The 121,070-nt window shown below is 36.8% G+C and overlaps 1 protein-coding gene across 1 annotated transcript; it reads left to right on the forward strand.

The window, feature by feature from the left end:
• Positions 1-47,194: 47,194 nt before the first annotated feature.
• Positions 47,195-98,514, forward strand: LOC141517703 (vomeromodulin-like). The gene is made up of 17 exons (XM_074228999.1): positions 47,195-47,251; positions 47,650-47,702; positions 65,111-65,213; positions 69,980-70,442; positions 75,223-75,754; positions 76,861-76,965; positions 79,185-79,340; positions 80,004-80,085; positions 81,122-81,167; positions 83,586-83,674; positions 85,113-85,259; positions 88,497-88,616; positions 89,146-89,213; positions 90,544-90,571; positions 93,351-93,411; positions 95,245-95,324; positions 98,241-98,514. Exons 3-17 carry the CDS (start codon positions 65,130-65,132, stop codon positions 98,262-98,264), a joined length of 2,085 nt encoding a protein of 694 aa, XP_074085100.1. The 5' UTR covers positions 47,195-47,251; positions 47,650-47,702; positions 65,111-65,129; the 3' UTR covers positions 98,265-98,514.
• Positions 98,515-121,070: the final 22,556 nt, after the last annotated feature.

A 121,070-nucleotide genomic window follows, 5' to 3' on the forward strand; every position in this document is an offset into this window, starting at 1 on the left:
TTCATGTGTCAGGAATACTAGTGGGTAGCAGCAAGGAGTATTTCATTACCAGGTAATAGGTAACCAAAGTAAAAGGGCATGGACCCTCACATAACACCACCTTGACCCCACTCCTATGGCCACATGCTCCTAACAACAAGCTCCTGTCAATCTCTGGGGGGATACAGACATTGAGAAGAGAGGGTCTCCTACAGAGCAGGAGGGGGTAAAGCTAATAGAACCATCATATTCTCATTCTGATCAGATGGCTTCCCCATTCCTTCTCTTCAGTGAATAGAGCAGGAACCAATATCATCCCTGATGACATGAACACTCACTCACTCTTCTGTAAGTCTTCTTGTGCAAGATTCTCTGTTCATACCTTTCTTTCTCTGAGGAGGGAGGTCCCGAAGGCCTCCTTTCAAGGACCAGGATAGGCAGGGTAATGGATGTTGAGGGCCACATGTCAAGAATTCTACTTGGTGTTGGGGCAACCCCATACTTTCCCTTACTCTGGACTCAGACATTTGTCATTCAATCACAGAATTTTGTCACTGATTTGTGAGATACTAGACCAGTTTCTTCTTCATTCTGGGTCTTTCTTCATTTGAAAATGGAGGGGCTTGTTCTAGCTAGCAACTTCTATGGATCCTTTGACTCAGGATGCCATGAACCTATGATTCAGAATTATTCAATATTCCCACTTTTATACTCTTTGTTCATCATTGTCCATTGAATGAGGGAATAATAATCATATCTATTTTTTAAAAAAGGAGATGCCTACCTCCCTTTTCTGGATACTGGTGAAACTGTAAGTCCTGCCAAAGAAAATGAGTATTACTAATTAAGCCAGCAACTAAGTACAAGGAAAGAAAGAGATCCCTGACTTCGGGAGGCTAGTGTTGGGATTCCTATCCTACCCCATTGTCATGTTCTCATTTGTGTATCCTTCTCTGCTCAACCTGAATTTGTGGGGGAATTGATTTTTCAGTACCCTGGTAGCCCTGCCATAGTTATAAGTGTTAAGTCTAAGTATATATATATATATATATATATATACATATATATATATATATACATATATGTTAGATAATATGATATATCATATATTATATAATATATTATATTATATTCAGTTTTCCAGAGCTACACCATAACTTTATAATATCACTAATAACTGATAACTGATATGAAGTGCCATGTACTACTATCTAGCTTTCTTACCCTAGAAGATCACTCTGTTCTTATGATAGCATCCTTTAATTGGCTAATTTACAGTTTAAAGAATGTTTCCATCAGTCATATTCATTCCTTCATTACCTTTTAGGATGCACTCTTCCTATTCTCCACTCCTACTTTTTTCTTTCTTTTTTTTATGTTTCTTTCCTTGTAAGAATGTAAACTCCTGATAAAGCACTGGCCTTGGAGTCAGGAGTACCTGGGTTCAAATCCGGTCTCAGACACTTAATAATTACCTAGCTGTGTGGCCTTGGGCAAGCCACTTAACCTCATTGCCTTGCAAAAACCTAAAAAAAAAAAAAGAGAATGTAAGCTCCTTTAACTGGCCACAGGTATTTATCAAACATCCCTTTTTGGTTTTAGGCAGTTCAACCAACCAATCAATAACATCCATTAGATACCTATTAAGTATTTATCACTGTGCTAAGCTAAGTAAAAATAGTGGAAAGAAGAGGAGAATATGCTTTACTCTCCCTATTGTTTTATGTGTCTCATCCCTATTTTTTGATATCATTAGCAAACCATTCCTAAAAATAGTTCTGCTCGTCACCAAAGGACCTAGCTTGGAGCTACTTCCCCAGCAAAGTAGATTATTTGCCTTTCAGGACCAAACAGAACCTGATAGGCCTTTAGATACTTGAAGATTGCTTTCTTCATCCTCCTCCTGCTCCTTCCATCTCACTTCCAGGCTAAATATCTAATCCTAATTGAGGACCAAAGGGAACATGAAGAATTGAGGACCAAGTGGTGCTATGAAGGATTTACCAAGGTCCCCCTTATGACATGTTGACATTCTTATGAGGGCATGAACTGCATCTTATCCTTTTTATGTACACCGCCCCCCAACAAACAAACATAACAATATAGAGTCATGTACACAGAAGGCACCCCATTCTCTTGATCCTCTCTACTTGTGATTCACAACTTCCATTATAACAAAGTAACCCGGGATCTGGAGGAGCAACCCATGGCCAGAGCACAGACCCTTTTTCAATGGGAATCTAACAGTGATGGAGTCAATGTGCATACCTGGCCTTCTCTATCCATCTTTTCTAAAAGAGGTAACAAGTTTATGGTGGGGTCCTTGTGGTACAGTAGAAAGAACTCTGGAGTCAATTGAAGAAAAAATATTTGTCATTTAATACTTTTTAACCTAAGACAAATTTCTTAAATTCTCTGGGATCAGTTTCCTAATGGTAATACCCAAGGCTTTCTAGGGTCATTTTGAGCTTTTTCCTATGAACTTTATAATAAAACATCAGATTTATATAGTGATTTAGGTTTTACAGAGCAGTTTCTCAACAATTCTGTGAAATGGGTATTGTAAGCATTACTATTTCTATTTTACAGATGAGAATATTAAGATCCAGAAAGAGGGAAGAATCACATACAAACACATTCACACACACACACACACACACACACACACACACACACACTCTTAAAAAACAAAAGCATTGGAATTCTATTCCAAAAAATCCTATATCTGTCCTGTGCTAAACCATACTAAGCAATGAGATCTGTGTTTAAATCTTATCAAGCTGCCTGAGAGAGGTTGATTCTGGAGACCTAGGTTCTGCCACTAAATTATTGTGTGATATTAGATAGGTGCCTTCCCATTTCTTGGTCTCAAATAGAAAATCCTTGACCTGACTAACCTCTATAGATCCTTTATGGCATACCATAATCCTATGACTCTGTGGCTTTCCTTTTCTTAACTTGTCTGCTGGGCATCAGGATCAGAGCCGAACAATGGCCTTCTTATTCTGGGGCTGATTGTGATGTAGGAGGCAAAGTGGGCCCATGTCATCCTGTAGGTGATTATATGGGATTGGATTGCATCTGATGTTGAGGGAAATGATGTTTTCTCAACAAAGACTAATACAGACTTTCAAAAATTCATGTTAAGAACAATAGGATCAAATGTCATTGGTGAATCCATAGAAGAAAGAGTGGGGCCCAACGAGCCTGGGTAGCTTAAGTCAACAAGGGTCTTGTTTCCATGGACAAGGCCCCAATTTAATCTTGTTGCTCCCTAAATCAAAGGTTCTTTCTTTACCTTTTCTGTAAGCATGGGTCACTTTGGTAATATGATGATGTTCATGGAACCCTTATCAGAATATCCTTTTTTAAATGCACTAAATCAAAGGTTATTGAGAATAAACAGGCATTTTTTCCATCCAACTTTCCAGGTCTCCCAGATTTGTCTCTAGATTAGCAACCTTCTATTCTAGAGCTTTAAGTGCCATCAAAACACATAATACAAGATGGACTGGATCTGAACCCCAAAGACCCAAGTTCCACTTCTAGTTGTATCCTTTCATTTCTACCTGAGCACAAGCAAATCATTTAACTTCTCTGAACTTCAAAGGGCTCATCTGTAAAATAAGAGCTTCTGAGGTTCCTTTGAGTTCTAAATCAATAATACCAAGAATTCCATACTCTCAGGGATTAGAGTCTTGCAAATTTCTAGCCTACTTCATACTCAGACTGGGATCTCATAGACATCTTTGCTTCTTCTGTGATGGGAATTAGTCACTTCCCAAGGCAGCCCAATCCACTTTTGGCTCACTCCAGTTGTTGGGAAGACCTTTCTTTTTCTTTTATATTTTATAATTTTGTTTTTCTAATCACATCCAATGGTAGTTTTTGCCACTTTTTTGCAAGATTTCGAGGTTTACATTTTTCTCCTCTCCCCTCCCCCTTCCTCTTGACTCCCCCTTCCCCTGATAATTTTTTTTAATATTGAATCAAAATATGTCACCCTGTACCCTCTATCCTTCACTGTTTAGTCTATTCTCTGGATGTTCATCAGATACCCAAAGCTCTTAATATCTTCCAATTCCAGAACCTTGAATGAACAAATAAATGAAATACGACTTAAAAGGACCAAGTCCAGGAATTAATGGGTAGTTGTCTTCTGCTCTTTTCCCAGGGGAAGAACTCTTGAAAATAATTGCTATGGGTTTATGTACTCCCATACCCTCTGATTCATCTATCCTTGTCTTTTTTCTGATTAACAAGCTACCCATTTCCTAATTAAGTTCTCTCTTTTTTTCTTTTTGCCCCACTCCTTTTCTGGACCCTCTCACTATCATTCCCCAACTATTTATATCTAGAAGTTTCTAGTGGATTGGTGGCTCCTTGCCTAGGACCTTGGACTTTGGAAACCTTTCAGACTTGCCTAAATAGGATCCTTCTCACTCCCCTCCCCAATAAAATGCCTGATCGATCCTGAACGATGAGCTTTCAGGATACCACTCAACTCCAGTCTTTCAGGAATAGCCATGACCCCCAGTGTTGACTGAACTTCCTGAGCTGCCCAGAATCATAAAGCTGGAGTCCTAGACAGTCCTTGACCCTTCCCCTCTTCCTGCTATAGCCTGAAGATTTTATTTCCCCAAATTCTCTAGATATTTTCCTAATTGTATCCCTGCTCTGCTATGCTTTAGCTATGTCAGACTCCAGTTCTAGTGAGGGAGGTAAAGGCAGCTTTGTTTAGAGAAGCCAGTCCCAGCCCCTCAGTGAGGGACTCATTGGGTTGCTTTGAACTCCTTTTTTTATTTTGTCCTTGACTCCAGAAATAAATTTGGATTTTGCCATGGCTGAAGTCTCTTGAAGAGTGAGATCATCTACAGCACAAAGGATTCTTGTTATGCCAAGCTTAGGATGCAGCTTGATTGCTGAACCTTAGCTCTGAGAAATAGGGTACCTCCTAATATCTTGACAAGTCTGAGGAGTTGGGTTCAAGTTCTAGATCTTACATTCACAATCTTTATGAATTTGAGCAATCAATGAACATTTATTAAGCATCTACTCTTTGTTGATGAATTATTTAAGTTGTATCTGACTCATAATGGCCTCATTTTGGGAGGTTTGCTTGAAATAGACCCTGGAATGGTTTGCCACTTCTTCCTCCAGCTCATTTTGCAGATAAGAAACTGGGGCAAACAGGGATAAGTGATTTGCTCAGATCACCCAGCTAGTACATATCTGAGTCCAAATTTGGACTCAGGAAGATACATTATCCATTGTACCACCTAGCTGTCCCCATCTACTCTAGGCCAGGCACCATGCTGGGTGTTAGGAATACAAAAATCACAAAACAAAATAGTCCCTGACTTCAAGGAGCTTACTTTTTTTCTGGGGGGAAAAATATGCATACATGTATGTAAGAACAAATACAGGCAAGTAAATTAAGGGATATGGGGAAGAGTATATAAGGAAGTAGCAGCTGAAGACATTAGAGGAGTTCTCCTGTAATAGGTGGTCACTGAGATCAGTTTTTTAAAAAAAGACCAAAATGAGGAAACAGTATTTTCCAAGCACATGGTAAGACAGGCCATGTAATAAACAAAAGGGACAGCAGGATTCTGATGATGATAGCCAGACTTGGAGTCAGGAAGACCTGAAATCAATCCTCACCTCTTAACTCTTACCAGCTGATATCATCTCTCTAAATCCCAGACCAATAAAATGAAAGGGTTGGACTAAATGGTCTCTAAGGTCTCTTTACAGCTCTAACTCTAGAATCCCATAAACCCAGTTTACAAAGGTTAACCTTGACCAGGAAGACTAAAGGCCTACCTTTCATAATCTCTGAATTGTATAAGCATATACTACATTGGATTTGCTATAATGAATTTATACTTTACCTGGGCACTAAACAGGATTATAGAAATCTGTAGAACTATGTTTGTGTGGGGACAACTGGACTAGATGCAGTAGAAAGAACACTGGATTGGAGTCATAGGGTCTGGATTTGAATTTCAGCTCTGTCATCTCTGTGGCTACACACAAGTCAGTATTTCTGGGGTTCAGTTTCCTAATCTTTAAAATAGGAGACAATAAGGGCAGCTTGGTGGCACAGTGGCTAGAGCACTGACCCTGGAGTCAGGAGGACCTGAGTTCAAATCTAGCCTCAGAGACTTAATAATTGCCTAGCTGTGTGACCCTGGGCAAGTCACTTAATCCAACTGCCTTAAATAAATAAAAAAAATTTAAAAAATAGGAGAAAATAGTAAGAGAGCCTATGAATGAAGATGAATATGTTTCAAATCTCAGATAAATCACTTGACATCTCAGTGCTCCCCAGAAACTCTAAGATATTAAGCTATAGAGGATCCAAGCAGCATTGGCAAAAGAAGTTTCCTATACACAGGTATGATTTTTTTAATGGAGGCTAGCCACATTTCTGAGGGGAATCCTTGTCCTTTTGGACCATGATTTGGCCTGAAATCAGGTCAGTAATTTGTACCACCTTCATCTGCTCCTTTAATGTTTTCAGACCAAGACACCCAAATCATCAACAGATGTTTCTGCTTGTCAAGTTTCATCTTCCCAGGTTGAAGCTGCTGAAGCTGGGAAGGATTGTCTTGGAAATTGAGGTCTTGAGTGATGGCCCTGCCTATGACATATGCATCTGAGGAATTCTTTCTTTTGGATCTTTGCCAGTGAAGTCCATGAAAGACATTCCGATATAATCCCTGGCCAAATCCTACCTCCCTGAAAACTTGATAACAGGGAGGACTCCCCTATTCTGTCTTTGACAGTCAGTGTAAGTCAGCTTGTGGAGTAAGTAGTCTCTTGAGTGTGGCATCTCCCCCACCTGACTCTATGAGACCAATAATATAACCTGAGATGGGCTCAAGGTTATAAGGCAGAAAAAAACTTTTTCCTGAAAGGAAAGAGGAGAGGAAAGAGAAGATGGAAGAAGTTATGTTTCTATATTTCCTATGAATTGGAGAGAAAGGTGAGAGCAGAATGGCCAGGGCAAAATCAAGATTGAATTTCCATAGGAGAGCAAGAAAAGAGAGGTGGGAGAAGGACAAAAAACTCATTAGAATCATTAAAACTTAGCTATTAAGAAACCTGATTTAAAAAAAAAAACTATGTGTCTAACTTCTACCTAAGCAGGAATCCCCTTTACAATATGCTTGACAGTTGTCTTGATTTGAACAATTCTAGTGACAAGGAGCTCACTACCTCACAATGCTGCCTATTCTGATGAAATTCTTTACAGTACTGAACCAGAATCTATTTCTCCTGTATTTTTAGATTGGCATGGGTAAAAGAGAGATGAATGTGAAGTCAGAAGATATGGGTTTGAAAACAAATTAGTAAAGGTTGTCCTGGGTCATCTGTGAGACCTATTACTTGCCTACTTTGAGCTTGTGAGTCTCCACTCAGCTCCCTGCCACTTAGTAACTGTTCAGTTTAGGATAAGCAAGGTCACTGAGCCACAACTTCTCTCATTTGTCAAATAGAGGTGATGTTATTTGGGCCACTTTCCTAAAAGAATCATGGTGAGAAAAGTGCTTTCAAAACCTTAAGGTACTAAAGAAATCAGGGTGATTTCTTTTATCGTTATCCCATCCTTCTCTCCCTTCTTCCCACATCCTCAACACCTATGCTATCCCACACCCATGACATCCTTCCTTCCTTCCTTCCTTCCTTCCTTCCTTCCTTCCTTCCTTCCTTCCTTCCTTCCTTCCTTCCTTCCTTCCTTCCTTCCTTCCTTCCATCTGCTAAACATGTATTGGGCATTGAGGGAACGACAGAAACGGATATAACTCCTACCCTCATGGAGTTTACAATCTAGTTGAGAAGACTAGTAAATGGAATACTATAGAACAAAAGAGATGTGCGTAAAAGAGGAGGAGGGGTAAGGAACAAGTATGCAGTTTCCAAGAAAGGAAAGAAATCTGGCTGAGGGATTGTGGGAGAGATGACTTTTAATCTAATAACATTCAAGGATGTTAAGAAGGTTCAGTGCCATTGACCTCATGTCTCCTACTACCCCTTAGAACCTTGGATTTTCATCTGTTTTTCTTGTTCATTTCTTGAGAGGAGTTCTCTTGTCTTCAATTCTATTGAGTGTGGCTTTGTCATCCTCATTGCCAGATAGAGACACTGGCTTCTCTGAGCTTCAGCTCTAATAATGCTTCCATGAACCATTCAGCTCTGCTGAAGCTTATGTTTTCTAGTCTGGGAGCATATTGAGCACAGAACTTCCTGAGGGTCAAAGAGAGAATATGAAACAGATGAATGATGACCTAGTGACCTATGCATGGCCTCCATAGCCCAGAGTTTCAGGTGACCAATTCTGAGCAGAAGGAGACCAGAGTTTGTAAAAGAATATAGAGGGTTTTCAAGGAAGGAGAGGTCAAGTGATAAGCTTTCCTAGCTGTGTCATAGAATTACATAACTCACAATAACTCTGATTTTTATAGTGCTTTTACTTTTATCAACTGGTTTCCTTTATAAAGGCAGGGAACACAATTATTAATCTAACTTTTATAGATTGGAAAACTGAGGCCGGGGTGGGGAAGTCATATCACAAAGGGCATAAGGGTCAGGCCTTGGTGGGGGGAAGGGGGGATGAATCATAGATTTAGGTACTGAAGGACATGTAGACCAGTCATTTCATTTTATAGAAGAGGAAACTGAGGCCTAAAGTAGTTACATAATTAGTTCAAGGTCATTCAGATAGTACATATCAGAGGTACAATTTGGACCCAGGTATTCTCATTCCAGAATCTGGGGTCTTTTCATTGTACTTCACTGCCTTCCTGAGTCCAGGTCTCCAGAATCCAAACCTTAATATTCAGCATTGTTTCTTACTGATGTGGACAGATAGCTGTTCCACCAGGAAGGATTAACTCGTGTTAGGGCTAGGAACAGAGGAAAGCAGGAGCTAATTAAGTTTATCATGTATGGACCTATAATTTAAAGGGAAGGAGACCAGAGGTAAGGAACAATTTTCTCCTATTCAGAAGAAGAAGGAAGGTGTCACAGTTCTTTGTTCAAGGCAGAAGGAAAATCCAGCTCCATGTTCACTGAAGGAATGGAATCTATCCAGAGATTTTAGACCTCTTGGTGATGGGTGGCCTACAATGTATTAACAAAGTGGCCTTTGATGGACACAGATGGATCTAATGGGGTTCCCATTTGTACAATCTGCCCTTTTTGAAAGAGAAGCTGGCCAAGAAAGGAACCAATCATGAGGTTGTCCTCAATACTGACCTGTCCCTGATCTGCTCACCAGGAAAAGATTCCCTAGTTAGAAAAGTGATAGATAGAGCCTGGAGGATGTCTAAGAAAACTTTGTTCTTTGTGCCAATGGTTCTTTCCCTGTCACAGTAAAGGATGGGTGGGGTTTTAGAGAACTAAATCTGGATGGATCATTTAGCATTACCTTTATGACGTCTAGACCATAAAGTCTCATCTGTTTTCAAGTATGACCAACCTAAAGAATGGCATTCCCAAAGGATGGGAGGACATTAGCACCTTCTCCATCTCATCCTTCCACACCTGCTGGCTAATGCTGAAATCCAAGCACTTCCTGAGAGTGAAATAGAGTAAACTACAACATACCAGACAATATATGCCAGCAAACATTTAAAAGTCCTTCTGTATTCAGTACCCTGGACTTGGTGTTCAAAGATATTCAATATTTAGGGAAGAAGCCCAAGCTCATAGGAAGATGGAAAAGTATATGTAGATATATATAGACCTTATGCATAGTAAGCACTTTTAATAAACATTCAGTTAAATAAATATTCCATGTGTATATCCATGAATCTTCCTGTACCTCAACCACTTTAGGGATGATCTCACTTGTAATTTCATCATTATCAAAACATATTCCACCTTTATATGATCTTAAACTCTGAAAGTTCCTCTTTTAGATAATAATCTCCCTCCATTCATCTTTTCCTGTGCCTCAGTACTCCTTCACTCCCTCTACCCTGCCTGTTCTTGTAGTCTATCATTTGTTTTGAACTAATCCCTCAATAATCTTGACCTTATAAATCAAATTCAACTTATTTACTAGTTTAATTGCTCAGCTATACACTGTCCTTTGAATCTTTTGCCTCTTTGCTCTTTGGAATTTCTGACCTAGCAAACCTTATCCATGAATAATTCCTTTCCACCGTCTCCCCTTCTCATCCCTCCTTAATTTCCTGCTGAATGCTGATGAAGGAAACCATGTCACCATACTGACTGGGGCCAATACAAATTTATGTTATCTTATCTTCACTGTGTCCTCACCATTGTATCTCAAACTCTTTATTATTCCCCATTGATTCTCTAGCCAGGGTTTCTCTTTCCCTTTTTAGCTCTCTATGTTAACTCTTCCCTATCTCTCTTGAAATGCTTCTTATCTCCCAAACAAAACCAGCCTCTTTGCTATAAGTTTTCCCCCTCTCCCCTAATCTATATCTCAAAACCCCTTTATCTACCATTTTTTCCTTTGCTAGTCTCTGGAGAAGTTGGTCTTAACAAGGGCAACCTCACTACTTATGGCTTTGATCCTGACTTTTCTCCTCTGGACTTGCTCACTTGATCATTGAATCACATGCAACCATGCAATCAAATGCAGTCATTTCTTTAATTTCTCTTTTTCCATGGTTAACAAGCATTTTCAAATTTCCCCCATTCTTAACAAATCTTCCCTTGAAATTGACATTCATTCAAGTTATTTCTTCATCCATCTTCCTTTCTCCTAGGAATTCTTACTTCCAAAAAAAGTCTTTTATCTGAATCATCTCCATTTCCTCACCACCCATTCACTGCAAACCTCTGGTCTTCTGCTTTTGACTCCACCTCTAAACTGAAAATTCTCTTAGACTTACCAATTCTCCCTCAAAAATTTTCAGTGGTTCTCTATTGCCTGTAGGAAAAAATACAAACAACTTAAAGCACTCTTAAATTTGGCTATAACCCACCTTTGCAGATTAGTTTCTCATAATTCCTAATCATAAATTCTATGTTCCAGCCAAATGACCTACTCTCTAGTCCCCAAACTCAACACTCTATCTGTTATAGTGTAAGCTCCCCCCATTTCTGAAATGCATTCCCTCCCTTCTCAGAATCCTTATCCTCTATCCAGATCTCCTACTCGCCACTAGCTATTAATGCTCCCTCCCTTCTCAAATTTCCAAGTTTGGCTGTCTGGGAAGGCATTACCAACTGGAGGAATCATAGACTCTTGGCCTTGGAGTTGAAAAGGACCTTAGAAGTTCATTTAGTTCAATCTCCTTACTTTGTATATAAGGATGTTCAGATTGGTTAACTGACTTACCCAAGGTCACACAGGTTGTAAACAGAGGAAGGGAATCATGAATCAGGATTTCTGACTCCAAATAGAACACCCTTTATACTATTCCATATTGAAAGACTTCATGGAGGAGGTGAAATTTGAATAAGGTTTTGAAAAATGAGGAATCAGTTCCCTACTCACAAAAAAAGATGAGAAAGTGTGTCTTTCTCCCTTCTTTGTGGGGGGTGTGATAGAAAGGGGACCTGCAGGGGGGCAGGAATCATTGCATACTTTCAGACAATTCATATGTTGGTTATGTTTGCTTTAATTTTAAAAATTTTGTCTATTTTAATACTTTGTTTATAAAGAATGGTCCTCTAGGTAGCAGAGACAAGAGGAATATCTTTAGAAATGAAGGTAATGCAAAATAAAAGATAATAATAGAAGAAAAAGCAAAGGACCATAATTTGACAGACTAAAAAGGAGAGAGAAGACATTTGATGCATAGGGATTAGCATGAAAATAAAGATATTTAACAAAAACTAAGCAAAATTGAATTCTCATAAAAATAATTAGGAATAGAAGACATGAAATCTAACTGACCAAATCAGATACAAATATAGATGATTAGTATATAATATTTCATGATAGAGTCTACATATTAGAATAGTAGGAAAGAGGGAAGCAATCATTAAGGGCCAAACTAGGATTCAAGGTGCTTTACAAACATCTTATTGATCTCTCTTACAGCCATGGGAGGTAGATGCTATTACAATCCTCATTTTACAGATAAAGAATCTGAGACAAATAGATGTTAGTAACTTGTCCAGGGCACACAGCTAGTTAAATATGAGAGTCCAGACTTGAACTTCCTAACTCCGAGCCTAGCATTCTGTCCACTGTGTCATCTGACTTTCTTAGGAATAGTAACCAATGAATGAAAAACAATGTGAAGTCTTAGCAGGAAAGATGTTGTGAATAGGAGAAAGGAAACTGTATATTAACAGAAGGCTTAATGAAGGAGAATTTTGAATTGGGTCTTAATGGACAAATGGTAATTTAACAAATAAAGAGGAAGAAGAAAAGGTGCATAATGGGTTAAATCAGGGGACCAGGGGACTATGTGGGTTTCTAATATTCCAAAATTCTATATTCTAAAGTCCCCTTCTGGCTCTGAAATCATGAATTTACCTCCATTCCTCTTAGGTTTCTGCTAAAGTAGTTTATCCTTACTCAGAAGAATGCTGAAGAAGCGGGAGACAAAGTTAGCAAGTTCTCCAAGTTCTCTTAATTCTCCAAGATCTCCCTTTATTAAACCAAATACAAGTGCTTAAATATCCTCCCCAGTCCCTGGTCCAGTCTCTGGTCCACTCCCATTCCCATGGCACTCTTTAATCAACCAGTAAATAATGCTCTGGTGCTAGAGGACACTGAGTGATGAAAGTTTACAGTACTCCCACACACAACAGTCCCTTACACATTTCACTGTCCAGTTCACAGGACTTAGAGCAGAGTTGAGATCATCTAATTTAAACCTCCTCATTTTACAGAAAAGAAAACTAAGACCTCTAAAAGGAAAGTTCACAACAGATAGGAGTTAGTGGCAGATAGATCCTAGATACTTTCATTTCAAATATGGTGCCTGACCCATCTGGTTAGGAATTTCCTTTGAATTGTTAGACATAGCCTCTGTCTCATAAAGGGGTTGAGATATTCCAATGAGAAAGGCAACTTGGGTGATTGATTCTTCTGATGAAGACCTAAAAATCAGAAAGGTTTGTCCTCCTCTCTCACTCTCTATCCCCTCCCTGAGTACCATCATCAGTATGATCTGATTTTTTTTTGTTTTGTGTTTGCCTTATTTCTTTGCAGGTTTATCCAAATGGATACCAGGGTACCCAAAGTCACTTTTTTTTGTTTTTTGTTTTTTGTTCTTCCCAAAGTTATTTTATTGGTCTTAGATAACAGTCTGTTTCAAAGTCACATGGAAATTCAAGTTGTTCTCATCCTAAAAGAGTAAATACATAGTGGGGACTTTCTTTAAGTAAAATGAGGCACAATGAGAGAAATTTATAAGGAGACAGATGTCAGCTCAACCTAAGGAAAAAGTTAGACCACAGATAGTCAGAACTGGAAGCTTCTCCCCTGTCACTGGAATGAGTGATGTTCTTAAGTCAGAAGACTGAATTCAAGGCTCTGCCTCAAAACAGAACTCTGGAGATGGTGCCTAATCTCTCCAAGTTTCAGTTTCCTCATCTGAAAAATGGGACTAAGAAGACTAAGAAAACTGCTCTATAAGGTTGAGATTACTGGAATGTTGTAAGACAACTGAGTGTTTGCCTTCAGGGGCAGTGTGTTATTCGTTATTAGATACATTCAAAGAAAGGCTAAAAGATTACTTATAATTGTATAACTTGAATTGCATAATTGTATAAACGTGAAGAGGGGATTCCTGCCCTTGTTGGGAGCTTTAGCCAGTGGTCTTCAAGGGCTGCTGCAAGTTAGTGATGCAACTAACTGACACTGATTATTGGATAATATTCAATCTTGTACCTTCTCCAGAATTTGAAGAGCTTTTATAGAATTCCAAGAGGGACATTTAAACATTCAGTTAATAAAAATTTATTTATTTACTCATTCATTCATCTATATAATGTTTTGTTTACTTTTCCAACTGCATGCAGTAGTAACTTTCAGTGATCAGTTTTTGCAAGGCTTTGTGGTTTACATTTTTTCTCCCTCCCTCTGCTCCCTCTCCTATCCTCTTGACAGAAAACAATTTATATAGATTATAAATGTAAAAAAAAGAATCAAATCCAATCAGAAAAAAAATTAGAGAAAAAAACATAATACATAAGACAACTTTTAAAAATTGAAGATAGTGAGCTTTGGTTTGCATTTGAACTCCACAGTTCCTTCTCTGAATATGGATGGTAGTTTTCATTACAAGTATTTTAGAATTGTGTTTGATTATTGTCCTGCTGAAGTAAACAAGTTCATCATAGCTGATTGTCACCCACTGTAGCTATTAGTGTGCATAATGTTCTTCTGTTCTGCTCACTTTACTCAGCATCAAATCATGCAAGTCTTTCCAGACTATTCTAAAGTCTCATCCCTCATGATTTCTTATAGAACAACAGTATTCCTTCACATTCATATACTACAATTTGTTCATCCATTCACCACCTGATAGGCTTTCCTTTAATTTCCAAATTGCCACCATGCAAAGAGCTGTTATAAATATTTTTTACATGAGGATTCTTTTACTCTTTTTTGTGATCTCTTTGGGAAATGGTTCTAGTATTGCTGGGTCAAAGGATATCCAGAATTTTATTGCCCTTTGGGAGTAATTCCAAATTATTCTCCAGAAAGGTTGGATCGGTTCCCAACTCAACAGCAATGCATTAGTGTCCCAGTTTTCCCACATTCCCTCCAACATTGATTGTTTTCATTTTTAGTTATATGAATCAATCTGAGGTGTGAGGTGGTATCTCAGAGCTGTTTTAATTTATATTTCTCTAATCCATAATGAGAACATTTTTTCATATGATCATAGATAGCTTTGTTTTTTTTTATCTGAGAATTGTCTTTGTGTTTTTTGATTATTAATTGGAGAATGGCTTGTATTCTTATAAATTTTATTCAGTTCTCTATATATTTTATAAATGAGTCCTTTATCAGTAACACTAGTTGTAAAAAAGCATTTCCCAACTTAGTGTCTTTTGTTTAATCTTGGCTACATTGGTTTTATTTGTGCAAAAACTTTTCAATTTTATGTAATTAAAATTATCTATTATGCATTTTATAATGTTCTCTATCTCTTCTTTGGTCATAAACTCCTCCACTTTCCATAGACTTGTCAGGTAAACTATGATTTGTTCTCCTAATTGGTTTATGATATCACATTTTATCTCTAAATCATGTATTCATTTCTACCTTATCTTGTTATAGGGTGTGAGATATTGATCTAAGCCTAGTTTCTGCCACACTATCTTTCAGTTTTCTCAGCATTTTTTTTATATCAAAGATTGAGTTCTAATCCCAGAAGCTGGAATCTTCGGTTTTTATCAAACAGTAGATTACTTTTGTCATTTACTACTGTTTCTTTTGTACCTAATCTATTCCACTGATCCTTCACTCAGTTTCTTAGCCAATACCAAATAGCTTTTATGACTGATGCTTTATATCATATGATTTTAGATCAGGCATAGTTAGGTTACCTTCATTTACATTTTTTCCATTAATTCCCTTGATAGTCTTGACCTTTTGCTCCACCAAATGAATTTAGTTACTATTTTTCCTAGCTCAATAAAGGAACATTTTTGGAAGTTTGATTGGTATGACACTGAATAAGTAATTTAATTTAGGTAGAATTGTCATTTTTATTATATTATCTTGACCTACCCATGAGCAATTGACATTTGTCCAGTTATTTAGATCTGATTTTATTTGTGGGAAAAGTAGTAGGAAAACTACTTATAGTAGTTGTCATTTAGTTTCTGAGCTTCCTTGTCCAGTAGACTCCCAAGTATTTTATGTTGTCTAAAGTTACTTTAAATGGAATTTCTCTATTTCTTGCTGCTGTGTATTGCTAGTAATATATAGAAATGCTGCTGATTTATGTGGGTTTATTTAATAATCTTCTGCTTTGCTAAATGCTAATTGTGATTTTCTAAGGTTTTCTAAATATACCATCATATCTGCAAAGAGTGAAAGTTTTGTTTCTTCATGACCTATTATAATTCCTTCAACTTCTTTTCCTTTTCTTATTGCTATAGCTAACATTTTAAATACAATATTGAATAACAGTGGTGATACTGAGCATCCTTGTTTCACTCTTGATCTTACTGGGAATGCTTCTAGCTTTCCCCCATTACATATAATGCTTGTTGATGGTTTTAGATAGATACCACTTATCATTTTAAGTATCAATCCATTTATTCCTCTGCTGTCTTGTATTTTGTCAAAAGCTTTTTCAGCATATATTGAATAATCATATGATTTCTGTTAGCTATATTATTGATATGATCAATATTCTGACAATTTTCCTAATATTGAACCAACCCTGCATTGTTGGTAAAAATCCTACTTGATCATAGTGTTTTGTCCTATTGATAACTCACTGTAGTCACTTTTCTAATATTTTATTTAAAATTTTTGCATTCATATCCAATAGGGAAATTCTTCTATGATTTTCTTTCTCTGTTTTGAATCTTCCTGGTTTTGCTATTAAGTACTATCTTGTATCATAAAAGGAATTTGGAAGAACTTCACCTATTTTTCAAATAGTTTATATAGAATTAGAACTAATTGTTTCTTGAATGTTTGGTAGAATTTGCATGTGAATCCATTTGGCCCTGAAGAATTTTTCTTGGGGAGTTCATTGATGGCTTGTTCAATTTCTTCTTCTGACATGGGGTTATTTAAGTATTTCTCTTAACCTAGGCACTTTATATTTTTGTAAATATTCATCCATTTCACTTAGATTGTCATATTTATTGACATTTAGCTGGGTAAAATAGATCTGAATTATTACTTTAATTTCCTCCTCATTGATGGTGAATTTCCCTTTTTTTCATTTTTTTGAGACTGGTAATTTGATTTTCTTCTTTTTTTAAATCAAATTAACCAAGGGTTTAATCTCTTTTTTGTTTTTCTTTTTGTTTTTTTTCATAAAACCAATGCTTGGTTTGATTTATTAGTTCAATAGTCTTTTAATTTCAATTTTTATTAATTTCTCCTTTAATTTTCAGAATTTCTAATTTGCTCTTTTAATTTGTTCCATCTCCAGCTTTTATAAGCTGCATGCCCAATTCATTGATTTCTTCTTTCTCTATTTTATTCATATAAGCATTTAGGGATATAATATTTCCCCTAATAAATGCTTTGGTTGTCTCCTTATTGTTTCTTTATTGGCATTGTCTTGGATGAAATTATTAATTATTTCTATGATTTGTTCTTTCATCCACTTATTCTTAAAATTAGGTTAATTAATTTCCAATTAATTTTAGGTCTATCTCTCTAAGGCCCTTTATTACATGTGATGTTCATTACATCATGCATGATCTGAAAAGAATGCATTTAATATTTCTACCTTGCTTCATTTGATTATGAAGTTCTTAAGCCCTAAGACATGATCAATTTTGTGTAGATGCAATGAACTTCAGAAAAAAGACATATTCCTTTCTATTCCCATTTAATTTTCTTCAGAAGTTTATCATATTTTACTTTTCTTATATTCTATTCACCTTCTTAACTTCCTTCTTTCATTTTATGGCCAGATTTATCTAATTCAGAGAGAGGGATATTGAGGTCCTACACCAGTATAGTTTTTCTGCCTATGTCTTCCTGTATCTCATTTAACTTCTCCTCTTAAAATTTGGTTGCTGTACTGCTTGGTGCATACATGTTTAGTATTGAAATTACTTCATTGTCTATGGGAGGATATAGTTTCCTCCATTTTCCCTTTTATTGAAATCTATTTTTGCAATTGCTTTGTCTGAGATAAGGATTGCTATCTTTGCTTTTCTTCACTTCAGCTAAAGTATAATATTCTGTTCCAGCCTTTTAAAAAAATTCTGTGTATATTTCTCTTCTTCAAATATGTTTCTTATAGGCAGTATATTGTAGAATTCTGGTTTTTAATTCACTCTGCTATCTGCTTCCATTTAAAGGGAGAGTCCATGCTATCTTCTCTTCATTTGTTCCCCCCCTCACCCTACCCGTCCTCAACAGTGTTTCACTTTTTAATACTGTCTCCCTGAATCTGTCCTACCTTTTGTCAGCCACCCTCCCTTTTCTTCCCTCTTTCACTTTTCCCCCTCCTTCCTTCCCTCCCTTCTATCAGTCCTTTTCCATCCCCCTCTCTTTCTCCTCCTAATATTTGAAGAGTAAGACAAGATAAATTTCTAAACCCATCTGAGTGAATATTATATTCCTTTATTGAGTCAAATTTGATGACAGTAAGATTCAAGTACTTCTCATCTTCTCCCTTCTTTCCCTCCACTGAAATAGGTCCTTTGAACCTTGTTATATCATATAATTTACCCCATTCTGTCTCATTCTTCCTCCTGTCTCATTACAGTGAACCCATTTTAATGTCTTAATTTTTTAAAAATCATGGCATCAAACTCAACTTATGTCCAAACCTTCCATCTTATTATAATTTAACAGTATAAAAATTTAACAGAGTAAAAATTCTCAATAAATATAAGAAACTTCCTCCCAGGTAGGAATGTAACCAGTTTAATCTTATTTAATAGTGGTCCTTTTCTTTCCCCCCATTTACTATTTTCACATATCTCTTGAATCTCTTATTTGAAGATCAGATTTTCTGTTCAGCTCTGGTATTTTCATCAGGAAAATTTGAAAGTCACCTGTTTCATTAAATACCCATCTTTTCCCCTTAAAGAATATGCTCAATTTTGCTGAGTAGTTGATTCTTGGTTGTAATCAAAGCTCCCTTGCATTCTGGAATATCATATTTTAGGTCATTCTTTAATTTTCATGAAGTCATGTCCTGTGTAATACTGACTATGGCTCCTTGGTATTTGAATTGCTTCTTTCTGGCTACCTCCTGCATTTTCTCCTTAATCTGATAATTCTGGAATTTAGTCAAAGTTTCTTGTCAATTTTCATTTTGGGATCCCTTTCAGGAGGTAATTTGTGGATTATTCTTTCAATGACTATTTTGCCTTCTGAGTCTAGGATATCAAGGCAGTTGTCTTTTTTTTGTTTTGTTTTGTTTTTGAAAAGCAATGGGATTAAGTGGTTTGCCCAAGGCCATACAGCTAAGTAATTATTAAGTATCTGAGGTGGATTTGAACTCAGGTCCTCCTGACTCCAGGGTCAGTGCTCTATCCTGCCCTGGGTGCATCATTGCTGATCATTACTCCATGTTGTTGTTAGTGTATATAGTGTTCTCCTGGTTCTGCTCATTTCCTTCCACATCAATTCATGCATGTCTTTCCAGGCTTTTTCTGAAGTTCCATCCTTCATGATTTCTTATAGAACAATAGTGTTCCATTCACCAATTGACAGACATCCCCTAAGTTTTCAATGCTTTACCAGTACAAAAAAAAAAGCTGTTATGGATTTTTTTTTGTACATGTTGGATTTTTATTGTTTTTCACAATCTCTTCAGGATACAGACCCAGTAATGGTATTGCTGGATCAAAAGGTAAGAACAGTTTTATTGTCCTTTGAGCATAATTCCAAATTGCTCTTTAGAAACATTGGATCAGTTCACAACTCCAACAATGCATTAGTGTCCCAGTTTTCCCACATCCCCTCCAACCTTGATCATTTTCCTTTCCAGTCATATTGGTCAATCTGATAGGTATGAGGTCGTGCCTTAAACATGTTTTAATTTGCATTTCTGTGATCAATAATGATTTAGAGCAATTTTTATATGATTATGATAGCTTTGATTTCTTCATTTGAGAATTACATTTCCATATCCTTTGACCATGTATCAATTGGGGAATGACTTTTTTTTATAAATTTGACTCAGTTCTCTATATATTGTCAGAAACACTAGTTCTAAAAACTGTCAGAAACACTAGATGTAAAAATTATTTCCCAACTTTACTACATTCCTTCGAATCTTGATTGCAGTGGTTTTGTTCATGCAAAATCTTTTTAATTTGATGTAATCAAAATTATCCAGTTTGTTTTTTATAATGTTCTCTATCTCTTCTTTGGTTATAAATGATTTACCTTTTCCATAGATCTGACAGGTAAACTTGTTCTCCTAATTGGCTTATAATAATACCTTTTATCTAAATCCTGCCCCTATTTTGACCTTATCTCGAAAAGGGATGTGAGATGTTGCTCTATACCTAGTTTCTGCCATACTATCTTCCAGTTTTCCCAGCAATTTTCATTGAAAAGTGAATTTTTAATCCCAAAAGCTGTAATCTTTGGGTTTATCAAACTGTACATGTTATAGTGATTTACTGCTGTTTCTTTTGCACCCAATCTATTCCACTGATCTACCACTCTATTTCTTATCCAGTACCAAACAGTTTTGATGATTGATGCTTTATATAATAATTTCAGGAGGCAGTTAGGTCATGCAGTGGATAGAGCACTGTGCCTGGAATCAGGAGGATCTGAGTTCAAACCCAGCCTCAGATACTTAATAATTACCTAGTAGTGTGGGTATGTCACTTAACATCATTGCCTTGCAAAAAATATATAATTTCAGATCTGGTATGGCTCCACTACTTTCCTTTGTATTTTTTAATTAATTCCTTTGATATTCTTGACCTTTTGTTGCTCCATATGAATTTAGTTATTATTTTTTTCTAGTTCAATAAAGTAATTTTTTGAAAGTTTGATTGGTATGGTACTGAGTAATTTATTTTAGGTAGAATTGTCATGTTTTTAGGTTTTTGCAAGGCAATGGGGTTAAGTGGCTTGCCCAAGGCCACACAGCTAGGTAATTATTAAGTCTAAGATTGCATTTGAACCTAGGTACTCCTGACTCCAGGGCTGGTGCTTTATCCATAGGGCTGGTGCTTTATCCATTGCGCCACCTAGCCACCCCCAATTCATATTTTTCTTGAGGGTTTGGATGCAGAAGCTTTGACTTTTTTATCTTCTTCTGAATGTGTATTTTGATCTTTCACATGACCAAAGTAATTGTTTATGGTTTGATTTTTTTTTCCTTCTAATGGTTTACTCATTTCCCCTCTCTATGACTTGATTTTAATTCTTTGTTTAGATGGAGTTTTGTTTTCACAGTGGATGATGCATTGTCCCAAACTTTTGAAGGTTTTTGCAGTTCTTTTCAGAGATACGCCCAGGGACAAGAAAATTTTCAACTCCTTCAAGATCTTATCAGAAGCCATATCTGCTCTCCTGGTCTGGGCTTTGGCTGTCGATGACCAGAACTCCTTTCTGCCCTGAAACTGTGAGGAGAGGCCCTGCTCCATGAAGACAGCAAGCTCTTTGTGTTTCTAATTCTCTTCCTGAGACTGGAAAAACAGACTACAACTCAGATCTGACCATGATCAAATTAATAGAGTCCTGCCTCACTGATAGCAAAGAGACTGAGAGCTCCAGAAACAACTGTTCCTGAGGCCTGCTCCTGTTTCACTGGTGTCCAGTCTATGCTACTGAAGTCTACACTGGACTGTGCCCCAGTTTCACAATGGTAGTCCTACTGACCTTCCAAGTTGTCCTTGGCAATCCCTGCAATGAGAGGTCTGGTAACTGCCACCACCACTGCTACTACTGACCCAGCTGCCCCACAGTCTTTCTAGATGCCTTCAGCTGGCACAGTCTGGAATGGCCTGGACTGTGCTGTGGCCCCTTTCTAACCACAGTGTAACACACCCTTCCCATGGATCTTCAAAGTTGTCTTGGGTTGGAAAATTGTTTCACTCAATCTTGTAGGTGCATAGAGTCATTTGCATAGATTCATCATTTAAAAGTATTAGGAGTAGTTTGGGGGAGAGCTTTGGAGATCCCTGCCTTTATTCTGCCATATTGGCTCCACCCCTTCTTGTATTCCTTTTACCAGTTATTCCATTTGATTTTTAAAATCCTTTCTGAGCTCTTTAAGAAGTCTTTTCGGTCTGGAGACCAATTTGTAGTCTCCTCTGAAGCTTTAATATAGTATCCCTTCTGTCTTCCTTTTTTTTTTCTTTTTTTTTTTTATTTAGTTTTTGCAAGGCAATAGGGTTAAGTGGCTTGCCCAAGGCACACACCTAGGTAATTATTAAGTGTCTGAGGCTGGATTTGAACTCAGATACTCTTGACTCCTGGACTGGTGCTCTATCCACTGCGCCACCTAGCTGCCCCATGTCCTCCTTTTCTGAGTTAGTGTTTTGTCCATCCTTGTCTACAAGGACACTTTCAATAAACCCTGTTTTTCTCTCGCCTTTCTTATGCATTTTGGAATTTGTTTCCTATGCCAAGGGCCTTGTGTTGTCTTGTGGGGGGGGGTCTTTTGCAAACTTTTGATATTGAGAACCCTAGAGGCTTGATTCCTGAGGAGCCATTAGTGTTAGAAACTCCAGGGGATTACTCAGTGGACCCAATGGTAAGGAATGACAGAGTCTCTCTCTCTCTCTCTGGACTGTCTGCACTGGGGATGTAAGCTGCCCATTCCCTGACACATTGGGAATGCTGAAAATGCCTGATGTTGTCTCTGAGCTGTCCACAATGGCAACCCAGTGACTGGCCTAGATGCCCAGGCTGTAAATGCCAGAAGCTCTCTCTCTCTCTCTCTCTGGACCTTCAGTGCTGAGGAAGTCAATCATCTGCTCCAGGTTATTGGGAAAGATGGGAATACCTAGGACTGTTTCTGGGCTGTTTGCAGCGAAACACCAGTCCCTCCCACCAAGGAATCCAGGGGCTCTCTGTCCTAGTTGGGCAATCCAGACCAATTGTTCTGGCTGAATGAGGTCCTGGGTACCAGCACTGGAGCTCTCCCAGTCCACCTGCCATGCATCCCAGACTGTAAAAAATCTCCACTCCCACAGTCAAGGATTTCAAGTTAATCACCCACCTTGCTTTACTGCTGGGTCTCTTTTCTCTTCCCTGAAAACAGCCACACTCCCCCATGACAGACCTTGCTAGAAGATGTTCCACTCTGTTTTTTTGTGGAGTGTGTTTCTCTAAAATCTGTTAAGAGGCTTGATTCATGTTAGTTCTGAGGGAAACCAAGAGAGTTTAACAAAGTTCCTAGCTTCTTTCTGATATCTTGATGGGAAATCTACTCAACAAGCATTTATCAAACAGCTACTAAGCATTGTATCAGGCCCTCAGGATACAAAGACAAAAGACTATCCTCCTGCCTTCAAGAAGCAATCTAAGAGAAACTACATACAACTATGTATAAAGAAATATATATATATATATATATATATATATATATACCCACAATATATCTATACACATATGTAATAAATAGTAAATAACAGAAGAATTAAAAGGTTTGAAAGATAATTTTGTTAGAATAAGAAACATTTACATAAATTATTAAGATTTACAAGATTTGCTTTATATATACATTTTTCTAATTTTATCCTAATAACAACTCTGGAAGACACATGCTTTTATCATGAATGTGTTCTACTTAAAGCAACTATTTTGAAGCAGTGAACAGACCCACTATCAGGAAGAACCCAAATTCAAATTCTGCATCTGTTTGACCATGGACAAATTACTTTACTTCCAAGAAGCAACATTTATAGTGGAATAAGCCCTGCACTTAGAAGTCAAGAGGTTTGGGTCTCTGTGGGACAGATGACAACCAATCCAATTAATTAAAAGAATGGCTTCTCAAGGTAGAAACAGAAAGGAGTTTTATTCGATTTCTGCAGAAATAGGGTGTCACCTCCACATGAAAGTCTAGTAGAGTGAGGCAATATGGAAGAAGCAAGACAGATTTTTATATTGTAAGAAACAAACTTGACTGCATTACCTCATCCACACAGCCTTTTACCCCTCTATTTGTCAGGGATTCACATCTTCTGATCACCCATCTGGTTCTTTCTGCCTAGGAAATCACAGCTGCTGATAAGGCAAGATATGATATTGGGTAATTTTTTCTCAACAACCTGTCTTGTTTCTGTAAGACTAGGTAAGGTTATTTTTACAGGGACTGCACCTGTGCAGATAAGTCTCTTACAATATCCTTAGGAAGGGGACAGTTTCACAATATCTCTTGAGATAGAACAGAGGTCATTTTTTCCAATACCCTAGAGGTCATTTTCCCAAGTGTGTAAGAAGTCTTGTCCCAGCAATTTCTCTGTCCCTCTCAATCCCCCCTCTTATTTTATATACATTGAAGATTACTCACACCATTCTTGATATATCTCATCTACTGTTTCATCTCTCTCCTTCCGGAGAGCTGATCTTTCCTCTTCTTCCTGGCTTACTGGCTCCCATCCTTTCCTTCTCAAGACTGTCATTCTCACTTGCCCTCCAACATTCCCTTTAATTCTGACCATCTTAGACAGGGCCCTTTGCACTGTGGTGGTCACCATCTGTATTATACATGGAAGACAAGCAGGAAGGAGAATCACCTGACTGATAGCTATCAACAAAAACCAAAGGGCTTGCTTTCACCAAACCAAGACCACCAGAAGGCACTGAAGAACCAGTTTCTATTGGGCTAACTTCCTAATCCCTGTAGTGATCTTTTTAATCAGTTTGCCACTGTCATCACTTTTCATACAGCAGCCAGACAGGTTCAGTTTCCCACATATTCCCCCTTCCTCTGCCAGTAAGTAGTCTAAGACCAACCTGTGTTGACTTATCCCAGTGGAGGCCAGACTATGGGGAAATCCCCAAGTGGTACCTGTCCTTAGATCTCAACCAGGAGGGACCATCAGGGATGGGGATAAGACCCTTACAATATCCTCAGGATTATCTATTGAGATAGAACAGAGGTCACTTTCCCAAGACCCAGCAATTTCTCTATCCCTCCCAGGTCAAAGTTCTGGCTATGCCACTAACTCATCTGGGCCCCAGTATGATCCTCTATTATAAAATATATAAACAAAAGGTTAGTTTTGGTGATTCCCATGGACTCTTCTCACTCTAATTTTTGAGGATTCTATTAAACCCAGAGTCAGAATAGAAGCAGCAATCTAGAGAGAGAGAGAGGTCCAGAGAGCTATCAAGAATGCTTTCTCAAAGGCTACAAGGGACCTTTGATACTCAGATCAGGTGAGTGGGAAAGCAGTCAAAGGCTTTCTGTGAAAATCATCTGGAGATGCTGTAAGACATCTTTCAGTGATCAAGTGATATCAGACTTAAATAGAAATAAATGGCTCCCTGAGGGCTGCATGTTGACTTAAAAACAAACAAAACAAAAATAATATTATCTATGTTGATTGAGCTTTTACTCATTTTGATAGACAATTTTCAATTAATGTTTTAATCTACTTCCCACTGCATTTGGCCTTTTGTGAGCATATGTGGCTAAAAGTTTTGAATCTGACACTTCTGTTTATGTACATAAACCATATGTTAGGACCCACTGTCTCTCTTTTTTTCCAGAATCTGTCATTTAAATATATTTAAGAACATCCAAATTGGAGTCTGAATGGAGAGGGATGAAAATCAGACCCAAATGATTTTAGAAGCATGTAATACTTCTCCTAATTCCCTTAACATCAAGACCTTAGAACAGTGAGTAGTTGCCACTCCTTTTCCCCTTTTCTATTCCTTGTCCTGCATCTTATGACAACTAGTTGATAAGGGATGCTTAGAGTTGGTTTGCTAAACATTAAGATTATAGTTTGCCTGTATAATGCTGAGTCAAGATCACTGCCTCTCAACTCCAGAGACAAGTACAGATTCTGATTCTGATATAGTATGATAACTGTCTAAACTCCCTGAAGTTCTATTTCTTCCTTTATAATTGTTTATTTGTGAAAGGGTAGTTAAGGGTTTACAGAACTGTGAATGAGTTCATTTGCTGTTTGAGTGGGAGACAAGATTTTTAAAATTCATTTTTTGCAAGTGAACTTTAATTTATTATAACTATGATTACAATAATTATGTTATAAGAGTAAACATAACCCCCCTCCCCCCGAAGAAGATGAGAAACCTCAAGAATAGTGAGAGAAAGAGAAAAAAATGTACTTCAGTCTGTGTTCAAATTCCAGTGGCTCTGTCTCTGGGGTGAGTTGCTTTTTTTATCATAAGTCCATCAAAAAAATTTGCTTCAATATTTTTCCCACAGTTGCTATTACTAGCTGTACCTCCACTCTATTCCTCCCCACTCTCATTTATTCTATTTTCTCTCTCCTTTCATCCTGGCCCTGTCCAAAAATGTGTTGTATGAGTACCCTCTCCCTAAATCTTCCCTCTCTTCTATCACCTATTTCCCCCTTCCCCTCCCCCCATTCCCCCTTATCCCATCCCTTTCTTCTCATTTTTCTCTAGGGTAAGATAGATCTCCTCATGCTATTAAGTGTGTATGTTATTCCCTCTCTGAGCCATTTCTGATGAGAATGAAGGCTCACTCATTCCTCCTTTCCTTCCCCCTTTCCACTCCATTGAAAAAAAGCATTTTTGACTCTTATGTGAAATTTCTTAGCTTCTTCATCTCCTTTCCCTTCCTCCAAGTACTTTCCTTTATCACCCATTGACTCTATCTTTTTACTATATTATACCATTATTTTTCACTCCTTCCTGTGCCCTGTCTATATATGCTCCTTCTAACAGCTCTTATAAATGAGAAAGTTCATATGAGTTATCAATATCTTCTTTCCATGCAGGAATATAAACAACTCAAAATCATTAAGTTACTTGGTTAGTCCTTCTCTTCCACCCCCTCTATGGTTCACCAGAGTCCTTTACTTGGAGATCAAACTTTCTGTTCAGTTGTGTTTGTTTCAATAGGAAAGTTTGAAAGTCTCCTGTTTCATTGAAAGTCCATCTTTTCCCCTGAAAGAGGATTTCAGTTTTGCTGGGTAGTTGATTCTCGGTTGTAAACCAAGATCTTTTGCCTTCTGGAATATATTCCAATCCCTATGAGCCTTTAATGTAGATGCTTCCAGATCCTGTGTAATCCCTGTGGTAGTTGAATTGTTTGTTTATGGAATCTTTTTAGAATTTTTTCTTTGATTTAGGAATTTTGGAATTTGGCTATAATATTCCTGGAAGTTTTTTCTTTTGGGGTCTTTTTCAGGAGGTGATGGTTGAATTCTCTCAATTTCTATTTTACCCTCTGCTTCTCAGATCTCAGGGCAATTTTGCTGTGTTTTTTCTTGAAAATAAAGTCTAGGGGCGGCTAGGTGGCATAGTGGATAAAGCACCTGCCTTGGAGTCAGGAGTACCTGGGTTCAAATCTGGTCTCAGACACTTAATAATGAACCTAGCTGTGTGACCTTGGGCAAGCCACTTAACCCCATTTGCCTTGCAAAAAAAAACCCTAAAAAAATATTTTAAAAAATGAAGTCTAGGCTCTTTTCCTGATTGTGGCCTTCAGGTAGCCCAATAATTTTTAGATTATTTCTTCTGGATCTGTTTTCGAGGTCAATTTTTTTTTTCCAGTAAGATATTTCACATTTTCTTCTAGTTTTTGGCTTTTTGGGAAGAGTTTTATTTCTTCCTGATTTCTTGCAAAGTCATCAGCTTCCTTTAGTTCCATTTTTGCATTTGAAGGGGTTATTTTCTTCAGAGAGCTTTTTTTATCTCCTTTTCCAGCTGGCCAATTCTGCTTTTTAAGACATTCTTCTCATTTACCTCTTATGTTGCTTTTTCCATTAGGCCTAAACTGATTTTTAACATATTATTTTGTATTTCTTTCACCAAGCTGTTGATTTGGTTTTCATAATTTTTCTGCATCACTCTCATTTCTCCTCCCAATTTTTCTTCCACCTCCCTTAATCACTTTTCAAAGTCATTTTTGAACTTATCCATAGTCTGAGACCATTTTCTATTTCTCTTGGAAGTTTGGGATATGGAAGCTTTAATTTTTTTCGTCATCTGAGTATGTTTTTTGATCTTCCATGGGACTAAAGTAATTCTCTATGGTCAGATTCTTCTTTTTCTGTTGTTTACTCATTTCCTCAGTCCAAGACTAATTTACAGCACTTCCAAGGCTTTGGGGCTTTTTGGTGGGACACCCCACTGGGCCCTTTATTCCTCTAAAGTCTTATGCTCTCTTGCTTGTGCTTTGATATGTAGACAACAGCACCTTCCTCTGTCCTGGAGCTGTAAGGAGGAGTCCTGCTTGGCTATCTTAGCACTGAAACCCAAACTGCAACTTGGATCTGAGTGTGGACAAGCAGCAGAGTCCTACTCTGAGGGAAAGCAGAGAAATTTCTGCAGTTTTCCCTGACCCCCTTACCCTCTGTGATCTGTGCTCTGGAGGTGCAGGCTGCTTTCTCCAGATTCTTGCCAGAGGATAGAGACATCAGTTTTTCCTGGGAAAATTTCATGGAGCACATGGACCTTAAGTGAGCTTTGAAAGAAAGGGAAGTCTCTGAAAGTCAGAGATAAGGGAGGAAGTGAGTTTATTCTGGAACTAAAGACATTGTGTTAACCATAATTTTCTTAGGTAAAAAATGAAATAAAAAAGTTAGTTTTAAAAAAGTTAGGATCTTACCGGAATCCAAGGGTGAATGGTATCATTATAGATGCCAACTCAGAACTTAATGAATAAACAATATTTATAGAAATTTAACAAAGTATCATAAAATTTTTTCAGCCAACCAGCCAGGTTACACATAACTGCATAAAGGTATCATTGATTATATTGTGATTCTCTACACCAACCATAAGGTCTGCTCCATGTCAGAACTGACAAAGATCCAATTAATAACAGGACTATTGTCTCCTCTTCTGACTCGATATTTTATATTATTATTAGATAGGATATGGACATATAAAACATCAGGATTTCTCCCTTTCCAAAATTTCATAAGTATAAGAATTTATTCAGTCTCTTTATCTAGATAGCCATAACAGCTTCTTGCCTTCTCAGGATGATCTTCTCTCTAATTGTCTACACAATTAATGCAATTAGAGGGGAAAGAGGCTGTTTCACACAGACAGAGCCTTGTGGAGGTTAGAGACTAACATTCCAGACTTACAAATATAATTTGAAAGGCTGAGTACAAACAATTCTTGATCAGAAATATTTAATCTATATTAAAGAGAATCAGACTTAGACAATTGTGAGTAAAGACATAGAGCCAGGAGAGGGTGAAAAGAAAATGGAAAATGGTGAGTAAGTCCAGTATTACCATAACATAGACTATGTGAAGATGTAACAAGACTAGAATATAGCTGAGCTCAGGTAGAGAAAGCTATTGAAAGTCAGGAGCAGAAGTATGTACTTTATTTGGTAGGCAATGGGGAGTTACAAGAATATATGTATTAGAAAGATTTAGGGTACAATTTAAAAAAAGATTTGAGGATAGACTGGAAGCAGAAAGTTTCTTTTGAAGGTTCTTACAGCTAATTAGATCTAAGATTAGGGCCTCAACAAGAGTTAAATGGAGTAATAGGCTAATCTAGTAGCCCACTAGTGACTACTTCATAAGAGCAGAGGCTATGCATCATTTAAATCTGCTCTCCTCCTCAGCACTGGGTGCTGTATATAAGTGGTGCTTAAATAAAAGTTTGTTAAATTTCAGTTTGAATATGCTAGTGAAGTACAAGCTCTTGCAGGTCCTAATAGACTAAAAAAGTAGAGGGTCACAGTAAGATTTCATGAGATCTCTGAGGGCTGGTATAAACTAGTGCTGAGTCACCTCATCAGAGACTGGAGTCTAAAAGTGACTATTTTGTTCACAACAGCTATCTTTGTCAATGAAGGGAGGAACTGCTGATGGTTACATTGGTTACATGGTTACATTGGTTACATGGTTACATGGTCCTTGCAGCAAGAACAGGAGGACATGAAATCAGATAACAAAGAAATCACCTTTTTTGTACCCACATTCTTCTTCAGTGACAGAGTTCCCCCCCCCTGCCAGGTGCTCAGGACTCTCTTGATCTCTCTCACTTTTACTCCATACTCCCCTATTCTCATGACAGATTTATAAGGTCTGTGGTCTCAAAGGGATTCAGGTACCTGTTAAATGAATGAATAAATGAAAAAGAGATGAGTGCTGGGGAAACAAATAGAGAAGAAGAGAGAGTTTCTGTTTTTCTAATAAGAAGAGACAACACATAAAGGAAAATACTGTTGGTATTTTTATATCTTCAAGTCTGAACCCCACCAGTGATGAAAACTTCAAGAACTATGTTACTTCCATTAGTCCCACTAAGGATACTATTTTGATGCATGTATTGGAGCCCCTTGCCCCATGCTGTCAAGACATATTCTAGGCTTTCTCTTGGATACCATTATTTTTACTATATGACCTTGAACACCCTGTCCCAAACTCTACATATCTTGGTATCTCTAACAGTAATTGTCAATTCCTGCCTCCAATTAATGTTTGGTCAATTATTGGAGTTTTTTTGTTGTTGTTGCTTTCCTGATCATGGAGACTACCAAGAGCATAACTAAATTTTTTTTTTAGAATAGTAACTTCCATTTAAGCAGAATCTTGAAATTTACAAAGTACTTTACATTTAGCATCTCATTTAATGTTCTAGTGAATGTATAAAAAGTTCAAGAGACAGTTTCTGGGTAATTAATCATCTTGTTAATTATTACTAGCAGATAATTAATAAAAAAGGGTCATTTGACCATCTCATCTAAACCAAACACACCTCATGAAATCTCCTCAACCCTTCTATGGCCTTGGAAGACTGGTGTTCCTGATGGTGGAAATCAACTCTGATTGGTGAACAAGTAATGAGATAATGAATATTATAAAGAGAGCTGAGTTTATTTTAATGAGCAACTGATCACTCAGTCTTGGCCAATGAGACTTACCTATGCTCATACTACTCCATCTAGGGCAATTTAAATAAAAGGGGGAATCCACTTATACCCAGACCTGTCTAACTAAACAAAACACAATAGACCAGAATCCACAAATTCACCTAAACTAGAATTTCTTTACCTTTTGATCAGATCTGAATTTCCCAAATGTGCTTCTGCCCAAGATTTCATCTTATCCATTAATACTATACCTAAAAGGCTGGATAACCTACATGGACTGATTTCTGAAAGAGGAAATAGGAAGGGGGAAACCTGAGTTCCAATAATTGGTTATCCATATACAAGAGAAATAATAATTTCTCTCACTCTCAAAAATTTCATGCAGTTTGTACAAATTATTATTATTTCTTTTACAGATAAAGAAACTGAGGCTCAGAGAGGTGGAATGATTTGTCTTAGATAGATAATACATTTCAGAGGCTTGGATTTGAAGGTAAATTTTCATGACTCCAATGCTAGCATTCCTCCAGGATGCCATCTTATCTAAAAGACTCTTAAGCTCATCTTTTCTCCTGCCCTGTGCCCAAATATAGAATCATAGATCCTTAGACTGACAAGAGACTGTGGAAATTATCTGATCTAATCCTTTTTATTTATGAATGATAAAAATGAGGCCAAGAGATTAGAGGGGTCTTATCTAAAGCCATGCAAAGCTTTATATGACAGAAATCTGATCCTTGGTTTTCAGCCTGCAAATTCAGTGTTCTTTCCAGTACACCACCCTGCTTCAATCCTTCCTGGCACAGTTACCCTGACCATTAAGGGAGGGAGGTACAGCTAATCCCTTAAAAGATCACTGGGAGTTGGATGTCAGCTAAGGACATTATCTTCTATTCTTTAGGGAAATGGAGCTATGTGCAGGTCAAAGTCTGAGTTTTCTTCCTTAAATCCAATTGCATTTCAAAAGTATTTGCTTAGACATCAAGTTGAATAGTCATCCTTGTACTGGGCTGGGTCTATAGGGAAGATAGAACAGGATAAAATCTAGACTTTGCCCTTTTGAGTATCCCAAGATCCTTGGAGAATCAAAAATCAAAGTCATAGAACAAGATAAGATTGCAAAGAATCAAATGTCCAGTTGAGAACAATAGATAATATACTTTTTTTAACCTCAGAAGAGGGAGAGTGGATCAAAATAGACACACAAAAAATCTCAGCCCTGGGAGGACACAACCCTTACCCTGCCTTATCTTATGGAGAAGGAAACTGAAGTGAAAGAAGCCTATTCAAGAAAAAGTACTGCTTTTGGAGTCAGGGAACCTACATTTCAATCCAAACTCTGTTATGTAATATCCACGTGACCTTGGGCAAGTCCTTTCCCTTCCTCTGGGTCTCATTTTCCTCTTCTATTAAAATAAGAGGGATAGATTAGATTAACTCCAAGGATCTTCCAGCTCTGAATCCTAGGATCCTTGAAATCTAATACAAGACTTAATATAAGCAGATTTTTTTTGTCCCTGCCCTTATCCCTTACAGCAAGCCCCTAGGTCCCTTGGCACCTGTCAATCTCACTGAATTCCTGTCTCATTGATTCCAAGGAAGCTCATAACCCCATGCAGAAATAAGATGTATTTCTCATATATTGGAATCTTTATTCCCTGGACACCTTCACCCATGATAGATCACAGCATGTTTGACCTGATATTGCCCAGGCAGATCTACATTGGCATCCTGACCTATCTGTATCCAACAAGTCCCAATATCCATATAGTAAATCTCAAGATAGGTATGGAAGGGAATAACAATGATGATTACAATAGCAACAATATTAAAGCAACTCATGGTTTATAAAGTTCTTTCTTTACAACAGTCCTAGAGGTAGGGAAGGGCATGTGTTAATATTTTCATTTTACAAATGAGGGAACTCCAGTTTCTATAGGTAAAATGACTTACCTGAGGTCACACAACTAGTAAGTACCAAGCCAGAATTCAAAACCAGAACCTCCCTTAAAGGCCAACACCTGTCTTTATCTCACTCTGAAGCAAGGTCTTCCATTCATTGAGAGAAATTAAAAACTTTACTCAGTAATACTGTTGCACAGAGACACCTCTGGGTCAAGAAGAAGGAATGAGCCTTAACTGAATAGTTTGTACTGGCTACTGTTGGAGGAGAACTGTGTTCAAGTGGACACATCACTGAACTGTGATCCAGGATAGCTGTGTTCTAGTCTTGTTCTCTCAATAATTCTAGTGATCCTTGTTATGAGATTGGACTGAATATAGTAGTGAAGGAAATGCTGAAGGATGCTGAGGTTGCTATTATCAATCTCACATTAACCATAGAGGGAACTGTTGTCTTCCTGGAGCAAAAATCTTAGATGAGCCTAAAAACTTGCAAGATATATTTTAATGATGTCCGTTCACTTCTGGATATTCAGATGGAAACAAATGATATTGCCAGAGGGAAATTTTAACTTCCTTACAACTCTTGTGTTCTCAGTCTATGAAAACTTCTGATATTTAATTTTTCATCAATAAAATGAAGATTTTGCTTGTTTTTACCTATGTCAATCAGTCAATCCAGTCAACAAGCATTACTTCAATTGGACAGGAAGGGCAACTGACCTTTAGGGGAAAGAAGATAATTATCTCAGTTACAGACTCACAGGATCTACGAGTTTGGGGGACCTTGTAAATAATCTAGTCAAAACTGTATCTGACTAAGAATCCATTTGACTTTCATATTCAACTCAAATATGTTCATTAAATACTTACTGTGTACAAGGTCCTGGGTTAGGCACTAGGAATCCAAAATCAAACACAAATGAGTCTCTTTGTTTAAGAGATATAAGGTAGATATGGATAAATCATTACATGATAATCAATAATTTAAGGAGAAATGGAATGATTAAAAACTGGGGTTGGGGGAGAGGGAAAAGATCTGTAAAAGTTTCACATTGGAGGTAATATCTGAACTAAGTCTTGAAGGAGACTAGGATTCCAAAGGTGCAGAAGTAAAGAGGGAGTGCATTTTAGACAGCTAAATTGAAAGTGGATGGAGTTTTGCAAACAGTAAGACCTTAATTCAAATGTGACTTTACACACTTTGTGTGACTCTAGGGAAGTGATTTGACTTCTGTCTTCCTCAGTTTTCTCATCTGCAAAATGGGAATAATGATAGCAGCTACTTCTCAGGATTATTGTCAGAATAGAATGAGTTAATATTTGTAAATTGCTTTGCAAATCTTTAAGTACTACCTAAAATACTATTTCTATTCCTCTTCTTCTTCTGCCTGTTCAGAGACTTGGGCAAGAGAGGTAGAATATCTGAGTTTAAGAAACAGAGCTGATAGACCATCTTGGTTAGAATGTGAAGGTGAATATCTTAAATAAAGTCTGGAAAGTCATCTGGGGCCACATTGTATAAGGCTTTAAGTGCCAAGCTGAATGGCTCGAATTTTATCCTTGAGCCAATAAGGAGTCACTGAAGATTTTTGAGCAGTGTTGTTACACGGTTAAAAATGTGTATTAGGAAGATTATTTCTGCAAGTGTGTGAAGGATGAACTGAAGAGAGGAGAGACTAGAAATAGGGAGATGAGTAGGAGACTAATACAGAATGCAAGAGAAAGTCAATGAATTAGGTAGTGTGTTTGAAAATGGAGATGGGAATAGGAGGGAAAGATGTTGCAGAGATAGTGAAATCAAGATTTAGCTTACTAGTGGGATATGGCGGGGGGTGACTGGGAGGCAAAATTCAAGGATGACTCCAAGATTCTGAACCTGGATGCCTTAGAAGCATAGTCTTAGCCCTTAGTAGAAATCATAAAATTGATAGTTGATGAATATTTAACAGGCTACTTAGACACAAAGGTGCAGATAGTACATGTAATTCAAGACATCTCACAGGCTATTGAAAATGTGAGAATGGAGTTCAGGAGAAAGATTATACCTGGGTAAATCGATCCATGAATTATCTATATATAAGAAACAAATAATCACAACTATAGGAGGAAATGAAATTACCAAAAGGGAGAGCATAGAAAGAAAAGAGGCTCAAGACAAGATCCTTAAAGAACACATATATTAGGAGGTAGGAAGTGGATGATGAAAAGGGACTGAGTAGTTGGACACAAAGGAGGAAAATCAGGAAAGCAGTGTCACAGAGGGATGAAAGAGGAAATGATGCTCTATCCTGGTTCTTTGCTCTTCTTCTTCTTCTTCTTCTTCTTCTTCTTCTCTCTCTCTCTCTCTCTCTCTCTCTCTCTCTCTCTCTCTGTCCTTTCATATATCACCCCTTTCTCTTCTCCTTTTTTCTGTCCTCTGCTCTTTCTAATCACTTCTTATAAGATCAGTTATCATTTCTATGAAAACTCCTAATTTATAGATCTTTTTTTTAGATTTTTCAAGGCAATGGGGTTAAGTGGCTTGCCCAAGGACACATGGCTAGGTAATTATTAAGTGTCTGAGGTCGGATTTGAACCCAGGTACTCCTGACTCCAAGGCTGGTGCTGTATTCACTGAGCCACCTAGCCGCCCAATCTATAGATCTTTATATGGTTTCTGCAATGAACTCTAATTCTGCTTCAAATGCCTTCTGACCATTTCCAGTTGGAAGTTCCATAGATATCTCAAACTTATCATGACCAAAACAGGACTTAATTTCTTTCTCCTCCCCAAATCCTCTCCACTTCCTTTAGAAGGTATCAAATTCTTCCAGTCCCCTATGTTCACAACTTTAGAGTAAATCTTGGCTTTTCCCTTTCCCTTTCCCCACATATTCAACAGTTACCAAAGATTTCCAACACTACTTCTATAATATGATCTCACATCCATTCCCTTTGATATATTCATATGACCACCACCATGGTTCAAGGCTCATCGCTTCTCTTCTAGTTTACAATAGCTACCTCATTAGCCTTCTTGCCTTCAATTTCTTCTTTTCTGCAATCAATTCTCCCCACAGCTATCAAACCAATATCCCTAAAACACAAGTTGGACCATGTCACTTCCATCACCAAGTAATACCTCCTTCTTGCTTATAAGAGACAAATACTTCTATTTGACTTTGAAATTCCCTCTAAATGTAGGTTTCCATGATTACTGCACAATGCTCTCTTCCATGCATGCTACATTTTAGCTAAACTGTGCTACTCACTGTTCCTGGTCCAGAACATTCCATCTCCCATCTCCCACCTTTGCAAAGCCCTTCCTCTAATGCACTTCCTCCTCATCTCCACCTCAAGGGTTCAATCACCATTACTAATCATTTAGATCTTGCGATGATTTCTCTCCTGATGGAAAATGCAGACCTTTGTCATAATCCTCCCAAAGTCTAGCTACCCCTTTGTGAACTGGGATCCTCTACTACTCTGTTCTCTTTGCCACCTTGATCATAGCTGGATGCCTCTGCTGAGCTACATCTCTTGCTTTCCCCTGCTGCTTGTTCTCAGTAGCTCTATTATGGCTGTTGCTCATTTTTAGTCATCTCCAATGGGGTTACTATTGCTCTCTGCCACCATCTCCTGGCAATAAGCTACTAAGCAGCAGCATCCCCCTTAGGAAGAAGAAACTAATAAATTGATCCTTAGTTGAGTAGCTCCTGAGATCATCTCTTGCTCTTTTGTATTATAAACCAAATGAATTAAGATGAAACCAGAAAATTAGTAAATCTCCTTGACATTCTTTTATTTCAAGGCAATGGGGTTAAGTGGCTTGCCCAAGGCCACACAGCTAGGTAATTATTAAGTGTCTGAGGCCGGATTTGAACTCAGGTACTCATGACTCCAGGGCTGGTGCTCTATCCACTGCACCACCTAGCTGCCCCTGCCTTGACATTCTTAAATCTTTTGTTTTTAAATTTAAATTTTGGAGGGTTTTCTCAGTTTATCAAGTAATGACCAGAAAATCCCTTTTAGTTGCATTCATACAGGAGAATAATTCACAGGAGTTCCATTCAGCAAAATTTCAAAAGAGCTGAATGAAACTGAATATTTCTCAACATTGTCCCCTCTGCCTTCCTCCCATCATGCCATTGAAATTCCAGGTGAATCATAGGTATTAAAGAGAGTAGAAAAAAACAAAAAAAGGCAGGTGACCTTTACATGCTTACCATCTGCTCTTTCTTGTTTTCAGATAAGGAATCTCTTTTTTCTCTTCAGGAAATATATCTCTACCTACATACATATGTACATATGTGTGGGTATGGATATATATATATATAATGTATACAAACACATATACATATATATATATAATTTTTATTTTTTCCCAGTTACACATAAAAACAACTTTGAACATTAATTTTTTAAAATTTTGAGTTCTAAATTCTCTCCTTCCTTTTCCTTCCCTCCTTGATACAGTAAACAAACAGATATGAGTTTACATGTATAATCATGCAAAACAAATTTCTATATTAGCCATGTTGTAAAAGAAGACACAGATCAAAAAATAAAAATAAAGAAAATGAAAAATATCATATTTCTTTATGCATTGAATTAGGAATTGAAAGGAACTTTTGAACAAAGAATGTCAGAAAAGTAATGTCAGAGTTATTCTAGAACATAGAGGTCATGTAGTCTATTCCCTTCTCCTTCCCAATTTTAAGAATATGAAACTCAAGAACCAAAAAAAAAAGGAAACTCAGGATCAAACGAACTGGAAGTGATTTGCCTGAGGCCACACCAGAAGTTAGTAATTCAGACTAGCCTAGATCCTTTGGTAAATATCCACTCTGTTCATCAAATTCTTCTGTTTAAATTCCTATAGGCTTATATCCAATTGGCAAACTTGGAACTAAACATTAGAATTCCAGATCCCTCCAGCATCTAACTGGAGAAAAATAAGATGATGGCCGACCAAACAAGAATCCTGTCCCTGAGAGAATTAGGTCATTCTACCCCTGCCTTGGCTGAATGGATGAGTAAGTTTCCCATCTTCTTTAAGCCCCACATCCCTGGAAAAGAGGGTGAGGATATGATGGAAAGATCACTAGATTTAGAGCAATAGGATCTTGATTTTGAATTCTTGCCCTTTGACTTGGTATTTACAACTAAGCTACCTCCCCTCTGTGGGCCCTGATTAACTTAGTCCTCTACAGAGTAAGAATCAATTATCACTAAATTCCCTTCAAATTCTAACACCAATTTTAAGTCTAAGACAAGAATATGAGTTACCTGTTTCTTAGAAGTACACTTCAAAAGACACATTCTACTAATGGCAGTTTAAACACCCCATCTCTATCAATTCTTCACAAGTCCTCAATAATTTCCTACAATGTACTCAAAGTTGTACTAGCCTACAGAGTAAGTGTGATATTGACAGGCATAGAACTTCCTGTCATCAAAGACCTTACCAAATAGTTAGAAGGAAACAAGAAGGGGAAGTGATGAACTCACCTGTGTAGCTTGTTGTGGGACAATCAATCTAGAACCGGCTAATGACTACTTCTATAGTGTCTATTGAGATTTAAAAATCATGATCCTTCCAACAGTCCCATGAAGATGGAGAATCTAAGAATTGAACTAAACCCATGCTGCAGAAGAAAAATGTCCAATGGTTATACAAGTGTTAGAGGTGGAAATAAGCCCAAATCTCTTAACTCCAGATCTAAGTCATACTCAACTCCTTCTGCAGCATTGCTATCAAAGAAAGCCTCTGAAGGAAGACTGGACTTTAATTGCTGATTCTCTTTCAGTTCTATGATAGATTTCCTCATTACATCATTGTGAATTCTCCTATTTGCCAGTTCCAGATGAGGAGTGATTTGTTTGGATATGTTTACAGTAGTACCTTTGCTCAGTAACAGAACTTTCATAATATATGCTGCCTCCTGGGATAGCAAATGCTATTAATGAATAGTCTTCAAATTTAGGACATTCTTACTTACTCTGAACCAACATCTTTCTCTTGGTAACTTGACCCTCTCTTTCTCCAAATATTTTTACTGAAGAAGAGAGTTCTGCTAGCATGGTCATATATAAATATAGTTGTGTTTTTATCTTAATAGTATGCTTTGAGGGGAAGCTAGGTGGTACAATGGATAGAGCACCAACCCTATAAGTAGGATGACTTGAGCTCAAATGAAGTCTCAGACACAATTCTTACTGTGTGACCCTAGGCAAGTCACTTAGTCCCATTACCCCACCAAAAAATTAGCTTTTCATTTTCAATTAAATGCAGAGATAGTTTTCAACATTCATTTTTGTAAAATTTCTCCCTCCCTCCTCTCCCCCTTCTTAAAACAGCAAATAATCTGATATATAATTTATAAATGCACAATCATGTTAAAATATTTCCATATTAGTCCAGTTTTAAAAGAGAATCCTAGCAAAAGAACTATGAGAAAGTAAAAAAAAAGATAAAAAATGAAAATAATATACTTTGAGCAGCATTTAGACTGTTGTTCTTTTGGGGGGGGGGATATGGATCATCCCTCACAAGTCTTTTAGAATTGAGTTTGACCATTGTATTGCTGAGAAGAGCTAAGGGATTCATAGTTGATCATCACACAGTGTTGCTTTTGCTGTGTACTATGTTTTCTATTTCCTAATCCAGTGGATTAAGGCAAACAGAAGTTAAAGCAAAATTTCCAGGGTCCTACTAGTCTCAGGTCTCAGCTAGTCTCAAGTTTTTCTGACTCCAGGTCCAGCACTCAATCCACTAAGCTCCCTAGCTGCCACAACAACAATTACTACTACTATAATTACTACTATTACTACTACCACAACTACTACTACCACCACGACCATCACTACTACTACTACTACTATTACTACCACTACTACTATCATCATTATTATTACTACTACCACTACTAACTACCACTACCACTACATCATTATCATCATCATCATGATGTCTTGGAAATCCATTGATGGAATTCAGAGAAGACTCGTTCTCCAGCAGTCATTTGAATACTGAGCAAACTAAAATTCAGAATGGTGATATGACTAGCAACTTAAAATACTGAATCAGGGACTGACTTTGAGTCTTACCTATGCTTCTCTAATATTAAATCCCAGGCACAGAAATGTCCTTGTGAGGCACCCATAAAAGATTGCCTTGTCCTTTAGCTGACATTTTCCCAACAACAACAGCATGACCTTAAGCAGTAGTGTTTGAGAAATGAAAATGCCTGTAACAAAGAATATCATCCCACTATAGGGGATCCCATCTGTTACCAAATTGTGTGATGCTAGGAGATGGGGAGGGGTGATCCAAGGGCCACAAGAAGCAGAGAGTAAATGATGATCTTGTCTAATATGAGGGAAGTAATAGAGGACTGAGTCAGAATAAAAACTGAAGAAGGAACAAGGACAGAGGATACTTGCTTAATGGAACTGGGGTAACTGCTTATGCTTCTTCCTAGTCAGTGACAAGATTGAGGGACCTAAAACAGTTATATTGTACAGACATCCCTCCCTTCATTTATTATTGTAGGGGAGAACAGTGAGTGAAAAACAGCAATATGATATTCAACATAGAATTCTAACTCTCAATTCTTTAGATTCTGTGAGTGGCTATTTCCCTCCCCTGTAAAAAGATTGGGAAGTTTGAACCAAAGCACACTTAATCTCTTTAAAATTCCTAGACTTTTTGTGGACATTTTCTGCAGTCAAAAAGGAGCTTTGACTGTCAGTAAAAAGATTACATTTCTTTTACTCCCAGAGTTTGAGGATGAAGTAAGGATCCCTAGTCTCTGGTTTTAAATTGCCTGAGTACAGGATGAAGTATTGGCTGTTACAGCAAGCAGAATTTTTTTAAAAACATATTTGCCATGTATTCTTTTTGTCTCTTTAATTTTAAATAAAGTTACAGAATCATCCCATGCAATTGATGCTATTAAATTTTTTGTCTTTTTATTTTAAATCTTACTTAGTATTTCATTTTTCCCTATTATATGTCAAAACAATTTTAATTTTTTTTAAATTTTGAGTTCCAAATTTTCTTTTCGGAGGTTCATTTATTTTATATTATTACAATAATCTTGTTGTGAGAGTAAACATAAATCCCCCTTCCCCCAGAAAGATGAGAAACCTCAATAATAATGAGAGAAAAAAGTATACTTACAGCCTGTGTTCAGATTCCAATGGGTCTGTCTCTGGGAGGAGTTGCCTTCTTTATCATAAGTCCACCAGAGAAGTTGCTTCAATATTTTCTCACAGTTTCTATTACTTAGCTGTATTTCCCTCCATTCCCTCCATTTCTCCCCGCTCTCATTTATTCCATTTTCTCCTTCCATCCTGTCCCTGTTCAGAAGTATGTAGTATCTAAGTACTCTCTCCCCACAATCTTCCCTCTCTTCTATCACCTACTCCCCCCTCCCCTCCCCCCATTCCCCCTTATCCCATCCCTTTCCTCTCATTTTTCTCTAGGGTAAGATAGATTTCCTCAACCTATTATGTGTGTATATTATTTTCTCTCTGAGCCATTTCTGATGAAAATGAAGGATCACTCATTCCCCCCTTGCTTTCTTCCATTCCACTCCATTGCAAAGGCTTTTTCTTTACTCTTATGTGAAATATCTTAGCCCCTTCTTCCTCTCCTTTCTCTTCCTCCCAGTACTTTCCTTTATCACCCATTGACTCTATCTTTTTACTGTTTTATACCATTATATTCAGCTCCCTCCTGTGCCTTGTCTATATATATGTTCCTTCTAATTGCTCTTATAAATGAGAAAATTAATGAGTTATTAGTATCTTCTTCCCATGCAGGAATACAAACAGTTCAACATCATTAAGTTCCTCATAATTAGTCATTCTCTTCTACCCCCTCTATGGTTCACCAGAGTCCTGTACTTGGAGATCAAACTTTCTGTTCAGCTCTGGTTGTTTCAATAGGAAAGGTTGAAAGTCCCTTGTTTCATTGAAAACCCATCTTTTCCTCTGAAAGAGAATGTTCATTTTTGCTGGGTAGTTGATTCTCGGTTGTAAACCAAGATTCTTTGCCTTCCAGAATATCATATTCAAAGCCCTAGGAGCCTTTAATGTAGATGCTTCCAGATCCTGTGTAATCCTGACTATAGAGTCATGGTAGCTGAATTGTTTGTTTATGACAGCTTTTAGTGTGTTCTCTTTAACTGGGGAGTTTTGGAATTTGGCTATAATATTCCTGGAAGTTTTTCTTTTGGGATCACTTTCAGGAGGTGATTGTTGAAGTCCCTCAATTTCTATTTTCCCTCTGCTTCTAGGATCTCAGGGCAATTTTGCCGTATTATTTCTTGAAAAATGAAGTCTAGATTCTTTTCCTGGTTGTGAATTTCAGGTATCCCAATAATTTTTAAATTCTCTCTTCTGGATCTGTTTTTGAGGTCAATTGTTTTTTCCATTGGGATATTTCACATTTTCTTCTAATTTTTTTTGGTATAATTTTATTTCTTCCTGATTTCTGGCAAAGTCATTGACTTCCTTTTTTTCCAGTCTGTGTTTGACGGAGTTATTTTCTTCAGAAAGATTTTTTATGTCCTTTTCCAACTGGCCAATTTTGTTTTTTAAAGCATTCTTCTTCTCATTTGTCTTTTATGTTGCTTTTTCCATTTGGCCTAAACTAGTTTTTGACATATTATTTTCTTCAGTATTTTTTTTTTGTATTTCTTTCACCAAGCTGCTGACTTAGTTGTCATGATTTATCTACATCACTCTCATTTCCCCTCCCAATTTTTCCTCTACTTCCCTCAATTGCTTTTTAAAGTCTTTTTTGAGTCATCCATAGCCTGAACCCATTTTTTATTTCTCTTGGAGGTTTTTGGATACAGAGCCTTCAACTTTGTCATCTTCTGAGTATATATTTTGGTCCTCTATGGGACTAAAATATTTTTCTATGGTCAGATTCTTCTTTTTCTATTGTTTGCTCGTTTCCTCAGCCTAGGACTGATTTACTGTACTTCCAAGGTTTTGATGGGTTTTGGGGACAATCCAAAGGGACCTTAATTCCTCCAAAGTCTTATGAGAGGCTCTGACTTCTCTCTTGTCTGTGCTCTGGGCTGTGGATGACCACAGGCCCTCCCCTCTGCTCTGGAGCTGTGAAGAGGGTCCCTGCTTGGCTATGGTAGTGTCGGGGCCCAGACTATGACCTGGATCTGAGTGTGGGCAAACCGTAGAGTCCTGCTCCAGGGAGAGCAGAGAGACCTCTATAGGTTTCCCTGACCCCCTTACCATCTGTGGGCTGAGAGCTCTGGAAATTCTGAGTAGCTCCACTGATTCCCACTGCAGATTCTCACCACAGGGTTACTCTGAGGCTGGTGTTCTACTATGTGCTCACTCACATGTGGCAGAGATTTCTCACCACCCCTTCAAGCTGTCCCAGGTGATCCCTGGGCCAAGAAGTTTGAACACTGCCTCCTCAGCCACGGATCCAAGGTACCTGGACCAGCTGTGCTGTGGTTGCAGCTCTTTCCAACCCTCAGTCCTAGTGAAACAGACCTTTCCTGCAGAACTTCTAAGTTTTCTTGACTTGGAAATTGTATCATTCAGTCTTTCTGTAGGTTCTACCCCTCTAAATTTTGCCTAGAGTCATATTTTGATGTCTTTTGGAGTTTTCTGGGGAATGGGTTTCCGGGAATTCTTGCGTTCATGCCACCATCTTGGCTCTGCCCCTACCAAAATTTTCTTTCTTCGTTCCTTCCCCCACACATGGCAAACAAGTTGACATAGATTATTCATGTGTAATCATACAAAACACATTTCCATGTCATTCTGTGAAAGAAAACACATACATAAAGCCAAGAAGAATAAAATAAACATCTTTGCTCTTTATTCAGGGTCTACCAATTCTTTCTCTGGAGATGGACAGCATCTTTCATTATAAGTCCTGCAGAATTGTCTTAGATCATTGTATTGCTGAGAATAGCTAAATTATTCACAGTAGATCATTATACAATATTGTGGTTACTGTGTACAATGCTCTCCTAGTTCAGCTCATTTCACTTTGCATCAGTTCATGCAAGTCTTTCCAGGCTTTTTTGAGAGTATCCTGCTCATTATTGCTTAAAGCATAATAGTATTTCATCACAATTATTTACAACTTGTTCAGCCATTCTCCTACTAATGGACATGCCCTCAATTTCCATTTTTTCCACCACTAGATAAATTTTTATGGCATTTGAATTGGATTTGAGTGAGGAGGTGCTCACCAGCCTCATATTCTCCTCCAGAGCCATTTGGTCCAGGGCCCAGATATGAATCAAGACACCTGGAGATAATCCTGGACATGAGGAAATAAGGGTTAATTGACTTGTCCAAAGTCATATAATTAGTAAGTGGCATGTATCTAAGACTAAATTTGAATTCCTGTCCTCCTGACTCCAAACTCAGTGCCCTATCCTCTTCTCCCTAGCTTCCCTCAAATAAACTGCTCTAAATATAAATATAAATATATATATATATATCCTCTTCCTTTTTGTTTTCTATTTCTTTAGGATACAGACCTGGGAATGGTATTGCTTGGTCAAAAGGTATTATTACCCTTTGGACATAGTTCCAAATTGTTCTGCAGAATAGTTGAAGCAGTAGACAACTTCACCAATAGTACATTGCTGTTTTAATTTTCCCACATCATCGCCAGTATTTGTAATTTTCCTTTTTAGTCATATTAGCCAATCTGACAGGCATGAGGTAGTAATTCAGAGTTGTTTTGATTTGCATTTCTCTCATCAATAGAAATTTAAAGCATTTTTATATGACTAGATGACTGATTACTTTATCTGAAAACTGCCTATTCTTTTTATATTCTTTGACTATCAATTTAGGAATGACTAATATTTCTATAAAAATGACTCCATTTTCTTTATATTTGGGAAATTAAGTCTTTGTCAAAAAAACTCACTGTAAATTTTTTCACAGTGACTTTTCACAATGATTACCAACTATGTATTTCCCTCCATCCTATTTTCCCCTTATTTATTATACTTTCCTTCTCCTTTTATCCTCTCCCTTCTCAAAAGTGTTTTGTTTCTGATTACCCCCTCTACTAATCTGCCCTCCCTTCTATCACATTCCCCCTTCTAGGGCTGCTGAGTGATTTTCAAGGCTGCTTTCCACCTTTGTTGTCCACCTGAGTCACCTGACACTCACCTGTGGCTCCAAGAAACTGAAGCTTGCACAATGGCTACATTCCAGTAAACCATTTTAGCAGACAGACTAAACCAGTTTGAGGGTAACTTAGGGGTCTCAAACCCATTGGTGATTTTTCATTTGGGGATCTCTTCTAAGAGGTGATCAGTGGATTCTTCAAATTTCTGTTTTATCCTCTGGTTCTAGAATGGTGGGGCAAATTTTCTTGATAATTTTTTGAAAGATGATGTCTAGACTTTTTTTTAAATCATAACTTTCAGATGGTCCAATATTTCTTAAATTATCTCTTCTGGATTGATTTTCCAATTCCCTTATTTTTCCAAATAGATATTTTACATTTTCTTCAATTTTTTCATTCTTTTAATCTTACTTTCATTATTTCTTAATGTCTCATAAAGTCATTAGCTTCCACTTATCCAATTATAACTTTTAAGAAATTCTTTTTTTTTCAGTGAACTTTTGTACCACCTTTGCCATTTGGTCAATTTCCCTTTTTGTGGAGTTCTGAAGAGAATTTTGTTTATCTTTTTACACTTTGCCAATTCTGATTTTCAAGGCATTATTTTCTTCATTGGATTTTTGTACCTTTTTCAAGCATCTGGAGTAGTTTGTTTTTTTAAGGTGCTGTTTTCTTCAATATTTTTATTTGTGCCTCCTTTACTAAGCTATTGATTTTTTTCTTGATTTTTCTTGCATCATTCTCATTCTTCTTCCCAATTTTTCCTTTTCTTCTCTTATTTGAAGTTTAAAATACTTTTTGAGTTCTTCTATGGTCTGATACTAATTCAGATTTTTCTTAGAGACTTTGGATGCAGGAATTTTGACTTTGTCATCTTCTGAGTATGTGTTTTGATCTTCCTTGTCACATGATAACTTTCTGTAGGCAGATTTTTTTTCTGATAATTATGCATTTTCCAGTCTATTTCTTGACTTTTAACTGCATGCTAAAGTGAAATTCTGCCTTTGAAGTGGAAAGAGCACTGTTGGAGATTCATTTTTTTTTTGTTCAGCTATTTTCATATGTAATTCTGGGGATCTGTAAGTTTTTGCTTCTTCCAAGTTATGTTTTAGGGAGAGGTATATTGTGTAACTGGCTTGTGAGTGATCACAAGAGCTCTTTTGAACCCTGGAACTATAACCAGGACCCCACCCCTTTGACCACAAGCTTCACTGTGCTAGTACTCTTTTTCTGCACTGGAATTAAGTTCAAAGACTGCAACTTAGACTGAAATATAGGCAAAGTAACAGAAACCTTATCCTTGTGTCAGCAAAGGGACCCCTTTAAATCTCATTCTGATCCATTGTCTGATCCCCTTACTCTCTATGGGCTGATAGGTATTCCCCTTTCACTAATTCAGCTATCTCAAGGCCTGTTTCTGGTTTTCTGGGACTGAGTCTATGCTGGCAAAGCCTGCTCTCTTCTTTCACCCTGGTGCCCTGATGAACAGTTATCTTAGGCTTAAAAAATGATTCATTCCACCATTTTACATGTCCTGCTTCTCTAGAATTAGTTTACAGTCACTATTTAAAGGTATTTTGGAAGTATTTGGGGGACGACTCAGTGGACTCCCTCTTCTGCGTTCTCATCCTGGCTCTACCAAATGTTGTTTTTTAAAAATTTTTTATTTATTTAGGGCAATGGGGTTAAGAGTGACATACCCAAGGTCACACAGCTAGGCAATTATTAAATGTCTGATTCTGGATTTGAACTCAGATCCTCCTGAATCTAGAGCTAGTGCTCTATCCATTGCATCACCTAGCTGCTCATCAACATTATTAAATTTTGATAATGTGAATAACTTGATTGAAATGAAGCAGGGAACAATTAATGATATCATTTTCCAAATGGTGAAGACACTGTATGTCCCAGATACTCTGGGATACAATGACATTGTCCTTCTTGCTATACTTTTAAAAAGATATACCATCTCCCAATTCCAAACATTTTTACTGAGTGACTTCCATGTCTAGAATTTTTTCTTTCTTGTCTCCTCCTAGATTTACTGGCTTCTTTCATGTCCAAGTTAAAATGGTGCATTCTACAAGAAGCTTTTCTTTATTCCCCCTTTCATGTTATACCTTTCCTCTGTAGAAAATCTCTAATTTATCCTGGATATGACATGTTCCAAAAGTCTAGTATAGTCTCTGCAGTTTAAACTATTAAAGCTAAATACTATTCTAAGACTTTGACCCTACATATCTTGTTTGTATATAATTATTTACAGATTGTTTTTCCCATTGCTCCTTGAAAGTAGGAGCTGATTTTTGCCTCTCTTTGTATCCCTAGCATTTAGCAAAATATCTGATTCACAGTAAGTACTAAATAAATTTTTGTTAATTAAGTCAACATGAAAGGCTTAGATAAGTCAGTCTGTGATATTAATCATAGTCAAAATATTACAGTCTCTATATTTTATGCTTATTAATCTTTACAATTATTATTAGTTATATTTGTAAATAAATTGTATTTATTAATAATAATATTTACTTAATTTTTTTATTTTGTCCATTCATGGTTCAGTGTCTGGTATATTATTTTGCCTGATGACATCACCAAATACTGAGTTAGCCACATACACTTCCCTGGAAAGGATTCTGCCAAGGTTAGTAAACTTATTCATTGTAACTTATTCAATGTAACCAATGGCTATACATATGGATGTGGTGCTAGCTGATGGATAACCTTTATTTTCTTGGTGTTAATTGTATGGTCAAAAGTACTGCAAGCAGAAGACAATTGATCCATACTTTGTTGCATCTCGGTTTCAGAGACTGCATTGAGTGCACAATCATCTGCAAACAGAAGGTCATGCACCAACAATCCCTTCACTTTGGTCTTGGCTTGTTTCCTTTTCAAGTCGAAGAATTTACCAGCAGTGTGGTAGCTGATCTTGAGGCCATTTTCATCCTCAGTGAAGGCATTTGATAATATGACTGAAAACATCATGCTAAAAAACATGGGAGCTGAGTTCTCTTGTAACAAGAACTGTTTGTCTTTCAGGTCTATTGAATGTTGTGTTGTCTATGATTGTATACACATTCCACAAACTGATGGTAAGTGAAATCTTCTTTGAAGAAGTTTTTATACATTTTTTTTGTGTGTGCTTAGACCTCAGGGTGAGACCTCCACCTGCTGTGGTAATCAGGTCAGGGTTGGATAAGCAAACATCTTTTAAGTTACCTTTTCTAGTCTCTTTATCATATCAAGAATGAACAGTGTGGTCCTTAAAAGACTGCTCAGACACCTAGGGGGCTGCCAATTCCCACTGCTACTTCCAGTGGAAAGAAAATCCTATGGCCTGGGCTGCCTCGTTACTTGTCTGTTGCAAGACTTTGAGATAGGAATAGTAAACTAATGTGGATAATATCTTTTGATACATGCATAAAATGGATTTAAATGAGATATAGTTGCATGAAGTCATCATCCTCATTCTTTCTTCCGAAGTCATCATGATCCAGTGGCAAGACAGAGTCAAGACAACTGGTGGTAGTTTTAGATGCAGTGGATGACCTTGACATCTTTGATGTCTAACCAAGTTCTAAGCAACTGTTTTAACTGCTTTCATGGCTATTGGAACATGGCTATTGTTCTCATCTGCTCATTCTACCAGTGGAAGACTTTACATGTTTGGGGTAGATAGACATCTTTCCAATTACCCTCAATCTGGTTTAGCCATCTTCTAAAAAAGTTTACCAGGATTTGACCACTGTGCAAGCTACAGATACTTGGAACCATAGGTGATAGTGAGGTGACTCAAGTGGACATCAAAGGTGAAAAACAGTCCTGAAAAGAACTCAACAGCCCTCCAACCAGAGGTATTAGTCACTATAGAGCTTAGGAGGATGAAATGAAATATATAGCAAAATATCAAGCAATAGGCTGAGGTGGGTCAACCTGCAAAGGGTGGACAGACCCCAAACCCTATAATTGATATAATTGTGGGTGGATATATCTTCTCTTCAAATGGGTACATGTAGGACTTTGTGCCTTCTTTTTAACATGATTGCAGCTATCATTATTATTTTAAACTCATTATGTCCAAAACAGCACTCTAACTTTCCCCTCTTTAAACTTTATCACATAATTTATAATTTCAAACTTTTGCCTCTCCTTCACCCCCAGATTGAATTACCTTGGTCCCATGGAGGATCAAAACACATACTCAGAAGATGACAAAGCCCCAAGAAAAATAGGAATTTTCTCAGGCTTATGAAAGAGCTCAAAAAAGATTTTTAAAATAAAGTAAGGGAGGTAGAGGAAAAATTGGCAAGAGAAATGAGAGCATTGTGAGAAAAACATGAAAACCAAGTCAGCAGCTTGGTCAAGGAGATAAAAAAAATACCAAAGAAAACAACATGTTAAAAACATGTCAAATGGAAAAAGCAATACAAAAAGTTAATGAGGGGGAGAATGCCTTAAAAAGCAGAATTGGTTAAATGGAAAAGGAGCTAAGAAAGTTTCCTGAAAAAAACAACTCCTTCAAGTGTATAATGGAGCTAAGGGAAGCTAATGACTTCGTGAAGAATCAAAAAAACAATAAAACAAAACCAAAAAAATGGAAAACTAGAAGTAAACATGAATTATCTCATGGGAAAAACAACTAACCTGGAAAAGATCCAGGAGAGACAATTTAAAAATTACTGGGCCTAGAAAAGATCTTGACTTCATTTTTAAAGAATTTCTACAGGAAAATTGCCCTGATATCCTAGAAGCAAAGGGTAAAATAGAAATTAGGGGAATCCACCAATCTCTTCCTGAAAGAGATCTGAAAAAAAAACCTCCCAGAAATATTATAGCCAAATTCCAGAACTCCCAAGTCAAGGAGAAAATATTACAAGAAGCCAGAAAGAAACAATTCAAATATAATGGCACTGCAGTCAGGATTACACAGATCTTAGCAGCATCTACATTAAAGGCTTGTAAGGCCTAGAATATGATATGAAGGCAAAAGAGCTTGGAATGCAACCTAGAATCAATTACCCAACCAAACTGGACATCCTATTCTAAGGGGGGGGGGAATGAGCATTCAATGAAATGGGAGAATTTCAGAGTTTCCTAATGAATATTTCAGAGCTGAACAAAAATTCTGATCTCCAAGTATAGGTCTCAGGCAAAGAATAGAGAGGGTGGATGAGAAAGGTAAATTATGAGGAATTTAATGATGTTGAACTGCTAGTATGCCTGCATTGGAAAATGATATTATAACTCATATGAAACCATCTCAACTGATAGAGCAGTTAGAAGGAGCATATTTAGACAAGGCATAGGAGAGAGCTGAATATGAAAATATAATATATTATAAAGATGAAGTCAATGGGTGAAAAAGGAATGGACTGGGGAAAAAAGTAAAGGAGAGGTAGAATGGGCTAAGACATTTCATGTAAGAGTCAATAAACAGCTTTTGTTATAGAATGGATGGGGGGAAGGTGAGGGGGGATGAGTGAGCCTTCACTCTCATCAGTAATGACTCAGAGAGGAAACAACGTACACACTTAATAGGATATAGAAATCTATCTTACCCTAGAGAGACAAAAAGGAGAGGAAGGGAATTGGAAAAGGGGAGGAGGGTATTGGTGATAGAGGAGAGGGTTCACTTTTTTGTTTTTTGCAAGGTGGTGGGACTGGGTGACCTGCTCAGGACTATAGGACTGGATGGTTTTGGGGTGTTGAGCTGATATTTGGTTCTGGTCCTCCTGTCCACAGAGCTGGTGCTCTGTCCTCTGTGCCATTCAGCTGCCCTCTAACACACTTTTGAGGAGGGACAAAGTGAAAGGAGAGAGAGAGAGAGAAAATAGAATAAATGGGAGTGGGGAGGAATGGTTGGAGGGAGATACAGTTAGCAATAGCAGCTGTAGGAAAAAAAATACGGAAGCAACTTCTCTGATGGACTAATGTTAAAGAGACAGAACTGATGGTAGCTCAACACAGATTGAAGTACAATTTGTCTCTTTTTTCTCACTTCATTTTTCATGAGGTTCTTCTATTTTTGTGGGAGGAGGGGGATAATGTTTACTCTTTATTATTTTAGTGTTTTGCAAATAAATTTAAAAAATAAAAAAAGCAAAAAAAGAATGAAAGACAAACATTATTATTACTATGATAGTCAACTAAATGGTTTCTTTACCTCGTCTCTCTCCTCTTTAATATATCCTCTATACAATTGCCAAAAATAGTATATAAGTAAAGGTTTATGTCACTGCTATGATCAAACGTTTTCAGCAGTTCCCTATTATCTCCAAGATGAAATGGCCATTTTTTAGCCTTATATCTAGGGACCTTTATAGTTCTGTGAGGAATATGGGGGTGTTTGGGTTCCACTAGAATGTCAAGGGAGATTGTTAGTTTACATAGCAAAGATGGGTCTGCCTGTATTGGTCCTATGGGCAGGTATATGAGTGTAAGACAAAAGATTTAGCCTCAACCTGATCAAAAATGGAGATTAGATCAGGTCTGCCCCACTTAGTTCTGAGTTAGCCTAAGGTCTGTGTCCTTCTCTTTTGCGAATGATCAAGGAAGTAGCTGTTCTTGCTCATTAGTGTAATGTATCGATTAGAAAGTGACTCCAGCCAATGACTGGCACGAAGGAGAAGGACTTTAAAAGTGCATATAAGACCTACCATTCCCCTTAAGAAAGAGGTGGTCCTTCTTTGAAAAGATGTAGTAATGGCTCTGCTCTGACCACATAGCTGAAAAGTTCTGCACTCCTGCCCCTCACTCTATTTTTTTAAATTAACCCATTTCTGAACTAGAGTTTTGGGAAGCATTCTGAGGGTTTTAAAAGAGGGGTATTAGTGTTACATGCTGACAAAATTTGTACAGAATGAGAGGAATTAAATAACCTTAGATTGTTAAATTGGTTTGGGATTTTAAACTCTATTGAAACACCTTTGATTTAAAGGAAAGTAGTATTGTGTGACTAAGAAGAAAAATATATAATTGTTATCAGGGATTTCTTTTGGGAAAAAGAAAACACAGAAGGGTATTTATGGAGAGGGTTCATTAATTCTCTTTTATCAAACTAAACTATTGGGAAGTTGTGTAGCTGATAGCAAACTAAATGAACTGAGATTTCATCTAATGATTTGGACTTTTTCCATGGGATTAACCATGGCATAAATAGGAATTTCATTGGGGTTTTCTTAAATTAATTTATCCTTAAAATTTTTTCTTTAATTTATTTACACATTACTAAAATATTCTTATTTAATAATAAACATAATGCTCCCTCTCCCAAAAAAAATAAAAAACCTCATGAGAAATAAAGTAAAAGAAAGAGAAAAAAATGTGTTTCAGTCTGTGATCTGATAGCATCAGCTCTGTCTCAGGTGGATCACATTCTTTATCATAGTCCATCATAGAAGTTACTTCCATATTTTTTCCATAGTTGCTGCTGCTGATTATACTTCTCTCCATCCATTCAGCCCTATTACCATCTATTATATTTTCTCTCTCCTTTCACTCTGCCCCTCTTCAAAAATGTACTATGGGGCAGCTGAATAGTGCAGCAGACAGAGCACTGGCCCTGGGGCCAAGAAGCCTCAAGTCTACATCCCCCCCCCCCCCCCCAAGAGACCCAGCAACCACCCAGCCCCATGGTCCTGGATAGGCCACTCAATCCCACCACCTTGCAAAAAGTGAAAAAGAAAATGTGTTATATCTGACTATGCTCTCCTATGATTTATCCTCTCCTCTACCACCCACATCCCCCCCTCTCGTCCCCTGTCCCCTTTCTCTCCTTTTTCATCTAGACGTCTATACCCTATTGAGGGTGTATGCTGTTTCCTCTCTGAGCCATTTCTGATGAGAATGAAGGTTCCTTCATTCCCCCTCACCTTTTCCCCACTTCCATGCTATTGTAAAAGCTACATGAAATATCTTAGCCTATTCTATCTCTTTTTTCTCTTATTCCCAGTACATTTCCCTTTCACCCACTGACTCCATTTTTACAATATATTATACCTTCAGATTCAGCTCTCTGCTGTGCCTCATTTATAAGAGCTCCTTCTACCTGCTTCATTAAATGAAAAGGTTCATATGAGTATTATCAGTATCATCTTTCCATGCAGAAATATACACAGTTCATCATCATTAAGTCCCTCATAATTTACCCTTCTCATCCTCCCTCTTTATGATTCACCTGAGTCCCATACTTGAAAATCAAACTTTCTGTTCAGCTCTGGTCATTTCAACAGGAATATTTGAAATTCCCCTGTTTCACTGAAAGTCCATTTTTTCCCTTGGAAGAAGATGCCTAGTTTTGCTGGGTAGTTGATTCTTATTTGCATTCCAAGCTCTTTGTCTTCCGGAATATTATATTCTAAGTCCTACAAGCCTTTAATGTGGATGCTGCTAAATTCTTTGTGATCCTGACTGCAGCTTCATGATATTTGAATTGTGTCCTTCTGGCTGCTTGTAATATTTTCTCTTTGACTTGGGAGTTCTGGAACTTGTCTATAATATTCCTGGGAATTGTTTTTTTTTTGCATCTCTTTATGGCTGAGATTGGTAGATTCTGTCAATTTTGTATTACCCTCTGTTTTTAAGATATTAGGGCAATTTTCCTATAGGAAATTCTTTTAAAATGAGGTCAAGGCTCTTTTCCTGATCATGACTTTCAAATAGCCCAATATTTTTCAAATTATCTTTCTTGGATCTGTTTTGCAGATCAGTAGTTTTTCAATAAGATATTTCACATTTTCTTCTAGTTTTTCATTCTTTTGGTATTGAATTATTGTGTCTTGATTCCTCACAAAGTCATTGGCTTCCTTTAGCTCCATTCTACATCTGAAGGATTTGTTTTCCTCAGAGAACTTTCTTATCTCCTTTTCCATCTGGCCAGTTATGCTTTTTAAAGCATTCTTCTCCTCAATAACTTTTTGAACTGTTTTATCCATTTGACCTAAACTGGTTTTTAACATATTATTTTCTTCAGCAGTTTTTTGGATCTGCTTGACTAAGCTTCTAACTTCATTTTCATGTTTTCCTTGCATCTCTCTCATTTCTTTTTTCCAATTTTTCTTCTATCTCCCTTACTAATCTTTTTTTAGCTCTGTCATAGCCTGAGCCCAACTTTTGTATTTCTTGGAGTCTTTAGATGCAAAAGCTTGGACTTTTTCATCTGCAGATTGTGTATTTTGGTCCTCCATGGGACCAAAGTCTGTGGTCAGGTTCCTTTTTTTGTTTAATCATTTCCACAGTCTTTGCCTGGTTTGGGGGTATTTCCTGAGCTTTTGAGTATTATTGGGACACCTACACACACACACACACACACACACACACACACACACACACACACTGACCTCAGTATGTGAGGATCTAACTGCTCCTGACCACAAATGTACCCCTCTGCCCCAGGGCTGTGAGGGGGGCTCCCTGCTCTATGTGGGGCTCAGACTAGGACTAGAGCCCGTATATGGTTAAATCTCCAGAGTTCTGTCCCAGGGATAGAGGACAGACCTCAGCAGTCTCCTTCCACTCCCTTGCCTTCCATAGGCTGAGTGCTCAGGGAACAGCTGCTGGGAGGCTCCTGTTGGGCTTCCTGTGGACCTGCTTCTGTTTCCTGGGATCTGGGCTGTGCTGAGGGCCACAGCTGCACTGAGGAAGGCCACACTGGTCTGGGCTTTGTGCTCACTCTGGCAGAGGTCTCCTTGATGATCTTCCAAGTTGTGCTTGGTTCTGCCTGGGGTGCAAGTCAGGAAAACTGCTTCTGCTGCTGGGAGCCAATGCTCCAGATCTTCCTGGGGCTGTTCCCAGGAGGCTGAAGTTTCTTTTCTCTGGTGCTGCTGCCCTCTCCAACCCCATAGAATAGAGCCTTCCCACTGTTTTCCATGTTACCTTGGACTGGAGAATTGCTTCACTGGATCTTTTTGTGGGTTCTGTCTTAAAAATTTAGAGTCATAATTTTAAGGTTTTTGAAATATTTTGGAGAGAGCACCTAAGAGAGGCTGAACGCCTGCTGCCATCTTGGCTCTGCCTTACATAAGATCTTCATTGGGGTTTTAAATGTATCATATGTATGAGATTGGATTCTTGGAGGATCTGTTTAATTTTAAAGAAGTCAAGAATGAGGGCCTTCTCTGATGGTAACTGAAGGATGACTAAAGAAATAGCAATTGTGTGGTCCCACTGTAAAGTGATCTATTGATGAGTAAGATGTGTTTATCAGTTATGTGATATATTTTTGTGACTGCAGAGAGATTATGTTTACAATTATTTGGGTTTCCCTTGTGAGCATATAAACTATTTGAATATTGTAATGTTAAAAACTGAAATTAATATGTTTGCTTTGAAGGGTTAATAAGGGAAATACCAAATAATATGACCTCTTCTGGGATAGATCTTTGGGCTCATGCATAGTGTAATAATGGAAAGATTGTTTTGTATAATCTAGTAATTCATATGGTATTCTTACTGCTGTTTTGTTATATTGGAACCAATAAAACATGACAGAAAATTCAAGGTCATCTTGTTCTAATAGTTTGAAAGAATTCTGAAAGTAATGATTTGTATGTTAAGGATGGCTAGTAGTTAAACAAGTTTATGTATAGAAATTTTCCTCTCTCTCTCTCTCTCTCTCTCTCTCTCTCTCTCTCTCTCTCTATATATATATATATATATATATATATATACATATATACATATATATAAACTGAGACTATTTTTGAGATATATATGTATATATTTAAAAACTTGATTGTTTGCTTTGAAGTAAAAGCACCTATATTATATGAGAAAGTTAAACACAAGAAAGATAATTTGAGATCTTTCTGTGACAATATTTCACTGATTGTTATGTGAGAATTTAGGAGATTATAGACAATCTCCTAGCCAAAGGAGTTGTTCAGTTATTGTATAATATAACAGGCTAGAAGGAGGGGTCTCTAGTCAAGGGGAATTTGATATGCCATCTTTTTATATGGATAGAACAGATATGATTTCAGACAAAGGGATGTGAGTCTAGAGATCAGAGGCCTAGAACAAGAGGTAGGAGATGAGGTATGTAGGGTCAGCTATAGTTAGAATTCCTGGTTTAGCATGGACCCAGGAAGGACACTCAGAGCTTTAGGTAGGGTATTCATTAATTGGGACCCTATTAAGACTATAATTGGAATTTAGTGAATTGGACTCACTTGAATTTCTAATTAGATAAAATTACCATTTTAAGATCAATGGAATTTTAATCAATTTTCTCTTCTTTGTCTGATGCCAGGATGGTCAGCAAAAAAGGAGTATTACTGGGTCATTGTGTTTTTGGATTCAAGTAAGCCAATAGGCTAAAGAATTCAGGTGAAAGGGATAAACAGTTGGAGGGGTGACTTTTTAATGTGGCCTGAGGTTGAATCCTTTCTAACTTGACTTCCCCAAATGTGACATTTGGATAATGTCTCACCTGATGAAATAAATCTGGCCTATTAGACATTTGACTACCCACATGACCTTTGCCTGGACACTGACATTAAAAATTTATATCTATGAAGGGATTTTCCTTTGATATCCTGGATCTTTATAGTAAGATACCTTAAACAAACCAGATAAAGAAGTTTCAGGTCAATTGGATTTAATAACATGAAAGGTTAGGTGTATGACTCTAACATCTGCTGTCAGCTACATATTTAGATAGGAATTAAGATTACTTAATTTTTATGTTAGAGGGACTATTTAAGTAAAAAGAATGAGAAATTTTTAGAATAATTGCAGTTTCAAGGTCTGACTTAAGGAAAGGAAATGTTGGATCCCCAGGGAGAAACTGACTATTTATATTCCTGGAGCAAGATTGAGGGACTGGGTTATTTTACTACCATCACTCCCAATTCTCCACCTGGTATATTTTGAGACTCTATAACATTATTCTACTGAGGAAAGTCAGTTAGCTTTTTATTAAAAATCATTTTTATTGACATGTTGATTTTACGTTATCTTATCTAGGGAGAATCTTATCTCTGATTTAGAGAATGGAATATTAGTAATGATGGAAGGAAAATAAATCAGATAAGTACAACAGGAAAAGAAAATATATGGTATATTTGGGAATATTTTGGGAAGAAAAAAGTTTATTTTGGTTAAGGATGTATGAATCTTTATTGTCATGAGAGCAAAAGGTTAAAACTGTTTTTATTTTTAAACCTATTCTGGGTGCGCTTTGTACTAAGATGATTGTTAAATATATGTTACAAACTTTAGTTAATGTGGCAAATTCTCAGTGAATTCACTCATACAGTGAAACAGTTATGGAAGTTTATTGTGTTAAAGTGAAATAGATATGTCAACATAACAGTGAGTAAGGCAAAATGTAAATTGTAATAGGCTCCAGAACCTTATTGTCTTTTGAAGAAAATATGTGCTTTGGTCTGAGTAAAATGATAAGCAGTTTCTTCACTAGAAGAAAAGGTCTCAACAATTCACCTGAACTGGAGAGGACCTTTTGAAACAGATTTGGAAGATATAGAAGGACATCAGATGTCTCCAGGGGAGAAGAGAAGAGAGGTGTAAAGACACTGGACCAGTTCATCTCCGCCATCTCTTACCTATGTGTACGCTGTTTAGTCAGGGGATCTGCCCCTTTTGTTACCTGTAACTTCCCCTTGATTCTGTGAGTGTGATGCCCCTACTTATGTCCCTCTACTATGGAAAGAAGAAGAGGCAGGGTGAAGATGTTCTCTGTTGAGAGAAAAGGAGGTCAAGATTATTGGGTGGCATGATTATATCCTACATGAGTCTGTATATCCTATTCAGGAAGAGTTCTATCTCTGATTTAGAGAATGGGGTATCAGTAATGATGGGAGGAAAATCCAGCTGACAGAAGTCATTGCCCAGTCTTTTGGTGTGGCTAATTATTGGACTTGCAGTGGTCAACAGCAGTTTGAGAACTGGCCTTGGGTGCCAGTCCCCCTCAGTCTGACAGTTCCTGGTCAGAGGTACACTGTGGCACAAGATTCTGGTCCAGAGGAGAGAAACACTAGTGGCATGTGACTGAGCTTGTTCAGGGTGACAATTGTTTATACCATTTTGGATAGGATATTTTCTTGGGGAGTGGTAAATGGCTGTGGACTTATGTCTGGAAACATGGTACACACATTCTGGACTATACAACTTACAGAGATAGGTGGTCTGAGAGCTCATATGAGATGTAATGATGGTCCCTGGATCCCTTGTCAGGATTCATTAAGGTAAAGAAAATTGTGATTACCACTGTATATACCTATCTGCCAAGGATTGGTCAGGGAATTAGTTATCAGTCATCCAGACTTATGGTCCTGCTATGTGGGCCACAATGGGAGTTAGGGCTATGGAACCCCAATGTATATCTTGATTAGATTCCAAGCTGTAGTGGAAACAATTATCAATTAGACAGCTAGGACCCTGGACATACTGGCTGATTAAGCCATGCATATAAGAGAGACCAGATTGATAATTGGATTATCTGTTAGTTGGAGAAGGAGGAGTTTGTGGTAAATTGAATCTATCAAGTTGCTGCCTAAAGATAGATGACAATAGGCAAGTAGTAAAAGAAATAAGCAGGGTCATCAGAAATGAACAAATCTGGAAAATAGGATAGGTCCATGTCTCTGATAATGAGGAAGTAAAAATCTTGATAGAAAAAAGTCAATAATCATGAAGGATTGTAATTCAAGATAGCAATTACTAATAAGATGTGAAACCCAAATTCTTATTAAGAAATAAAATGGGGGAATTATAAGTAATATGGGGGTGTTTGGGTTCCACAAGAATGTAAAGGGAGATTATTACTTTACATTACAAAAACTGGGGTCTGCCTATATTGGTACCTATGGGCAGGTATGTGAGTGTAAGACAAAAGATTTAGCCTCAACTTGATCAAAAATGAAGATTAGATCAGGTCTGCCCCACTTAGTTCTGAGTTAGCCTAGGGTTTGCATCCTTCTCTTTTGAGAATGCTCAAAGAGGTAGCTGTTCTTGCACATTAGTATAATGAGCAAGGTGAGAAAAATGTATGAGGGTGAATGTATCTATTAGATTATTACTCCAGCCAATGATTGGCACAAAGGGGAAGGACTGTCAAAGTGCATATAAGACCTAGCATTTCCAGATTTCAGTGCTCCTCTCCCCTTAAGAGAATACCTTTGCAAAGATGTATTAATAAAAGACCATTTTAATGACTCTAGACTAAGTATTCACAAGCCATTTATAATAATTTCCAACTTTTTTTAGACTACCAAAGCCCACCATCTCGGCTCACTCTCTCCAGTTCCACTGTCACAGACAGATTGTATTCCCAGGGAGAAACTATTTATATTTTTGTAGCAAGCTTGAGGAACTGGGAGATTCTAATATCATCACACTTAATCCTCCATCTGTATACTCTGAGACTCTATAACATTACTCTATTGAGCAAATTCAGTTAGCTTTTTGTTAAAATTCATTTTTATTGATATATTGGTTTTAAATTATTTAAATTTTTAAATTTAAATTTAAATTTTTCTTGGTTTCTCAGTTCCTCTCCTAGAGTCATTCCATATAACAAAAGAATGTTGTTCAATTGTCTCAGTCATGTCCAACTTTCTGTGACCTCATTTGAAGTTTCCTTGGTAGAAATACTACAGTAGTTTGCCATTTCCTTTTCTAGCTCATTATACTGATGAGGAAATTGAGGCAGAGTTAAGTCACATGGATAGTAAGTGTCTTAGGCCAGATTTAAACTCATGAAGTTGATTCTTCCTGACTCCAAGCCTAGAATCTGTTCACTGTGTGCCACCTAACTAGCTGCCAGCATAACAAATAATCTTTTTTGTTATTTTTTATTTACTATTTTATTTTTGTCCAGCTACATGTAAAAGCAATTTTTGACATTTGATTTTAAAACCTTGAATCCCAAATTCTTTCCATTCCTCTAACTTATCCCCACTGAGAAAACAAGCAATTTGACATATTATAAATGTGTAGTCATGCAAAACATTTCTATAAGTCATGTTGTGAAAGAAAATATAGAATCCCCACAAAAAATAAACCTCAAAGAAATTAAAGTAAAAAATGTATGCTTCAATCTGTATTCAGAAAAGAACAGCTCTGTCTCAGAAGATGGATAGCAGTCCTTCATAATTGTTTTGGATCACAGAATTGAGGAGAAAAACTGTCATTCACAGCTGACTGACCTAGAATATTACTGTTACCTTGTACATAGTGTATTTTATTTTACAATACATTTACAAAAATTTGTAAATTTTTTCCAGGTTTTTCTGAGAACATCCTCCTCATCATTTCTTATAGTAGAATAGAATTCCATCATAATCAACTACCACAGTTTGTTGTCATTCCCCATCTGATGGGTATCCCTTCAATTTCCAATTCCTTGCAACTAGAAAAGAGCAGCAATAAATATCCTTGAACATATAAGTCTATTTCCTTTTTATTTTTCATCTCTTTAGGAATACAGACCTAATGGTGGCATTGCTAAGTCACATACATATCATTCTATTGGCCTTTGTGCACAGTATCAAATTGCTCAACAGAATGATTGAATCAATTGACAACTCCACAAACTGCATTAATGTCTTATTTTCTCTATATTCTCTCCAATATTTATCATTTTTCTCTTCTGTCCTATTAGCTATTCTAAGAAGTATAATATAGTATCTTGGAACTGTTTTAATTTGCATTTCTCCAATCAATGATCAGTTGGAAAAATTTTCAATATGGCTATAGATAGATTTGACAATGTCATCTAGAAACTCTTCATGTCTTTTGATTCTTTACAATTGGGAAATGGCTATTTTTTTTTATAAATTTGACTTAATTCTCTAAATGTTTGAAAAAAATGAGGCATTTATCAGAGAAAATTGCTTCAAAATTTTCTTAACAGTCACTATTGTTAATTGTATTTTCCTCCATCCTCTCCCCTTCTGTTTTTCTATTCTCTTTTCCCTTTTACCCTGTGCCTCCTCAAAAGTAGTTTGCTTCTGACTACTCCCTCCCCCAATTTACCCTTCTTTCCATCACTCCTTTTTCCTCCCTTATCCACTTCTCCTACTTTGCTATATGGTAAGAAAGACTCATATATCCAATTGTATATGCTATTCCCACTTTAAGCCTCTTCCATTCTATTGTAAAAACTCTTTCTTGCCTCTTTTATATGAGATAATTTACCCTAATCTACTTCCCCTTTTACTTTTCCCGGGACATTCCTCTCTCATCCCTTTATTTTATTTTTTTAAATATCATTTCATATTCAACTTATATCTGTGCCCTCAGACTATATAAACATCTTATAACTGCCCTAGTAAGAAAATTTGTATGAGTTACCGGTATAATTCCCATGTAAGAATATAAATAGTTCAATATTATTAAGTCCCTTATGTTTTCCCTTTTCTGCTTCCTTCTTATACTTCCATTGAATTTCATATTTGAAGATTAAATTTTCTGTTCAGATCGGGTCATTTCATCAGGAAATTTTGAAAGTTCCCATTTCATTGAATATCCATCTTTTCCCCTGAAAGAGTATGCTTGATTTTTCAAGAGTCAATTCTTGATTCTAATTCAAATCCTTTTGTCATCTATAATATCATATTATAAGTCCTGTGATCCTTTAAAGTAGAAGCTGCTAAATTCTGTATAATCCTGACTGTGACACCATGATACTTGAATTGTTTCTTTCTGGATCTTTGCAAAATTGTCTCTGATCTGGAGCTCTGGAATTTGATTCTTTCAATTTCTATTTTACCCTCTTGTACTAGAATATCAGGGTAATTTCATAAAATGTAATTCTTGATTTTTCTTTGATCATGACTTTCAGGTAGTCCAATAAATTTTAGATTAGCTCTTCTGGATCTATTTTCAAGGTCAGTTGTTTCTCCATGAAGATATTTAACATTTTCTTTTATGGGTTTTTTTTCACTTTATGTTATTGCTTCTTTGAATCTCTAACTCTTAGTATAGTACCTGGTACAGAGTAAGTGCTTTATCAAAGTTTGTTGACTGACTGACTGACAAGGTCTTAAGAACTGCTCTAACAATATATGATGACAATATGTGGGGTCCTACCCAAACCCTCTCCAGGGTCTTTGTCAATACCAGTGAGTTCATGAATTAACAAATACTTTGATGATTCTGACACATTTAGGCTGTCATAAATATGTGGATGTGGATCACCCCATTATTAGCTCTGGTGAAAAGCTGAGTTTGAATGAAGTCTGTACTGAATAATTCCACCATCAAAAGTCCAGTATTATCCCTATACTCACTGTGCTGAGAGACACAGCAGCCATGACTTTGAGGGCTGGCACTCACGGAGCTTGACAATGACTTCCTCAAAGAACACTCCCAGACATGAATCCAAAAGATCAAATCACTTAGCAATGAGGAACAAGTAGCCCCTTGTATGTAAGGCCCCATACATAACTTTCATAATATTAGATAACATGAACCAGATGACTTTCAGCTCAATGGATTCCTGCTTCCCTCTACTGTTTGATACTGACAAAGAACAGAAAGGCAGGAATATTAACCTCAGTCATAAAGGACATCCTATTTCTTCTTTGGAAACTGGGCTCAGTCCCTTCCATGCCCTGTGACCCATCTACTGTTCTTAAACTAGTCACTGTTCCAATTAGAAGAAAGAAACTAGATATTTGGTCCTAGGGTGATATCCATTTAACACAAGGACAGTTATTAAAAAATAGAAGATTCAGATCCTTAACCACATTATATCTATTCAGAACCAAATAAGCAGGCTGACAAATTTGTTCACAGTGTTGACATTTGTTAAGAGTTTGCTATTTTGACTAAATATTTTATTATTGTATGACTTGACTCTGACACTAACTTGCTATATGACCTAAGGTGAAACACTTCCCAACTTTGGGCCTCAGTTTCCTCCTTTGTAAAGCAATAAATTTTAACTAGATGATCCCTAAGGTCCTTTGTATCTCTGGTATGCATAGTGCAGTAGTATTTATTTAGAAAGAAGAATACAACTTGAACAGTTGTTCTACCATTTACTACTATGTGACCTTGAGAATATAATTTATCTAAGTTTAGGATCTCAAGTCCTAAGTGAGGGGTTTAGGTGCTCAACCCTAAATAAAAATAAGTTCAGCCGAAGAAAAATAAGAGAAACAAGTGTATTGAACTTTAAATAGCACTGATTTGGGAGTCAGGAAAATCCTACACATACATGAGAGGCACTATGGTGTAGTGAGCAAAATCTTGACTTTGTAGTCAGATAAACATAGTGAGACCAAGTCTTGCCTTTGGCTTGTAATGTTTGGTTGACTCTAGGCAAGTGATCTAAACTTCCCCCTTGCACATTGGTGCTCTAGTAGATTCTCTAAAATTCAGTTGTAAAAGAAGGAAAATGAAGGTAGACAAAAATCCTTCACCTGGAAATTCTCTAAAACAAGGAAATTTGATCCCTTCCCTTATCTTACACTGACTACTTGGGTGACCTTTTAGCAAGTCACTCCCTGCTCTCTGAAGTCTTACTTTTCCTACCTAAAATGAAGGTATGGGAGGAGTCACCAAGCATTTGCAAAGCTTTGTGATATCATAATTTATGAAGTCCCATTTTTTTGTGGTTGGTTATCTAGTGGTTAGAGCATCATTCTGACCAGAAAAGGGCCAGAAAAGGGCAGAAAATGTGGAAATATTCTATGCCCACTGATCATGAGAACAAAGAGGTGAATGTGGACTGGTTCATTGCAGCCTAATTCTACTACAGAAAATATAACTTGTTCGAATTAAAGTGAACCATCTTCATATGTAAAATTGTCTTCATCTTTTTAGTCCCTTGATATATTTTTTCTTTCTCATTCCTTGACCATGGCAATGGTACTTCTAGGCTTGAATTCTTAGAGAATCTAAAGCTTCAACTTTGCACTAGTTTTTGTGACTGATTAAGTAGCCTGATGGTGCAGTGGATAGAGTACTGTCATACATTTCTAATATTGAAGCATTAGATCCCTCTCCAATCTCCAAGAAAAACAAGACTCCAAACCATCAGGGATTGTTTTTTACTTTTTTTGTCATATATAATGACCTAAGCCCTGACCCCCAGGGAAACGTTACACATTCTGTCTTCTTTATCATTGAAATTTTAGTAACACTACTCTGTGGTGCGAAAATGCCTGGGAAGTCTTTCCATGTTGTCTTGAGGGACAAAGCTAAGGGAAAACAAACCTTAGCTTAAATGATGAACTTCTGAATTGGGGGAATAGAAGAATCTGTCTCTTTAATATTATGATATTTTTCAATATAATTTTTCCTTTGTCATTCCATGTATTTTATTTAATGCACTTAAAAATATGATTTTTGAGAAGTCCACAGACTTTATTAGTCTACCAGATAGGTCCATGCCATAAAAAAAGGGCTAAGAACTCCATTCTTAGAAGGTAAGAGTCCAGGAGTATTCTCTAAACAAAGATCCAATATAGACAGTGATGCCAAAGAGTGGAGTTCAAGTCCACTCCTCTGATCTAAATTGATTATCAAACTAGCTTGAAGCTTTCCTATTTATTATCTGTCACATTCAAGGTCAGACCATAAAAATATGATGGGGTGGGTAGCCAACCTCAAGAGCCCCATCCCATTTTCCTTGTGGGTATCTCTCAGGGGTCAAGGACAAGGGTCAAGGATAGGGGTCAAGAACTGTATAGGGAAACTGCCTGCTTCCCTTTACAGTATTGAACACTTGGACACTTTGCATCTTTCCCTATATAAGCCCTTTTTCTTCTCCCTCCCACTTTTGCCCTTTATACTCATCTTTATAAATATTCAGGACCACCTTAGCATCTTGGAAGGTTAGGACATTAGATACCATCTAACTCAATTAGCCCTCCATTTATCGTTAAGGGAATTGAGGACCAGAAAGATAAAATACTTTTCCAATGTCTTATAGAAAGCCAGTGGCAGAGCAGGGACTCAATCCCCAATAACCTTGTGTAATTCCATCTTCTGTGTCAACCATGAAGTGGGCAATTTGTTTGAGGCCCCTGTTATATGTACCATCCTTATACTCATTCTTCAAGATGCCCTCTGGTGACCCAAGGCTCACACTAGGGAGCTAACCCTCTCCTGGCTTATCTTCATTGACCAGTGACCAGACTCTTAACTTTTCTTTATTAACTTATAGAAACTTGTAGAATGTTAGATGCATAGTGAATACTTAGTACATTGAAATTGACCTGATTCCATTAAATGGCCTTTTTAGGGGTCCAATCAACCAAATAAGACAATAATTCTTGATATTCTCTCAATTAATTTCCACCATCAGATGTCAAACAATCTGAAGGTCTAGGAGAGAACATGACTCTCTCTAAGGTGGTCGACAGCAAAAGTGCCAACTCCCCCCTCCTTCTGGAGGACATGGTGGAAGCCACATGGCCAAAAATTACATCATTGTGGATTGTTGATGTTGGAGGATGTCTCAGGTCCGCCTCTCATGTCATCCCTTATCAGGATGGTTGGATCACACTTCTTTCTTTGTTTACTCCAGGGTAGGTGCAGAGTATAAAATGGGGTTGCTTCTTCTCAACCAACAGCTCATCAGAGGAAGGGGAAGAAGTCACTTCTCAAGAATCTCTTTCCACCTGACCAAGGTAAGAAATCTTTGCTAGGTAAGTGGTAAGCTAGATTACAGAAACAGGGAATACTAGGGGCATAAAATATCAATTAATAGCTTGGTTAATAGTTATTTTGAATTGTCTTGAGGAATGGATACTTATTTCATGTTGTTTTGAATAATAATAATAAACTCTCATGTCTTTAGAAATCTTTAATGAACAACAATCCTGAGAGGTTGGTAATATGAACATTTTCAGTTCAAGGATACTTAAATTTAGCAAGGAGAAGGGAGTTGCCCAGATCAGATAGGAGGTGTCAAAACTGGGACTCAAACTCAGTGGACTTGGGCTATTACATGTCTATTATCATCTGTCTTCTGAAAATGCTTGGATTTTAAGCTCATGGGTATCAAAATTCTTTTTCTTTTCACAGAATCTTGATAAAAGAATATCAGAATAGAAAGAGACTTTAGAACATAGAGCAAAGAAACTTAGATTTGGAAGGAACCTGAGAAAAACAGCAGAACAAACATTCTTCACTTTGTAGAATGAGGGAATGCAGGCTCAAAAAGAGGGAGTGACTAGCCCTTAGTCTCACAAAACAAATCAGTAGTAGAACAGTAGTAGAACCAGAATTAGAAACCATATCTCTTGATTCCCAGTCCAGGCAATTTTCTATTCGGGTTCACTTTTCAAATAGTGTTCTGAGTCGCAAAATGAATACATTTTGTTTTTGTTGTTGTTTAATTGTTTTGGTAGTGTCCAACTCTTTGTGACCCCAATGGGGTTTTTTGGCAAAGATACTAGAGTGCCATTTTCTACTCCAGCTCATTTTACAGATGAGAAAACTGAGGCAAACAGGTTAAATGAGTTACCCGGAGTCACATTTCTTTGAATGCAGAATGAGGCATCTTCCTGACTTTCAGATCCAGTTCTCTATCCACCACACCATCAAGCTACTTAATCAGTCACAAAAACTAGCATAAAGTTGAAGCTTTAGATTCTCTAAGAATTCAAGCCTAGAAGTACCATTGCCATGGTCAAGGAATGAGAAAGAAAAAATATATCAAGGGACTAAAAAGATGAAGACAATTTTACATATGAAGATGGTTCACTTTAATTCGAACAAGTTATGTTTTCTGTAGTAGAATTAGGCTGCAATGAACCAGTCCACATTCACCTCTTTGTTCTCATGATCAGTGGGCATAGAATATTTCCACATTTTCTGCCCTTTTCTGGCCCTTTTCTGGTCAGAATGATGCTCTAACCATTAGATAACCAACCACAAAAAAATGGGACTTCATAAATTATGAGATCACAAAGCTTTGCAAATGCTTGGTGACTCTTCCCATACCTTCATTTTAGGTAGGAAAAGTAAGACCTCAGAGAGCAGGGAGTGACTTGCTAAAAGGTCACCCAAGTAGTCAGTGTAAGATAAGGGAAGGGATCAAATTTCCTTGTTTTAGAGAATTTCCAGGTGAAGGATTTTTGTCTACCTTCATTTTCCTTCCTTTACAATTGAGTTTTAGAGAATCTACTAGAGCACCAATGTGCAAGGGGGAAGTTTAGATCACTTGCCTAGAGTCAACCAAACATTACAAGCCAAAGGCAAGACTTGGTCTCACTATGTTTATCTGACTACAAAGTCAAGATTTTGCTCACTACACCATAGTGCCTCTCATGTATGTGCAGGATTTTCCTGACTCCCAAATCAGTGCTATTTAAAGTTCAATACATTTGTTTCTCTTATTTTTCTTCTGCTGAACTTACTTTTATTTAGGGTTGAGCACCTAAACCCCTTGCTTAGGACCTGAGATCCTAAACTTAGATAAATCATATTCTCAAGGTCACATAGTAGTAAATGGTAGAACAACTGTTCAAGTTATATTCTTTCTTTCTAAATAAATACCTACTGCACTATGCATACCAGAGATACAAAGGACCTTAAGGATCATCTAGTTAAAATTTATTGATTTACAAAGGAGGAAACTGAGGCCCAAAGTTGGGAAGTGCTTCACCTTAGGTCATATAGCAAGTTAGTGTCAGAGTCAAGTTATACAATAATAAAATATTTAGTCAAATTAGCAAAAATCTCATCAAATGTCAAATTTGTCAGCCTGCCTATTTGGTCCTGAATAGACATAACCTGTCAAAGATCTGAATCTGCCACCTCTTTAAAATAACTGTCCTTGTGTTAAATGGATATCACCCTAGGAGCAAATACCCTGCATAACAAAGTAGAGGAAGGATTGCATTGTGAGTCAGAGAATCAGAGTTCAAATCTGACACAGTTGTACCACTAATCTGTCTGTGTGATCTTGGACAAATCAGTTCTTTATATTGCAACTCATATTTCTGAACTGTAAAATGGTGGGGCATAGTTTTTAACACTGATAAATGCCATAGTTTTTAACACTGATATCCTTTTTTATTAATTTATTTAACAAATATTTAATAAGCATATGTCATTGTGCTAAAAATTGGAAGGTTCCTCTCAGACCAAAATTCTATGGTCCAAAATTCCTCCCAGCTCTGATGTTACTATTCTGTTTGGATCAAGCAGTCTGAGTTTTTTTTTTTTGTTTTATTAAAGATTTTATTTATTTTGAGTTTTACTATTTTTCCCCCAATCTTACTTCCCTCCCCCACCCCCTCAGAAAGCAATTTGTCAGTCTACTTTTTTTCCATATTGTACATTGATCCAAATTGAGTATGATGCTAAGCCATTCCCCAATTGATTTCCAATTCTTTGCCACCACAAACAGGACTGCTACGAAGATTTTTGTACAAGTGATGTTTTTACCCTTTTTCATCATCTCTTCAGGATATAGACCCAGTAGTGGTATTGCTGGATCAAAGGGTATGCACGTTTTTGTTGCCCTTTGCGTGTAGTTCCAAATTTCTTTCCAGAAAAGTTGGATGAGTTCACAGCTCCACCAACAGTGTAATAGTATCCCAGATTTCCCACAGCCCTTCCAACAATGATCATTATCCTTTCTGGTCATATTGGCCAGTCTGAGAGGTGTGAGGTGGTGCCTCAGAGAAGTTTTAATTTGCATTTCTCTCATCATTAATGATTTAGAGCAATTTTCCATATGACTATGGGTTGCTTTTATCTCATCTGTAAATTGCCTTTGCATATCCTTTGACCATTTGTCTAGCAGTCTGAGTTTTAAGTTCTTGTTCAATTCTGACATCTTGTATTCTATTTTCTTTTTTGTTGTTTTCTGTTGTTTTTATAGAAGGCAAATTGCTCAAGGTCACTCAGCTAAATATTAAGTGTTTGAGGCCAAATTTGAACTCAGGTCTTCCTGACTCCAGGGTCTGTGATTTATCTATTGTACCACCTAGCTGCTCTTTGTATTCTGTCTTCTAGGGATGCATCCTCCTTTGATGTTCTTCAGTGTCTTAGTATTCTGTTTAGTTATAACACTGTTCTAGAATCACTTCCAAATTTTATATTCTCTTTTCTGTTTTTTAAAGTCCATTCCAGTTCTGATTTCCAAGTTCTTTGCTCTAATATTAGTTTTACCTCTAATGTCCAATTATTCTTCCAGATCCCATTTTCTAGCCAGAGAATTTCTGGGATCAGAAGGACTGAGAGCAAATTCTGCCCAAGATAGAATGTCTGGAAAATGTGTTTGACCAGACACAATCTCCATTAAGAAAAAGAACTGATCTCTCTCAGAAGAGAGATGTCTGGCCAGCTAGCAGAGTAGTATCCTACTGCAGTTTGGAGCAAGTCCAGCCCATTTCACAGACACTGCTGAGCTTTTTGCCTAAGAATAAGTCAACAGAACAAGTTCCCTTACAGACCTCCAATCCATATCCCATTGACCTTTGGGGGATTTCCTCTCAAGCTATGAGATGAAACAAGATATGTTATATGCAAAAAAATCCAGGATCAAATAAAGCATTTCACAATCTAATAATAATAATAATAATAACAATACAACCACCACCACCACAACAACAACTAGCACTTAGTCCCTGAAGTTTACAAGTACTTTCCAGATATTATCACTTTTTATTCACAATCCTGGGAAATAGATGCTATCATTTTCCCCATATTATAGATGAGGAAACTGAGATAGACACTAACTGATTTGTCCAGTTAATAAGTGTCCAAGGTTGAATTTGAACTCAAGTCTTCTAACCTCCAAGTCCTCTGCTATATTCGTTGAATCACCTAACTTCCTGAGAAGAACAAAGGTAATTGTTAACTGAAGGATAAGAGAAATTTTCATGCAATAAATAATATTTGAACTGGTTCTTGGAATCATAAATTTAGAGTTTACAGAAACTTGAGAAGTCATCTGATCTAAACTTTTCATTTTAGATATGTGATATCTGAGGTCTGGAGAGGCTAAATGATGTCCCAAGGGGACGCAAGTATTAAGCAACAGAACTAGGATTTGTACTCAAGTCTTCTGACTCCAAGTATATCATCCTATTCGCTATTTCAGTTTTGAAGGATAATATATTTCAGCAGGGGATGAGGAAAAATATGGTAGGGACAGACTCTACATAAAGAATAGAGCTAGTAAAAATATGTAGAAGTGGAGAAGGCTAAAGTATTTTCAGAAAATGCCTAGGGGTCCAGTTTGCCTGGAGCCTAGAATATAAGGAGGAACTAGTGGAGGAAAAGTCCAAAAAAGTATGTTGGGAACAGATTATAGAGGCATTTGAATGCCAGCCAGGGAAATCTGGGCATTTTTGTTTTGGTAGGAAATGGAGAATAATTGTATGCTTCTAAGCAGAGAAGGATCATGATAAATATTTAAAGGGAATGTCTTTTGCAGGGTTCCAGATCAAGATCAAAGATGTCAGTACTCTGGGCCTTTGTTGCCCTCCTATCCATCCATATTGGAGGTCATGAGGGTGTTTCAGGCAACCTACTGGGTGATATTTTACCATTGCCATTGGACTCATTAGTATCATCAACAGGGTCACTGCCATCACTGTCATTATCATCATCGTCATCATTGCCATCATTGTCATCATTGACATCAGTGCCATCATTGCCATCATTGCCATCATTTACATCATTGCCCCCATTGCCATCATTGCCATCATTGTCATCATTGCCATCGCTTTCAAAATCTCTCTCAAAACATCTACTCTTGAACAAATTGAAAGATCCATTAGAAAAAATACTTAGAAATCCATCTTCTCCTAAAAGAACATCTAGCAAAACTGAAACAAATGGACAGCAATGTAATGTTTCATCATGGTTTTTCGTCTTTCAGAAGTACATGGATGATTGTAAGTTGAAAAGTGTAAAGCATTTCTTCGGGGGATTTCATTATATTGGGTAGAGTAGATTGTTCCCAGTCATTTATCTAAGGTCTCACTAACTCCAAGAAGGCATTAATTTACTGGGGACTCCTACATTAATGAAGCACCTGCTGTATGTAGAACACTGTTAGGGTGAATGCAAAGTTTAGTTAAGATGTGAATCCCCAACTTCATGGACCTCAAAACACAGGAAGGGAAATTTTACAATCTTCTTGGAGTCACTGTATCCTCTAGAGGGTGGGAAGGTGAGAGCCCAAGTAAACACTGCTTGCTTATTATAACACATAGACCACATGGTGCAGTAAACTTTTGCCAGTGTCATTGTTAAAGAAAAATTAGTAGATGTATATGTTGTCCCTCTATTTAGACTTCTGGTCTCACAGCTGTTTTGTCAATGGATGGATTTCTTCTTTGTACAAGTACTCCAATGAATGTGTAGCTATATTTTACAATGGATTTTGACTCATGCAAGACTTACACTTCATTTCCTAAGAGACTTAGACAAAATTTTGATGTAATCGCATTATTGACTAAGACTGATGGTCTTCATCCAACACACAAACCCCAAATGCGCTCTTTGTTGCACCTTAAACACAGGGAAAGGTAGCTCTAGAGATGGGTCTTTGGCCAATGCCATTGCCATTTCTGGAACATGGTCATTCCTACCATTGAATTTCAATGGTCAGTCTTTCCCATATGATCAGGGACCACCTTAAGCACATATACCTGATTAGTTAGGGATATCATTTCCAAATCCTCTCAGTACAAGGCAGAATACTGAGGACTGACAGCAATCTAAGATGGTGAAGCTAAGATAATGTCCTGGTCCCAGGTTTGGCCTCTAGCATTTAAGTAGCAGGGTAGCCATGAACGATAATGATTATCCTTATTTCAGAAGAATGAAACTGAGGCATAGAAAAGTGAAGCAACTTGAAAAATATTAGACACCTAAGGAGGTATCAGAGTTAGGATCCAACCCAAAAGATCTGGGATAGGAGTGAGAATTTGCTTTGGTAGAAGAGAGTCTCCTCTTCAAATTTATGCACTGTTCCTCATTAGCTACATGTAGGGATTTGACCTGTGATTTCACTGAAATGGGGAACTTCCCATATTTAACCAATTAAAGTGAGTTCCTTCTCTGCAACTTAGAGTCCTAAAAGTTACCCAGAGTGCAAGGAGGCAAAGCAATTTTTCAGTCAGACAACCAATGGATGTCAGAGGTGAGACTTGAACATGTAGGGTACAGTAGGAAATTGGCATTTTTATATTGTCTTCTATGTGCCTAACACTAGGCTAAGTGACTTTTTAAAATATGATCTCCATGATCCTCATATACCTGAAAGACAAGTGCTATTATCATTCTCATTTCACAATGGAGGAAACTGAGGCAGAGTCTAAGAGATTTGTCTGAGAACACAAAGCTAGTAAGTATCTGGAGACAAATTTGAATTTGTCCATCTTATATGACAATAAGCTGCTTTGGCTTAAACACTCCCCCCCAGCCCCCCACTTCTAAAATTTCCTCCATTGTGGAAAGAGGAGAAAATCTCTTCTGTTATTTAATCCATCCATCAAATCCATTCACCAGGCTACCATCAACCTAGCTGAGGTCCTCAAGTCTAAGTCAATGTGACTTTCCTCCTCCATCAACTTCAGTGACTTCCTATTTCAAAACTTAAAGGCAAAAGTTATATTTTATTCTAGAGACCTAGTGGCAGAGCTGTCTGCTTTAACTTCAATATTTTAAAACAATGAGAACCTTCTTCACTCGGGCGGATGCTTTAGTAGACAGTTTCAAAAAATTACTGGGGTCACAATAATCCCTGCCTTAAGTCTCTTACCACTCCAATCCATACTATATATTGTTGCCAAAGAAATTTTTCTTAGATTTCTATACAAATATGTGATTTTGATATTCTATCCAAATATGTAAATCACAAAGATGTAAATCAATCAACTTCAGTGACATCCTATTGCCTCTAGGATAAAATTGAACTCATTTCTTTTTTTAAAAAAATCATACTTTATTTTAGCATTCATTTTTAACTATTTTGAATGTCCAATTTTCTCCCTCCTTCTCACTCATTCCCCACTATTGAGAAGGCATGTGATAATGTATTAATTACATATGTTGTCCTGTAAAACATTTCCATATTAGTCATGCTGCAAAAAAGCAAAAATAAATAAAGTGAAAAGAGAATTTAATATGCACTCATACTTTTACAATTCTACAATTTTATAATTATCTTGAATCATTGAATTGATCTCTCTAAAGTCTTTCATAGCTAACCACTATTACTATATTGGTGTTACTGTATACAGTGTTTGGCTGGTTCTGCTCACCTCACCTGTATCAATTCTTGTAAGTCTTCTCAGGTTCTTCTGAAAGTTTCCTGCTCCTCATTCTTTATAATACAATACTATTCCATCACAATCCATTAATACAACTCATTCAGTCATTTTCCAATTGAAGACCATTCCCTCACTTTCCAGTTCTTTGCCCCCACAAAAAGAGTTTCTCTAAATATTTTTACACATAAAGTCTTTTCCCTTTTGAAGGTGCAGGATCTCTTTGGAATATAGATTTAGTGGTGATATTGCTGAGTCAAAGAGTATACTTAATTTGATATGCCCTTTGGGCATAGTTACAAATTGTTCTCCAGAATTATTAGACCAGTTTACAACTCCCTCCAGTATTTGTCATTTTCATTTTCTGTCATAATGTCCAATTTTTTAGGTATGCAGTAGTATCTCAGAGTTGTTTTAACTTGAATTTCTCTAATCAATAGTGCATCAGAGCATTTTTGTATGACTTTTGAAAGCTTTGGTTTCTTCTTCTGAAAATTGCCAGTTCCTATCATTTGACCATTTATCAATTATGGAATTATTTTTATAAAATTTTGAATTTATATATTTGAGAAATAAGCCTTTTCTCAGAGATACCAGCTGTCAAAAATATCTTTAGTTTCCTTCTTGTCTTATGATTTTGGCCACATTGGTTTTGAATGTGCAAGACCTTTTTAATTTCATGTAATTCAAAGTATTCATTGTACTTCCTGTGTTCCTGTCTATCTCGTTTGGTCTTAAACTCTTCCTTTATCTATTGGTCTAATAGGAACATTTTTCCAAGCTTCCCTAATTTGCTTATGATACCACCTTTTGTGGTGCACTCATTTTTATCTTATTTTGATAAAAGGTATGAAATGTTGGTTTATATCTAGTTTCTGCCAAATTGCTTTCCAGTTTTTAAAGTAGTTTTCTTTCTTTCATTTGTTCTTTGGCAGATAGTGATTCTTTGACTCCAAAATTTCTATTTAGAGATTTTTGAACCACTATATCACTATGGTCATTTGCTACTGTTTATTGTATTCTATTCTGTATATTGTAATTTGTTCTATTAAATCACCCACCATTCTATTTCTTAGCAAGTAACAGATTGCTTTGATGATTACTGCTTTATAATATAGTTTGAAATCTGGTCTTATTCTTTAGTTTGTAAAGCTCTGCACATCCTTGTCTCAACCTAGTTTTTCAGTCTCATTTGATATTTCCTGCACTTTCTAATTCAGTCCAACTGGTCTCTGGTTCTTGCATACAATCCATCTTCTATCTCTATTCTTTTGCACTGACCGTCCACCATTTATGAAAAATCTCCTTATGTCAACCTAATAGAGCCCCTTTATTCCCTTAAGATGTAAATTCAAGCACCATCTATCTACTGCATGAAGTCTTTCCAGATCCCTCAGCTGCTATCACCCTCTCCTCAAACTCCCTGATGCTTATTCATTTTATATTTATGTGGAATTTTTAAAAAATATATTTAATAAGGCAATGGGGTTAAGTGACTTGCCCAAAGTTACACAGCTAAGCAATTATTAAATGTCTGAGGGCAGATTTGAATTCAGGTCCTCCTGACTCCAGGGCCGGTGCTCTATTCACTGTGCCGCCTAGCTGCCCCTGTGGAATGTTTTTATATAAATACTTGTTGTTTCCTCCTAGAATATAAGTTCCTTGTGAGGAGAATATAAGTTCCTTATATTTGAGTTTGTAATCTTAACAATCATAGTCCCTGGCACAGAGAAGACATTTCTTAAGGCTTGTTAATTATTTGAGAAGCAAGCTTCAGAGGAGAAGCCTCCCAGCATTGTCCTCAGACAGCAGTCTATCAGCAAGATCCATTCAAAGTCTCTTCAGTTGGGAGAGTCTTCCAGAGCTTGCTTACAAACATCCTTGGTTGGTCACGATAAAATGCAGTAAATGATGATAGACAATAAGATATTGTATCCACTTCTCTGCCTCCTTGATTTCTAACAATCTAGACAAATGGCTTTTCCAGAATGGAACACAGTCACTGTATTTAAAGAGTTTTCATGGGGAAGAGAGATGAGGCATGTTCTGCTTGTTCTTGGATTCAAAATGAAGGGCAGAGGAGAGAAGCTGGAGAAGGGAAGGGCTTTGGTTTGAGGTTCAGAAAAACTTCCTCCCAATGAGAACTACCTTTCAAGTGGAATGAAGTGCCTCCAGAGACAAGGTGCTGTCAAGGATGTGAGAGAGGAGATTCTTGTTCAAGGATCGACTATATGATTTAATGGAGTTTTTTCAAGCTGGGTGTCTCCTCTCTAGTTACCAAACACACCCCTATCTCCAAATAGGGAGAATAATTACTAAATAAGGATATGGACAGGTGCTACATGGGAATCACAATTTGTCATATGTAATTTCGATTTCCTTCACTCTTTTTTTTCAGATATGAATCAAACTCTCCCAGAAGCCATTACAAACTTTGTTAAATGTTCTCATGTTGACATATCAGGAATTGCTAAACCAGTTGTTGACCTTCTGAAAGATAAAGGTTTACTCGATGTGGCTTCACTAGGTGGTGGTGGGGGAGGTGGCTTATTGTCATCTTTGCCCTTCAATGATGTTCTTAGTTCTTTGCCTGTAAGTGGTGGCCTTGGTTCTTTGCCTGTAAGTGGTGGCCTTGGTTCTTTGCCTGTAAGTGGTGGCCTTGGTTCTTTGTCTATAAGTGGTGGCCTTGGTTCTTTGCCTGTAAGTGGTGGCCTTGGTTCTTTGCCTGTAAGTGGTGGCGCTTTACCAGATGTTTCTGGCTTACTTGGAGGATTAAAAGGTGGAAGTGGAAATCTGGGTGATACACTGAAACCAGATTCACTGGTCAGTCAAGGACTGGAAAAAGCTGAAGATCTGACTAATACAGTTAAAAAAGCTACAAAAGACCTGGGTGATGGACAAGAACAGAAGCCTGAAATCAAGAATATAGGGTAAGTCAATCTCTTGGCCAGAAAACATACTTAATGATGACTCACTGAATTCCTCCAGCAAGTTTAGCTTGGTGAAGGGATGACTGAGGGGGATAGCTATAGATGATAGCCATGTATTGTATTTAAATTCTGGTCTGTGGAAGAGGGATTAAATTTGTTCTACCTGACCATACAAGGCAGAACCTAGAAGAATCATGTAAATGCAAGAAGAGGCCACTCTGGCCCCACTTAATCAGAGGATAGATGACTCCCTTGTAAAAAATATGCTCTGGAAAGAATTCTTGTTCAAATACATTTTGGACTAGAAAGTCTCTTCCAAATCTGAGTCTGTGATCCTAAGTTTTTAACAAAAGGAGAAGTAGGTCCTATTTGTGTAAATGAATACTATCTTGACAAAGAAGCAAATCAATACTTTTGAAGTAAGTAGGGGAGAATGATGCATTGAAGAGATATTTTGGGCTTCTCAAGTCAAGAGCCTTATGAACTTTCTAAGGGAGATGTGGGGAGATGAGGAAGAAAAGTGTGTATGTAGAGAGGAAAGTATGGGCAGGACTGGGCCACAACTCTAATTCAGATTTGTCTTTGTTTATATAAACATTTGCTTTTCCACATTTTTCTAAAATTTTTATTTTATCACAAAATCTTTACAAGAGGAGAGTTGTGGATGGAATAAAAGAGCCAGAAGACACTTTTGAGATCATCTAGTCTATTCCTCATTTTATAGATGGAGTTTAAAGGAAAAGTTGTTTTTCCAATGAACCAATACCCACATTCAACCATTAATTTCTCCAAAAGCCATTTATTAAACACTAATTACGTGTAGAATACCATGCTAGGGTATAGGTAATGGTGCTTTTTTGGACTTGGGCTAGGGTAAATTTCAAACTTATTATAAGAAAGAAAAAGTTGATACTAATCAGAGCTATTCTGAAAGGGGATTTTCAAGTGATGGTGAATTTGAAGTTATATAATCATTTACTGGTGAAGCTAAAGAAAACCTTGGGATAACCTAGTCCCATTCCTTTCTCTTCAGATATAGAGATTAAGATCTGGTGAAGAATCCATTTCCCGCATTTCTTCTGACTCTTTATCTTGTTGCCCTACAGAGCTCATCCCAGTGACATCATTATAAAAAGTATAACTACAAGAACAGAGGGCAATTTCATGGTGGCCAAGGCCACTGTTGAAGTAAGCATCGCTGGATCCGATGAGTAAGTTTCTTTCTACCTCAATCCACTAGAATCCTCCAATGTTCTTTTCAACCTCATCTACCAAAGTTCAATCCCTGCTGATGAAATTTTTCAATGACAAATAATTTCTTCTTGAAAACCCTTAACTTGCAAACTCCTTAACTGCCCAGCACCATCATCATAACCATTCTTCTTATCCATAACAACTTAAAGCCTGAGAGATTTTGTTCCCTGAACTCAACACTCCATTTACCACCTCCTTTCATCCTCACAGGCCTGGAAGGTCTTCATTCACCTTTTAGAATTCTCATTGTTTATTACCACCTTCCAATAAAGCTGTCCTTGATCTAGTCAGAGGTTTATACTTCCTCCCTCCTCAGATTACTTTACATTTATCTGTTTTTATATAACTTGCCCCTCCCAGTCACAAGTGGAAAATATAAGCTTCAAAGAACAGAGAAGGCTTTTCCATTTTTCTCTATCTTTCCAGTGCCTCTCACATTGTAGGCACTTAAGCAATGTTTGGAGAATAACGAAAAAATATTCACATAGTACTGCTTTAGGAGGTCATTTTATAGTATTATCTTCCATCCTACTGTCCTAGTCATACTAATTTTCCATCGGTTTAAAGGACCTAATTTCCTTTTAAATATTTTGATCTTGCAGGGTTTTTTTTTTTTTTGCTTTATTAATGAAAATCTTAAAAGGTTTCCAATGGCCTTTTAAAAAAGTGACTATTGGACTCAGCATGCAAATTTGTTATCATTCCTATAGCTGAAACCATGGCAAGTCTAAGTAAGGCTTAGAGTAAGGCTAAGGATATTGACAGACTCTTTCAACTCCACCATTGAACTGAAGAATTTTACATTCACTATGAGTAAAAGAACACCCTCTTGCTCATGACACACACAATGCATGGATACCTTGCTTTAAAAAAAGAAAGTTCTTATACATATTAGAATTACAGGCCAAAATTTACATTAATTGGTTGGACCAGAGTAATATATGGAAACATGCTTTGACAACATGGCCAGTCATTTCCTCAGGTTAAGGTAGATATTGGCTCACTGAAGTCAAAACAATGGATTAGTTTTTGTTTTCCTTTTTACTTTGAACAACTAGCTAGTCATTTCTCTTTTCTCCTCTAATCTTAATGCTTCCAGAAGATACTCCCTCTGTCCTCCCAAATTGGACCTACTTCTTCTGTTTGGCAAGCTAAAATTATAAAAGTCAGAAATTCTGGCACAAGATTGAGAGTCCATAGGAAGAGTGTAGAAAGATGCTAAGTACAAACTATCTAGGAATTAATGCCATTACTAATGCTATGAAAAATGTGGTAGATTCACAAATGAATTGACAAAGGGTCTATAGGACCAAAATGGAACCATGGGGTTAGTATTTCAGGAGTACAATGCTACTACAGACCCTTACTCAAAAGCTATATAGAATCTTCAGTCCTCTTAAGGAGACATGTTCTGGAGTAATGCCATCTCCATTCACTAGCAACCCACTTGTAGAGCATTCATATTGAAGTTAGTAAATAAATCTAGAAATGATGGCTTTACTGAGTCAAACAAATGAGTCAAAGTCTTATTGCTATTTTTGTTATTGTTAGTATCATTATTAGTAGTAGTGGTATCATTGATGTTTTTAAAATATGTTATCATAAGTACCATTACAATTAATTTGATTGTAGAGGATAGCAACATAAGTGAAATCTTTGTTCTAATATTTTAAGCAACACTCAAAATGCAGCAAAATAAAAGTACCACAAAGTCAGACCAATATAATGAAAGTTGTGCCTTTGAATGATTTTTAAAATCATACCTTTAAAAAGTTCCCTTTCTAGTAAAAAAAGAAAACATAGCAATACTTAAAATTTCACAAAAATATAAATGCTTAACATATCATAAAACATAAATGTTATGCCAAAAATTTTAATGTTATGCCTAAAGATGAATTTCCTTAGCATTAGATTCAAGTGTTCCATGGAGAGCCTTGCCCTTTTGTCTTCATTTGACTCCAATCTTGTTCCAAGGTCCATATTCCCCTTTAAAACTCTAGGTTTTAACTTTGCCGGAATTTTGTTTGTCTTACATGATAACCAAGATGATGATTATCTGGCTGAAAAAGTGCTAGGAAGACACAGGAATTTGGCTGGAAGAGTCATTGGCTAGCTATACTCTGGGCTAACAAATACTTTTGCTTCATTTAAATCTAAATCTTATTTCTTTTTTTAGCATACAAGGACTTCTCGTAGACGCGGTGGGCTTTGTATTTTCCATTGTGTTGGATTTAAAAATTGGTTTGAAAACAAATGCTGCCCAATGTACCTCCTTCGAAATTGAGGAGAAAAAAATGACAGTTAATGAAATGAATCTGAAAATAGTTGACAGGTGAGTAAAAGGAACTTTCACTCATTTGAAGCAACTTTAAGGTAGATCAGAACTGAATCACAGAACCATAGAATGGCTATTCTGGAAGGGCGTTTACCTTACAGAATTTCAGAGTGGCAAAGGAGCTAAGAAAATAAAACACTAGGGCAGGAAGCAATCATAAATATGGGACATAGAACGTCATTAAAATAGCTAACATTTTTAGGTTTTATAGTTTTCAGGGGGCTTTCCTCATAATAGCACTGTAGTGTGAGAAAGAGACTAGACTTGGCATCATTATAAAAATAATTTTGATATCATAGACTCCCTGAAAGGGTCTCATGACCCCCAGGAGTCCTTGGACCAAACTTTGAGACCTATTGCTCTAGTCCAATGCTCTTCTATGGAGGAGAAAACTGAGTCCAAGCCTTCTATAAGTTCACATAGTTAATAAGGACAAGAAACAAAATTCAAATCCACTTCTTCAAACTTCAAGTATAAAGCTCTTTCTACATGTGAGAAGTTGCAGAAGGGAAGGAGGTAACTAGGAACTCAGATATTTGGATGTTAGAGCATTCAGTAAAGCAATGTGATCCAGGAGGGGTTGTTCCCTTACCCAGTGGGTTTCTGAGTGCTTGTGATAAAGATGTAAATACAAAAAGTCCACTCCTTTCTTTTTTTCAGGTTAGAAAAAGCAACAAAGTTCATACCAGTTCCAGTTCCACTGGATACAGTCATAACTCCTGTGATATCAATGGATATGTCAGTAAGTTACAGGGTACCACCTCAGGGTTATGCATGATACTTGTCTGGGCCATGAAGTTGGAGGTCCCATTAGACTTGGCCTACTAACAATCTGAGTTTAGTGACTAAGTCTTATAGAAGGTCCAAGAGTAAGGGTCAACTGCCTTCTTATACCTGGGGATTCACCTTAAGCAGTACCTGTACTGACAAGTTACTAACAAGTTGAAGAAAAGATTAGATAAAATGGAAGATCCAAAGGAAAGAAAGAGATTCAGATTTTCAGGTAACAATGACTGCCTTAAAAATCACTCAGGGATACCATTCTCACTGGCTGCCCATCTTGGATATGACCTTTGCTTTCTTAATCTTAATCTGAATCTCAAGAACTAAAAAAAATCTCAAAACCATCTTTTCAGAAATAAACAAACTGAAAGGTTGATGTTTGTTGTTCTTTTTTTTGTAGTAGAATGAAAGCTGTCCCATAAACTCATGAGAGTTTAGACTGAATTAAGAGAGGCAGTCCTCTTAATGTCCAGAGGGTCAGGAGATCATAATGCTACTGTACTCTCTTCTCAGGAGACCACATATGGAGTACTGTTTTCTGTTTTGGGGGCTACATTATAAGAAAGTTGGAAAACATCAGAGAAGGTTGAGCAGAGTAGTAAGGGGCTTTGAATTTAAACCAAATGAGGATTTGATGAAGGAACTGAAACTGCTTATCCATGAAAAGAAAAGGGCAAGATGGTAGCTCTCTTTGAAAGGCTTTCCTGTAGTAAGGGGGGTTTAGATTTATTCTGCTTGGCCCACAAGGGGAAAACAAGGAACAATAGGCTCAGTGCAAAGATGTAGGTTTAGGCTGTAGTTCAGGGATACAAACTTTCCAAGAGTGAGAGCTGGCTAATTAGGGTAGTGATAGATTCTCCTTAAATGGAATTCTTCAAGAATTGGGCATGTCATAGAGTAGATGCTTGGTGTGATGGGAGCTGGACCAACAGGTCTCCAGGTCTCTTTTAACTCTGAAATTCTCAGTCTGAACTTCCAATGTATCTATCTTACAGGAAGGAGAATGCAATATTGAATTAAAGAATCCTGCATGCAAAAATGGTGAGTGGTAGAAGCTCAAACACATTTGCTTACCAATTTCAAATGATGAAATGCCTCATTACACAGACTAAAGATTGTGGTTTCAAGTCAATATAAAAGCAAAAAGTGTTCTAAGGATCTTGGAGTTCCATCAATCCTATAAGGCGTTTAAGCTGAACAAAGCAATTTCTCCCCAACTATGTCAGGAAGTATGAACCAGGCATTTTGCTGAGGAGGAAACTGAGACTTAGAAAAGTTAGGTGAATTATTTACCCAAAAAGTACACAAGATGGAATTCAAATGCAGGTCTTTTGATGTCTAGTTTACCAGCAATTAAACAAGTTGAAGCAGTAAAGGTTCTCTAAATCAGGGTTTCTTCATCCATTTGGTGTGTCATAGATTCCTTGAGCAGTCTGGTGAAACCTATAGATTCCTTCTCAGAATTGTGTTTGTAAAGGGAATATTATATTTCAGTTAGAGGTTAGGGAAAAATAAAGGTAATTTTTTCCCATTTAAAGGAAACCTACTCATTGATCTTTGGGGATTCATGGACCTCAGATGAAGAACTCCTTTTCTAAAATATTCTTTCCCCCAGTGAAAAGGAACAGCACTGTTTTGGGTCACAGAATATTAGAATTCAGGTCTGGCAGTGCCCCAGTGAAACATTTGATTATAAAGGGACCTTTTTCCCCTCTCTGCATATATCACGGGTCTCCACTAGAAAAGGAAGGAGTTAGACTAGATCAGTGGTATAAAACCCAAACAGAAATGGGGGCCACTCAACCATACATGAGGGTCCTGGTGGGCCAAATATTGACAAATTACTATTATCTATGTTTTGTTGTGTTTTTATTTATTTTGTTAAATTTTTCCCAATGATATTTTATTCTGGCTCAGGGTCTACTTGCCAGATTGCAACCTGATGATCTTGTTGCTTGATACCTCTGGATTAAAATATTCTAAAGGTCCCATTCCCATAGTTCTAGGGTCTTCATCTTAATAAGTAATCTGAATGGTGGTGAACACTGTCTTAGTCAGTCCCATGGAAATTGTTAGGGCTGATGCTGAGATTGTAGATATTGATTACTATACTGCACAACAGGAGTTTAATAAATGATTGGCATAAGGTCTGAATGCAGCCATGCATATGTGCCAGATCACCTGGCTGAAGTTGTTGTATTCTGCTCAGAGATGTTCTGAAATAAATTGTACAATCAATATCGTTATTGAACTTCTACCACCTAATAAAACAATATAATAGAAAAAGAGAAAAAGGAAAGGAAAAAAGTAACAAGTATTTGCTGTGTACAGAACCCAATGCTTGGCCCTGGAAGGGAAACAAAATTAGGTGAAAAAGAATTTAAAAGAATGTTTTAGATTTGTTTAGATAGCAGCGTTGGGGGTAGCAGAAGCATATTTTGTAACATATCAGTCTGAGAAAAAACTGAGATGGAAAATTGCAGGGTATATAAGACAGCCCATTAACTTGGCTAGAATTAAGGGTTTAGGAAGGAAAATTTTCAAAAAGTAACACAGGAAGTGTTCAAGTGTTCATTGAATGAATGGTCAATTCATTGGTACCACATCATGGGCAGCTTGGATTGCTAGGCTAAGGATTTCAGACTTTTATCTCCTAGGCAGCAGGTTATTATTAATACTACTATCTGTGTAACTTTATATAAATTGTTTCCACTCTGGGGTTTCATTTCTTCATCTGTAAATTGAGTTTATCAGACTAATAGGGGTTGCTAAGTGGTGCCATAATGCACAAATCCTTGTGATTGGAGTCCTGAGTTCAAATCTGAAATTGGACACACTCACTAGCTGTGTGACCTTGGGTAAGTCTCTTGATACTGTTTGCCTTATTCTTCTCATCTGTCAAATGAACTCAAAAAGGCAAAGACAAAATTACTTCAGTATCTTTGCCAAGAAAACTCCAAATAGGATAACAAAGAATCAGAAATGACTGAAACAACCAAAAATCAACAACTAAAGTTGTTGTGAAGATAAAATGAGATATGTAAGAACTCTTTGGAAACTTCAAAGTGTTGTAGTGTCATGACTTTTAAATGTCTCTTCTACCTTGAAATATACAATCTTGGAATATCTGGGATCAGACTCCATGGGCTAAACTTGTTAAAAATATCAACTATGGAGAAAGCTAGGTGGTATAGTAGATAGAGCACCAGCCCTAGAGTCAGGAGGCCCTGAGTTCAAATCTGACCTCAGACACTTAATTACCTAGCTATGTGACTTTGGGCTAGTCACTTAACCCCATTACCTTGGAAAAAAATAAATTAAAAAGTAAAAATATCAACTTTTGTGATTGTTTATCCTTCAGAAAAATGATTTGGAATGGAAACCCTATCCTTCCAAATTTTGTGGCTGCTTAGTCTTTGTTGACAAGGCTCTAACATTCTTCAATTCTATATCTGACAGCATCAATTGAATCTGCTAAGGAAGATTTAGTTAAATACCATGTGAAGAGCTCAAGTTTCAACCCGAAGGGCCTTCTGATTTCCTACTGTGTAAGTGTTATTTTTTCCATACAATGGTGAGACTAAAATTGGATTCTCCTCTGAGCTGAAGAAATATTTCCTGGTAGAATAGGAAGCTAAGCCTTTCTCCTCTCTGGTCCCTATTCCTTTAATAAGCATCCAATATGCCAGGCATCCTAACTTGCTCCAATTCTGGGACACTGGAAAAATATGAGGAGCAGTCAAACTAGATTTCCAATTCAGTTTCCCCCATGATGAATTAAGCAAGCTGTTGAGATGGAACTCAACCAACAAATGCATACTGATGACACCCCCAGGTCAGTGGCAGGTTTGTGGGGAAGATGAAAGAAGATATTAGCCAAGAAGATCTAGTCCTAGTCCTGGAGGAGTTTACTACCTGGTTAAAGAATTGTCTTATGCACAAAATTATTAGAAACTAGTAACTGCCAATTTTTGTAGTGCTCCTGTTCAATATGGTCATATTTTACAAATCAAAACTGAAAGGAAATTAGATAGATTATTTGAAATTGATGCTATCGGTGGACAATCTCAAGTCTGGTTGCTGGGTACACTGAGGCTATGCGATGTATAGAACTGAAATTTGGAATCAGAGCCTGGGTTCAAATTATGCCTCTGTTACTTGTTGTCTATGGTTTGGAGAATCCTTTATTTGAGCACCTCTCTAAAATAATAGAGTTGAAGATGGCACCAGAACCAAATCTTAAGAGCTATTATTTCATAGAAAGTCAGGAGTGGAAGAAACTAGGGAAGTCTAGGATGATATAGCAAGACTACATGAAGGATGAATGACTGGAGTTAATAAGGGTTTGGAAAAGTAGACAAGAAGGGGACCACTCTCCAGGTGGAGAGGGGGGCGGAGGGGCATAGTACAGAATATAACCAAAGACCCAGAGAGAGGAGACAGAGCATGATGTCTGAGGGATAGCAAGTAGACAGAACTGCCTAGAACAGAATGATGTCATCTGGTGTCTGATGAAAAAGAACTTTGAAGACAGGCTTAGGACCTGTGACACCTGAACCAATCTTCTTGATTATTGTAGTATTCCAAGGAGACATGTTTATTGGGCTTTGGGATAGGCAGACAAAGTTGGAGACCTACAGTTCACTAGTACTACAAAGGTAGTTTGGGAATTGACTTTGTAGCCTTTCTTTTATTCTGATACTGAGTCTGGTCAGCACTTCACAGTTTTCTTTTCATGGGGCTGTTGAAGTAATTTAGAATTATAGTCCCTTGGAAATGGATTAGGGGCATTGCAGTGAAGTGCATCTAAAATGCAGCGTATCCCTTTAGGGATACAGCTTGTTGAGTTTTTTTCTGATTTTTCCAATGGTCTTCAAGAAAAATGCTGAACTGGGCTCTATAGAATAATGGCAAGACTTGAGCAATATTCAAGCAAATGGACAGGCTGCTTAGAACCAGAAGTACTGACTCTCTGTCTCTCTCTAGGCTGAGATCAATGATAAAGCTAAGTCAATTCCGGTGCCTGGTTGCCAAATGCCTCTAATGCCTACAGATAGTCAAGTTTCTGTGGCAGTCTCTTCATGCATGATCAAGTCTATAGTTGCTGCTGTTGCAAAACAAATCTCTATAAAGGTAAGCACTGTCAACAGTGACTTGAAAAGTATCTATATCTATATCTATATCTATATCTATATCTATATCTATATCTATATCTATATCTATATCTATATCTATATCTATATCTATATCTATATCTATATATCTATATCTATATCTATATCTATATCTATCTATATCTATATATATATATATATATGCTTGATCTGAGTCCCTTTCCTTTTATACTTAGCTGAGAAGGCCCCACTTTTTAAAATCCCTTCAAGATGGAGTAGCATAGTAGGAAAAGGCCTATATTCAAAGTTGGAAGGCCTGAGTTCAAGGCCCAAGTTATTGTTTATAGTTACCTAGCTAGGTGGCATAGTGGAGAGGATGCTGGGCTTAGAGTCAGGAAGAACTAAGTTCAAATCTGGTCTCATCACTTTAGCTGTGTGACCTTGGGAAAATTGGTAAGCCTCTTTCAGTTTCAATACTAATGATAGTATGTACTGCCTTCTTTCCTTCCTTTCTCTTTTTTTTCCATTCATCCTATGTAACCTTGAGTAAGTCTCTTCCCCTTTTACCTTACTCACTCGTAAAGAGAGGGAGTAATATTATATGACTTCTGAGGTTCCTTCCAATTCTAAAAACTATGTACGTGAATCTACATACAAATGTTACTATAAACCCAAGACCAACTTTGATATTACTACTAGAATGTACCACAAAGCATTCTTCTTTTACTACTACAACAACTACTGCTACTACAACTACTACTACTACTACTACAACTACCTCTACTACTAATTACCACCACCACCATCACCATCATCACATTTATATATAGCTAATTAAAGTTTTCAAATTACTCCTTATATGTCCTAACAGATGATTGGAAAGCCCTTATCATGTAAATAGCATGAAAATAATGTAGGATCCTTTTTTTAAAATAAAAATAACTATGTGAAAAAAAGCAGAACAAAAACATTTATAGAAGCAATGAATTAACAGTCTAGAAATTCCAAAATGAAATCTGATATGTTTACTATTTTCCTCCATCTTATTCCTCTAAATATCATAGCACAAACTCTTCCTTCCAAGAGACTTTCCAGTGAAGTTACCCTCTCTTCTCTCTGCTCGACTCTTTGAACAATTCTCAAAGAAATTCAAATGTGGAGACATCATAGAAGGATGGCACTCTGCATCTTTTTTCCCTTTGAATCTCACCAGACACAATAGGCAGTATGATCAAATGAGAAAATCAGTTTTACCCAGACATGACCACTCATTCCTTCTTTTATTAAATAGACCATTATCTACTGTGTAGGTACTGAGGAAAGGACAAGGTTTAGATAAGTTCCAGTCTTTGTCCTTTTAGAGCTCATAATATAGCAAGAGAAGACACAAATATCATTGCACAATAATACATAAGTACATAGTAGTGATGTAATACTCAGTACAGTACTAAGAGAAATTTTATTACTACCATGATGGGAAGAGTTCTGGAAGATTTCATGAAGGAAATGATATTCAATTGGACTTTGAAGGATAGCTAGTATTTAAAAGGCAAGGAAAAGAAAGGAGGGTACTGCAGGCAGAGAGGACAATTTGATCAAAGGCACAGAACCAGACTAATACAGAATGTAATCAGAGGAAGAGAAATCCGATTTGGTCAAAGTAGGAAAAAAAGGAAAAAAATAGTGCCAGATTATGGAGGGCTTAAACTTTAGTACCTTAGGGCAAGACTCGGGGGACATTATGAGAGCCTCCTACCTATTCTGCATAGGTTAGAACATCACAAGAATTTCATCTTTCTAGGGACAAAGTTCTAGCCATATCCTGAGGGTTCCAAAGCCATAAAAAGGCTACAGATATCTAAATGATAGTGTAGTAGTATAGAAAAATCACTGAACTAATTGCTTAAGAAATCTGGGTTCTAGTTCATCTTTTGCTTTTCCCATTCCTAGGGAAACTTGGAGAAGTCACCTAAACTGGCTAAGTCTCAGTGTCCCCATTTAGTTAGTAGGGATAATAAGTGACTTCAGATAGTTGTGAAGATTAAAGGAGACTATATTAATAAATATACTAATGTTCCTCATCTTATTGGCATGGTCATTATTCGATATATACTAAAGTCATACAAACTATCATAGGTCTTACTGAATCAAAAAGACTTGGAATTATTGAAGTGACATACTGATCAACCTAGCTAAAAATGTGGAAGCTTACCAAAAGATTGTAGTTTGAATTTCTTGGTCACAGAAATTCTTTTTTTTTAATTTATTTTAAATGGTATTTTATTTTACTTTTTTCAATTACATGCAAAGATAATTTACAACATCTCTTTTTGTAAACTTTTGAGCTCCATGTTTTTATACCTACCTTCTTCCCTTCCCTAATCCCTTCCCAGGTTATAGAAATTCTTAACGGATTCTGATCTATGTAAATGAAATCATGGGTCTTTCAAGTATCAAATTAAATGCTTGAAAGGTTTAGAAAACTATAAATAAAAGCAAGATGAAATTATTATTGGTTAAATAAAGTACATACCCATCAATTGAAGAATATCTACATAAGTTGTGATCCAATAATGTAATGTAATATTATTACACTATGAGAAACAATAAATATGACTACAGAGAAACATGAAAACACTGCAAAATCAGAACAAAGAAAACAATATGTTATATCTAGAACAATGTAAATGGAAGCAATAACAACAAAATAATTAGAATTGATTGCTGTGAAATTTTAATCATAAGTTTGACTTCAAAAGAAAACAGAATAATAATTTATATAGGTCTTTACATATATTATGTCATCTGATTCTCACAACAAACCACATATGATAAGTGCTTTTTCTCCATTTTATAGGTGAGAAAACTGAGGCAGGCAGAAGTGACTTTCCTAGGGTTCCTAGTAAGCATCTAAGGCAGGGTTTATACACTCAGATCTCCCTATCCTCTATATTACAAAATCCCTTTATATATGAGGAGATTCCACACCTTTTTTGAAGATTTATGGATTTAAAGCATAGAATGCAATATCAGACTATTAATGTGATTGTTAGTTTTGCTGAACCATTTTTTACATTCTTTCTTAGTGTTATAGGTAATTGTACTCTCAGAGGGGTTCTGAGGAAAGATACAGTAGGAAATGGATTTGTTATAAAACATAAGATATTAATAAAAATTTTAAAAATACATTACACTTGATGGTATTGACAGTCCTCCTTTGTCCTCATACTCTGTGTTACTTTCTCTTTATGAACAGTCAAGAGATGCAGAGCTTAAAGTGAAGAGTATCACCTTTAAATTGCAACAAAACAGTATTGAATTAGTTATCTTCTCATTTGTGATAGAGGGTGGCTTCAGAACTGCTACTGTAAATTCGGTGAGTATACAGAAGAGAGATCAGATTAGTGACCCTGAAAGTTAGGGAAATGAGTCATTAGGAGAGGTCAAAGGAGATCTGTCAATTGTAGAAAAACAATGTAGTGTTTGGAGTTCCTAGTTTAAATCCTAACTTAATAGGTTATCTGTTGTATGGCATTGGGTAGGTCACTTATCTTGCTTGGGCCTCAGTTTCTTCATCCACAAAATAAGGGGAATGGGTCAGATGATTTCTAAGGCCCCTTCCAATTCTAAATTCTATGATTTAAGTTCAAAGTAAGAATGGCAGTTTCATTGGTGCAGAGGAGGAGAAGGAGGCATTTCAAGCACAGGGAAGCATGAGACCCGCCTAACTATAATGAAGGGTCAATTTGAGGGAAAAATGGGCTAGATTCAAGTCTGGGACCAGACTGTAGAGAAGAAAACTCCCTACTCGCAATGTCCTACGAAACGATTTTATAATCTGTAGACTCAAGAAAATTACCAGGGTTCATTCTCATTTCTAATTCACTTTTCCCCCCTCATTTTAGACTTGTGTCTTTTCCCACAACAGTAAGATTGAAAATGGCTACGTCAAGGATGAGCTAAACTCTAGCAGGTATTGTATTGAACTGCATTACCTACCTAGTCCAGTAGCATTTAAGGCCAGGTTCAGACACACCTGTGAAAAGAAACATAAGAAGGAGGCTAAGGTAGCTTGGTGTAGCAGAAAGTCTGAGGGGCAGTTAGGATAGGCAGTGGATAGAGCATCGGCCCTGGAGTCAGGAGGACCTGAATTTGAATTCAAATTTGACCTCAGACACTTAATAAATGCCTAGCTGTGTGACATTGGGCAAGTCATTTAACCATATTGCCATTAAAAAAATTTTAAAAAAAGAGAGAGTCTGAATTAGTGTTTGTCTGACTCTACCTCTGAGTTTTGGATTCCCTATCTCTAAGGTGAGGATAATGCTATTTGCACACCCAACTTCAAAGGCTATTCGGGAGAAAACTTTTATAAAACTTGGAAAGCTTTAGAAATCTATTATTACTCTTATTATCACTATCAGCAGCAGCAGCAGTATCATGGCATAATAAATATAATTCTGGCACCTGGGTGCAAATCCTACCTCTAATGCTTATTTAACAATGTGTATTTCTTTTTTAAAATTTTATTTATTGAAAGCTATGGGGTTAAGTGACTTGCCCAAGGTCACATAGCTAGGCAATTTTAAATGTCTGAGGTCAGATTTGAACTCAGGCTGGTGCTCTATCCACTGTACCACCTAGCTACCCCTACAATGTGTATTTCTTGCAACAGCAAGCAGCCAAGTAGCAAAGTAAATAGAGAGCTAGGCCTGAAGTCAGAAGGATCTGAGTTCAAATCTCACTAGCCCTGGACAAGTGACCCTGGATAAGTCATTTAAACATGTTTAACTCTTTTTCCTCATCTGTTAAATGAATTAGAGAAGAAAATGGCAAAAACCGCTCCACTATCTTTACCAAGAAAACTCCTGACAAGGTCATGAAGAGTTGTACACCAACTGAAATGACTGAAAAACACCTTTGGCAACTAGATAGGATATACTTACCAGATCCTTAAGGATTTAATATGCTATTGGTACAGAGAATTCCCAAACAGGAATTTCCTGTACTCACAGATTCTTCTTATATCCTGGTCTCACATTATTGGCTTAGGAGATTTTATTTATTTGTCATGGATGGCAGGTGTCAGTAAGCTAAACCAGTAGAACATTGTCTTAAACTTATCTGCTCTTATCCAGTCATCTAGCTATTTTTTAATGTATACTGGAATGCCTGAGTTATGCAGCTCATTGAAGAATGTGTGAAAAGAAAGGGAATAAATCTAAAAAGAAAAATCTGTCTTAGCAGAGAGAGGAAATACATCAAACAAAACCAACCTTTTCTTATACTTTCTTCCCTGACAGCTCTGAACACAAAACTGATCCTCCTGACGTAAGTCAACTAGTTTCTGTTTGTTTTTTCAACAAATATATACATATATATGGGTATAAATAAGGAATAATGACCACTGTGCTTATTATAAGAGCAAAAGGAGTTCAGAAGCAAAGATTAATATGGGTCAAAATGAAAAAGACAGAAAGCAGGGTAAATCAAAATCAAAACTAATCAGAATAATTAAGTTCTAAGTCTAGGTCTTCCATGAAAATTGAATGACCAAAGAGAAGTGATTTCCCTTCTCAGTCTTAAAATGAAGCAACTGGACAAATGACTCACAAGGATCAGTTGAAAAAATTGGGGACATTTAGTATAGAGAAATCTCAGGGTATCAGTCTTCAAGAAAGACAATGTGGGATTGAGGCTGATCTTACTCTATTTGGTAACCAACTCCAGTTAGTGGAGCTAGGAGTAGTGGGTGGAAATTAGGCAAAGAGGCAAAGCTAGGCTTAATATCTAACAGAGCTATCTAAAGGTAGAATGGACTGAGCTTGAAAGTAACAGGTTCCTGCTCCTTGGCAATCTTCACTGAGAGGCTAGGTGACCATTTATCAGTTATGAGAAAATTATTTTTAGGATATAAGTTTAACTAGATGACCACTGAGATTCTTTCAAACTCTAAAATTTCATTTGTGCTCTAAGGTCCCTTTTAACTCTATCACTGTACATTTTAAGATCCCTTCCAACTCTAGCATGCTAACATTTTCTGAAAGAGCCTGAAGATAACTCTAATATAGTATTTTAGAATGATGTTTTTTCTTCTGGGTATGGGTTTTGCTCAAGGCTGAGCAAATAAGGATGCATGACTCTATACCTCTCATCATATTTGCCTCCTTGTAAGAAAAGGCAGAAGAATGAGCATCAGAAAACATTCCTAAGCCCTGGTTATTAGTATGATTCCTTTCATTAGGAAAAAATTCAACAATAATTTTAAAATGAACAATTTATCAAGTAGGGATTTATCAAAAAGACAGTTATACCTTTTCCTCAGTTATGTAGCATGGGGCTGGGGCCAATTCTGCCAATGTAGTATACTGGGTCTGGATTCCAGGAGATCTGAGCTCAAATCCAGTCTCAAATACTTACTAGTTTTATGACCTTAGGCAAGTCATTTAACCTCTGCATGCTTCAGTTTTCTCAAGAATATAATGAGGATAATAACAACAATATCTTCCTCCTAGGATCATTGTGGGGATGTATTGAGCTAATATTTTGTAAAGCATTTAGCAGAATTCCTGGAACATATTAATAAATATTTCTTCTCACTTCTTAACCCTTTTCTGTAATGAACAAAGGCTTTGCACTCAGAGGACTCAGTTAAAATGTAGATGAATTCCAGCTCTGACATTTTGCTGTGGAGCTGGAGCACAAGACTTGAGTTCTCTAATTCTCGTTTAAAACTCTATTAAAACAAGGAGATTAACATAAACAATCTAAATCCTCTGGGCCTGTTGAACTAATGCTCATTGTTAAGAAACCTAAAGCTTTGCCAGTTTTCCCAGTGCTTTCTGAATCTCCAAATGTTTCAATGAAGCTCACCCTCATCTTAGATTTAAATGCATTTGGTCGTGTTTAAACTCTCTGAAAATGATAATCCACATAGGGAATAGGGAGGAAGTCATTATGAACCAGATTACTCTCTGGATAGAAGAGGTAGCAGACATTGATAAGATGGGGCACAGCTAAAGAAAGCATTGAGGATGGTGAAGGGGTGGGGGAGGATCTGTTGCAGGATCTTGGAAAGCTAGGGAAGAGAAGACTTGAAGGCCAGGATGGAGAGAAGTGGATGTGAACATTGTCTTCTAGTATCTGAAAGACTATCACATGGAAGAATTAGGTTTGTTCAACCAAGCCTTAAGAGTCAGTGAATGGAGGCAGGAATCACTGAGCTCCAAGCTTTCTTCAGAAAATAAATGCCTAAAGGCTCCTGGGTGAGTCATTTAAGCATTGCTTCCCTCAGTTTCCCTATATGTAAAATGAACATACTTATCTCCCTCAAGGACTTTGCAAACCTTCTAGTGCTACATAAATGCTAGGAAATATTAGCTTTAGAAGGCAAAATAAGGAACAATAGGAAAAAAATTTCAAAGACCACTGGCAAAAAAAGTTTTCCAATGAAGGGTGTTATCATTGGGTGGGGAAAGTCCCATCCCTCCAGGTCTTCAGAGGGAGAACTCCCTAGAGATGCCTAGAGATTCCTCCCAGAGGAAGTTTCAAGATAAACAACAGGCTGCACTTGGCAGCCTCAGAGTTTCTTTCCCATTCTGAGACCCTTTGATCTGATCATCAACCAAAATTGAATGGGTTGAGCTATAAGTCAAGTTCTTTACACTATCTTTAGTCAGAAAGTGGTGGCATGGGAATATCCATCACAACACTCAGATGAATTTTAGTACTTTGATCAATGCAATGACACCCCAAAAGGATAATGCTAAAGCATATTTTCCACCCCTTGGCAGAGAAATCTCTTAGAGGGTGCAAAATGAAAGATATTTTCAGATATAACTAATGTGGAGATTCATGTGACTAGACTATGGTTTTTATTAGGGGCTTTCTGTGCATACACACACACACACACAAATATATATATAATATGCATATATAACCACAAAAATATACCATCAAATTATAGTTAGGAGATTTGTAGTTTCAGATGCAGTCCCTTTTATTTTTCTTTTCTATATGTGAAATTGTCCCCATTTGCTTGACATCTGTCAAGTTCAGAATTTTAAAAGCAATTAAAATCTAAAAAAAAAATCCCTTGCTTTTCTTGCAGAATGAAGTTGCCAAAGAATTGTCATCACAACTGTGTTCAAAGCTAGCATCCACAGGAAATGGTATGTTGAATTGACTATCTGTAAGCTTAGAAGAGTTAAGAGTTAAGAAGTTAAGTTAAGAATTAAGAATTATGATCTATAATGGTAAATGGCATGGCCTAACTCATCGTGGGGAATTCCATGGTTTCTAAATGCACAATTAATTTTTTTATTGTAGGGAGAGTTCATTCTTTTAGATACCCTGCCATTTGAAAGTTTAGTCTTTACAGTGGACAAGAAAATCAGGTCAGAAATCTTTAAAGATGTGAATTGTTTCACAGCACTATTAAAAGCGGGCAGCACCGAAGGCAGAGCAGGAGAGTGGAAAGAAGAATGAATCTTAAGATCTGTTTTGTTTAGTCCTCCTCTGGTAGGGCTTTTGTGAACATGGACAGGTCATTGTCCTGTGAACTGGGGGGCGGGGGGGTTAGATTAAATGAGCTCCCTTCCAGCTCTCCATCCTCTGGTCTTATGTAAACTGTGAGAAACTCCCAAAATTAACTAAGTACTTCTGGTATCTTGCCCAAAGCACGACTTCTTTGTGCTGACTTTCCATTAGTACAAGCTACAAAAGTGTGTGCTAATGAAGACAAATGAGGATATTCTATTCCTCTATGCCAGTTGGTGCTCATTCCTTACATCATCTCACAAACTTAAGCAACTGGGCACCAGAGGGTTGGAAGGAAGATGTGAAGATGTGAAAGCAGGTTAAGGTTAAAAGCAATCCATCCCCATTGCTGAAGAAACAACTTTGAGAATAAATCCTTCAGAGAGTGCGTCTTTAGTAGCAACTTCATAAACAAATGTTTGCACAATCTACTGCCGTGTAACTATGACTTTGTCTACTGTGTTTATCTATCATCACACCCCAATAGATCTTAAATTGAGTTTCTCAATTCTGATGCTTGTATGAATCTGGACAAGTCACTTAACTTGTCCAGGCCTTGATTTCTTCTTCTATAAAAAGGTCTTAGATTGACTATCTCTTAGCTCTCTTCTAACTCTAAATCTTGATTTTATGTACAGTGAGAATTGGTGTGGAATTTCAGGATTACTTTAATTCAAATATAGAAGCACTAGGAGGAAGCTATGAACTCTTTTGGTGCTCATAAACCCTTTCTGGAAAATATTCTTCTTGTTTAAAAATGAGAAACAAAGCTGTTTCAGAAGTTGGCCTTTACTTTTGCAATGGAATAAAGGAGGGGGAAGATGAGGGGGAGTGAGTGAGCCCTCACTCTTATCAGAAGCAGCTTTGAGAGGAAATAACATACATAGTCAATTCAATCTATCTTATCCTAGAGGAAAATAGGAGAGGAAAGGGATGGGAGAAAGGGGATGGGGGAGGGGAGGGGGAGTGTAGGGGATACAAGAGAGGGAAGATTGTGGGTGAGGGTAGTCAGATAGAACACACTTTTAAAGAGGGACAGAGTGAAAAGAGAGAGAGAATAGAATAAGTGGGAGTGGGGAGGAACAGGTTGGAGGAAAATAGCAGCTGTGGGAAAAAATATTGAAGCAATTTCTCTGATGGACTTATGATAAAGAATGCTATCTATCCCAAAGACAGAGAGCTGAGGGGTATTTCAATGCAGACTGAAGCATACTTTTTTCCTCACTTTATTTTTCTTGAGGTTTTTCTTTTGGGGGGGGGTATATTTACTTTTACAACATAATTATTGTAATAATGTGAAAAAAATTTAATGTAATTGGAACATATCAAACAGAATAAATAAAATACAATTGAACATTAAAAAAAAGTTGACCTTCATTGAGAAGACTCAACTCCTCAAACCTCCTGAGGGTTTAAGCCCAAATCCTTGAGCTCATATCTCAAGAGAGTGTTTTCTTTCAATGCAGAATATATAAAGAGAATGAATATACCAGATGGTCCAATGAGTGAAGGTTTAAACAATGCTGCTGTTAAAGTTGATAGCCAGGTAAGAAAGATCAATCTGTATATTTAAGAGATCCCTGGGGAAGGAAAGCCAAGCCCAGGATACAGCTCTTCCTGACTTCTGTCATTCTCCTAAAAACTACTTGTTCTCTTCCTAACTAGAATCAGAGTTCTGTATCCCCTGGAGGGTATCATTGAGAAGTGTGTTAAATACCAGATTTAGGGTCAGAGGGCCCAAGTGACTAAGTCTGTCACTTACTATCTGCATAACCTTGGACTAGCTCACCTTTCTCAGTCTATGTTTCTGTTCTATTAAATAGAATTGGACTAGATGATCTTTATGGTTCCTCCTGTCTTTTGAGTCTATGCTACTATGACATTCACTGACCAGGAGAGAGTCAGTCTCTGTGTCATCAAAAACAGGGACTCACTTCTGACACATATTAGTGACATGACCCCATGCAAATCAGTTAAATGATAATGGATAAGGCCATTCTCTAAGACTGTAAGTTGCAGAAATGGGTTTTCACTTGTATTGATAAAGGAAGTTTTCACACTGGGAGTTTCCTTTATCATTGAAATCACAAATCTGATCTAAAAAAAGGTAATATCCCCTTATCACCTTACTCCCTAGTCTTCTCATCTTGTTCTTTTCTGCCCTTCCATAGTTCCTTTTCCCCCATTACCTAGCCCCAAATACAAACTAGATATGGAGCCAAGGGAAATCCTGTTTCTGAAACCTATAACTTACATGGCATGATTTATATTTGTTTCATTGTCACTGGAGTCTTATAGTACCATGGGTTTCTTTTTATATTTAAATTTGTTTTTTGCTTTTGAAACTATGATCTTAGGGGCGGCTAGATGGCGCAGTGGATAAAGCACCAGCCCTGGAGTCAGGAGTACCTGGGTTCAAATCCAGTCTCAGACACTTAATAATTACCTAGCTGTGTGGCCTTGGGAAAGCCACTTAACCCCATTTGCCTTGCAAAAACCTAAAAAAAAAACTATGATTTTATTTGAAATAGGGTGGGGTAGGGGGCAAAGCACAGAATCTGGTACCAGACCTTGACCAGTTCTGCCACTTAGTATGTAACCCTGGAAAAGTCACATCCCCTTTTAAGGAATCACTTTTCCTGCTCTATAAAATGTAGGGAAAGGGGAAAGACTCATTGAGAAAATCAAGGTTTTTCTTTCCTTCTCCATACCCACTAATGTTCCCCATTCTCTCATTCTTCACTCCTGTCTCCCAGAAAGATGCCACCTTTCTCCTTCCCAAGGCCAACCTTTGTACATGTACCCTTGATCTCATCCCTTCCATATTCTCTGGCAGACTGTCCCTTTGTCATTTCCCCCACACAAACCCCTCTCAAATCTTCAATCTTTCTGTATTTATTGACATTTTTCCTACTACCAACAAGCACATTCACATCTCCTGCGTGCTTAAAAACAAAAAATCCCTTAAGTAATAATTCACCCCTTCCCCCAAATTAGTGTTCTCTCTTTTTCTTTAAAAAAAACTATCATGGTTGTGTCTTCTTCATCTCTTTCTCAGTTCTTTATAATCTGGTTTCTACTCTTATCACTAGACTACAGATGCTCTCTTTTCAATGATTTTTAATTGTCAAATCCAACAGCCTTTTCTTAATTCTCATTCATTCTTAGCTTTCACTGAATTTTCAGCTTCCCTGGGTTCAGTTCTATGATCATTCCCTCAATATAGCCCCAGCCTCTGTAATGGAACTCTAGGCTCCCATCACCAACTGTCTATAGGATATTTTATACTGGAAATCCCCTGAGGATCCCAACCTCAACATGTCCATCACAAAAGTCAACTTTTGGGGTGGCTAGGTGGCATAGAGGATAAAGCACCGGCCTTGGAGTCAGGAGTACCTGGGTTCAAATCCGGTCTCAGACACTTAATAATTACCTAGCTGTGTGGCCTTGGGCAAGCCACTTAACCCCATTTACCTTGCAAAAATCTAAAAAAAAAAAGTCAACTTTCTCCTCTAAAACTATCATTTTTCTTAACTTCCTTATTTCTGTCATAGGCACCACCATCTTTGCAGGGACTTAGATTCACAAGCTCAATCTGAGTGTCCTTTTCCCCCAGATATACAACTATATCCTAAACATCTTTTTTCCACTCCTGTCTTCTCACTATGCACACAGCTACCACAGGCTCTTTTCATTGAATCTGGACTACAGCAATAAACCCTCTACACACACAGCTGTGAAAGTAATTTTCCTAAAGTGTAGGTCTGACCATGGCCCTCCCTAAACCCATAGCTTCCTACAACTTGATGTCAAACTACCTTTCCAGTTTTCTTAGGTATTTCTCCTTTCCATTTACTCTACTGTCTAATCAATATGTCCCCCCTTGAAGTTACTCAAACACAACACTCCCTCTCCCCTGCCTGGAATGAAGTCTTTGCTCACCTCCATCTATTAGAATTCCTGTCTTCCATCATTATGCAGTTCAAGTGTCCTCTTCCACAGGAGATCTTTCTCATCCCCACCCCCAACCCACCAAGTTATTTTGTTTGTTGTGTATATACTTATATAGTGTATACTTGTGTAGGTGCAGTTCCTTTCTGAGTTCCTTTGAGAACAAAATATATTTAGTTTGGGGTTTTTTGGTTTATTGGGGTTTTTTGGTTGTTGCTGCTGTTGTTTTGCATTCCCTGTGCCTGGTTTTATAAAGATCCAGGCTTAGCATGGCGCAATGAGAACAATGAACATGCAAGTTCACAATTTCACCATTTACCCACTTTCTGACACCAAAGAATCACAATCTTGTGGAGCCTAGATTTTCTAATATATAGAACAATGATAGCTCTATCGATGCTATCTATCTCATAGGGATGTTGCAAGGAACTAATGAATGAATACAAGTTAAGTACTTTATAAACTTAGAATTTATATTGTGAATAATTATTACTCTCTTCCACCTCCTCAGAATAATCTCCTAGCAAGTAATTAAAACAACCAACCTGAAGCCAGGATGAGTTTTACCCATCTTTACCAGAAGATTAACAAGTCCTGACCTACCTTTTTTTCTATGACATCAAGTCAAGAACATCTGCGTGATTGTAGAAGTTTTTGAGTGTCAAAGCACAACTAACCACTGGCATTTTAGTCTAACTAATCATTTTTAATGAAATGTGTGAAGAGTTACAAATTTGCCTTTGGCAACACATACTTTTTGCATTTCTGTCATTGTTTCCTCAATAAATGACCTCAGTCCTTTGCAAAAAAAAAAGTGACTCATTTTTTTTTAATTCTCTAAAAATAAGGGGATTTCATTCTATGGCTAATTATTAGCAAAATCATCAATTGGAATTATTAGCAATATTAATCTAACCAGACCACTTAATATACATCAAGGCTGAGTAAAATGCAGCCTGTGGGCCATATGCCAGCTGCAATGTGGCCTCCTGTGGAATTTACTAAATGCTTTAGTAAAGGAAGCTGAGCTACCATAGAGCTCTCACTAAGATGTCAAATTGAAATATATTGTCTATTGTTTTTAAACAAAAACTCTTAAAGGTAAAGTTAGACAGCCCTGGTACACATCATTGATTAGGAAATAGAGTAAGTCATTGACCTACTGCATAAGGATAAGGGAAGTTTGATAATACCATTCATATTCAAGAGATGTGACCCTGTTTTTGGGTAGCAGTTTCAATAGAAGTCTGTTGTGTGGCAGTGTAAACAAACATAACACTAACCATATCTTGGGCTTCATTGATGGAAGTTCAATTTTCAGAATGAATGAGAAGATAGTCCTGCTGGGTCAAATCCCTGATCAAATCACATTTGAATAAAAGCATTCAGTTCTCAGTATCATGTTTTAGGATGCATATTGAAAAAGTTGTGGGTGATCAGGAGAGAAAGAGATCTGAATGTCAGATGCATAACCTGGAGAAATTAGGGAAATTTAACCTGAAAAGAAGAGTTAGTGGGGGGAGTATAAGATAGCTGCCTATAATTACTTAAAGGATTATCATGTAGGAAATGGATTAAATTTATTCTTGGTCTCAGAGGGTAGAACAAGTTCTAATGAGAGTCTGGGGTGAAAGCTACAGTGAAAAAATTTTATTTCAAAATAAAAAATCCTTAAAAAATTAGAGGTATCCAAAAATGTAATGGGTTGCCTCTTTAAGTAATGAATTCCTTATCACAGGAGATATGAAAACAGATACTGTAAAAACACTTGCTAGGTATACTGTAGTAGGTTTAGGAGTTGAAGTAAATTACCTCTAAAGTTTCCTTGTACTCAACTTTTTCAGGGAGAGAGAGATAAAGAGAGAGACAGAGAGAGACAGAGAGAGAGACAGACAGACAGACAGACAGACAGACAGACAGAGAGATCCTCAGAGAGACAGACAGAGAGGAGAGAAGGAGAAAAACTAAGACAGACAGACACAGAAAGACATAGATAGAAGACAGAAAGATGGAGAATGAGAGAACAAGAATGCAGGTGTCAAATACCAGTTATTGTCCTAAGTGTTGGAGATACAAATGTAAGACAATACTCCATTAAAAAGTCAGGAGTACGTGAGTTCAAATCTGACCTCAGACTCTTAATAATTATCTAGCTGTGTGGCCTTGGGCAAGCCACTTAATCCCATTGCCTTGCAAAAAAAACCCAAACAAACCTAAAAAATAAAAAAGTATATATTCAATTGAGAGGAAACACATAAAGGGGATATTGGAAAGAGCACACTGGGGTGGGTGGGGGGAGAGAAAGGGAACATTTGTGGCAACATGGGGTAGATGTACAGGCAGTGGGATGGAGTCCTGGTATTCTGCAAGATAAGGAAGATTATTTATTAACACATCAACTACCTATAACTGAATTAGAAAACTGATAGATGTTGACGAGACAAACAAATAGCTGACTGAATTTCACAAAGTTCTTAAAAATCTAACTAAAGAAAATTTACATGAGAGAAAGGAGAATGTAGGTGAATCATTTAATAGTGATACTTAGAGATGCTTCCATCTAGCAAATGAATTCAAAAGACTCATTTTCCATTTGCCATCAACTCACTTCCCAAACTGATGTTGATTTCCCATCAGAGGAATACTACTGCTGTAACCAATCACTTCTCACTACTCAGTGATATTTTATCACAGAATTTCAGAGTTGGAAGGGACCCCAGAGAGTATCTGTTTCAATCTGCAGGAATCTTCTCCCAACCTCTGACAAGTGAACATCCAGAAGAGCTTGGTGATTGACAACTCAGGTCAGCAACATATTTAGTTCTCCTACAGAGATGTTCTTCCAAGAGCAACTCTCTTCAGGCTCTGGGAATAAAGCCATCCAAGGAAAAAAACAAGGTCAACAGAGTCAAAAACATCAATTCATAAAGAATTCAACTGTAGTTCTTTGGGAAAGGTCTACCATAGAAAAGAAGTATGGTGTCTACTAGAGAATTCTAAAGTCCCAGATGTCAAGAAAGATGTCCTGGTTAGGGCACTTGAGGGTAAGGGCTTGCAGAAAGGGGAAATGAGGATGGAGAAGTGGATAGGGAACAAAAGGCAAAGTAATGTATCGGGAAGTGAAGTAGGATGCAAGTCAAGGGAAAATTGGACAAGGACTGAGAAAGAAAGAAGAGTGAGGGTTCTGTATTAAGGAAGAGAAATAAGAATGGAGAGTAGTAAGAAGTGTGGGGACAAGAAAGAGGAAAGGGGAAAGAAGTGATATCAAAAAACTGCATTTTTCCTTTACTCCTACTACCATTTCTACATCTCTTGCTCTTTGCCATAAAGAGAACTGAAGCAATGGTAAGATGCATTTTCTAATCTCTCTCCTGACTATTGTGAAACCCAGCATCAACCAACATTGAGTTAAGATAAGAACCAAGAAACACATTTTAGAGTAACTATGATTTCAATAAGATAAATGTCATGTCAGATATGATGAAAAGATTATTGAAATAGGTCTAACAAAAAAATAAAAGGATCATCTTCTAAAAGCAAAGAAATTAAAAATGGATCTATACCTTCTAACACATAATCTCCTGCCTGGACTTGAATTAGGCCCCATGGTTTAGTATCATCGTCCATCTCTATATCAGGAAAGATCATTTTGATGTTTCCATCATTCCTTCCACATAATTCAGTGATAAGAGTGCTTACTGGACTGCAGAGAGAAATAAAATGGGTTACCTATAGGGAAGTATATGATACTTAGAATAGTAATTTGGGATTGGCAAATGACTTTTTTTAAAAAAATCAAGTTATATTAGTGGAATAATCCTTTATTATAAAAATGATATATTATGAAGAATATAAAGAAGCATGGAGAAGTTTTTATGAGTTTATACAAGCTAAAATAAGCAGAACCAGAGAAACAATATATACAATGACATCAAAAACATAAATGGAAAGAACAAAAACAATGAAACTGAACATTTTGTAATTATACAGATAGAATACTGTAAATATGCTCAGACTTGACTCTGTCTAGAAAGGTTTGGTGAACTGCTTTTTTATCTCCTTAAAAAAAAAAAATCTCGATTTGTCATAAGGGACTGGTTCTCTAGAGAGGAAAGAGAAATTGGAAATTTGGAAATTAGAATGATTAAAAAAAGATATCAATAAACCTTTTTAAAGAATTTTTACTTATATCAATGGTTAAATACCTGTGGATGTTAATGAACAAGAAACAAAAACTATCAAATATAGGATTTTAAATTAAAAATCAAGCTATTTCTGGAATTATGCTCCCTGACCAGAAGCAGGAGGTCCAAGATAATAATATTAATTATTAAATTTCATAATCTGACTGATATCCTAAGAAGGCAGAAAGACAGGAACACAATGAAAAGTCTCTTAGAATCACTAAATTGGGAATTGCAGAATATGAATTGATTTTGACTTGGATGATCTTTGGAAATAACATAGAAGGTAACTGCTGGAGATTCAAAGACTAGAATACTGCCATTCAACTGAAAAGTACTGAGTGTGCTGTAAATAATTAGACAATGCAGGGGATGAAGCCTTTAAGACAGGATCCCCAAAAATAAAATCAAAGAAGGTTAGAGATTGAGGAGCATAGTATCTAGCTGAAGAGTCAAAATTAAATCCTACAGAACATCACTGTATAGCAGAAGGCAACAAAGATAAACAAATGCTAAACTGAGTAGTGGAATGTGATATTAGATTTGAACTGAGAAGATGTGGGTTCAAATCTCTACTATACTTCTAAACTGTCTGTGAGACTTTAATTTCTTTAAGCCTCAGCTTCCAAATCTTCAGAATGAGGTCCCTGATTAGAAGAGCTCTAAGTTTTCCTTCTGCCTTCAAGTCAATGATCAAAGAAGAGGAAACACTAGTGGAACTGTGGTGATCATAGCACCACAAAAAAGATGGGACTTTTGGGCCCTAAAAAGAACAAGATTTAAATAACTTGCAGGAGAGGGAAGGGCATTTATGAAGAAGAGAATAATACAGAGTCACTTTAGAACAAGGAAAATCTCAGTAAAAATAAAGTGTAGACAAACTTAGCATGCCTTGATGCTAAGATCATTGGTCAGCATCTCTGACCAGTGAGTGATTGGCAGGCCAAGGAGGAGACACTGAGTAGTAAAAGTACCATTCTTTTTTTTTTCTTTTAGATTTTTGCAAGGCAAATGGGGTTAAGTGGCTTGCCCAAGGCCACACAGCTAGGTAATTTTTGAGTGTCTGAGACCGGATTTGAACCCAGGTACTCCTGACTCCAGGGCCGGTGCTTTATCCACTACGCCACCTAGCCGCCACTATTCTTTTTTACCACATAGTTTAAAGAACAACATTTCATTGGCATAGTGGCATAATCTCTTCCAAAGCCTCTCATAAAACTACTGCATTTGTTCTAAAAACAACCTTGTAAGGTTGATGGGACAGGACTAGTAATTGAAAGCACAAGAAGTATAAATGACCTCTGAGATCAGAGAGCAACATATGATTTGATATAACAAGAAAAGTATCAAAAAGAAAAGATGTTAAGGGTCTTACTACCACAGCAGAATATGCAAGATCATCAACACCTAGGTGGAGAAGAAACCCTGGTCCAATCCTTATGCAACCAACTAATTCACTCTAATGCTCCTTGGGGAGAACATGAAGCATTTGTTTGAATTTTTGTTGAAATGGAACACTCATTATATTACAAAGGATTTATGTCCATTTTCAGACATGGCTACCAAGGACTAGGAGATCCTTGGAGAGCAGACTACAATTCCATTCTGGAAACTCAAGTTTTATCTCTTGACAGTAATATAGCACTCAGTCAGAGAAGAATGGGTGGGTGGATGAGAACTTTTTTAATGGGGAATTTTAACTTCAAAAGCATTTTTTATGTTTTTTATGTTTATGGAGGATTTTAGTAGACAACATAATACAAATCAGTAATATGATATATAAGTCATAAAGCTAACGCAATTATATACTTTGTTAAGAGAGATACCAGTTCTAGGAATAAATGGGTTGGTTACAGTCTCTCCATATTCCACCCTAGTCAGATTATATCAATAGAAATGTATTGAGGGGCGGCTAGGTGGCGCAGTGGATAAAGCACCGGCCCTGGAGTCAGGAGTACCTGGGTTCAAATCCGGTCTCAGACACTCAATAATTACCTAGCTGTGTGGCCTTGGGCAAGCCACTTAACCCCATTTGCCTTGTAAAAACCTAAAAAAAAAATTGAAAAATAGAAATGTATTCAGTTTTTGGCAGCACATTTTGGGAAAGACACTATTGAGTTGGAGAATATATAGAGGAGAATAATTTAAATGATCAAGAACCTTGTTGGAGGAAAAAGACATGATGATGTTGAACCTGCAGATGAGATAATGCTATGGGGGAAGAATGATAACTGTCTTTAAGTATGTAAAAAAACATATCCTAGGGAGGCAGGATTGGGATTGTTTTATTTGGTTTCAGAAGGCAGAACCAGAGGTAAGAGGTAAAAAAAGAGGCAGGTTTAGATTTCATCTAAGGCAAAATTTCCTAGTAATCAGAGCTATCCAAATATGAAAGATGCACTATGGAAGGCAATGGGCTCCCCTTCATTTATAGTCTGAGTAAAGGCTAGGTATATTGTATGCTTGCCAGATATCTTAGGGAGGGATGTTTTCCCTCCAGTTATTGATTTCATCAGATCTCCTTTGTGGTTTGAAATTCAGTGACCCAAATTAGGATACATATTATTCTAAAAAATTAATTGCATTCATATAAACAAAAAAGTGAAAATAACTTTTAATGTGGTAAGATTATATACTCTTTTAACAGAATCTCAGATTCATTGAGGAAGGTGAGAGAGAAATGGGGGGAAAAGAAGAGGAACAAAACCTCATCTTATATCAGTTGGGCTGCCTCCAAATGGAAAATATCTAATAAAAACACTGGATTCACATATGTGAATAAATAAATACAAAGGTGAGGAGTATGAGTGGGTGGGGGTTTTTTGGGGGTGAAATCTGAAATTTCATTGTTTTGGCAAATTTTATTGACAAATTCTCTTTTCCACTAACACAGATCAGAATTTATTCTGTAACTGAGGGTCCCAAATAGTTATCTAAGGCACTTAGAGTTTAAGTAAACTTGCCCAAAATGACACAATCATTATAATGACATAGGCAGAACTGAAGGCTAAGCTCTAAGGTCAGCTCTCCACCCATTACCTTTACACAGTTCCTTGAATATGCTGATTGATTGATAAGAATACTGGACTTAATGTCAGAAAAACCTCACTCAAAGCCAAAGTATAATGTTTGTGGTGTAACCCTTAGAAAGTCATTATATACTAAGCTAGAAAAAATAGTAACAAGAGAACTGATGGGGAAAAAAGGTAAAGGAAGATGACCTAGCTCTACTAGATCTAAAACTATTCTATAAAGCAGCAGTCATCAAAACTGCCTGGTATTGATTAATAAATAGAGTAATGGGGGGAATAGCTGGGTGGCACAGTGGACAGCGCACCTGCCCTGGAATCAGGAGGATCTGAGTTCAAATTTGGCTTCAGACACTTAATAATTATCTAGCTGTGCGACCTTGGGCAAGTCACTTAACCCTAATGCCTTGCAACCCCCCCCCCCCAAAAAAGAAACAGAATAATAGATCAGTAGATTAGGATAGGCTTGAAAGAAATAGTAGTTAATGACTACAGTAATCTATTGTTTGACAATCCCAAAGACCTTAGCTTCTGAGATAAGAACTCACTATTTTACAAAAATTGTTGGGAAAACTAGAAAATAATATGGCAAAAACTAGGCATAGATCCACATCTCACACCCTTTATCAAAATAATGTCAAAATGGATACAGGATTAAGACATAAATGGCAACACCATAGATAAATTAAGAGACCAAGAAATACTCTATCAGATCTATGGAAAGGGACAAATTTATGAGCAAGGAAGAAATACAGCACATGACAAACTGCAAAAAGTAATGATTTTGACTATGTTAAATTAAAAAAGATTTTATACTAATAAAAGCAATGCTGCCAAAATTAGAAGGAAAGCAGAAAGCTGGGAAACAATCTTTATTTCTAAAATATATAGAAAATTACACCAAATTCATAAGGTTACAAGTCATTCCCCAATTGATAAATAGTCAAAGGATATTAATAGCAAGTTTTCAAATGAAGAAATTAAAGCTAAATATAATCATATAAAAATGCTCCAAATCATTATTGCTTAGAGAAATGCAAATTAAAACAACTCAGACTGGCTAAGATGGCATAAAGGGAAAATGATCAGTGATGAAGGGGTTGTTGGAGGATTGGGACATTAATGTATTGTTAGTGAGGTTGTGAATTGATCCAACCATTCTGGAGAGCAATATGGAACTATGCTCAAAAAGTAATAAAATTGATCACACCCTTTGACCCAGCAATTTCAATTCTAGGTCTATATCCAGAAAAAAATCATAAAAAATGGGAAAAGTCCCACATGTTCCAAAATATTCATAGCAGCTCTTTTTGTAATAGCAAAGAATTGGAAATTGAGGGGATGCCCATCAATTGGAAAATGGCTAAACAACTTAAGGTACATAAATACTATGGCATATTATTGTTCTATAAGAAACCATAAATGGTCAGATTCTAGAGACACATGGAATGACTTTACAGGATCTGATGCTGAGTGAACAGAGCAGAACCAAGTGAACATTGTATATATTATCAACAACACTGTGAGTCAATCAACCTTGTTGGATTTAGCTCCTCTCAGCAGTTCAGAGATGGAGGACAATCCTATTAGATCAGTTATGGACAATACCAATACCAAAGAAAGGAAAAAAAACATAACAAAAACAAAAACAAAATCTTTCAGAATCTGATGAACACTGCATTTACTTTTTAAAAAATTTCTCTTATGTACATTTTCCCTTAATACTAATTCCTCATACTGAAAATGACTAACCTATAAACATGTTTAATACAAATGTATATGTACAATATTAACCTGTTTGCCGCTGAGGAGAGGGGGCTGGGAAAGGAGAGTGGAAGAAAATTTTGTAACTTAAAATATACATATGTTTACAGATGACTGTTGAAAAACTTCATAAAATATATTTGGAAAAATAAAATTTTAATTAAAAAAAGAAAGTTACTTATATTTTCAAGGCCTCAAGATGACATCTAGTTTAAGACATCAAGTTGATCTAGAATCCCCTCTACAATACATCGAACAAAAAGTCATTAAGCCTTTGCCTGAAGATCTCCACTAAGGGGGAATCCACCACTTGCCAAGATAGCCCATTGCTTAATACTAAAAAGGACATGACAACACTTGTACTATTTATAAAGATTTAGGACAAAAAGGGCTTAGTCAAGTATAATATACAATAGAAATAAGATCTGTTAGACTAAATAAAGGGAGCAAATTTATGGCTGATAATCTCAAAAGTCACAGAAACACAACAAAAATGACATATTCCAGGGACACGCTTGTTTGTCCAAAACTTCATAGTTAGGAATAACATACAAGCATAGTCCAGTGTTCATACCATTCCACCAACACATTCAAGGAGCAGTATGGTGCAGTGGTAGAGAACAGAATACATTCCAGTACATCAAACTAGGGTAGTTATAGTAGAATCATTACATGCTATATAAAATATGATTAAATTAAGTTATGGTATGGTGAAAAGTATAAAATAAGCATTTGTGAAATATTATCTTTTATATATACATACCTTTTACTCTACATATAGTCACATAGTCACATACACTCTACACATAGTTAAGATCATCTGGACTACTTTCTCTGCCTCAAGTGTCTCTCCATTCTCATCCATCTTCTGTTGAGTAGCCAAAGTAACTTTTTTAAAGGACCAAAAATCACCAAGTCACTCCATACTCAACACATTCTAACTATTCTATATTACCTCCAAGATTAAATTTATGCCTCTGTTTGGCAAAGAAAGCTTTATATGACTCCTTTCTATTTCTTTTCCTCTTCTCACTCTTTACTCCTCTCTACATGTACTCTACAATTCAACCAACCTATTATTGTTTCTCCCAAAAGTCATATACACCACATTCCATCTCTGTGGCTTTGTACTGACATAACCCTATAACGGGAATGTGTTCTTTTCCTACTTTTTCCTCTTAACTATTCTGCCACTTCATGACTGCAGAGGTGATGGTCTCAAGGTGCAGAGTAACATATGTTTTTTTCCCTTTTCTTTTGGTGGAGAGGGGTGGGGATCATGGTCGGTGTAGGAGTTTGTTTTGTTTGACTTTGCATATTTGCTATGAGTGTTATTTTATTTCTTTTCAAAGGGAGGGAGAAGGAAGGCACATGCATTTTTGCTCATTGAGAAAAAAAACTTAAAACTCAAATCCCATCATCTTCAGGGACCTTTCTCAGATGTTAATTGTTGCAATAATGGTTCATCTACACATCATAGATAGATAGATAGATAGATAGATAGATGAATGATAAATAGTTAGCTACAGAAAGACAAAAAGGTATTTGGATATGATCAGTGTGGGAGTTTATTTTGATTTACTATTTGTATTTGTTACAAATGTTTTTATTTCTTTTTTCCTTTTAAATTGGAAGTATGAGTGGAAGGAAGAGAAAAGACATGTTTATTCACTGAAAAAATAAAAAAGACAAATTGCAGGCTTTACAACCCTACACCAGAAACAATTCTATTGATCTTGAAATAATCACAGACAAACAGAATAGATGCATTGAGAACTTTTGCCATGTAGCTATAGCAAAAGCAATTTTAAATCATGATGAATGTAAAATTTTCTGGAAAGATACTTCATTTCAGAAAAACTTCCTTTACAAAAGATATGTGTGTATAACACACACACACACATACACACACACACACACACACACACACACACACACATACACACACACTTTTAGTAGGAGTGGAATTACCATTCTCCCAAAAACACAGGAACAGTTAGGTGACTTAGGAACCTGTTAGGTGATGGAGTGAAACTAGACCAGGATAAAATACAGATTAAATTTAATAATGGGGGCAGCTAAGTGGCTCTGTGGATAGAGTGCTAGCCCTGGACTCATAAGAACCTGAGTTAAAATCTGACCTCAGATATTTAATACTTACTTAGTTGTGTGACCTGGGGCAAGTCACTTAACCCCATTGCCTTGCCAAAAAATAAAAAAGTTAATAATAATAATAGCTAACAATTTAATCCAGATTTTAGATAAATCATTATAAATAATCAAATACTAAGTCTTTAGGTGACCTGAAACAGAGAAAACATGAAGATCCTCATTTGATCTAAACCTTATGATCCCTAGCTTCCACTGTTAAGTATTTTCACTCTTGTCTTTGTAGTGCTGGATTGGTAATGTCTTTAGGAACTCCCAGTGGAGAATCTCTGTTAATGCAGATCAATGCACCTGTTCTGCACTTACAGAGATTTGCCCACAGTCTGCCCTCTATCCACTCTGCCAAGCAAGTTCACTCACCCTAAGCCATCACCTAGAATGCTGGACTATGGGGGACTCTTAGAACCCCTCTCCTTATTGGGCTACTTAAATCCCTAACAGCTTGTACCCAGGAGATGCATTCTTCAGATTAGATTCAAGACTATCCGATTCATATGTATGCTTGGTTACCTTGAAAAAATTTCCTGCAAGGATCAATCTGAAACCAACATAATTCAGGGAAATGTTTACATTCTTCTTGGAAGGAATTTCCTGTCATTGAAAAACTGGCAAATCCATCTCTCTGTTGAGAAAGCAATGGAGAAGGTCTACTGAACAGAGAGAAGTTAAATCATTCACTTATAAGACTGATGAAAAGCTTTGAGGCTCTTACCCCTTCCACAAAGATAGGTTGCATGTGGCCAATCCCAGCCATGGTGACATCTGCTGCACTTTCTCAGAAGGCAGTGATAAATTCTGCAAGTCGCCTCTATTTCACCTCCTCTGGAACATCATCCTGAAGCCTGTGGTATGCTTGAGTCTTCCACAATGAGACAATAGGAAGACGGAGTCAGAAAGGACCTGTGTTAATTCAATTTCTGATATACAGCAGCATATGCCTAGAGTACAGCTAAGATGTTGTGGAACTCTAGAGGGTCACTCTTCTGTCATTCTGTTCCCCACTTGGAAGTCTACCAAACCCCGAGAAGCAAGGATGATCTCTTTTATGTCCCCAGAACTCACCTGTCTCATACTGTAGACAAAAAGGTAACCCAATGGTAGCAGTCTTCCTAAAACAAGAACAGAGTCTGGGGGTAATCTTCCTGTTTTTCTATTTTCTTCTATTTCTTCATTCTTTTATTTTATTTTCATTATTTCTTGAAGTCTCTTAAAGTCATGAGCTTCCACTTGTCTAATTCTAACTTTAAGAAATTATTTTCTTCAGTGATCCCTTGTACCTCCTTTTCCATTTGGGCAATTCTACTTTTTAAGGAGTTCTCTTCAGTGAATTTTTGTGTCTTTTACCATTTTGCCAGTTCTGATTTTCAAGACATTCTTCTCTTCTTTGTATTTTTGTGTCTCTTTTACCATTTGACCTAGTTTGTTTTTTAGGATGTTGTTTTCTTCAGTATTTTTGTGCCTCTTTACTAAGCTGTTGACTTTTTTTTACATGATTTTCTTGCATCATTCTCATTCTTCCCAATTTTTCTATTTTTCTTACTTGATGTTTAAAATATTTTTCAAACTCTTTCATGACCTGAGATCAATTCATATTTTTCTTTGGGGATTTGAATTCAGGAATTTTGACTTTTTTTTTCTTTTGAGCATGTATTTTGATCTTCCTTCCCACAATAATAACTTTGCAAAGTCAGAATTTTTTTCTGTTGCTTATTCATTTTTCAGCCTATTTCTTGACTTTTAACTTTATGCTAGAGTTGAGCTCTTGCCTTTGGAGTAGAGGGGACACTGTTCTAATCTTTTTTAATGCAGCTGTTTTCAGGGATAATTCTGAGGATCTGTAAAGTTTTGCCCCTTCTGGGGTATTATGATGTAAGGAGAGGTGTGTTTACTATTCTTCTATATGGTGTACTGTTTTGTGAATGACCACAAGCATCTTTTCAACCCTGTAACTGTGACCAGGACCAATATTCCCCAGTGAACACAAGCTCCACTATGCTATTGTTCCTTTTTCACTGGGACTAAGACTCAGGACTAGAACCCATATTCAAATCTAGGCAATGCAGCAGAATCTTGCCCCTAGTGTCAGCAAAGGGACCCCTATAAATCTCCTGACCATTGTCTGATCCCCTTAGTATCTCTGGGCTGAGAACACTAAAACTGCCACTATTGCCATTAATTCATCTGCCTTGAGGTCTGCTCCAGGGCTGGGTCTACCATGGCAAGGCCTTCACTCCTCTCTCACTCTGGGGCAAAAGACTTTCCTTGTTGTCCTTCTAAGTTATTTTGGGCTAGAAAAATGCTTCATTCTATTGGGGGGCGGGGCTTCTGCCTCTCTAGAATTAATTTACAGTCATTATTTAAAGATATTTTGATGGTGTTTGGGGGACAGCTCAACAAGTCCCTGCCTATACTTTGCCATTCTGGCTCCACCGAATATTATTAAAAATTTGATGGTATTTATAACTTAATTGAAATGAAACAGGAAAGAAAATAAGATACAGTTTTTCCATTAGTGAGAACAGTATGTACCCCAAATACTTTGTGACCCAGTAATATCATCCTCTTTGTTGTATTTTTTAAAAGATATCCCATCTCCCAATTCCAGGCATTTTCACTGAGTGACCTCCTGACTTCCTTCTATTCTAAACTAAAATGGTGCATTCTATTAGAAGCTTTATCCTATACCCCCTTTTATTTTAGTGCCTTACATCTATTGAGAATTCCTGATTTATCTTGGATAGAGCATGTTCTAAAAATCTATTTTTGTCTCTACAATCTAAGATGTTAAAGCTAAAAACCACTCTAAAATTTTGACCAGGCATATCCTGTTTGTACATAATTGTTTGCATGTTATTTCTTCCTTTAGATTGTAAACTCCTTGAAAGCAGATACTGGTTTTTACCTTTCTTTTAGTACTGGGATACAGTATGTGCTAAATAAATTTATATTGATTGAATCAACACTAAAGACTTAAAGAAGTCAGTCTGTGATATTAATCATAGTCAAAGTATTACAATCTCCATATTTCATACTTATTTATCTTTATGTTTATTATTTGTTGCATCTACTAATAAATTACATTTATTAAATAATCTTAATATTTACTTAACTTTTGTTTTTATTCATTCATGTTTCATTCTTTGTGGATTTTCTTGGCAAAAATACTGGAGTTTGTTACCAATTCATTCTCCAGCGCATTTTACAGATGAAGAACGGAGGCAAACAGGGTTCTGACTAGCCTAGGGTCTCACAACTGTCCAATCATTTACTTAACTACAGTCAGTTAACAAGCATTTACTATGTGACATTTACTATGTGACTTTGCTAATCCCTCAGGATGAAAAAAAAAAGGCAAAAATTGTCCTCACCCTAAAGGAATTTGCAGTGTAATATGTAAATAACTAAGTATATATAAGATATATAGAGTATAAATACAGTATATATATATATATATATATATATATGTGTGTGTGTGTGTGTGTGTGTGTGTATATATATATATATATATATGTATGTATGTATGTATGTATATATGAAAGGGAAAGCATTAGCCCCTAGTGAGGCCAAGGGCAAAGGGAAAGAACCAGAGAAAAATCACCTGCAGAGATAGCGAAATTTAAACTGCATCTTGAAAGCATATAGGAAAATCAGAAGGTAGACATGAGGGGGCAGAATATTCCAAGTGTTGGGGTACATTTAATGGAAAGGCATAGATTTAGGAGGTAGAGTATAATATTTGATGAACTGCAAGTTGATTGTAATAATCAAATCTTAAAGATGAGAAGAGTTATAACTAGAAAAGTAAAAACTGGATTAGATTATGCCAAATAAAAGATTATATATTTGCTTCTTTGTAAGAGGGAGCTACTACAGTTCATTGAAAAAAGTAATAGTTCTATATTTGAACAACAAAGTCCAAGAGCAAGAGATGAAAAGAGAAATTCCATTAAAGTAACTGCAGAAAACATTAAATACTTGAGAATCTACCTCCCAAGACAAACCCAGAAACTATGTGAACACAATACAAAGTACTTTTCACACAAATAAAGTCAGATTTAAACAATTGGAAAAAAATGTCAATTGTTCATGGTTAGGTCAAGCTATTACAATAAAAAAATGACAATTCTGCCCAAACTAAATTACTTATTCAGTGCCATACCAATCAGACTACCAAATAACTATTTTACTGAGCAAGAAAAAAAATTGTAACAAAATTCATCTGGAGCAACAAAAGCTCAAGAACATCAAAGGAATTGATGAAAAAAAAATGTAAAGGAAGGTGATCTTGCTCTACAAGATCTAAAATTATACTATAAAGCAGTAGTCATCAAAACTGTCTGGTATTGGTTAAGAAATAGAGTAATGGATCAATGGATTAGGATAAATTCAAAGGAACAGTAGTAAAAGACTACAGTAATCTACTGTTTGACAAACCCAAAGATATTAGTTTCTGGAAAAAGATCTCACCATTTGCCAAAAATTGTTGAGTAAATCAGAAAATAGTATGGGGGAAAAAAGGCATAGACTCACATCTCACATCCTATAACAAAATAAGATCAAAATGAGTATAGGATTTAGACATAAAGGGGAATACCATAGACCAATTACAGATCAGAGCAAGAAATATTCTGTCAGATCTATAGAAAGCAGAAAAATTTATGATCAGACAAGAGTACTTTATAAAAGGGTGCATTACAGAGGCAGCTGGGTGATGCAGTGAATGGAGTGTCAGCCCTGGACTTGAGGCACTTAATAATTACCTAGCTGTGTGGCCTTGGGCAAGTCACTTAACCCCATTGCCTTTGTAACTATTATTGTTATTTCATACTCAATGTGTCAAAACAGAACTTTGATCTTCCCCTGTAAAACTTTCCTTCTTCTAATGAAGGCATCATTTTACTCCCTATAGCACAGATTTATAATCTCTGACTTTTACTTCTCCCTCTTCTCCCTCAGTTGCTAAGTCTTGTTGGTTTTCTTCCTCTGTACCTCTCATCCAGCCCCTACACTCCAAGCACATGGCCACGATCTTAGATTAGCCCATCAATTACCTCTCTCCTAGATTTTACTGTGATCACCCCCTAAATGGTTTCTCCACCTCTTTTCTCTTTTTCTCTTCAGTTATCAGAAATAGTGTATTAGCATAAGTTTATGTCACTGCTTCAATAAAATATCTTCAGCAGCTCCCTATTACTTCCAGGATAAAATGTCCATTTTTTTAGCCTGGCATCTAGGGTCTCCATAATCTTATTCCTTCTTATATTTCCAACTATTTTATACTACTAAAGCCCACCATCTGGACTCACCCTCTCCAGCTACACTAACCCAGGCAGGTTGGATACCCAGAGAGCAGTTGATTGCTTATGTCCTTAGAACAAGCTTTGAAGGTTTGGGATATTCTAATCCTAAACCTTCATCTGTACACTCAGAGATTCTATAACATTACTCTATTGGGGCAAATCAGTTAATTTTTGTTAAGATATATTTTTATTGATATTATTGGTTTTTATATTATTTAATTTCTCCTAGTATTCTCCTAGAGAGTCATTTAATATAACAAAAAATGTTATTCAGTTGTCACAGTTATGTCCAACTCTTTGTGACCCCATTTGGGGATTTCTTGGCAGAGATAACTACAGTGGTTTGCCATTTCCTTTCCCACCTCATTATACAGATGAAGAAACTAAGGCAATCAGGGTTAAGTCACATAGTTAGTAAATGTCTGAGGTCAGATTTAAATTCATGAATGTGAGTCTTCCTGACTCCAAGTTCAAACTCTATCCATTATGCCACCTAGCTTGTATAACAAAGAATATTTTTGTTATTTTTATTTAGTATTGTATTTTGCCCACACATAAAAACAATTTTTGACATTCATTAAAATTTTGACTTACAAATTCTCTCCCTTCCTCCCACCCACCTCATTGAGAAAGCAAGCAATTTGAAATAGGTTATAAATATATGGACATGGAAAATATTTCTATAATAATCATGCTGTAAAAAGAAAACATAACCCTCCTCACAGAAACCTCAAGAAAATTAAAGTAAAAAGTATTATGCTTCAATCTGTATTCAGACACCATCAGCTCTTTCTCTAGGGATGGATAGCATTCTTCATCATAAGTCCTTCATAGATGTCTTGGGTCACTGAATTGATGAGAAAAGCTAAGTCATGCACAGCTGATTGTCCACATAACATTTCACTTTGCATTACCTCATGGAGTTTTTCCAGGTTTTTCTGCAAGCATCCTGCTCATCATTTCTTATAGGAAAATAGCATTCCATCATAATTACATATCACAATTTACTCAATCATTCCCCAACTGAAGGTATCTCTTCAATTTCCAACTCCTTGTCACCAGAAAAGAATTGCTATAAATGTTCTTGTACACACAAGTCCTTTTCCTATTTTTTCATCTCTTTTGGGATATATACCTAATAGTGGCATTGCTAGGTCAAAGGGTACATACATAAGCTTAGGAAGCACCCCCAAAACAGGCTCAGGCTGGGAAAATGAGCAAGCAGAGAAAAAAGAGGAACACCATTGAGAAATATTTTGCAAATGAGCCCAAGAAGGATCAAAATACTCAGTCTGAAGATGAGGAAGCACAAGCTCCTGCATCTAAAGACTCCAAGAAAAACAGAAATTGGGCTCAGGCTATGACAGAGATCAAAAAAGACTTTATAAATCAAATGAGGGAGTTAGAATTAAAACTGGGAAAAGAAATGAAAGAGATGCAGGAAAAACATGAAAATGAAGTCAGCAGCCTAGTCAAAGAAATCCAAAAAAATGCTGAAGAAAATAGCATGCTAAAAACCAGCTTAGGTCAAATGGATAAAACAGTTCAAAAAATTATTGAGGAGAAGAATGCTTTAAAAAGCAAAATTGGCCAGATGGAAGAAGAGATAAGAAAACTCTCTGAGGAGAACAAATCCTTCAGACAAAGAATAGAATTCAGGGAGATTGATGAATTTACCAGAAATCAGTAATCAATAACTTCAAAACCAAAAAAAAAATAAAAATTAGAAGAAAATGTGAAATATCTCATTGAAAAAACAACTGATATGGAAAACAGACTTAGCAAAGATCATTTAAAAATTATTGGAATACCTGAAACTCATGATCAGGAAAAGAGCCTTGACATCATTTTCAAAAGAATTACTACAGGAAAATTGCCCTGATATTCTAGAAGCAGAGGGCAAAATAGAAGTGGAGAGAATCCACCGATCCCCCTGAGAAAGAGATCCCAAAAAACCAACCCCTAGGAATATTATAGCCAAGTTCCAGAACTCCCAAGTCAAAGAGAAAATATTATAAGCAGCCAGAAGGACACAGTTCAAATATCGTGGAGCTGCAGTCAGGATCACACAGGACTTAGCAGCAACTACATTGGAAGCTCGTAGGGCTTGGAATACAATATACCGGAAGGCAAAAGAGCTTAGAATGCAGCCAAGAATGAACTACCCAGCAAGGCTGAATGTCCTCTTCCAGGGAAAAAGATGGACTTTCAATGAACCAGGGGAATTTCAAAGGTTCCTTTTGGAATGGCCAGAGCTGAACAGAAGGTTTGATCTTCAGATACAGGACTCAGGTGAAGCATGGAGATTGGAGGAGAGGGGGGAAATATGAGGGACTTAATGAGGATGAACTGCAGGTATTCCTGCATAGAAAAATGACACTGATAATACTCATATGAACCTTCTCAGTTAATAGAGCAGATAGAGGGAGCTTTTATAGTTGAAGCACAGGAGAAAGCTGAATTCGAAGATAAAATATGGTGTAAAAATGGAGTCAATAGAAAAAAAAGGGAAATGGAATGGGAGAAAGAAAAAGGAGAGGGGGAATAGTCCAAGATATTTCACATAATAAGATTTTTTTTTTATTACAATGAACTATTGCAATGATATGGAAGGTGGGGAGGCAAGGGGGAATGAGGGAACCTTTGCTCTCATCAGAGATGGCTAGGAGAGGAAACAGAAAATATACTCAATGGGGTATAGACATCTGGAGTAAGAAGGAGGGGGGAGCAGGGGGAAGGGGTGGGGATGTGAATAAAGGAGGAGAGGATAGACCATGGGGGTAAAGTGGTCAGATATAACACATTTTCTTTTTTACTTCTTGTAAGGGGCTGGAATTGGAAAGCCTGTCCAGGACCATAGGGCCAGGTGGATTCTGGGCCTAAGGGGTGGTATGGGGCCTCAGGGCTTCTTGGCCCCAGGACCAGGGATCTGTCTGCTGTGCCACTCAGCGACCCTACAGCAGAGTCAGAGTGAAAGGAGAGAGAAAATATAGTACATGGTAGTGGAGAAATAAGAAAGGAGGGTGTTGCAATCAGCAATAGCAAAGTTGGAAAAATATGGAAGTAACTTTTGTGATGGACTTATCATAAAGAATGTGATCCACCTGTGACAGAGTTGTTGGTGTTGGAACAAAGACTGAAGCACATTTTTTGTTATGATTATTTGGGGGAGGGTGCAGGGCAAGTGGGGCTGGGTGGCCTGCCTGGGGCCAAATAGCAGGGTGATCTTTGGGTGTCTGGGGCCGGATTTGGACCCAGGTGCTCCTGGCTCAAGGGCCAATGCTCTGTCTGCCACCCTGCCACCGCTACTATTATTACTATTTTATTTTATTTTGGGTCTTTTTGGTTTTTGCAGGGCAGTGGGGATCGGGTGGCTTGCATGTCACACGGCTGGGTGATTGTTGGGTTAATGAGGCTGGATATGGGCTCAGGTGCTTGTGGCTCCAGGGCTGGTGCTTCGTCCATTGTGCCACCTGGCCATACCTACAATTATTACTATTATTTTTTTTAATTTTAATTTTTTTTCTCTCCCCGTTACTTTTTTCGCCCAAGCACGTCTATCTATATTCATGGGGGGATGGGTATTTTGTTTACTTGTAAACAAGAATATTTTATTAATGTAAAAAATTTTTACAAAATGAGAATAAAAAATAAATTTAAAAAAAAGAGTTAGGCAGAGTTGCATCTTTCCCTATTTTTCCAAAGAGTTTATATAGAATTGGAACCAATTGTTCCTTAAATGTTTGGTAGAATTCACTTGTGAATCCATCAAGCCCTGGAGATTTTTTTTAGGGAGTTCAATAATGGCTTGTTGAATTTCTTTTTCTGAGATAGGGTTGTTTAGGTATTTAATCTCTTCTTCATTTATCCTGGGCAACTTTTATTTTTGTAAATATTCATCCATTTCACTTAAGATTATCAAATTTATTGACATAGAGTGGGGCAAAATAATTTCGAATTATTACTTTAATTTCCTCCTCATTGGTGATGAGTTCACCTTTTTCACCTATGATACTAGCTATTTAGTTTTCTTCTTTCTTTTTTTTAATCAAATTGACCAGAGGTTTATCGATTTTATTGGTTTTTCATAATACCAACTTTTGGTTTTATTTATTAATTCAATAGTTTTTTTGCTTTAGATTTTATTAATTTATCCTTTAATTTTTAGAATTTCTAATTTAGTATTTAATTGGGGATTTTTGATTTGTTCTTTCTCTAATTTTTTTTAGTTGCATGTTTGGTTCATTGATTTCCTCTTTCTCCAATTTATTCATGTAAGCATTTAGAGCTATAATATATCCCCTGAGAGTCGCTTTGAATGAATCCCATAGGTTTTGGTATGTTGTTTCATTATTATTATTATTATCTAGGATAAAGTGGTTAATTCTTTCTATAATGTGTTTTTTGGTCCACTCATTTTTTAAAATGAGGTTATTCAGTTTCTAATTTGTTCTGGGTCTATATCTCCTTGGCCCAGTATTGCATATGACTTTTTTTTTGCTTTTTTAAAAAAAATTTTTGGTTTTGCAAAGGTAATGAGTTTAAGTGACTTGCCCAAGGTCACAGCTAGATAATTCTGAGGCTGGATTTCAACTCAGGTCCTCCTGACTCTAAAGTCAATGCTCTATTGTGTCACCTAGCTGCTCCATTCTATAATATTTTTTAATAAAAAAAATGGGTACTGTATTTTATCAAGTTTTTTCAGCATCTATTGAGATAATCATATAATTTCTGCTATTTTTTTACTGATATGGAAAATTATGCTGATTATTTTCCTAATATTGAATCATCCCTGTATACCTGCATACCTTCATACCATATAAATCCTATCTGATCATGATGTATTAACCTAACTTATTATAATAATTTATTGCAATCTCTTTGCTAAAATTTTATTTGAAATTTTTGCATAAAGTATTAATTAGGAAATTAGTCTATAATTTTCTTGGTCTGTTTTGGCTCTTCCTGGTATAGGTATCAGCACCATGTAGGTGTCATAAAAAGATTTTGACAAGACTCCACACATTTTTTCAAATAGTCTGTATTAAATTGGAATAAATTGTTCTTTAAATGTTTGGTAGAATTCACTTGTAAATCCATCTGACCCTGGAGATTTTTCTTTAGGGAGTTTATAGATAAATTCAATTTATTTTTCAGAAATGAGATTATTAAGTATTTTATTTCCTCTTCTGTTAATCTGGGCAGTTTATAGAGCTAGAAAAAGGGTAAGAAAATTGATCTGGAGGAACAAAAGGTAAATGACTATAGGAATCTACTGTTTGATAAACCCAGAGTCTCTAGCTTCTGGAATAAGGATTCACCATTCAACAAAAACTCCTGGAAAAACTGGAAAATAGAATGGAAAAAAACTAGGCATAAACCCACATCTCACATCCTTTATTAGAATAAAGTAGAAATGGGTACATGATTTAGACATAAAAGGCAATACCATAGATAAATTAAGAGAACAAAAAAGTCTATTTGTTGGATCTATGGAGTAGGGAGAAGTTTATGACCTAACAAGAGATAGGAAACATTATAAAACTGCAAAATGGATGATTTCAAGTACATTAAATTAAAAAATGTTTTGCATAAACAAAACCAATGAAGTCAAGATTATAAGGAATGCAGAAACTGGGAAATAATTTTCACAAATACCGTTTCTAATAAAGGACTCATTTCTAAAATGTATAGAGAACTGAGTCAAATTTATAAGAATACAAGTCATTCCCCAATTGATAAATGGCCAAAGGATATGAACACGCAGTTTTCAGATGAAGAAATTAAAGATGTCTATAGTTATATGAAAAAATTTTCCAAATCATTATTGATTAGAGAAATGAAAATTAAAACAACTCTGAGATACCACCTCACACCTATCAGATTGGATAAGATGACAAAAAAGGAAAATGATTGGTGATGGAGAAGATGTGGGAAAATTGGAACATTAATGCACTGTGGTGATATTGTGAATTAATCCAACCTTTCTGGAGAGTAATTTGTAACTATGCCTAAAGGCAAATAAAATTATGGATACCCTTTGATCCAGCAATACCATTACTTTATCCCAAAGAGATAATAAAAAATGGAAAAGGCCCACCTGTACAAAAATACTGTAGTGGCAATATTTGTAGGGGCAATCCTTGTAGTAGCAAAGATTTAGAAATTCAGGAAATGCCCATCAATTGGGGAATAGCTGAACAAATTATGACATATGAATGTTATAGAGTTCTATTGTTCTGTAAGAAATCAAGAGCAGTCAGATTTTAGAAAAGCCTGGAAAGAATGAACAGAACCAGAAGAATATTAAGTACATTAATAGCAACATTGTGTGATGGATCAACTATGAAAGACAAAGTTCTTCTCAACAATTCAGTGATTAAATACAAACTTAAGGGGACCTGTTATGGAAAATAACATCCACATCCAGAAAAAATAAACAAATAAAAGACCAAATGGAATCTGAACGCAGAACAAAGTATATGGTGTTCACTTTTTAAAATTTCTTTTATGTTCTTTCTTTCTCACTGTTTTCCCCCTTAACTCTAATTCCTCTTTTATAACATGACTATTATGGAAATATGATACATGTACAACTCTTACCAGATTGTTAGCTGCCATGGGTAGATGGGAGGGAAGGGAGGGAGGTAGAAAAATGTGGAACTCATAAACTTGGAAATGGATGAATGTTGAAAAGCACCTTTTCATGTAATTGGAAAAAAGAGAAAAGAAAAAGAAAAGAAAGTTTCATCCCCTGGTCAAACTTTTGGTATTGTAAAATGGCTGGTCCTCAGATGATTAATATATAACCTATTGGACCTATTCTCAAAGCCAATCTGGGTTTGGGGACATCATTAATAGCGTTAGGAATTCAGGTCATCTCCATACCAAAAGA

This window comes from Macrotis lagotis, chromosome 1 (genome assembly GCF_037893015.1).
Source record: "Macrotis lagotis isolate mMagLag1 chromosome 1, bilby.v1.9.chrom.fasta, whole genome shotgun sequence".
NCBI lineage: Eukaryota > Metazoa > Chordata > Mammalia > Peramelemorphia > Peramelidae > Macrotis > Macrotis lagotis.

What these genes read in the sequence shown, in the direction of transcription:
- LOC141517703 (XM_074228999.1), top strand. Translation starts at nt 65,130, where the DNA reads ATGGGGTTGCTTCTTCTCAACCAACAGCTCATCAGAGGAAGGGGAAGA. An exon ending in GAATCCTGCATGCAAAAATG is followed by an intron (nt 81,168 to 83,585) that starts GTGAGTGGTAGA and finishes TATATCTGACAG; the next exon opens with CATCAATTGAATCTGCTAAG. An exon ending in CTGTTAAAGTTGATAGCCAG is followed by an intron (nt 95,325 to 98,240) that starts GTAAGAAAGATC and finishes CCACCTCCTCAG; the next exon opens with AATAATCTCCTAGCAAGTAA.